Genomic DNA, 144179 nt, shown 5'->3' on the forward strand with positions numbered 1-144179 from the left:
AATCATTTTCAAAATAATCTCACAATAGTGGTATGTGCGTGTTAAGTATTACAGCACGATTAGAGACGCAGAAAATGAAAGAACTCGGAAATCTGCAAGAATGAGACAGCAACAAAAACAAAATAAGAAGAATCTACAGTTTTATAAAAGGGAAACAGCTCTATTACAAAACTTATGCCACTGTAAGTCAAAACAAAACAAAGAAAAGGAGAATGGAAGGAGAAGGAAGCATGTAACTCATAACAATCTGCTTATTTATTATTTAAAATAACAATGAAATTAAGAGAGCTTAAGAGAGAAATAGTTTCAAAAAGGCAAAAAAAAAACAATAGAGGCAGGCCAAAAAGATTTCTCTGAAGCAAGCTAGACAAATTTGATGGGTCAAAATAAACAACCATTGCTGGTTGATAAGTAGAGCTGACAGAAATAAGTGGGAACACAGAGTAAGGGTGAAGATGAAGTGTTAGGAAAAAAAAATAAAGGTATTTCCAGCAGAGTCTGAGTACACCAAAATAATAGAACACACTTGCAGAAGTTGCAAGTTGCTCTCTGAAGTCATCCCAAATAAGAACATCTCTATTATAAAATCTAACAATACCCTATTTCATTAGTTTTCTTCTAGTTATTCTTTTCTTCTAGAATTATTCTTTTACTGCTCACAGATCTTGAAAAGGAATTTGGTTAAAATGAAATGCTCTTCTGTCATTATCAGATGGAATAAAATCTGTTTTATCAGATTCTGTCTGATCAGATACAATAATCTAGTAAGAGAACAATACATCCTCTTCACATATTTCTGCAGTGGCTAGCTCTTGATGAAACAGCTCTTGGGAAAAAGCCCTCAGCTCACCTTCTGTTCCTACACAACCACACCGCAAAAGCCAGTGGGAGTGATCAAACCATCCTGCCTTTTCTGCCAACAGGTAACAGGCTCTGGCTGTGTTACTGCCTCCTCATGCTGAGGTTTCCCTGAGCTGTTGTCATCAGAGAAAGTTACCATTAATGTGTAATGGAGGCAATTCTATCCCAGTGGTGTCACTTTGCAATACAACCACACAGCACAGCAATGTGCCTGGAATACCTCTGCCTGGGAGATCACTGCACAGGAACAAAACAAGGAGCCAGAGAGGCGTAAGGCCCTTAGATGTCACCTGATTAAATGAGAAGACATCTAATATTTGCTGGTTCTGGCAGTCACCATACTGAAAAGGCACGATCCATGGACTAAAGAAATGTTGTTCAAGATACATCCAAAACTGCAAGAGAGATGTAAGAGTGGATACAATACTTTAAGGATATGCCTGTTCTGGGAGTCTGGCTCATGCCCGAGACCGTGCTTTATTTATAACTGACTAATTCTTCACACAATCAGACTGTGGCCTCAGTGCCCTCAGTGCCTCCTGGGGCCATGAGAGAAGAGCCAGCATGCAAGTAGGAAAGCTAGAGCTTGGTGACTTCTGCTGATTTGGTAAGTTAGAAGAGAGTCTGCATGGCTTCTCACCTATAATATCTACACAAAAATGATATCCAACAATTTTGGATCATAAAGACTTCCTCCTCCTGAAAAACCAGACGAGAATATCCGTCTTTACTTGCCACTAAGGGTAACCCCAGCCTTTGTTTTCTGGTGAGTAATTGTCCTTGCAGTAAGAGCATTTTATGAGATGCTGCCAGCTGGCCAGTGGAATAGAGCTGGGCACTTGTTCCTGGGAAGGAGTGCAGTGGGAATATAAGTTTTTAAGCAGTCAGCAGCACCAAAAAAAATACACTCTATGAGAGTTAAATAAGATGGATATTAGCCAATGAGAAAAATAATTTTGTGAATGAATTAAAAAACGCTACTGTAAGACTTTAAACAGTCAAAATATGCCATTAATCCATCTGGTAACCTGAGAAATCCCTTCTACACAAATTAAGAAGAAGCACTGGTAAAACATCTCAAATAAACCCAATAGACCCAACAATGACGCAAAGACTCATTTCTTCAATCATTAAACAGCCATTTTAGTTGCTCTGGGATATGCCTCTTGAAAGATGCATTCGACTTCAGAGGAAAGAATTCATTGACCACTGAACTGGGGAACAATTGTGCCACATCACAATACCACGACAACGTCCTGTCACTCTGTGACTCATTACACTTAAATGAAGCCCTGTTATGCTACTACTTGTCCTCAGATAAACCAGTAGGCAGTATGGAAATGCACATAAAAACAATCTTCAAGATGCTCAATGGAGTTAAAGGTGAAGACTTCTTTATAGGATTAACATCTTTTGTCTCTATTCATCAGAGCTGTAAAGAACTTCCCCTCCTTTCTTGCCAAATCTTCTGTGTCATGTATTAGCATTATAGTAGTAGTTTGATTCTAAATGATGTTGAGGAAGACTAATATTAGGCATGGCTATTCCTGCAATATGTGCAGGACTAATATCCCGCTGTTCTGCTTTGCATAGCTTAGCACTGCCTTAATATGCACAAAAGCCTGAGCAGTTTTAGCTGCATGACCATTCTGTTTGAGCAATGGGAAAAAGGGACCAGTAATGATACATATCCTATTTCAATACTCTTATTTTTTCCTCTGTAATGCTTAGAGCTCCTCTTCCTACCCATCAAAATGCCAGGACACAGTACATGTGAAGCTGGTTGGTTCTCAGCAGGGAGACCTAACCCTGGAAAGAAATAAAACAGAATATGCCAGTAAGTTACTCGATATCTCTGAAAGTTACAGAGATATCAAATACCAACCAGCAAATTCTCACTGGAAATTGAAACCCCAGCATTTCACACAGCAACCCTATCAGTCTTTGGCTTTAGTTTCTTTTAATGCTTTCATGTATAGTGACCAGCAGACTATCAACCTACCTGTGGCAGATTGTTGATTTCCTACTTGTTACAGGGAAAGAAATGTTGCTGTTCAAGATATGCAGAACTGCTGTTTTGCCTAGGCAGCACTTCTGAACATCCATGAGCAGACCACATAAACAACCACCTCCAAATTAGACAATTTTTTTAGAAGAGTTTTGGGGCCATCTGTAGGCGGACCTTTTGATTTGGAGCTTAGATTTGTAGACTGAGAAACTCTCTTGACTCTTCCCAATTCCTGAAAAATAAAGTGAGACTGGCAGAAGAAACACATGGTCTGATAGTGCTTCATGTTGTAATTTCCTTCTTCATGTGCCAATCAAGACAGGACTTGATCAACATAGGACTCTGTGTTTGCTTTTGGATTTTTACGTAGTGATGTTAATAACAGTTAAAAATCAGCTCCGTGTGACTGTGTATTTGAACAACAGGCAGCAGTGAGCACAAGGCAAGTTGAGAACATTAAGGTTGTTGGTTGATATTGACCAAGACAGCATACTGGAAAAGCCAGGATGCCTTCACAGTTCTGCCAGACACTGGTGACACTAACAGTGAGAAGAACATGGTAAGACTATCTGTGCTGCAGGGTCTGTGCTGTGGAAGACAGCAACTGTCCTGCGAGCTCTTCAGATGTATGCTCTCCTTGTACAATTAATTAAACGTGCTGTTGCAAGCGTCAAAGTTGACCAGAAACAGGCTGCATTAAGTCTCTAACAGGAACATAGCTTGTCTCTGGCTCTAAAACTGCCACAGTCATGATGGTACATCAGAATCTGACTTTACATCTTCTGTGAAACAAATTCAGACAACAGAAGAAGAAAACAGCCAAACACCTTTCGCTGAACATTGGCTGAATCAATCAGATGCTGAAACGAACCATGTCTAAGGAAAACAAGGGCAGTATGTTTATACTGCTGGAAATTAAAATCTCAAAGATATGTTATAAAATGCTGAATTTATGTCAATATGAACACAACTGGAAGTAATGCAGAAGTGGTGCCAGCACCACTTGATTCACTGATGAAGGGAAAAGAGAGCCGCAAACACTCCCCCACCACAATAATTTCAGATGCAAAGAGATACCCATTGCTCTGTGGCAAATCTCCAACAGGTAATGTGTGATATTTCTGGAATTACCTGCAGTCTAGCATGCCACCAACCTCATCTCAAGCACCTGACCACACTTGTTCTTTCATTAAAAAGTAGCTAGGTTAGGTGCAACCATCGTAACAACTGGACACCCAATCACATAACTGTTTCTTTCCTTTGACTTGAGCTCTGCTTTATCAAGAAGCTTTTCCTGTAATGTCACATGAAAAGTCTTCAGCTTTGTCACTGTAAGATGAATGCTAGTTTTATTGTGCAGAATGTTGTATGTGCATAGGCAATAGCTGTGACAGCAGGAAGAGCACCACATTATGAAGCTTTCATAACAATGCAATTATTAACTCAAGTCATTCAGACACATTTTCCAATAACTGCTTTGTGTGTTTGATACCATAATCAGTTATGTTAGATGACTCAAAATGTGCCACCATTAGAAGCTTTTTGTCATAACTCTTTTCAACTCAATTTTATAGAATTGTGATACTTGGTGGCATCATGACATTTTTTGTTGGTATGGGTGCCATGGAAAACTCAAGTGGGATCCAGGTGGAATTACTCATTAACACTGTCCGCCCTTCCTTCTTCAGCATTCTCAGATGTGTCTGCTCACTTGTCAGGTCCTCAGAAAGCCTCTTACATGCTTCCAGCTGTATTTCCTCCCTGGCCATAGCCTAGGCACCATGTGATATTTTCGAACTTGTCTGGACAGTTTCTGTGCTTCCTACATTTTAGTCCCTCTTAAATGTCCAGGTCTGTAAGGTTCCTCACCATGAGCCGAGCTGGCCTTTGAACAAACTGCCTATAGCTATCCTTCAGACACCTGTGCACTTCCACAGATAAGAAAGCCACAAAAAAAATTGGAATTGAGTGTATTGCTCATACTAGTGGAGCTACCATATAAGAATGATGTCAGGTTATCTACTGTTTGAAAAGCACACACTGAAAAAGAGTACTAGTGCATAACATTTAACAGTGTGTTTTTAAAAAGATTAGGAAAGGTTACAAAATCTTTTTCCATTTGGCTGCAATGAATCACACTGTGGTTGGTGTTATCTCTCCTTGTCTTCCCAGTGTTTAAACTTCCCCTTCGTCACGAAGTCACTCACTGCAGCTAACTGTGGCCACACAGAAGTTGGTTGTATAGTTTAAGCCAGTTTTGAAGAGACAGGCACTTTCAGCAAGCAATCCATCCCTTCCTAAAGTGGGTGTTTAATATAAAGAGGAAAATTAACATCTGGAGGCACCAATCTATCTACTGAAGGATTCCAGATATCTGCCTTATTCTTTCTAACTTCTGGAACCCAGTATGAGGAAAATACAAGTACTACTGGCAATATAAGGGGATTCACATTTTGCTTACCTGATCTCCATTCACGCTTAGATCTAACAACCAAACTAACAGGTCTTAAAAGTTATAGTTTGTCCCTCTGACCCTCCCAGACCAAATGTCTCAGCTTTCTGCACTTCGCATTACACATATTATCATCAAGAGTTTATTTGGTCTGATTTCCATTTTTTACAATTTAGTTTTCATGGCCTTGCTAGACCTTTTTGCATTGTTTTGGAAATATTTGCAGTAAACAAGCTATTCTGGGCAGTACAATGCTGTTAAATTTGTCAAGAATTATCTGAGTTACCACAGTTCACTGAAAGAAGCTATGCAGAATCTGTAAGTGACATTAATCATATAACTGTGAAGCTGGTAGAGGAGTATAGTACAGTCTTAAGTTCTTTAGTATTAATCAGTAATCACAATGTATCACAAGTTGCAGCACAGGTAGAGGCAGGGTATGCTTGAAACCAGTCTGATATTAACATCATTACATATAAAAACAAACAAAACAAAACAAAAAAAACACAAGACCCTAAGGAGATTAGAATCAGAGGTGAGTTGTAAGTAATCTGAGCTGCTTCATATTTTATTTTCACCTCAAGAATTCATTCCTTCCCTGTCCCATCTCTCCTTCAGATGATAAGCTAATCATCCAGGAAAGGGCACAGTGATTTCTCATGTCGGCAGCAGTCCTTCTGTCCTTCCCCAAAAAAAGGTAGTCTTCCATTCATAATTTTTGATTAGTAAGCGATGTGTTTAGAGTGATAATCTTCACTTTACATAATCCTCTCCTACATCCACTTTTGTTTTCACTTGGGATCTAATACTAAGTTGATCATGCAAAGATTCATACATAAATGTCAACTAAATTTGGCTGTCTTCTTCCTTCACTGTTCAGTTTTACTGCAGTTTTACTGCATTTACTAACAGTTGATGTTTAAGTGCATCAGTGCTGACATTTATCCCATTAAAGCCTTGAGAATTCAAATGAGTGCTACTGCAATATTATAATTCTTTACATTTTTCCCTGACGGCTGAACAGGTGATGTGATTGATGACAAAGCCTGGTTATACAGAAAGTCGCTACTAGTAAAAGACACATTTCAGTGAGTCATGAATAAAGAATTAAATGAAAACCAGAACCTGTAGTTAGAAACAGGCTATTAATCAATTTAAATCAATTTAAAAAGCAAATCCTCTGTTCAGTTGTGACTTATTTTTCTACTTGAACCAAAACTTCAGAAGACAAGTAGACATGCATGAGCTATGACTACCCAGCGTGAAATCCAGTGAGGCTGCATGGTTTCTAGATCCTGAAAGATATGAAAGGGTGTTACCATCCAAGCACAAAACAGAAAGAGAATCAAGATGTGAAAAAAAAAAAAAACAAAACATAGCATCCACAGAGACTGGGAAAAAAAAAGAAAAAAAAAAAAAGAAGGCAAGAATGGAGAAGAAATATCTCCACCACAAAATAGACTATGCCACTGTGGCAACTTTTTAAGGAACATTTGAAATGTAAGTTTCCTCTGTGACAGAAAAAGGAAGTGTGAGAAACATGGATTTACACAGTAGCTACATTTCATTATTTTATTGTATGCTATTTGTATAGTTATTTTTGAAATTACTATGTTTTTAGTTGAAAGATAAATATATAGGCTTTTCTTGTACACAGAATTAAAAAAAAAAAAAAAAAAAAAAACAAAGTTATGAATTTCCTCCAGTCTGACTGTTAAAAGAGTTAATGTACACAGGAAAGAACATACTCTTTTTGACCTCAGGTGTCTTTCATTTAAAGGATAATTTTAATTGTGCCAGAGAAGGGAGTGATTTCCATGATGTATGTATCAGAACACTTTTACATTATCATACGCAATCTATAAGTTTATGAAAGATATCCATTGCAAGTTCCTACAACTTCTGCCTGTAAGGAAGCACTCTCTGATGCTCTATACCAATGCAGTTAATGCCACCTTCTGGTTTACTACCTCCAGTACAGATTTCGGTGCTGTACTCGGCTCTGGGGAATAAACTCAGCAAATCCCACTCAATTCAATACGTTCGGAAGTTGAGGTTATGATAAAAATGAAGCTCCAAAAAACCATTATTTTAACTTAAAATTTACAAATTCTCTCAGTAAACAGACTGGCAGTAGAGATAGACGCTGCAGTGTAGTAGTGACATGCAATCAGGTTAGTTTTGCGTTAAACCATCCTAACCAGATGTGTAAGTGTTGTGTTAAATGTGTCAGGACAAAATTTCTACAGCCGTAGGAAGATAGCAGTGTGAGAGAAGAAAGTGTAACAGAACACATGAATCCAAGAGTAGACCCATTGAGGAGGTTACTCAAAGGTGTATGTTAATTATGCATGAAGTAATAAAAGTTTTTGACAAGATGTATTAACAAGGTGTGTCTGAAGAATCCACCTAGATGATGAAAATGAAAAAAAAAAAAAAAGAAAAGAAAAGAAAAGAAAAAGTTTTTTCCTTTTTTTCTCCCGTTGGTTCATTTTTAAGGACAAAACAACTTCAAAGGAAGAATCTGAGTGGCTGCAGGAAATGAGAAACACTGCTAACTGCACTGCTGCTCAGCTGTTCATATGAAATCACATGTCTATCACTCCAGAACAGCAAGAGAAAGTAAGTGTGAGGTTTTAGTACAAACTCATTCCTGCCCTGTCAGCTGTCATCATTTTGTCACTCCACTCCTCCACCATTCATATTTCTCATCAGGATCCAATTCTGCTGGGATTCTGACACAATTTACGAGCTGTTCAGGATAGACTATATCCATTTTTAAAAACATCTGAAATGATTCATATCCGCAGGACTTTGGTATTAACCACACCATGCATCTTCCTGATCTTACTGTTTCCTAATTTTAAAATAACAACAACAACAACAAAGAGTACAAACATTAGGCAGGATAAACTGGGGCAGCAATAGGTAAAGTATGCAGGAAAACTCTTACCTCCTGCGCTAACATTGCAGGGAGGACAACAACGGACACACTCAGAGAGTATGGCAGGCAATCATCCTTGGCAGAATCCTCAAGAGATCCCTGACTCAAATTGACAGAACTGCTATCTTTCTCCGGATTCTGGATGGCAAATCCATCTTGCCGCTTTTGAGCTGGTGCAGATTTCTTATCAAAATCATGGTGAGAAGTAGGGCATTGCACAGTAACAGTGTCTCTTTCAGTGTGTACTCCTTTACAGCTGAAAATGAATTTCTAGAGTTGCAAGAGCACCTTGAAAAACTGTTCAAATAATGAGTAAAATCTCAAAGTAGCTGGCAACTATTTGGAGAATGCCAAGAAGGTCTGAATATACAACAGAGACAGAAATTTACCATCTAAAGGATGAGAATATCCCCTAAGAATATCAGGCAACAAATCTCTAGGTGCAAAAGCTTTCTTCCTGTGGTCGACACAACTCTTTCATTTGCCTATCAACTGCTTCATCAATCTGATGCTTTTGTAACACTTCTGGGATTTCTATATGACATTTCAGCACTGAGAAAAAGAAAGATTTTCGAACTATGACTTTACAGGTTTTTAACGGTGATATAGCTGAACTTTGTGATGAACTTGTGGTACTAATGAGCACCATCCCCAAAAAGCTGCTCTCAAAAGGCACCTTTACAGATTTGCAGAGGACCTATGACTCATACACTGTGCAGCCGAACTGTGTATTGCACAGTGCCCCAGTCATCTCGAGCAATTCTGGCATCTGTTGTGGCAGCAGATAATCAAAACATATTTGCATCTATTCTAAGACATAACAGGCTCATTTATTTGGTTTAGTTACTTCATCTGCTGAAAATGACGTTGACGAAAATCTCAATTATCCAAAAATGATTGATGGATACAATATAGAGGAAGCTTGCAAGTGGCATTAAACATAATGAACCTAATGGATAGCAAATGACCATTCACGGGTGTTCAAGACGATTACTTCTGACCTATGGTATGCAAAATGTCTGAAATGTGAATACATGGTTTCCAGGGTGTTTGTTCCTAAAAGTATATGCATATTGACCTCACATGAAATTACAAATTATTCCTTTTCAAGATTTGCTGGCATTTCTTGGCAAATTTATACTTTTTGTTTGCAAACGACAACACAGTAACAGCTATTTTAAGTGCATACATTTAACTTTCCTAATCATTTCAAAGAAAACACTTTTGAAACCAACAGGATAAATAATTTCAGTGATACACAAGGTGGGGGGAATGAAAGCTAGCAATCAGCAACAGAAAAGATATCCAAGAACAACATGATATTACTGAAAAAATGTAGAAACTTAAAGGTTGGTCCTCTGAATTAGTCTGGAATGTTGAAAAATCATGTCTTCCTTCCTGCAGGTTTAGATTTCAGTTTTGCACACATATATGCACACTTCTGTCCTGGTTCCAGTTAGGACAGAGTTAAGTAGCTCATAGTAGCTGGTAGGGTGCTATGTTTTGGATTAGGATGAGAAGAGCGCTGATAACATGCGGATGTTTTAATTGTTGCAGAGCAGTGTTTACACCAGGCCAAGTACTTTTCAGCTTCTCGCTCTGTCCTGCCAGCGAGCAGGCTGGGGGTGCAGCAGGAGCTGGGAGGGGACAGAGCCAGGACAGCTGACCCAAACTGGCCAAAGGGGTATTCCATACCATCTGACGTCATGCTAAACAATATATAGGGGTGGCTGGCCGGGGTGGGGGGCCGGCTGCTCAGGGATAGGCTGGGCATCGGTCAGCGGGTGGTGAGCAATTGCATTGTGCATCACTTGTTTTCTTACACATTATTATTGTTAATACTATTACCATTATCACTATTATTATTATTATTGTTATTATTATTTTCCTGTCTTAATAAACTGTCTTTATCTCAACTCACAGGCTTCACTTTCCCGTTTCTCTCCCCCATCCCAGAGAGGGAGGGGGGAGGGTGAGCGAACGGCTGTGTGGTGTTTAGCTGCCAGCCGGGTTAAACCACAACAACTTCATATACAAGCTTCCGTTGTATTACTATAGTGAGTACTACATTTATATTATGCTGTAGCTTTCACAATGTATTTTCACTTAGTTTCAACCACAGATACACTGTTTGCCAGTGAAACAAATTTATCTCCTTTTTTTTTTTTTTTTTTAAATGTGGAATATAAGGTTTACATTGCATAAGTATTCAGAGCTGGATGTTTCTAGGTCCCCCTAAACTAAGCTGTAGTAGTACCTGCTGGCAAATTTAATCAAGTCAGATCAAAGATGCTGATGGTGTAGCTGCCTATGCCACAAAAATTTATGTTCACCATACATGCAGAGTCAAATAAAATAAAGAACAGACATGAAAAAGTGATGAATAAACACTCTTCTAAATCTTTTGCGCCTCATATACAAAACAGTTTAGTAAAAATAGACAACTTTACATTAAAAAAAAATAAATATATATATATATTTTTTTCTCTTCCGGTATGAAATCAAAGTGCCCAGCATTCACTGGGTACTAGAGAGCATTTACTTAACTTTATTAATTGTTCTTAACTTCCACTTCTTGAGATTCTAGATTTGTCTAGCCTTTAACACAGATACTCATAGGAACAGGAAGCATTAGTTATATAAGTAGTCCTTAGTCCTGAGCATTATTTGTGTTAAAGAGGGCTACATGTACATTTTTCATTTGTGCAAGAATAAGATAGATATAAGATAGGCAGAACCCCAGATTCTCATTAATTTTGTTCATTGTTAAATTGGCCTTCTTGTTTTGCAGTGAGAACTTTATTTTAAATAAATCAGTAAGTACTTTTCAAAATCTTTTTTGGGATCCACTTCCTTTCCCCAGCAGCTATGTAGGGATTGAAAATATATACTGTTATACATTGACTGATTTATTTACATAGTTTCTCTAGAGCCAGAAACAACTGGCCAACAAGAAAGCACAGAACAAATAGTTGCCGCAAAGTCCTACTTCTAAAACAAATTTAGTAAAGGCTGCTTTCTCAATTTACCAAAATGTGAGTTTCAGTGTTTGCAATATTCAGTTCCATGTATTTTTAGAGGAGAAGCAATTATCCACAATGAACTTATGAAAACAAAAGCACACAGCAAGTTTAGCTTTGCAATGTCTCAAAGGCCATTTAACAATTGCAACAATTGGCTATGCATCAAGATTTACACAGTTTGCTGCCCAAAGTGTCAGCTTTTACCTCAATTTCTGAATTTGCAAAAGCAAGAAAAATGTCTCCTCTTTGAAAAAAAGAACAACACACTCAATGGCATTTTTTTAAAAGTAAGAAAATTCTTGAAACAGAAGTATAATTCTATGAGATTTTGAAAACCAAATACCTAAGCCAAAACATGTAGTGAATTGCAAACCAAAAATACAATGTTGCCCTAAATTACTTCAGTTTATAAGCCATGTACACTTTTAAAATTCATCAAAACAAACAAACAAACAAACCATTTATAAAAAATTGTGCTAATCAGTTTAAGATGATGGAAAGCAGACCTCAAGAGAAGAAATGAATACTTCTCTTGTAATCTGTCCTCAGTCTACTTATTCTTTTGTGGTTAAGAAGAGGCGCAAATGACGTCTTTGGGATTGTTTTTAACAGCCAGATGAATCATCAGATTCTTTTTCAAGACATTCTGTTGATGCAGTAAGTAAACTTCCACTGGACATGAAGAAAATTATTGCTTAAAATAAGCAGGAACCTATCAGTGAATTCTACAGATGGTACACACTAACTGTGACTGTCAGATTTTTACACAATACTGGAAAAACTGCCTTAAGTCCTTTTTTTTGGCACAGAAGATTACACAATTACCACATGCTAATTAAAAATAAATTGCTAATTAATAACTAACAGTTACAAAGCCAATCAGCAATGGGTTAGAAATAATTTAAATTTTCATGATGAAATTTTCATGAGGAAGTTCCATTTCTTAGATGCTGCTTCAAATTTCTATAGAAATGGTGTTTTCTTTTGTGTCTGCTGATTAGATAACCTGTTCTGCTGCAGTTGCTAAGGTCTCTTCTGACAGCAGTGTTAAGATACATTTCTTACATCCTGGTGAATTAAACAGCGACTGACTGATTTGGAATTACCTCCTGTTACTGGTCATGGATAGAAGTGAAAAAGTGACATCACCCCAAGCTCTACATTTACTTTGTGCCCTCTGTCTTATCTTGCATAAACCAGGCTTTTCTCCTGAAAAGGACTGAAGGAATACATCAAGTAATACAATTTTGATATCATGTCAAAATCCAGATGACTGTCAGAAAAAAAAGGACAAAATTGTTGGTTACCAGATGAACAAGATAACCAGAAAAGTGGGGAAAAAAAAGCAAAGAAAGAAAGAAAGGAGACAAAGACTCTTAGGCAAGAAATAGTGTTCCAAGAATGGTTTTTCTTTCAGTCACTGAGATTATTCCATGCCTAAATCTAGCTGCTTAAAAGACTTCCTGACTTTCTGAAACTGAGTTCAGATGAAGATGTTTTCTGGAGTAATTTCTAGGACTATTCCACCAACTAGAAGGTAAGCAAACAATCTCGTAGATCCACGGTAAATGGCTTATTTTTCTCATGGCAGATGCAGTTTCCAGTATCGTGCAGATCATTCTGTTATGTACTTTTGTGCCATGTGGTAATGCATTTGTTCAGTACATTTTCAATTCAATCTGATTTTTTTTTACTTAAAAAGAAAATAATTTTTTCTCTCTCCTTTTTTTTTTTTTTGATTGAGAAAAGTGAGTTCTACATAAAACATAAACTTAGCTATCCCTGCCAGTACTTCTACACTGACCTCCACTTGAAGTGTCAGCTGTGGGGCCTTTTGCAAAGATCTGGCACCAATCCCTGTATGCCTTCTGGGAGCTCATCCTGGTGGAGGACAGCGTTGTGTTATCTTTAGGAACTCTTGCTGGCTCTTACTGGCCTATGTGTATCTTGTTAGTGGAGAAGTCCAATAGGCCATGTCACAACTGTACCACTTTAGAGCAGATGCTGCTTACACACTTAGATCTTGTGCAGGAATCACACACCACAGAGGAATAAACATCTGGGAGATATCTGGTGCAACTGGATATAGGTATATCATTTAGGGAATTAGAGATCATTGTGGTAGGAATGCTTAGAAGATTGATAAATCAGGCCGGTTTTAAACTTTGCTCTTAACCCAAGTTTAGACTGTATGTGATAATATGGGACATCTGGTGCATAAAGAACATTTGGTACCTAACTGCAGTTCACATGGCAAATTTTCATAACACGTTCATAACACGCCTAACAGACCAGGGCTGGAGCCTTGTGTAGTTAGCATAAGGCATACTAGCACCTGTTTCTGGTGATTGCAGTAGTATTTTTTTACTCAGCCATTGGATACAGAAACACTTAGATTTTATTACCAGTTCTGTTATGTTAGTGTGCCTGTATTTGAGCTCAAAACGAGTTGTTCTTAATTATATCCTGCTTAATTGATCTTACTTTTATGAGTGCAGTAGGCCACAGCTGTGGCTATGTATAACCATGAAGATCTGAGGCAAAGGTTGGACAACAGTGCAGCAAGAAGTGTGTGCCTCATCACCACACTTCTAACCAAATATCAGTGGAGAAAATGGGGCCTCCAGCACCTGGACACCCAGCCCAGCCCCACTGGGCTCCCAAGACCTGAAGACAGAAAAGTAGATGAGGCTAGCAGTGTGCTTTTGTTCAAGATAGGGCTAGTTTCACCACGGCATTCAAAACACAGCACCAATCCATCAATACCTTGCAGCCATCCTACTAAGATTTTGGAAAATGGTTAGATTTCTCTTTCAACTTTGACATGCTTTGTACTTATAGCCCTGTCAGTACATAGGCCTTGGCTTGCACGTCCTCGACCTGTGAACATTTCTTCAGCACTGTACAATGGATGGGCACTCCCCAGGCAGCCAGACTTTTCCGTACAAATGAAGATAGGCTGTATTCCTTACGTTGCTCCATCTTGGTCTGTTCATGCCTTTTTTCCCTGTGCCACCAAGTATCTTGTCTGTGGTGGGTGCCAGAGTATGACAGACCTGGAAGTCTCACATGCAGAGGAAGAAGGCTATGAAATTTACTGCCATGGGCTCAGACGGGGTAAGACTGAAATTATTGGAAGGTTGTGGTGGGCGATGGGAAAGGGCCACTGTGGCGTTTGCTACACTCACAGGTGTCACATATGTCCAAAGCTCATTCTTGTCATTACTGCTCCTTGTTTCCAGGAGTGTGTGAGAGGGATACACGTATCCCAGGCACATGGTGCCATTCTTGAAATGTGATCAAAATCCAGATTTCCTTTTACCATCCACAGGAACATGTGACAGGAATGATCACTTGTGGTTTATCTCATGCTTGTGTCATATACTGGGGAGGCAAATGGCATTTATTCCTCTAGGTTGTGTGGCCTGTGCCAGGTAAAAGCTTGGCTACCATCAGCCTGTGCAGTACTTCTAAATGCAGATCCATGCTACATGCAAAACAGAACTTGGCATCCATTAAAGAAGTAGCCTTGAGTGTTGATATCTGAAACTGGATGTAACACCTATAATGTTTTTGAACGTGACACTAGCATTCACAACTTCTAACCAGCAGTCTTCTAGGGTCTGTGCTATGGTTTTGAAAGCAACTGGTGGCTGACTGTTGTTCTTAGTGTGACCTGTTCAACTTTCTTTGCTTTGTGTGTTTATAAAGTTCCCACTCTCTTACTTTTTCTTTCAAATGACCACATAGAGCTAATAATAAGGAATTCAAAAAGAAAACCAAATCAAACTCTTAAAACAGCCAAATCTTGCTCCGTCTGCTTGATTATTTTGTCCATTATGGCCATAAAGACATACCTCAGTTAGTCTCTGGTGGCTATTTTGCTGCTTAGTTTCCACTCCTATCTTAACAAGGGACAGTATTTCATATGCTTTCATATTTCCACCCAATAAAGCTGTGCAGATACTAGCCTGTCCGATGACTGGAAAGTAACAGCCTGGTCTGTCTGGACTATGTGACAATCTGACTACTCATAAATCTCCATAATATTTTAAGGTCTGGTATTATCTCAAATCTTAAATCTTCACTCAATTAAATTTTGGTGCTCACTGTAATGCGTTAAGATGGTGTGATTAATTGTCTGATCCCCTATTTTTTTCTGCTCAGCTGGGATTTACCAACCCTGAATACACTAAGGCTTTTCACATATATCTGCTCAGATTGTACAGATGAAATCTTCAAGTCAAACGAAGAATACACAACAGACACGTTAACTATTCAGAAGGTCCTGCAAGCAACATCTGAAGATCTTTAGATGAGATAAACTAGAAACCACCTTCACATCCTCATTGGTTAACCTTGATTTATACTATATTTATGTACTTACGTATATATATACTTAAATACTTATGTGAACCTTGGTTACAATCTGATCTTGGTTACAATCTGATCTTTGTTACCTGGTATCACGGGTTTTTTTCCTCAAAATACAGGAAGTAACTTTGAGTCAATTTATCTTCACTGACCTAAACTTTTCAGATTCCATTCTAAAAACCGGTCTTTCTATTTCTCTTTATACAGAGTCCTGAGCAGGACATATGAGTAAGAGGGAAAATTGTACATGGATCTGGTGAATCAGTGTATTTCACACTGACAGAAAACAAACAAAAATTAGTCTGTTTTCAGCTGGCCTACATATGATCAAGATCAGATTTACCCATTACAAGTTTTGTAGGCAAGGGCTAATTTGGTAGGTTAGAGAGTGTGTACAAGCTTAACAAAAGTTTCCTTTCCTAAAGGAAGAAAGGTCCTTCTTGGAATATGTCCTTCTCTCAAAAGCCTGCCTCCTACCTGCACAAAAATATCAGGCTTCTTTCTGTGCCTCCATAAACTGACAAAGTGGCTAAGCAACTGGATAGACTGCCAAGTGGCTCAGTTAGGTGTTCTGAAATGTGAAGTATTGTGAAAGAGAAGTTTTAATGTTCTTGACAGGATCTTCCAGACCTGAAGGCCTAAAATATTATGCCCCAAAGCACTTAGTCATACCACCAGCTAAGGAAGATGAAAACGTAGGTATTAGGATTAGACTGAGCAAAAAAGAGGTCAGAGAGAGTTTTTGTTCTAAGTTTATGCTCATACTCCCAGCCTCAAGGCTTCAGCACTCATTCAAACAGCATCACCTATAGACATAATGCATATTGGAGTCAGCAGATAGCTCTGGCATCAGGCAGCACGCAAAGCTGCGAAGGACCTATAAAGGACAGCTGCATCCTGATCCATAGTAACAATAACTTTGACAAAACACTTTAGTATGGACAGTGGAACTATACAACCTCACTCACTCCCACTTCAGGCTAGTTGCTCTTTCTTAGTACGCCATGCACTGTTATGCTGCTTGGGTTTTGTTTCTTAATAATCCCTCCATTTTAGTCATGTTACTTGAGCTTTGAAAAACACTTACTTCTTGTTGCACTCTTGTATTCGTGAGTGGAGACATACTACAGCTACAAAGAGTAAACCCAATATTACACTCTTGTACTCAATAAATCATTACGTAAGATGTTGTTTATGTTTCATACAACCAAAAGTCAAGCCAATATACGTAGAAGGTCTGACAAGTATATGGGAATATTTATACACAAATTACCAAAACCAAACAAAAACTTCAACAAAAGCAGAAATTAAAAAATACATTGTCAAGTGTACTACATTCACAGCTATTAACAACGACATTCATATCATTTTGAGATTCTAAGCTAAGGTAGAATAAAACATCCCTGATTCTTCTTTGTCCAGGGCACCAAGTCCCAAAGATGACAGCCACATTACTTGGAAGGATTAATGCCCATATTTGTAAAAATTTGTAAAACACAAAATTATCTCAGTTCCTTTTCATGTGCACATTTTCTATATATTCAATGCTAGTATTCATGAACTTCTCTTTTGTGGTACAAACTGTGAAAAAAATTAGGTATTAGTAACATCCTTAAGGGTTATTATTCATGTTATCATGAATCAGGGGGGATGTACCTATCACTGACCAAGCCAGGTCAGTCTCTGAAAGCAAGTTGCTAATTCCTTCATGTTAGTTACCATTTATGGGCAAAATTCCTATTAATTACCCCTCAGACGTTCACGACTGTAACATGTAGCAGTCTTGGACTGCCACCTAGAAGCTAACAGTATGCTTTTGGAGTCATCTGGTCTCTCACACGCTGGTGTGTCACAGTAAATCCTTATGCAATATTTCCTAGATTGCTCATTTATTTTATCTTGTTTCATTGTCTATCAATGTTTCTACCACATAGAACTATTACGCTAGCAACAGCCTGGGCAGTAGAGATCTGCCTATGCAGCAGCACGCAGCAGTTTCTTCAGTTTTGCAACTTTCTGAACTAACAACTGTTTTTGTTTTCAAGAAATAATAATCTCTCACATTTAAGATATTTGCTTTCTGTATTCCACAACAAAAGAAATAAGAAATCCAGAAGCTTTTCCATTGCTGTCAGATCAGTTGCTGTCATTGAGCAATACAGAAAAAAACAGTAAATACCTACAGAGCTATTACATGGCCAGTTATATCGCCAGGCTCATGGCTCTACACAAGAGCTAGGAAGGTCAGAAGTCCTCCCATCATGAACAATCCTTGAGTGAATTCAGGCAAGAGGAAAAACAGGAAAAAATCCAGGAAATCTAGCAAGCAAGACACAGATTGAATCATTTACATCACTAGCATGCACACAGACTATACTGCTACAGACGAAGACATGTTTGAAGAACCAAATCATGAGATTATAAATACCTTAAGGTGATTAAGGTTGCCAGTGTGGTGTGTTTATTAGCAGGTAGTTGTCACAGCTACATAGGCACTGGCACTCAAGCATGTACTTGGCCACAAAAATGACTGACTTGCAGGAAAAACACATCCCTAGTTTCATCTCAAAGTTTACTTACTAGTCTAGCAATGTCAACAACTGGTTTTCATCACTTTGTAAAAGAATGTTAGTCATTTGAAACTAAGTCACTATTAAAAACTCATGACAAAGAGCAGACGAACCTGAAATCAATTGGTATGGACAAAATGGAGTGAAATAATTGTAAACTTACTCAGAAGAATTGCATAGTCATTCATCATGAACCCATTCTGGTTTATCCATTGCACATTTTCAGTATATTTTCAGAATTACTTTGATTCAGGAAAAAAAAAAAAAAAAAAAAAGGGACAGTAAATTCCTAACCCCTTTTCTCTGATGTAATTTATAACATTTATAGCAACCACTAAAAATTCTAGTCTGGATAAGCCAAGCATGTCATCCTTAAATTCTTTGAGACTTTTACAGGACTATAGGCTCTAAACTAAAGAGGTATCTTTTTATTATGCTGCTCCATCCACAAGTGAAGATTTGCAGAGTCTATTAATACTGTTTATTATTGAATAGCATTATATTCAATCAGCAAACTGAGCTGAAACTGCATAAGCTGGCAGCTAAAACATTCTGACAGAAGAAAGTCCCTCCTTTGGGGAAAAATAAGGTGCCACTGAAATCAGGTACAACCTCCAGTCAAGGAGAGCTTTCATGTCTGTATAGACAATGTTTTAAACATCACCTAAAGGGTCAAGAGAAGAAACAGTCATTGGCTGTTATTCCCAAAATAAATTCCAACTAGTATGGTTTGGTCAAGGGTATAGAAAGAAAGATAAGAAACTGGGGAAAAAAAATCCATATTCAAGGCCCTTACTATTTAATTTCCCTTTCCCAATCCCAATCCACCCCAATCAGCAATTACTAGACAGTCCCATGTAGACTTAATTGCTCATTAAAATGTTGAAGATCAGAAAAAAATGTGGGATCTACAGCACAAGACCCAAGAGGAAGAGGCTCAGCTGCAGATTAGCAAACATGGCACAACTCTGATGTTTATTTACTACTTGTTTCTAAACTTTGTAAATTCGTCAGTGGGGATGGGTCAGTGAATATCAATCTCTTCTTCTGAAGTAGATATTTTAAAGTATAAAATTTATTAATGAGATCCCTTTACATTAAGTATTCTGTGATATCTAAAATATACATATAATCCTTTTTAGGTAAGTGGCTAAAGAACAGGCTCTAGCAGTTTGTTAACATTTGGTACATGAACATTACCTCATTCTAGTGTTTCTCTTCAAGACTTGCTTTTTAATATATGAAAAGGTGCATGTTCATGAAGAAAGTGGTCTGGATAAAGAAATTAGTAGTTTTCAAAGGAAATCCCCAAACAGAACTTATACTTATGGCCTTTAACTTCCACGTGGAGGGTGGGTTAAATCTCATCTTTCATAGCTGTCTAATTTTGTAAGTCTATTATGGTTAAAAAGTTGGGTTTTTTTTCCTACTTCATGCAGGAAAAGAAAGATTATTTAAGGGCCTACTTCCAAGCGGGCCAATGCAAAGTTTTTATTAGTTCCAACACTGGAGTTTTCCACTGAAAAAATGTGATCTAATCCAAGCAGTTGGGGCATAACACAATCTCAGCACTGAAATCTTCTGCAGCTCTGTGGAAATGTTGCCTCATGCCCTGCTGCAGAATGACACTTCAGCTTGGAATGACTTGGCTGTAAGAAGGAACATCTATTCTAGCCCCTTTAAGTGACATTGCCCTACTTTTTTTCTTCATATTAGTTTCAGGAAATAAAATGAGCTCCTCAGTGTGGGGCTTTGAAAGTCACGCTTTGGTGAGCAGTCCTGGAAAGTTCAAGAAAAGTGACAAGAGATTCCCTAGTGTGGTGGTTTTACCCAGTTGGGCAGCTGAGTTCCACCACAACTGCTGTCTCACTCCCCCTACTCAAAGGGAAGGGGGAGAAATTATGATGAAAAGGGCTCGAGGGTTGAGATAAGGACAGGGAGATCACTCAAACATTGTGACAGGCAAAACAGATTCAGTATAGGGAGATTTGAGAAATTTATTGCCTGATACTAACAAGCTAGAGAAGTGAGAAACAAAGGAAAGAAACCAAAAATGCCTTCCCCCCATCCACCCTCTTCCACCTCCTCCCCCCAACCGATGCAGGGGAACGGGGAATAGGGGCTGCGGTCAGTCCCTGATGCTTTGTCCCCACCACTCCTTTACAGTCACTCTCTGCCCCTGCTCCACGTACGGTCCCTCCCACGGGATGCCGTCCTTCCCGAACTGATCCTCCGGGGGCTGTCCACAGGCAGCAGCTCTTCAAAAACTGCTCCCACACGGGTCCGTACCATGAGGTCCATCCATCAGGAGCAAACTGCTCCACCATGGGTCCCGCACGGGCAGCAGCTCCCCCCAGACCCCCTGCTCCTGCGTGGGCTCCTCTCCACGGGCTGCAGCTCTGGCCCGGGGTCTGCTCCTGTGGGGGCTCTCCATGGGCCACAGCCTCCTCCAGGCTACATCCAACTGCTCCACCGGGGGCTCCTCCACGGGCTTCAGAGTGGAGATCTGCTCCATGTGGGACCCATGGGCTGCAGGGGGACAGCCTGCTCCACCAGGGGCCTCTCCACAGGCCGCAGGGGAACTGCTGCTGCATGCCTGGAGCAACTCCTGCCCTCCCGCTGCACTCACCTTGGGGGCTGCAAGGCTGGTGCACACTCCTCACTCTCCCAGCTGCTGTTGTGCAGCAGGTTTTTTTTCCCCCTTTCTTAAATCTGCCCTCACAGAGGTGCAAACAACCTCACTTATTGGCTCGGCTCTGGGCAGCAGCAGGTCCCTTTGGAGCTGGCTGGAGCTGGCCCTTATCTAAAATGGGGCAGCTTCTGGATTCTTCTCACAGAATCCACCCCTGCAGCCCCATGCTACCAAAGCCTTGTCACGTAAACTCACTACATCTAGAACTAGATTTCCTCAAGACGCAATACACATAGCAGCACGTAGTGAGTTGGGACAGGGCTTCAGATATAAATTGGAATAACTGACTTTTTATAAACCAAGAACAACAGGCATACGTGAGATGCAAATACCTTAGAGATACCCAGGCCTGTGCGGGTACTTAAACATGTAACTCCACAAAGAAAGTTAAACCAACTTTACCTGTATCTTCTGTGCTTCATAGGGGCCACTGAGCTGCAGGCTCTGGTGGCGGTTGGAGCTAACGGCTATGGGGCGCTTTGGCAGCCATTAGAGCCATCAGGGTGCGGGCAGGCGGGGGCGAGGGGTGGGTGAGGGTCTGGAGTGGACCCGCAGGTCTGGGGGCATTTGCATGGTGGGATGTGTTTGTCTGGGATTGCTGGGTGTGTGGAGCTGTCCTTGAGGTGAGGTGGGGCCTCCTCACATGTGCTCAAAGGTCCATATGTGTGTCTGGAAGCTCATGGACACCTGGGCATGCTCACAGAGTGGGCCTGTGCAGCTGTGCATGCAGGTCTTTAATGAAATGAATTAGCCAAAGGAGGAAGCATCAGGGCAAGAGTTCTCACATTGGCCGTTACGCCTCTGTCTGTGATCTGAAAGAAGCAGTTCTAGTGTGACTGACAGGATAGTTCAACCTTGGGACATATATGCTGGTCGAGTTGTCAAATAGCACTGCCATTGGAGGTGACATTCATGGTGGCACCTTCCTTTTGCCAGGACAAAGACTACCATCTTAACCAAGAACTTTGGAAATCTCCACTCCATTTGCTGTTTTATTATTCAGCTTAGTTCCATTTGAAAGCTGAAGTCAAACTTCACCCAAGTATGTTAACTGAGATAGTTTTCCTGCCCAGTTCAAAGTTAAATAACTACTAAAAAAAAGATGAAGGATATGTTTTATTAATGGCAGAATGATGCACCAGCATTCAGTTTCGCAGTTCAGTTGTGATGAGACACCTGTAACTTACTGCTTTACAGATATCCCTGAATACAGGGAGACTGATTTGGTGTCATTTTGAGTCAAAGCTCTTTATTTTTTATTTTTTTTTTTATTTTTAAATGGTTCGCTGTCACAGCAGCTGTCATCCAGGTCCTTTTGGTCATTCTTATCACAGCAATTATAAATTTGAGCAATGCTTGAGGCCAAATAATTCTAAAGGCCTTAACAGGTTAAGAAGCTGAATGTTATTGTTTCCTGTGCTATTTTGTTGCATATTGCTCCACAGAATGCTGATGTAGAGTGCTAACCTCCATTCCGGTAAGGGCTTCAGTGGAGTTAAATTTTTTAAGGGAATCAGAAAACAGTGCTATGTTGAAAAAAATCCATATAAATCAGTTCTACATGTCACAGATAAGGCTCACTTTTCTTTAAAAAAATGTTAAATGTGCTTTGTGTTTTGATATGTTTCCTGTAATCACAGGAATATGTCAGGCAAGAAGAAAGAAATCCAACTTCAGGTATAAATCCTAATTACTTAATTCTAGAGATGAAAAGATTATTATTTTCTTGCCTTTTAAAGATGTTAAAATGTCAATCCATTTTATTTCAGGCCACAATAACCAATCAAAATGAGTGGGATGAAATGTTGCTGACAAAAGGTGTAGTAGGTACTAACTATTATTCTTTCTTGACACATACAATTTCTCATATATCGTCTAATATTTAATACATAAAGCTAGAAGACTAGTGCCATACTGTCCTCTAAATAATGGTTATACTAATATATTTAAATGGGTATGTTGTGTTTATGAATAAATCATATCTTCTATAATAAATAAATACACCATAAATCATACTTTCCATTATTTTATCTGGTTTTATACACTGATGTTTAGAAAATGCCATTCCAATATCATATTTTTGATGGTAGGCAATAGGACATTTCTGTGGAGGTTTTTTCCCTGAAATCTACGTTAATACTAGCCTACGTTAACTGAGCCTACGTTAATACTATACAGTTATACTCAGCAGTTAATCAGACAGCATTCTGAGAGCGCATCTGCTATATTCTCCCCAGTTTTCAGTTCACTGAGTCCAATAACAACATCTAGGTTTCCTAGGAATTGTATCTGGGTAGAGGGAACAAATCTGTAGTGGAATGAAATCTACAAGAGATCGATGATGGGAAAGAAATGGGCTCATGGAGGGAAAAAGCAATATTCTGAAAAGAAAAAGAAGAATCAAACAGAAAAGGAATATAAGAGAGAAATGTAGCTGTTTGAATTACTCATCTCAAATAGTATTGGAAGCAGATTGTTGATGTCAGAAGTAATTGAAGTACTAGAGGAAACCATGATGTGTATATATTGATGTGTACATGAAGTATACATGAAGTATAATTAATACATCGATGTATACATGAAGTGTTCATTGACTAGAAGAGGACTAGAGGATGCATGTGACTGCCTTCTCAGTACTATTCCAACACACTCCTAAGTATGTTTCATTTTATAAGTTCCACAAGTCAGCAGTCTGTAATTCCAAAATATTATATTTTAGTAATTCCAAAATATTATATTTTAGTAATAGATGTATATCAAGCTTGGTGTGGTCCTTGCATAGCTGTGGTAAATTTATTCAGAAAACTGAAGAATGAGTTTAGTGAAGATGACGTGTTGCATTTTGCAGTGGTAAGTATGTAAATTATATATGGAATTTGAATTCTAGTTTATGTTAGATGTATCTTTTTTTCTGCATGCATTTACAGAGTTTTCATTTTACTTTCTTTATACCAATTGAGTCACTAAAATTTTGGCCTGGTTGCCTTTTATTCTCAATATCTCCTTATATAGCTTTGTTCAGAGGTAGATTAGAAATGGTAGTAAGTGTGGAAGAAATTATAATAGAATCATAGAATCATTAAGGTTGGAAAAGACCTCCAAGATCATCTGGTCCAACCATCACCCTAACACCACTATCACCCACTCAGCTATGTTCCTAAGTACCACATCCAGAAATAATAATAGAAAGGGAGCTCACAATAATAATAACAACAAATTGTATAATTATTAATAACCTAATAATAATAGAAAAGGAGCTAATATCCTCCAGCTTTTCTTTTCCTTGATGAGAGTTGCAGAAACTTTCAAAAGCCAAGCTATATGGGTTTGTTTGTTGGTTTTAAGTCTGTTCATTATTGCCACATTTAAAACTCTTACATCCCTGAAAAAGTGTTGCATCTTTTTTTGCAAGTATTTCCTTGTATTTCATTTTTTAAAAGAACAAAAAGGGGGAGTTGAAAATAAATTATCACAAAACTGTAGTAGTAGAAATATTCCACTACACTGGCAGTTGGTATTCTGTATATCCAATATATATCCTGTATATAGGAGGCATATATATATTTGAATTAGATACATTTGTTTCACAGATTCAGTTCCTCACAGATACTGACCAAGCTCATTCTTTCTAATGTTACTGAAAACTTTCCATTTTTTGATCAAAGTTCCTTGAATTTTTGCATAAAATACGGGTATCATAAATATACAAAAAAACAGGAAGTTATGTTCAGAGGTAGTCTGAAGTGCTTTTTCATTGCATTGACCACACATCACAAAGAACTTAATAAAGTGGATAATTTCTTTTGTCAGGATTGCATATACTACTTCTCCATTTATGTATGTTTATACATGGAAAAACAGTACTAAAGTAACATTTTTCCTTGAGTAGCTGCTGTAATATGAAAGGAAGCCAGTCCCATATTACCAAACCAGCCCTTCCTTCAATACCAGCAGGTGGCATAAAGACTGCTAGTTGTATTTAAGATTGTAGTGAGATTATGTAACACAGTAGATGATGGCAGTTTTCTTTCAGACAAAATCTTTTTTTATACATATAAATATATGCATAAATATAAACACTTATGTAAGCAATTTTCTTCATCTGACTTCAGGCAGAGGCTAACAGTATTGAGACTCTGCAACCACTTAGGAATAGATGTGAACCCGTTTTTCTCTTTTGTGTTGTAAGTACACCACATTGCTTTCTGTTAATGCATTGCTTATTTTTACATTAATGTTTCAGTAGATTAAAAAGAAATGTGAAACTATATGTCATATTTATTTTTACATTAATGTTTCAGTAGATTAAAAAGAAATGTGAAACTATATGTCATATCTTTACATTTTACAGTATATAGGACCATATTATCAGATGTTGTTTACTTGATGCTCTTTCCCATGCCTAAATCTGTGGTTATCAAGCACATTTTTATTGTGGTTGCATATTCAGACAGCCACAGCAGATTTGTGGTACCCACATTTTTGGTAGTTACTGAGAAATCAGAGTAAGTTTTTCTGGGGTTGCCTCACATAAAATGCCTGCATTTGGCTACCCTGAAATGCTTATTCTGTGCACAATTTCCCTCAGGGAAAGAGATTACATTTCCTTCCACTTCAGTTTTTTAAAAATAAGCAAATAAGATTGCCATTTTCACATTTTAGCAATTGTAATGATTCATACATTTAATGTCTCTCGTTGATGGATACAGAAAGACTGTTTTCTTAGGACTCCATTTTAGAACACTGCTAACTTAGTAGGCAGTGAGTTTTGTTGTTGTTTTCTGTTTTTTTTTTTGGGGGGGGGGGTTCTTTTTATTTTGGCAGTACTAGGATTTGAATTTCAGCAACTACGGCCTAAGAACACCAATACCTTCAGAAGTCTTTCAGGTTTTTTGCATTTACTTTGAATTGTACTAGTATTGGTGAGCCTCGAAATAATATAGAAAATTAGACAGAAAAAGGAAATGAAGAAGTGAAAAAAAAAAAGAAGAAGAATCATTCTGAACCAGCTAAGGCATTAGTAGTTTTGCTGTTAACTTCAGTGAGCACAGCAAGTTGTGATGTTGCTGAGGAAAAAAAAAAAAAAAGACAACACAAAATATAACATGTTCCAAAACTCAAGTAAATATGTAAACTAAGTGACAAGAACTCACTGAGAGTTTTATTTTCTCTTTTACAGAATGGCAAAATTATTGCAATGGTGAGAGGTGCAAATGCTCCTCTTATAAGTAAGAAAATAACAGAGCTAGTACAAGAAGAGAGGGAAATTGTAGCTGGACAGAAGGAACGCCCTGAGGTATGCTCACAAAAAAAAAGATATTTAAATATAAATGAATATTTTTATTATAATTTAATGGTTTCTCTCAAAGCCCATGATAGTGTTTTCTGCAAAGTTTAATTTTTTGTGTTTTTTCCTTAGTAATAAGTGACACGTGATTTTTTTATAAATTTCTTTTAAATTGTACTTTTTAGAAACTGAAGAAATTTACAGATTGCCCTATTATTCAGAGAAATGGAGGGACGGGTTGCTAACAAAACATCTAGAAGATAAACCAGTTTTAGTCATTATCTTTTTTATGTTTAAGGACTGACATTTTTTCATATATAACTTAGGAGGTATTCACCATACGAAACAAAAACTTGGGAAATAGTCATGTCTCATTGTTTGTTTTGAGTGAAAATTGAGATGAAAGAACTCCACTTTCAGTAAAAGGAAACTTTTAGCAAATTATAGCCCGGGTAAGAAAAATCAGACTAGTCCAATGTCTTCAAGTTGCAGGCTTTCCTGGATAGCAAATATGTCGCTACATGAAGAAAAAAGTGTTTTACAGATCTGAGAGCTGTGTTTGATGACTTTAGCTTCACAATGTTGATGTACTTCTCCTTTATTTGCAATTACCTTAGGTAGATGAACTTACTTTCCTAGAAGAGAAATCATCAGAAGATTCTATTGAGGAGACTGTACCTGAAGGTAAATACACTTGATTTATTTTAGAAAAGCTAACAGAAAGAAAAAAAGAACAAACATTTTTAATTATTTGATTAGGAATTGTGTACGCCAAGCTCCAATAGATTGTCCTTTGATTCATTAATAACATGACAGGTTACGACTGAGAATATCAAACTGATGGAAGGTTTTCTTCTTTGAGGAATTAAGATATTGGTCTGTCATCAGTTATTTTCAACCCCTTTCTCCGAACATACAGAGTTCACGTCATGTGCAATATTAGTGCCTGAAACTCACTTCTACTCAGTCCCTGCATTAACAATATACTTTTGTTGAGGTGATGCTTGTTAACATTTGGATGTTCTACAGAAAAAAAAAAAAAACAACAAAACAACACAACAGTATGAAGTGCATACTGTGAGGATTAAAAGAGTTAATCTGTGAAGGAATGGCATGCCTTGTATCTCAGTTTGTTTTTAATTATCTCTTTCACTAGACTAGATTTAACGCTCACATCTAAGATTTATTTCAGGCTTGTTGTGAGTTGGAACCTACATCTTTTCTATTCTTGTTATCTATGGCTACTGAAGCTTCTAAAGTTCCTGCTTTGTATATGTGTATATCATTTTGTGAGGTTGAAATGAAATAGGTTTTTCCATTTTCTCTCTTCATCTTCCTTTTTTCTCTTGTTATAAGGCACTAGATCATTGTCATGGATTAAGTCATGTATGTTCTCCTTCCCCTTCATACCTCCTTTATTGTGTGGTTCAAGTGGCATGTTCCTGACCTCAGCTTTAGCCTTTTTTTCACTTATAAATCCTCTGAGACTCAGTAATACAGTATTATAAATCCTTTAGAAATTATATACAGACTTCTCACTAATCTACAGAGTCTAAATACTCTACAAAATAGAATCATAGAACAGTTTGGGTTGGAAGTGACCCCAAGGATCACTTAATTCCAACCCCCCTGCCATGGACAGGGACACCTCCCACCAGACCAGGTTGCCGAAGGCCCCATCCAGCCTGGGCTTGAACACTTCCAGGGATGGGACATCCACAGCTCCCCTGGGCAACCTGTCCCCGTGCCTCACCTTCACCTTCACAGTGAAGAGTCTCTTCCTTATATCTAATCTAAATCTCCCCTCTTTTAGTTTAAAGCCATTACTCCTTGTCCTATCACTATGCTCCCTGACAGAGTTCCTCCTAGGCTTTCCTATAGGCCTCCTTTGGGTAAATCGGGGCACAGAGATTCAGCGTGGATTCAGCTTTAGGTTAGGGTCCTTCAGAAGCCCCAGTGCACAACACTTTGTGGTAATATATTTCTTACCACCTGCAGGTGCCGATGAGTGTTTTCTAGTATTGGCAACAAGTACTAGTCCTGTGTTTCCATTACAGCTACCATTAACTGCTTCTACAGTGTTTGAGATCTGATTGAATTACATTCTAACACTTCAACTGTAAACCTCAGATTCTGCAAAGAAAGTTTATAGTTTGTATTTTCTTTGATCACTTTCTGTCATTTAGTGGTTTTGTGTATGCTACAGATGCTGCAATAGTATGCCTATGACTTGGAACACCTCTTGCTTTAAATATTAGATTAGAGCAAGCATTTTATTTACTTCGGTAGTTATTTATTGTAAATGAGTTCAGAATCCACAATACTAAGGAATCAAACATCTACTATGACAAGAAATGTGTATTTTACTGGAAATCAATACTCATACAAGGTTTTCAATTAGTGAGTTTTCCTTTGTAATATTAATTCCTTTCAAATTTCTAGTCCTGTACATAGCTCCCTAGTGAAATCATTCATCTTAAATTGTAGTTTTTCCACTGCACCTAGTTGCACGTGGAACATTTCTCTACCGTATGACCCAAAACACCAGTGGTTCACCCAGAATGTGGATTCCAGGGATGGCCAAGTACTACCTCACACTCCAAGACATGCTTTAAGTGCTGGAGTCACTTATTTACTGGAACCACTGTTTGGCTATCTCAGTATTAAGATGGAGAAGTGTTAAAAGAAACTCACTTGCAAGTAATGAAAAATGTAGTTGTGTATTTATTTTGATAAATATATTAATTGCCATATTATTTTTTTCCATTTTCCAGAAGAAGTCACATACTCTGTTGGAATTATAAAACCTGATGATGTCTTAGAAGGACATGTAGAAGAAATTAAACAAAAGGTAGACAAAATTTGAAAAGATTCATTCATCCTGTTTAGTTCAGTGGAATAGTAATAAGATGGAAGATCAAATAGATCCTAATTTATTCCCAGGCTTTAGAAAAAGGCTTGTTAATGCCTCTCTGTTAAGGATAGTAAAAACAAGTTAATTTTGCCCTGAAATAATATAGTATTCCAATTAATACTGTTGCTTTAATATTTTGTGCCAGTAAGTAAGGTATGGCATTGATTTATACAGTGGAGATCAATGACACATGAAATCTATAAGCGGATCTTTTTTTCCTCATATTTCAATAGAAATAAGGACTGGAAACTATGATGGTTAATTCTTTCAGGTGAAGAAGACATCTTTTCTGACTGTGCAGCATCTTTAAGAAATGTAGGCACATTTAAAACAACTAATCGGTTCACTGTGGAAATATTTGTGCTCACAAATGATTAAACACGTGCTTGTAGATGGAAAGGGTGATTTATGTGCACTAGTAATCACTATAATCAGAGACTGTATACTAATAATAAGAATCTCAGTGCACTGATGGATTCAGCATTTATTTAAGCAATCACATAGTGAAAGAAAATTCTCTTTCCTTCCAGAATACCATACTATACTGATGTTCCTTTAGTTACAGGAATTTTGCACTGATTCTGATACAATAATAATAATAATAAAATCTCATAACATTATATATATCAAGAATAAAAGTTAAATTTAAAAAAGATGTGAGGGTCTGCGACGTATGCAGGAGAGAATATCAGAGTGTTGTATTTCTTGTTTCTGCATTTACTCTATCTTGGCCAGAAAGGAAAAAGGTTCAATAAAGACAAAAAAAGCAGGCAGTGTTTGAAAGCAATTTAAATGGAGCTGAGCAGCTGCTAGTTGGCTCTGTCTTTACACTGCCTTGTGAGATGTGTACCCATACTGTTTCCACATTCAACCTCGTCAAGGCAATCTGGAAACACTCAGCAGCATCATAGGGACTTTTAAAGAGGAGAGTGCTGGTAAGCAGACTAACATTGGCATATGATCAGTATTGGGGCTGGATAGTGTCTTCATTGTTTAGATATAGGTATATGGTATAAATATCACATCAGTGGGACTATGAATTTTGATACAGGTCGTGTAAGTGTGCATCTCATACGTACTTTAGTATAGTAATGTAACTTAAGATAGGTAATCATAAAATAGATTTTAGCTTTGATATTTACTGTTTCTAAAGTTTATCAACTTTATAATGGTGGCCAAAAAGTTTAGCCTATTTTTATTGCAACATTTATTGACAAATACACAGTAATATGACTATTATGATTATAATACAATTTATAATAACGATTTTAGAAGTAGTTGCATTTTAATCATTCACAATGGTAAAAAATATTTATTCAATGTTAAATAAAAAGAATTATTAACCACTGAATGAATGCATACATTGAACTACACGGTATTTTCCAAAAACTTCAAAATAGTGGGCATTGTTATCCTGAATTCACCAAAGTGCTTTGAAAAGCTAGAACTTTAGTTTAGGCAAATATAGCAGTTATGTTTGGAATATTTCAGATAATTTGAATTTACGATAGCATACAAAGTCAATCAATCTTTAGATTTACATATGATATTGTATATACCCTTTTTCAAATGCCACTGAGTAATAACTGAATAATTGCAGATTAGAGATGCAGGCTTTGGCATTGCAGCTTCAGAAGAGAAAATGCTAACTGAAGAACAAATCAGAGAATTCTATACCCAGAAAAAAGAACAGGTAAAATAAAACAAACAAACAAACCAACAAACAAAAAACTTAAAAACATAAAGAAAAGAAGCAGATAAAATATATCAGTGTTACTGTATGTACTTTTAAATCCCTGGCTTGTAATTTTTTAGTATGTTGGAGAACTGAATTAATGGAGATTTAGTACACAGAACAAAAAAATAAAATGTTATCTCTCTTTTTTTTCTTACTAAGCCTTATAAAAATATAGCTCGGTAGAACTATAACATTTAGACTAAATTATATTGAACTCCAATTAAATGCTAAAATATTTAATAATTGTTTCTGTTATCATATTGTGCATGATGTTTAGCCATGGCCATAAACATAGGTTAAGTTAGCTGCTGAAACGTAGTGCAAAACAAAAACCAGTGTCATCCACAACAGTATGTATCTATTTGACACATACTGCTCCAGCCAGGTAATAATATATGCTACTTTTTCTTTTCTTTACAGCTTTTTTCACTGGATAATACTGGGAATAAGCACATGCATAGGCAGAAAGATAAAGTATCTCCACTGTAGCTTATTTTTCTGTCCTTATCCTATATTAGAGGTCAAAAGATAGCTAAGGACATGCAGATAGTTCAAGGAAACAATGAAATGGTGGTGGTCACCATTAAATGGCAATGGTCTAGCAAACTAGCAACTGGATATTGTCAAGTGTTTTGGCAAATTGATAGCTAAAGTTAGCTCTACAGAAGGATTCGAATCACGAAAATTAAGTATCTTAGTAAATACTTATTCGTTGTTAAGATCTGCATAAGATAACCAGGAGTTACATGCAGACAACTAGCTTGTTTGATATTGTCAGGGGAACCAATGAAAAAGTACAAATAAAGGGTTGATATAATCAAAACAAGAAGGTGGGAAAATGTTCCTGTGGCATTCCAAATGAATGAGAGTGAGACAAGATTGTTCTTACTGAAGCCGTAGGGGAAAAAAATAGTAAACATCTGGTGGCTGCACTGTGGTTTAGAAGGGGAGTAACAGGGTGAGGATGTGAGGAATCTTGAAGAGCTTGGTTTTGCAATGTGGGATTCTAGCTTAGACAGGTAGAAGCAGTTTTGAAATATAGGTAAATCTAAGTTATCTTCATCAGAACAGCAACCAAATTTGAGATTAGTTAGGTGTAGAGGGTGACAGGGGAGGAACAAAGATGAGGAAAAGGCATACAGAGTTTGATATGCTACAGCACTACTAGGCTGTAGTAAATCCTAGCCAGCATTAGGGTAGTGAGAATAACAAAACTACTGTGAACTATGAGAAGTAGTTCAGAGGACTTTGTGCATACTGAGAAGCTATCATTTGCCATTCTTAAAGTGTAATTCTAAGCTGAAAAATAAATATGTTAAAGTGACGATATAGAATATAGCTTTCTTCGTGCTCAGTGGGAAAAATTCTTCCCAGTTTAATACTGTGCAATCTTGTTGAAGGTTCAGAGGATGCCTATTGTAACAGAATGGAGAATCAAGTTTAATAGACTTAATATCTTCAGATATTTCAGCAGAAATTGTTTCTTTTTAATGATGAAACCACCATAACCACATCTAATAGCTACATCAATTTCTTCTAACATGAACAAGTGTACTTTTGAAGTCACAACACTCACTTTGTATGTTTTACTAAATATCTGTGCTTGCATTCAATCAGGGTTGTGTTTTTTGAGGTTTTTCATCTTGTGAAGTGGGTTAAGTGGATGCATAGATATGAAGCTAACTGAAAGAGAAAAGCAATGAATTGAAAGCAATATATATGAATATTCCATCCTCATATTATTAAAGGAAAAATATGTCATACACAGTCAGATGAGGGCGGCTAGTAAAGAAAAGATTTACTCAAATGCTTAGAAGGAGTGAAGGTATCTGAGGAAATTAGTAATATTGAAGAAAAAGATGACATACAAAGGAAAAAAAGATGAAAAACTTACAACAGCTTGCAAAGCTATTTTCTGATGAAAATGTCCATCCACAGCATTGAAGATTGAAACTAGATGAGTGAATAGAACATAGCAGAGAGAATAACAGAAAAGTCTACAAATGTCTTGCAAACATTTAAGTGTTCTATATTTTTAGCCAGCTACCTGATTTTTAGTTTCAAAAATAGTGCATTGAATTGTATTGCAATTTATGTCACATGATAAGTGCTACTGCAAGCATAGCATTTGATCACATCAAGTTTCTAGATCATTTTCTTCTCTCTCGTTTGCACTTTAACCTCAAAGAACATGTACTGCTTTCATAATGTATTTTTATTATTTCATTTATCTCAGTTACTTGAATTTTAGACATTTTATAATTTTCCTGTCTCAAATGATTGATCAAAAACTCTTCCAAACAGTTTGACAGGATTTTGAGTAATATATGCTAATGCCATTGTAAAAAGGGAGTGTAGTTAGCTACTTACAAAAGGATGTTCTCATTTCTGATGATAAAGTCAGAGTTGCTGCAATTCATAGCAAAATATATATATATATGTTTAATTATGTTTTTTAGCATGATTTTGATGATTTTGTTCAGTTCATGATGAGTGGACCATGCCACATTTTGCTAATAACTAAAAAAAAAGGAACTGATGCTATTCCTCTCTGGAAAGAACTACGTGAATCACTTGAAGGCACTCCTGATGAGTCTGGAAAGTCAGAAAGGTAACTAACAATGAAAATTGGAATATGTGATTCAGTTACAGTATTTGAAATACACCATGAAAGCAACATTCTTACAGACTCATTCTTATATTCATATGTGCCTGTGTGTGCATAGGGCCCAGGGAGCCGGCAAAGTTCTTTACCTGGTCTTTCAAAGAACCATCACTACACACGCAGTCATAGATCCTTTGGGAACATAGAAACTTCATGATTCTTAGGGAAAGATAATAAGCAAAGGGCACTGATCTCATGCTCTTTCTGAACTAGATTTGAATGGGTTGTCAGTCCAAGGAGAACAGTGCTGTACTTCAGAGTTTGTGTGGTCCGTACAGTTCCACTTCATACTAATTCACCAAGACAAAGTGACTGCCAGTACTGCCAAATGAATGCTGTGCTTTTGTCCATGTTTACTTTTATATATGCTGGGAACCTGTAGGTGTGGCCCAAGTGACACCTGGGGGGACACCTGAAGCATGCTGTGCTCCCTGGCACCACTCTGTAAAACTGAGCAAACAAGTGGGAGGGTTGTGGTTTTTTTGGTTTTTTTTTTGAGGTACCTAAATATATTGTAAGGATTTGCTGTTCCCAACCAAGGTGTCTTGGAATGTCTGTCTTTCTCTTATGCCAAGTATTTAGCAGAGAATTTTTAATAGGATGTTAGTTGTATACACAGCGCAAGACAATAGAATGTTCACAAAAATACAAATTTGGGATCGAGTTTTATATTACTATTTACAGAAAGTGGCAAAAATTGGCATACTTTGTTCCAAAAAAGAACCTGTCCTAATAATTTATATTTTTGTTGATACCTGCTGAATCCTTTTTTGAGTTGATTTAGTGCAACCAGGGAATATTGTATTTTCTCTGGGTGGCCAAGAATGAGTGTATTTACATTGCTAAATAAACCTTAGAATTACAGGCAAGTAACAATGAAAGAATCTCTGATAAAGAGAATTTTGTAGTGCAGTAGTTCTTAGGATAATGCTTTACATGAATTAAGCACAATCCTTTTTCTGGTCATTCATTATACACTGTACACTTGTCAGTAGTAATTCTGTCTAGTGAAACGGAGAAAATATTCTGAAGAATCTAGAGGGGAATTAGTAAAGCTGCATGACAGATTTCTCTTATAGCATATGTCAATGAACTTTTTGAGAAGTTAAGAAATATTTCTTGTCTCAGAAACATTACTTCAGTTATGAATCTGAATTAAATACAATCTGCATTTGTTTTTCTATTCTTATGTTTCACTAAACTTTAAGAAAGTACGTTTTCATCAAGTCAGCTGTTATCACAATGTCAAAATGCATAAAGGGACTTAAATATGACACAATTTTGTGTCTCATTAGACCAGAAGAAACTCCAGAAACTGAGAGTATATTAAATATGTGTGATGTGCAAAGCAGTATAGAAGATGCCAGCAGGCAACTTGCCTTCTTTTTCCCAAATTTTGGTCAAAAGAAGACAGAGCAAAAATTTGAAAAGACTTTGGCCTTAGTTAGACCTTGTCTCCTAAGGGAAAGACGAGGTAAGTTGTAATAACTTCATTTTCTATCAAGGGCATGAAATGTCTCATTTTGAATTTCAGAAATTCTAACACTACTAATGAAATGTTGCTAGATTATCTTTTCTCCTCAGCTTTAAGTTAACAGTAATCTTTATCACGAAAAAAGCTACATGGCTGATGTGTTTGATATATTTAGAATATAAATGTCAAAACTATTTTGTTCCTTTGGTTGACTTTTCAAGAATATCTTTAGGTTGTATATTTTCAAGAATATCTTTAGGTTATATATCTGGATGAAATTTTTATAGAAAACCTTTCAGACAAGTAACTGCATATTTAAGTACACTACAGGGAAACATAATGTAGTAGTTGATACTATCCTTGCCTTGGCGTGTAGATCAATGTCAAGAGTGAAAAAGACCTGACTCAGGGTGTTCTATGCTGCGTACATAGGCCTATACAGATAAGATTTTTACAAATTGGATCAGAAAATCTGCTGCATTAGTATGAAGCTCCATCCAAACAAGTTTACTTTTCTTCTAATTTATATTTGCATTTCTTACTAGAATCTAGCTAGCTCCTTCATTCTAGAATTCTAGAATTTCTGTACTGGAAATAACTTAGAGATTTGAAAGACTACAATTTTGACCTCTCCTTGTGTATTTATTTTCTTGATCACTATAGAGTATGTTGCTTAGAAAAGCCATTTTGCAGTCCACATCAGCTTTGTGAGTGTCCAGGCAACTACTGAAGCCTTCTAGCAGTTTCTTTAAATTAGTTTTCTGCTCTTCAGTTAAGAAATTAATTCATTTGTAAAAATTTAAGATCATTATTGGATAGCCCATAGCCCATGTCATTTCTTCAAAAGTGTTTAATTGATGAATGGATGGCAATTTAGCATTATTTCAATATTTTAAACAGATTCTATTATACAAAGAATAAAGGATGATGGCTTCGAAATAGCAATGCAGAAAGAAATAAACCTATCTGAAGAACAAGCACGTGAATTTTACAAAGAGCATGAAAATGAAGACTACTTCCCTTTCCTGCTAGAGCAAATGACCAAGTAAGGTGAATGAAAAATGAGACTGCAGATCTAGAAATGAGACTGAAATTTTCACAACAAATAATTAACCTGAATATTATAGGGCTGTAAGATACCATCTTATCTGAGAGTTTAGTAAAGCTCAACACAGGATCAGAAAACTGCAGATAATGAGATAATTCCCAAATACAGTACACAGATCAGATTTCTAAAATTTTCTAGTGACTCCATACCTCCATACGTAAGATGTTGAAGTCAGTGGCCAATTCCACTGATCTGGGTGAAAATATTTGAGCTGTGCTCTCGAAGGCTTCATTTAGATTGTTTATAGGAGGACTCTATAGTCTTTATCTATATTGTGTGCTGGATTCCTTGGAGTGGAAAATAAATCATTTGGATATTGTCTTCATGTGAAGTTGGAACATACCTGGGACAAATAAAAAAGTTTAGGAGCTGATCAGTGTTTTTATGTCTAGTAATAAAGACATAGCCCAATTCTGTAACATTATTGGTGTTGTGGTAGCATTGAGTAACTTTGAAATATAAATTAATTTAATCTCCATAAGGTTTTATCAAACTGTAGCTTTTTGAACAGAGATTGATTTTAAAATCCTCCAGTACTAGGGGTCATTTTCCTTGTCTCGACTATATATAATTAAATTCCTTTTACAAATTACAGAGAGTTTAATATTTGATGTTCTTAATGCCAGTTTTCCACTTTACAGTGGTCCAACTCTTGTACTTGCTCTAACGCGAGAAAATGCTGTAGCACACTGGAGAAATTTATTAGGTCCAAAGACTATTGAAGAGGCTAAGAAGGAAAATCCAAACAGGTAATACTTAAATAGTAAACCATCATTCACAGTTTTAATTTACTTTCATATTCTTCAGGTCAATGAATACCACATTCGAACTGGTGTAACTATAGTGCCATCGTCTGGAAGCTGATGTATATTTCTGCAGCTTGTTAAGGTTTTCTTGTAACTATAGCATTGATTTTTTTTCCTTGAAAGAACATCATTATTTTTTAGTCTGAATGCCTGTTTTCTTAGCTAAATTAAAACCTTTCATTGATTATTTATTATTTGTGGCTGAGTTTCTTCTACACATTTTATAAAGGAGCATCTTGGTTTCACCTGCTTGTAGCATTGTCCTAAGAAACTGCTGTGGTATCACAATACTTATTGTTGACAGAAATGCTGTTTCACTAAGCAAGACCTGGTATTATCTTGGAAATATAACAGGATGACAGTTGGGAAGGAAAGTATTCATATTTCATCTGGTTAATTAAAAAGTTGATTGCTCTTTCTGTAGACAGTGAGTGCTTCTTACATCTACAGAGAGATTGTCAAGCACTTCAGTGGCCAGATCAACTTCTATTTATATTTATTGGGTTCAGGTTAGTCATAGCTTAAGCTCAGGATGGCTATTCCTTTACATAATTTCTCTGTTTTCATGCCTCTTAGTTTACGTGCACAGTATGCAGTTGACAACATACCAATTAATCAGCTGCATGGTAGTTCTTCACCTAATGATGCTCAGAAGGAATTAGAATTCTTCTTCCCTCAGGAGCACACTTTGGCTTTGATCAAACCTGATGCTGCTAAGAAGCATAAAGGTAAGTGATCTAGAAGGCATGGGCTATGTCTGCAGATATTATTTATCCAAAATATTAGCAATATACACCACAGTAAATCATGTCAGATGCATTATTTTTATTCTCTGAGATGCTTTTACCATGCAGTGAAATGCTTTTACAGGGCTTGCATAATTCATATTGAGGTCTCAAATATGACATTTCCTTTGCTTAAATAGCCTATAGCTCTTCTTCACAAGAATACTGGTGAATTGAAGTGAGAGAGTTCTCAGCTAAATTAAAATGTTTAAAAGCCAAGAATTTGTCCAAACTATCTGCCCAGCATTTTTTATATAAGAGAGAGGCCTTCTGAAGTCATGCTACTGATTTCAGACAGTTGTCTCTACTGACTCAAAAGGAGCCATTGCTGGATTAGATGCATTCCCATACTTGGCTTAACTTGACATCAGACAAAGGGAATAAGGAGAAAAGGTTAAAGTAAAAAGAACTCTATGAGTTTGGAATCTTACCTAAAATTTTTCTTGCAATTTTTTTTACCCCTGTATTCAGAGCCTCTTGTTGGCATTCTTCTTTTCTCTCCTAACAAGTTTTGTAGTCTTTTTAATTGTTAATTCATTGTTGGCTTTTGTAAGTCCTTCTTCCCCTCTTGTTACAATCCAGATTGATTTTATCAGGCCAGCTGGTGTGTAATGTAGCATTACTACTACATTCCACGTTCTGTCTAATGTCAGAAATAGCAATGAATGCTATTAGTATAGTTTGCAACAGTTTGGGTTTGTCACCTGTATAGAGATAATTTAGTCCAATGACAGTGGTTTATTTTACATTTTAGTTAAAAGTTGTAGTTTGACATTATAAGTAAAATTTTAATAGTTATTCATATTTGTTTAAAAAAAAAAAAGAAAACTGATCTAATACTCTCTGAAAAGAAGTATTTTTATTTGCATCTAAACTACTTTAATCAAGAAAGAATGAATTTGCTTGTTATTCTCCTAGATGACATTATGCAAAAAGTTAAAGATGCTGGGTTTACCATCTCAAAGATTAAAGAGGAAGCTTTAACTCGTGAAATGGCTACGAAGTTTTATAAGGATCACGAAGGAAAACCTTTTTTTGAAGAGTTAGTGGCACTTATGACTGAGTAAGTGTCTAGCTATATAGTAATGAGTTATGCAAATACGCATCATAACTTTGAATTTACAGAACCAACAAAACAAGCAACACCAAGGTGCGCTGAGGATTTTACATTCTGTTACTCTTTCTGGCAAGTTTAATGTTTTTTTCAAAGTTTTATGATTACCTTTTAGCATGGAGTGCCCTTCCTTTAAAAGGAAAATTTGCAGTTCTTTCCAAATTTATGGACAGTGACTATTATTTTGGCTTAGTTTCTCAAAGAACTCTTTTTTAATGGAATCCTTGTTCTTCCCATGTGGGACAAATATTTTTCTCATAATATTTTTTGTATAGCTGTTGATAATGATGTGTGTTTTCTTGCTTCAGAAATTATTTGGTAAGAGCATTTTTAGGACAAGAAGTCCAAATTCAAATAGTTGATTATCATAACCTTTGTGATTTTCAAATATAGATATCAGAAATTTTATATTGTCTTAAAACATTCCAGAAGCACATTTTAAAATTTAAACAGTTTAACGTTATTCAGATAGCATAATGCTTAACATAACCCTTCACAGTACCTCTGAAGTTACAGCTAACTCTGCCTCTCAGAATCGCGGAAGAACTTTCATATATTGATTTTACAGGGGCCCATCAGTGGTAATGGTCTTAACAAAGGAAAATGCTGTGCAAGAATGGAGGCAACTAATGGGTCCAACAGATCCAGAAGTAGCAAAAGAGAGCTCTCCTGAATCAATTCGGGCTCAGTTTGCACAAGATATTTTGTCTAATGCTGTTCATGGATCGTCTACTAGAGAACACGCACTGGAAAGCATTGAGTGTATATTTGGTGAGATTGATATAGATTGAACAATTAAGACACAATCTCTGAAAAGTTGTAGTCAAGTTATTAGATACATTTGTCTACCCAACCACCTGTATTTAGCACATATATGTACAAACCCATTTTCCTCCATACTCTATCAATTTTTTGTTACCAACCAATTTCTATATAGCAGAGCATATTAGTGTAACAAGTAATGCTTGCTAGAAGTCTGATGTTAGTAATGATTTCTTTATATATGCTTGGTATGTAGTTTTTCTTTTAGCACTTTAACAAAGGTATGCCTTTCCAGTAGTCCAAGAGTCTGAGGTGTTTTTTGTATAGCTACCTTAAAAACAGGGTCAATAAAGAAAGGTCCTGAAAACACTATTAGTGATACATCTGCTGTGATGTAGTTAGAGTCCTTCAGTTCAGGCAGCCTACAAAGGAGAAATGCTATAAGGTAGTGGAGGTGCAGTTACAACATTGGCAGGGGGCAGCAGCAAGTGTGGGAACACTCAAGTGAGAATGGGCCAGGAGCCAAGGATGACTGAAACACAGGGTGTGCCCTCACTGGTGGGAGCCAGGGTCCTAGCAGAACTGGGTAGACAAGTACATTAACAGCCCCAGACAAGGCAAGTTATGAACCAGGTCCAGCACCAATTCAAGGGTCTAGTCAGGAGCAACAGGCAAGGGAGCCAGAGACAGGTACTACAACATAGCTCAGGCAAGGATTAAGCCCAGGTCTGAGCTTAAAGGGGCTCCTTGGCCCATTTGGCATGGGTGTGAATCACAAGAGATTGCTCAGGGCTATTAAGGCCTACTGGCTCCCTCAGGGCCCTTAGAAAAAAATGCATTGCTTGTTTATCCTTGCCCTAAACATCTAATGGTATCTATCACAAGCAGGATAATAGTCTAGATGGCCCTTTCCAGCCCAGTTGCTCAATTCACATATATCAGAAGAAGCAAAATATAAAGTCACCTCTTACGTACAGCTACTCTTGAAATATATATCCTTGCCAAACTAGTGAATTTGTATCCTGTCTCAGTCTAGTCTGGCTGGCTTTCAAGAAGAACACAAATATTCTTCAGTAGCTAATACATTTTAACTTTTACTGCCCAAGCCTGTGGAAGGTTGAGATACTAAAGAATGGTATTCAATTAAAGCAGTTTACGTTACAGCATTGATTAAAAGTGGAAAGTCCAGAATGAATGAGTCTTCTCACACTTCTCTTACTGTTCCTATTGTATTTGATGTGACTAGCTGTTTTAAAGAGCTTCCTGACAAATATTTATGTTGTGATGGGGCATTTGTTATTATAGACATTCCTCTAGCAGAAGTTGGACTGAGCATTCTCCTGGTGGCCCATTTTCACCTACAGCTGCTTTACTGCAATAAACTCTGCTTGAGGCAAGCCTCTAGGATATTTTGATTAGTGCAGAATTTATATGTCACCTCGGTGAGCTGACTTCAGAGAAGCATACCTCAGAATTGCTGTATGTTCTTTGGCTTTTTTTTTTTTTTTTTTACTTCAAAAACCAATTAAAACTGTTCTTCCTGGCATTATTTCAGTGCTCTGTGTCTTTTGGGTGTTGGTATGTTATACCTTAAGCCAAGAAGCAGTCCCAGAAAAGGCCTGAATACAGCAATTTCCGATGCATCAATTCAGTTTATTTCCCAAGATTTTTGTTAAAGTTAGTGGCTTTTCTACCAACAGGGCAAATACAATGTTGAAAGTTTAGATGGGATTGATTTTTGACAGGACAGGAAACGCTGAAACAACAACCTATGTTTATGTCTTACTAGAAGTTCATGAAACTTCTGATGTAAGTTCACAGCCAAATAGTACATGATCTATACGTATCATACACGAGATTTGAATACTGTAGATTACGTAGTGTACTGGTTTTAGAAATTTCAGTTAGCTGTATGGGTACACTAGTTCTGCCTGGTTAACCATGATATAATTGAATATACCAAGTTCTTGTCTTTTTAACTATTGCTCTTCATCCTCTATTACATCACTCTCAAGCATTTTTTTTCTGTTTGGTTGAACTGTTGAAGGACTGCATTTATTTGGGTTCATATATTCATGTGCATCAGTTTTGATCCCTGTTTTGTGCTTGCTTAAAATGATTCAGTAGATTACATTGAAATATTGTGCGATCTGTACCTAATATCTCAATGTAATTTACTGAATGTTAGGTATAGATAGTAAAATATGTTGAACTCAAATTGAAATTTGGGAACATTTAATTTGTTGATGTATATTTGCTTCTCCTAAATATCTTCTTGATCTTAAGGTCTTTTAGCAGCTTTGTAAAAAAGTAATTTAAAATATACATCTCAAAACAATAAAAATAATTCTGTCAGCTGGTGGAGATTCAGATTCATGAAGGTTGTGTCTCTTTGAGATTAAGACTTCTGTAGAGTTATCAAAATGTCAAAAATTCAGAAGCATGTACGTTGAAATACTGACAATATTTTAGCAAATTATTTTATCTCTTTAAAAGTTTAACTCAACATTTAGATGTTGTACACACAATTTAGACTGACATCCACTGTTCTTTAAGTTTTATATTACTGGGACATAGACATGGATGTGATGTTTAAGAGTTTGAGCACTGTGATGAGGTAGACAAGCATTTGCATTTACAGACTCAGAAGGAATGTGTTCCAACATAAACTCCATTGAGTATCACAGATGAAAATCTTCTTGAAATTACCTTTATAGAGCTTCTCTGGCTATAAATCTTACAGAAAGTCTGGCTGTCCTTCTGTCCATCTAAATGCCAGACAGAAAGAGAATGTGACCTCTGTGACCATTTATTTAGAAAATGTTGTGTGGTTCACTGTAGAATTAGGTGTTGCAGAGATGTGATGAAAATTCTTCCAACACTAACAAAAGATAACATAATTTTCTTCAAATTTTTGTCCCAGCAGGAGATAACTGGAACCACAGGGAATGTTTATTTGTATAATAGACCACATATTTCCTTGCTTAGGAACATTAATGAAATCGTAATCTGACAGTAAGATTATTTTAAAGATCTGTTTTACTTTAGAATGATAAATAAGGTAGTTCTAAATTTCAAAATACTGTTAAGAAGAATTAATATGCCTTATAGTAGTGAGAATTTGTACTGCATTACTGCATATAAAATAAGGGAACTGGAAAGAAGGCTTTTTTTCCCCATGAAGAAGATGGAGTTGATCAGCTTGTGGATGTGCACTGCTATAGTGGTTTTCCAATGAAGGAGGTACACGGGCAGGTCAGAACTTGTAAGTATCTATTAGCTTTTTTTTTTTTTTAGTCCTTTGTGACTGAATAATTAGCTTTCTGGTTACCTTGCTTAGAGGATAAATATTGATGTGCTCTGAGTATCTAAAAGCAAAAGTTTTCATCATACTGTAACTAAAAAGAATCAAAATACCCAGGGTGTTGGTCTATTTGGGACTTCTTTTTATCACTCTGATATATCCGTTAACCTTCTTCTATCTGTAGCACATGACATCTGGCATATAAGGTACATTTATGTTTTGATTTTAGTATTCTTATCTACAGAAGAAGAGTGTGTCCTCCTGTGCAGATGTTTTTCTTTGTGCTTATTGCCATACTGTTTGATACACAAGCCTTTTGACAGTAACAATAGGAGCAAGTCTGATATTAATAGAATAGCTGGACCATCCTGAATTTCCTACATATCTGACAAGCAAGTTTGAAATACTGTTTCACCCTCTAATAAGGCTGGTGTTTAATTTCAGGGAAGTTACAGGAAAAATAGTGGCAGCAGTTGAAATTAAATGTAGTGTTACCACAGAGCCTTGACTAGGACTAATTAGAGGTAATATACCTCTATAGAAATTAAATACTTATTTGCAGGTTCTTGCAAGTTACTGTTTTTTACTATAAATGTAAACAATTTCTAATGTTTGCTGACCCATATTGATGGATTTGTATTTATTTGCATGATTAATTGGAGTTGATATGGTTTACAAGAAAACTTTGGTTGAGGAAATATTTTCAAGTGTGCATTTACATTCAACCACCAAGCACAACCAAAATATGCGGGTCAATTTTGCGTAATTGCAGTAAATATTTTTTCAGTTTTCATTCATTTGGAATCTAGGCTACAATGGCAGAGAACATAATTTAAGAGCTGTTTGAGTATTTTGGACTGGAAAATCTTCTTTTTGTTTGTACAGGAAGTATGTCTCAGTTATATGCAGTGACTGGTCAAAAGTAACAAAATTACAACACTGAACTGAATTAAAGTGACCGGGTCATTTAGGTCCTGTTGGAGGGGAGGTTATGGGTTTTCGTTGTTCTTGGTTTTCTTTTTATTTTTTAAGTCGTGCATAAAAGAGTTCTGATTTGCATTTATGGCGAGTTTCTAAAATAGTGCCAATTATTCACAATTAGAGCAAATATTTTTTCAGGTTTCGTTCTTTTGGAATTGAGGTTAGAACATTCAGTAAAAATATTCAATGGCAGTTCTTACTAAACCGGGTACATGTGTGTGGGAGGTAGCAAGACACTCACTAGAAACATCTGTTCAATGTTCCAGGCCATTTTTATTTTACATGAAGAAAAAATGTCAAGCCCCTCAATGGAAGGCAGCTATAATACCGAGAAAAAGCATTTGACACTTCAAGTTTTGGCCTGCTAATTTTTCAGCTGTAAATAGCTACAATAATTACTTTCCTCTCTCAATAGACACTGTTTGTCCACTCTGCTAAATCTAGGTTTTGTGACTCTGGTGCCAGGGTGCAGTAACATGGCAATGACTACATATGGCCATGGTTGTGCACTAGGAGAGCCAAGCCTGACTTTTTGCCACATGTGAAGGAGCAGAAGTGGTGAGCTGGCCATGTGGGAGTGGAGGAGGATGCACTTGCCTGCTTGAACAGCCCTTGCTGCTCCAATACCTGCTTCGCACCTTTGTAAGGGAATGGCAGCAGGCTGGAGGACAGAGATGGTCTGGATTTGGATTCAGCCAGCATTTGATGTCACAGTGAATTAGTAAGTGTAAGAGATTTTCAAAATGGAGTGAATTATATTAGTACTGAATTGGTTTGATTCATGGCTCCATAAAAGAAATAGAGAAAATTATTTTGGGGGAACACACTACCTTAATAATCCATTTCCCCTGTTCGCACATCTGTTCTTTATATTGTGCTATCTCCTGTTTTTTGTTGTATTGCCTTTCCATCTTCAGTATTTTTACCACACCAGAATGAAAGTCAACCTAAGTCAGCATACATAAATATGTCAAGGAATTTGGAAATACTGGGTTTGGTGCATCAAAGTTTATACCAGCATAATGAAGCACTTAGTGTAATGATGGTAGCTTACAAAAGGAATGGTGAAAATTCTCTGTAGAAAATAATTTTTGCATTTTACTTCTGTGATATCAAAAAATGAAGAAGGTTTTATTTTAACAGTAGAAAAAATAGTGTGCAAAGTTGCTATGAAGTCTAGCTAGCTGTTCCAAAAGGTTCATTCAATGACCACGCTGGGCTATGTTCACAATAAAACTAGTCAAAGTGAAATATCATGACTTTTGTATTTGTTATTTCAACATCACATTGATAGGACTGTCATTCAGTTTTAATGGATATCCTTATACATAATTATTTGGTACTTTAAACTGGCATCAATATTGTTGTTGATCAAAGCTTAAGAACTCCTGCTACAGCATAAAAATTATTTTAGAAACTTTCCAATCATACTTATCTTTTAGATCATGCTTACTTAAGTTATCATTTTCAAACTTACCTAATTTAGTCAACTGCAGTGAAATTCTGTCTCCTTTGATTTCAGTTTCAGCTTTTCCATTTCATCACACAGGATTAAGATTACACCTGTAGTCTGTAATTAGGCACCAAAGTTTGTGGTCTGTTTTTTTAGACATGTCAAACACACACAGTTCTCACTGAAGTCAATGGATGCAGCATATGCTCAGCATTTCTGGCATCTGGATTGAATTTTGGATCCAATTCTGCAGATGTTCTGTAGAGATAAATTTCTGCATCTGCCCAGAATTAGCAGGAAGGACATACATACAAATGCTGACCTTCGCATATTTTAGCTGACAGTTCAAAACTCAACCAATGACCATGAAAGCTGCATTTGTTTTCCCTGAACTACCCTGCATGCTGTTTTTCAATTTCTCAATTTTTCTCTACCACTTCTGCCCTTCTGTTTTAAGCATTTTAACTTGCAATTTATGTCTTTGGCCTGTGTTTAGCATATTGCCAAATGTGTTACTGCTACTACCAGAATCACTCTGGCATATTCTGTTTTAAAATTCATGTATGCAAATTTCATTGGAAATCTTGTAATAACATATAGATCAATATATTGGCGTGATCAGCTTTAACTCTTTTTTTTTTTTTCCTGATGTAGACCATCTCTACATTATAAACTGCAGGTTTGCTTTATAGATATTAGAAACATCATGTCTAGACCTTAGTGTTGCTGTAGTAATTCTTGAAGGTCTTTAAGACATTTATCATGAGTTCTTATGATGTCGATGAGGGAAATCTCCTTATTTGTTAATGGAAATCTGACTGTGCTAGCTGTACTGCCTTCTCCAGGTAGAGCCTGGACAGGAACAGCATAAATGCCATCTTGGAATATGCCAGTTAGGCTTATATGACCTTTGCTATTTTAGTAGCTCACACAGCTTAAAAAGGGCAGTAAATCTTAGTACATAATTAGTAGCATCTGCTTTGCCTGTGACATATTGCAGGGGGAATGTTACCTTATGATCAGCAAAACTGCAGCTAGACAGTTGTTTTGAGAAGTTCATTAACAGGAACAAGCCATCTTATTTATTTATCTATTTATTTATTTGTGTATTTGGTATCAGAGCAAGATTTAGAAATATGATATCAAATGATAAAAAATGATCCAAGTGAACATGGAGCCACACGAAGCCTTATCTTTTCTTTAATACTGTACAGTAGCTGTGAGTTTTGTTTAGAATAATGCTTCTCTTCCAGTTTTTGTAACAAAGCTATATTACAGCAAAAATATGTTATTTTAAAGAATTTTGCAGATCTGCTTCACTTTAATCTGTCCTTTTAAAAAATACTGATTTTCCAATTAGATGTTTAAATATATTTGAAATTATAACAACAGAAGCCAGCCTGAAGTACAATAAAAAATTAGTTTGCTTTCAATGCATTTTTGCTACACAAACTCACAAATTCAAATGCTAACAGTGTGAGCATATTTCTGGCACACACATAAAAAAATAAAATCACATAATGCATACCCAGATGCTTATTGGTAAGCTATGCTTTTGAATGCTCTGAACAAGGGCCGTGATTCCAAGTAGCAGATAGATTCAGCTCCGGCAGCTGGAGTAGTTACTGCACCAGCTCTCTGCCTTAAGTTACCATCTCTCTACTGCTCCTCGGTTGCCATGGTCCCCAACTCACCAGGCTAACCCAGACTAACTCTCCAGCTAACACAGCCGGCTGCCACGAGTACTTTCTGAGCAGAGAAGAGGGGCACCACACAGCTCTCCCAGCCTCTGGAGGGTAACAGGGCAGGCAACCAGGACACGGGGATAAAACTTCTAGCAGCCAAGGTAGAGCTATCTAGAATTGCAAATCAGAACCCCAAGGTAAACCTCAGTCAGCCTGAATATGCCTACCACTTATTAGTGCAAACCTATGCTCTATGGCTTGCAGTGGCTTGAAAGGAAAAGTGAACCTTTAAAAGTAAAGTGCAGCAAAAATGTCTATGCAGAAACTGCAGTGAGTTTTTAAGTCGATGAGTTCTGGATTAATAAAACATGCCAGTCAAGCCAGATTGTGACCCTCATCATGCAAGAAAAGTCTTTTGGAAACGTCACACTCATACTTTTTTAGCATTGGCTTCTTTCTGGCCATTTCTCGGTTTAGTGGCCTTTTTGGGGCCACTGACCAGTGGGTTGGTGTTCTTGGTTGATGGTTTTGGGGCCCCGCTCCGACCACTGCGCCCTGCATTTTGGTTCTTACTGCGGGCCATTCGCAGCTTTTGTTCTTGCAGCCTCTGTTCCCATCTCTGCGGAAGGGCAGAAAAAGAGGATGAGTTAGACAAAGACATTGCCATACATAATTGCATCTTAAAACTGTCCAGCACCATTGATACCAGTGCTGGTCTTAACATTTTTGTGCTCTATTCTGCAGAGCCATTGATCTCAGTATGTTATAGCTGGCTGTAGTGGGAACCTGACATATTCTTGGGTGGGGGAATTTCTACAATATCAGCTGATGAAAATGAAAACTGCACATCTTGGCTGCATGCTGCATGTGAGCGTGCTTCTCATGCCTTTCCAGAAATCCAGGGAAGTGGGCATCCTGCCATCAAAAAGACAGGATCTGCTCCCAGGGACTCATTTTGCAAAACCATTCTTTGTTGTCTTATTGAAGGTGCTACTTGAGTTTTCCTATGAAAAGTCCGCAATTGTGAATAATGTATCTGCAGCTTTACTCAGTAGCATCCCTGAGAAATTTTGGAAAGCAGTTAGATCAATGAGCCCACCAGACTACCAAACCCCAAAGTGCAGTGGCTAGAAAACAGGTTTTTGAAGAGAGGTTAAGTGGTTAGATGGTCCAAAATATGAAGAGATCCACAACAGTGTGGCAGAGATTGCAGTCTTTCACCTTTAGGAAGAGAAGCACTTGTTTTAAGGATAGTGAGGTAGATAGTAGAAGCTGGAGGGGGTCTCACTTTCCCCTCTAATAATGAACTTTCTTGTCTGAAACAAAGATAGGGGCTTTGCCCAGTGATCAGAGGAAGAGAAAAATGCTCTGCAGCTTTCCTGTTTAGTTTCTCTGCATTGACCTTGTTGCTACTCAGACTCTTGGCCTGGCTAGAGAAGAGACCGGCCATGCTGTGGTTATGTTAACAGATGTGTAGCAGTCTTATGTGGTCCACAGACCGCTAAAAACATTCACTTTAAGCTGTAACTCAAGATAAATGCTGGATGCAAGTCTCCAGAGACAAAAGATGCAAGTCTTTAGAATGAAAGATTGCAACACCTAGCTCCGTGGTGGCTATATTCATGTAGTCAGGGTCATTATACACAACTTTATAAAACAAAAACTATCAGCCAGCATTTAGGTGTGTCCCACTCAGACATGTTTAAATGAGGATTTAATTTATGAAGCTATTAGTATCAGAAGGAAAGATATATGCTTTGAGAAGTAGTTTGTTTTGCAGTCGTGCGTCTATTTTGACTGTCTGGAAATGAATGTCCAATCAGGTTTCAGGACACAATTGGAAATGAAAAAACAGTGTGAGGAGCCCACTAAAACACACTGTCTGCCAGCAACAGGCCATTAAGTTTACAGCTAACGGACTTCAGGAGTCCAAGTCATGTGTCAGTATTCTCCTAAATCCCATCTGGTATCACCTGCAATTGCAATATATTTATTTTTTTTAAAATTAAAGCACAATTTCTTTTTCACACATAGGTTTTACATGAGTAAATGAGGAGAAAGGGGGAATGATAAAAGCATCATACGGTTTCCTGCAAGAAGTTGCTCTGCAATCTAAAAGCTCCTACTGAAGTAAACATGTAACCTTTTTTCTCCTAACATCTATCCATGGGCCATAATTAAAGTCTGTATACCTACATATCTTTAATGCTCTGAAAACTTTTCTGAATCACAGAAATAACTTTCTTTCATCTCTAAAAGTGTGAGGAACCCCTTCTTTCCATTATAAAGAGTTTACAAGCAGGGAGTGATAGCAAGTGAGGGCATCTGCTGCCTCTGCCTCCCAGGTCGCTGTACTATAGATTTTTCCCTCCATATTCCTTGAAAACAGTGAGAGGGTGCTCAATACCTTCAGTGGGTCTTCAGTTGGAAATAGCTGGTGAGAAGTCTGTGTCTCAGGCCTGCAGTCTTTAATGCAGCAAAGCCCATTTATCAGGTGCAGTGGATCTTAACTACTCTTCTTACATAGTGTGTACTATATATTCATCTGCATATCACCTGGCAGTTACTTCACTTAGCAGTGATTATAAAGGAAAGTCCTAGCATAATTATTGTAATGAGAGCTCACACAAAGATCATCCAACATACTACTTAGGGATAGTTTGCAAATAAAATAGAAATAAAATGTTAGAGACTCTAAAATAAAAGACTAAATTTTTCTCATTTTCACTTACGTTTATATGTAAGTATGCATAGAAAAATAGCCTGACTTTTGGAGGTATTAAAATGTTGAAGTGAAAGTAATAATACCCAGAAGTGTTCTACATATCTGAATGTCAAGCAAGATATTCAATGACAGAAAATGCACAAAGATGTTTAACTTTTTATGAAGAATATCAGCATTCTTTTCTTTGATTATATTTACCTTAAATCTTTTGTTTAGTTGATCTTTCCATTTTTCAACTAGACATCCATCAAGAAGCATCAACCTGAAAATTAAGAAATAATACATGTTACATAGAGTTCTGGTTTTGATTCCCAAGATGTCATTCCAGATGAATTTGCACTGGTTGAGGTTGAAACAAACCATTGGATACTGGTACTGATATAGGAAGATGGTCAGAAACATATTTCAGACTTTCAAGAAACAAACAATCAAAAAAAAACCCACCATAAAAGCCATCACTTTCCTTCAGATTTTATGGCCAAAACTACAGCACATAAGTAGTACCGAGAAAACATTTAGAGCCCTCTGTCTTCACCTGCAACTATTCAGTGATGGAAAATTGTCCTGTCTTGATTGCTGTTAGCAAAAAGTGATGAGTTGGGTAACATCTCGTGAAACTGTTTAAATGTCTTTCACATAGATTTCTGCTTATGTCCACTATATATGTTTGTGTTCGTGTGTGTGTGTGTAGAAGAGCAGTTTAAATGAATGCATTTGACTTCTGAGTTGGAAAAAAGCTACGTTTATATGCACCACTTCATACAGCTCCTCTGACAAATGGTAACATTACATAACCACTTATAATTGTCTCCATTAATACTTACAAATACACTAGGATGGTATTATGTATTTGCTACTCATAGTTACTTAATGAGTGTTTTAAAGTGAATTTGGAACATGTATGAGTGTTGCTATTTGTCTAGCAATGAATTCTGGCCAGTTCCTGTATAAAATACTGAGTCTAGATATTATGAAGTGAAGGAAACCAAAGTGTAATTATTAAATAGTATATGCCTTAAAAAGCTTCTGAAGTAGTTTATTCTAAAGCACACCTTCTAAGTCCTAAGCTTGAAACAACTATTTTGTAGAAGAGGGCTGCTGCTGCAGTATCTGTACCTTCTCTACTGCTAATTTTTGTTTGTTTGTTTTGAGATACTGGGCCTTAATATGCCATTGTACAGCATTTTGCTGGTGGGTGAGGTTAACACAGCGCAGTGGGGCCTGACTCCCCAGTGTCCATGAGCAATGATGTCACTCATGGCAGTTCAACAGGAGTACGAAATGCTCCCACGCATAGCCACTAGTCACTGTGCATCCACTTTGCCCGAACACGAACGGGCCACAGTGAGCACAAGCCCTGGAGAACCAAGACCGACATGATCCACATCACCTCTTTGTTTCAAGGAGAGGTTGGAGAATTAATGTACAGGATTGAAGGCATGGCCACAGCACGATGAATGAAACTGTGATATGATGTACACCTGATGCAGCTCCTGCTCAGGTCAAGTTATCGAGTGAAATCCTATTCCTACTGATGGGAAAGGGGTGTTTTGCTATTGACTTTGGGAAGGCTGCAGCTTCCACCCGTTTTGCCTCTGACATGTTTTTAAAAAGCTACTGTAACTCAAAACCTTCCGTTTACATACCACTGAGTTCAACAGGAAACACATATAATAGCTTATGTTTCTTTTGCAAATCCATATAAAATTAAAAACCTCAGTGACCTTGAAAAACCATCACAAAATATTTAGAGATCGGTGTGTTTTCTCCATAGTAGGGGAGAAGCTGATTGGGATCTTTCACTTCTGAAATCTCTTCCCTCTAAGAACCTCCTGAGGGTCTGCTCTGGCAAAGCTCTGCAGCTTAGAGCTCCTCAATAGGTATCTTGGTCATACTTTTTCTGCCTGACCCAGGACATCTCTCTCTAACATAGCCAACGCAAGTAGAGGGCTCTAAATTAATCTCTGTGAAATACTTCCAGATCTGGAGGGCCAAGGTGCTATGTGATAATAAAATACTCATAATAATAAAATGTTTGTGAGCCCATTAGCTCACAAAAAAAAAGTTATGGTAATACAGTATGAGATGACAACTGTTAGAAATACCTGTAAAAGACTTTTAAAATATCATGACTGAAAATATGGATATGGCCCATCAAGCTCTGCATGCAAAAGTTTTATGATACTTAGAGCTGCACATATTCCATTATCAGTCATATGCAAAAATAGCTTGCACATTTTACAAAAAACCTTACCTCCAACCCACAGCACGGAAACCCAGGTACCTATCACACCACAACCTGTCCTGTTGGGATTTGTTGCTACTGGTACCCTTGGGGTGCTAATGGGGATGGGATGTCGCCTTCTGCCTCAAGAACCCAGAAAGAAAAGCATCCTGCGGTGCATCACTCCCTCTGCTCCAGACCAGCATGCTGGATTTCCTTCCATGCCTGGGGCTAGGCTGACTGCCAGAGGCAAGGTCTGGTAAAGTTAGTTTTGTTTTGTCTTTTAATCTTACAGCAGAACTGGCAAGCTGCACTGAGAGTATTTACTTTTCATCTGCCATCCAGGCAGCAGAGCTCCAGTGGCTGCAGCTTTGGCTGGTCCCAGTGCGGTTGTGGGATCAGAAACATCTCACTGATGGCATTGGTCCGAAGTATGGATAGGCCAGCAGAGAAGGCCTGGCCCTGACTGCAGCTGCTCTGTGGGCTCCCTCAGCTCCTGTCCCCTCCCCTGGGGCTAGTAAGGCAGAACTCTGCTTTCCCTTGAGCCACCGCATGGTACTACCAGCACAGACCACCGGGCTCATACCGTATGAAGCATCTCACACCGGTGGCCGGCGGTCCTAAAACATCCTGCCAAACAGCTGGAGGTGCCTCAAGCAGCATGCCACCAGCATCAAACAGTACCGGGGGTTGTGCTCCATCTGTGAGCCAGGTTTTGTAACGCTGCGCTGTGCACTAGAGCTGAGATTAACTACATGGAAAAAGTTAATCACAAAGGTAATTGAAACATGTAGGTATAATATTAACTATAGGCTTGCCAAACAGGCTCATGACCATGAAAGGGAGCTGTGCTGTCCCTCCTTCCCTCCCGCCACAACCAGCAATAACACCTTTCTGAACTGCACAGCGTGTGCTCACCTCGAGCGCCACTCATAGCACATGATGAGGACATCCTGCTTCGGCTGCAGAGGTGGGCACTGGCAAGAGGAATTGGTAAGAAGAGGCACTTGGGACAGAGGAATCGGCATCGAAGACTTCAGAATGTCTTTTACTTCAACCACAGTTGTTATCTCATTGCAGTTCCCCTTTTCCACGCTTTTTACTTTAGCATGAATGACTGCAATTAGAAAAAAAGTGGCATAAGAACAACAAACAGTCTCAGAAACTTAAACACAACCTAAAATTAAATAAAACATATTAAATTGAAAGCTGTTGTTTTGGCTGTGAAACCAGAACTACTTCTCCATGTGTGGGCACATACAGTGGCTTAGAATAACAGAGGCCTGATCCCAATTTGGTTTTCAGCAGGACTGTTGACAACTGTGAAATTAAACATGTGCTTAAATCCCTGCCAGATCAGGCCAAGCAATCTAGACGGGAATCACACGCACAAACAGCTCCTTTGACTCAGCCATGAACAACCCCTCGCATAAATCAGAGCTGTTCTATATCCACGTGTTGCTACTGCCAATTAAGAGATGAATAATTTACCTCACAGACAGTTAACCTGAATCCAGCCTTTGCAATAGCAAAGTCATTTCAGTGCAGGTTGCATCCAGGAACTCAAGTCTTCTCTTGAATGTAAGGAAGAAAGGAGGGTTTGAAACACGTACTAAAAAGCAATGAGGCTTGGATTTTCTGTGATGCACCCAGCTGACACTTTTTAAAATTCTTTTACATCCAGATATGTATCAGTAGTAAGATTCTCATATAAAATACACTCTGAAGAGGGTTCTTCTCATTCTGAACACATGAGCATTCACATTTTTATCTTTTATTGAAGAATCTGCATGTCCACAAGAAGAAAGTCTGCAGATTGCTCTGCGGATGACACCTGACTGACTGTGTGACTCCCTGAGCACCCTGGGGGTATTGTCCACTGTCCTGAAGTGTGCACCAGGTCAGAGAAATGAAGAAAAAATTTTACATGAGGGACTTTGTCTCTAGGAAATTTCAAAATAAGAAGGGTCCTATTATCAGTCACAAAATTCTGTGAAAGAAGAAAGAGAATTTCAGTTTTAGAGACTCACCATCCATTTTCAAGCCTGGTTAAAGCCAAATAGTATTTCAGCTCCTGCATAACATGCACTTTTTGTTTTGTTTTTTTAAATGTTTACCCATAATATTTACAAGAAATTTAGGTGGAATTTTCTTTTCAGCAGTGAATGCCAGTGTTGGCCTTGCACTGTTAGCATAAAAGATATTTGATGCAGGGAGTGATTTATGAAAACATTTTAAAATTATACCTAAGGGTGTAGCTATGGGCTAGTAATCAGCTCTGATGCTCTCAGTTTTGACAACTAAAAGAAGTTCTGACCAGACAGAAATACAATTTGGCTATATATATTACCTTAAAGGATTTCAGGAAACTTTGGTTTTTATTTGCAGCTTGTTCTCCCTTGTCCTGTTTCTCAATCCCTTTTCAATGCGAACGTCTAATTATTTTAGTGGAGGCTGAATAAAAATCTACCAGTCAAAACCAAAATCTTGATTTTGCAAATTCAACAGAATGAAATCCTTCAATCTTTTCTAAATTTTGAATCCCAACACTCCGCTGAAGTCACTGGAATCAGAATTTGTGTGGCTAACACCTGCATTTCATTTCTGAACAGTCATCTTATAGCACTTCTTACTCATGTATTTCAGACAGGTGGGGAAGTTCATTGTCCCACCTGAACACATCCGTATGACATACTGAAAAGGACTAAGGAATTACATAAAAAGAACATATCTCATAAATGTACCAAAATGCCATGACAAGAAAGTATATAATCTCCTTTCTAAGTTAAATGCTCAGTTTGCCTAGTCCCACCAAACTGACTTGGATTTTTTTTCCAGGTACTAATAAAGAAGCAAATAACTACAAACTTACTTTCATTTGATATCAGACAAACAGGAATTGACTGGGTATAATATTCCTATTGCAAAAGAATTGAGTACTTCCCTTGAAGAAACAGCTTCTCTCTGAGAAAAAGCCCATAAAATGCAAAAGACCGTGATATTGCATGTTAAATTAATGGTTAATAGGGATTTTTCTATTGACATTGCAGATATTTAATCCGGTGTTTATTGGATGTTAGCTAGCATTCTTCCTGACTCCTACCATCAGAAAACCCAGCAGTGGGGATGGGAGGGTAGGGAGGACAGGATGAATACTTACCTGTATCGCCAACATATCTTGCAACATAAAAAGCTATTGTCATGCAACATAAAAACTATTGGCCAACTCCTTGCCAGGCTGGTGCCAATTGTCCCTGAATTCGATTAATCTGTGACAGTTTCCCACCAGCCAAAGCTCTGGTGGTGAGTGAAAGGATATACAAATTTGTAAATCACAAAGTTTTACCTTGCTTTGGTCTCATTCACATTTACAAGCTTTATTTAGGTGATAAATCTCTGTTTATTCCACCTGCTGGACAAAAACAGGAGCTGGCAAGAGCACGTTGCCAGACTCATGTTAGATGCAGCTGCGCTTGCTAGACAGACGAGTACAGTAGCAAGCACAGTTTCTGCAGGACGACCTGTTGATCCCAGTGCACACTACTGATATTTCCCTCGGAAAAACGCTACGTGCTTGGGTTCAGAAGGGGAAGCCCAGGCACCCTTGAGTTTTCGGATGGGACCTGGCAGAGGGGGTAAGCATGTAGCGGGCTGCAGAGGGGGCAAAAGGAAGAGGGGAAAACCCTCCCAGACTTACTGTAGCTGTAGTTCTTGGCCAGGTAGGTCGCCAGCGTGGGCTTTGTCTTTTTGCACCTGCATCGCTCTTCGGAGGAAGAGAAGGGGAAGCGGTTAAGGGGTGCAGGAGCGGGGCTGGCAGTGGGGAGGGGGACATGGGGAGGCCCCCTAGGCTCACCCTGGCCTCGGCTCCTGCACTCGGGCTGCGGGGGTCCGTCGGGCACCAGCACGCCCTGCGTGAAATCCGTCCACTTCCCATCTGCAAACAGAGGGCAGCGGAGCCATGGCTCGGGGGGATGCTCGGGGGACATGCTCGGGGGGCACTGGCGGGGGAGGGGGTGGCTCACCCTCGGGCAGGTCGGTGACGATGGCCTCGGGGGAGATGCAGACACCTCGGTCGTAGACGGGGAGGTCGTCGCAGGCCAGGCTGTCGGGCCAGCTGTGGTTGTAGCGGCGCATGATGGGCTCGCAGCCGTCGCGGGCGCGCTGGCAGACGGAGCGGCAGGGCTTGATGGGGTCGTAGAGGAACTCCAGCGTGCAGATGGGGGCGTACATGGCGCAGAGGAAGAAGGGGAGGACCGGGCTGCAGCCGGTGCCCACCAGCTCCTCGTACTGCTCGATGGCCAGGACGGCGTTCTCCTGGGTGCTGTGGTGGAGGTGGTTGGGCATGCGGGTGATGTTCCAGGGCATGGGGCGGCACATGGGGATGCGCACTGCCTCGCACGGCGCGCCCTGCGCCCGCGGGCTCACCCGCAGCCACAGGGACACCGCCACCAAGGCGCGCAGCATCCTCCCCCCCCTCCTCCTCTTCCTTTTCTTCTTCCTCCTCCTCCTCCTCCTCCTCCTCCTCCTCCTCCTCCTCCTCGGCCACCGCCTCCCCGCGGGTCGCGGCGGCCGACGGGCGCAGAGCGGCGCTGACTGCCGGCACCCGACTGCGCTCGGCCATGGAAATCGCGGCACGGGCTTTATACCGGTGGCACGCGTGACGTGGGGCCCGGGGGAGGCCCGGGGGGGACCCGGGGGGGGGACCCGTGTGCGTGTGCGGGCACCGTGACATCAGCGCCACCCGCCCGGAGCATCGGCGGCAGCACCGCGCTCCTCGGGGGGGGGGCGGGGGGCAAAGCAAAGCAAAGGCATTTTTTTTTTTTTGGGGGGGGGGGGGTCGTGGGCCGGACCCCATCTCCTGGGGGGCTGATCCTGCCTTCCCCCAAAAGACATGGCGCAGAAACTTTATATATATATATATATAATTATTATTAATTTTTTTCTTTGGACAGACGCGGTGCTAGCTGCCGTCTAGGGGGTTGTGGGGGTAGCCCCGGGATTGGGCACGCGGGGGGGAGGAGGGGGATAGTGTTCACTTTTTGTTCTCTTTACTCGGGATGGGGGCCAGCCGCCCCCATCTCCCTTCTATGTCGTCGAGAAGTGACTCGCCCCCTGCCCCCCGTCTCCCCGGGGTGACGGAGCCGTGTTGTGAGGGGGGCCTGGGGGCAGCGGGGAGAGATGCTGGCGCTTGGTCTCCCACGACGGCAGGTGCCACCTCGGCCGCCAGCAGGCGATGTTGAGGAAGGGGGGAGGAATAATTTTGGGAAGGGGGGGTGGTAGGCTGCAGCCATGCGGGTTTGGAGGCGGGCCGCCCCCGCCCCTCCTCGCGCCCGCCCCCCTCCTTCAACCCCCCCCCCCGCCGTTCCCGCGGCGGCGGAGCCATGGCGCTTCCCGTGCCGGTGCCGGTGCTGGTGCTAGTGCTGGGGGGGCTCCTGGCGGGCGGCGGGGCCGGGGCCGGGCCGTGCCAGGCGCCGGGGCAGTGGGAAGGGCGCACCGTGTTCTACCGGCACGGCACGGGCCGCATCACCAGGGCGGCCGTCTCCTACGACGGCCCCAACCAGCGCCTCCGCATCCTGGAGGAGAGGAAGGCGCTCATCCCCTGCAAGAAGTAGGTGGTCAGAGGGGTGGGAGCGGGTGGCCCCTGGGCAGGGGGAAGGGGGACGCTGCACCCTCCCGAGGCTCGGGGCGATGCGGGGATGCCGGGGGGGCGGCCCCGGGGGGCGGCATGGCCGCGGCAGAACGGGGGAGCGAGGGAGCTGCCGCCCTGCGCTGGGCAGGAGAGACCCCGGCACCCGCACGGCTGGCGTCTGGGGAGGTACAGGCTGGCAGCAGGCCTGCAGCCTGCCTGCTGCACAGATGCTGCTCTCCACAGCTGCTTTCTTCCCCTCCTCCCCCTCGTCCCCCTCGTCCCCCTCGTCCCCCTCCTCCTCCTCCTCCTCCTCCTCCTCCTCCTCCTCCTCCTCCTCCTCCTCCTCCTCCTTCTCCTTCTCCTTCTCCTTCTTTTATTATTATTATTAATATTATTATTATTATTATTATTACTTGAAATGAAGCAGAAAAAATAAAATATATCCCCAAAATGCACAGTAAAATGTGGAAAGATCACCCTCAGATCCATGAATAATGTCGGGAGGGGGGGTAGTTCTAGCTCAGTAATTTGCTGACAAGTTTGAGTCATGTTTTTCTCTGGTCATTCCCTGTTCCTACAAATGCTAAGTCAGCACAGCGAGGGCACCTCCGTTACCTGTGGCACAGGGGCTCACCCATGTTACACAGGGGCTCGCCCACGTTGCTCAGGGGCTCGCCCACGTTGCTCAGGGGCTCACCCACGTTGTACAAGGGCTTGCCCATGTTGCACAGAGGCTCAATCACGCTGCGCAGGCTGCCCAGCGCCAGAAGACCTCACTGTTCATAGCTAGTGCTGATTGTGTCTACTAACACAACAGAATCACTCCTTCATCTTGCATTTCTTGATTCGATGGAAAATAAGTGCAGGAAAACGCCGGCTGAAGAAGGGTCTGTGTCTCCCCAGCCTGCCAAGCCCAGGCCCTGGCAAGAAGATGCGATCCGGCCAGCGAGGCCTACGGAGGTGCCGAGTGTCAGTCACGCATAGACACCACGTCGAGACATACCTGCTGCTGTGAGGCAGCCACTCCGCCTCTCCCACCTAAAAATTGCTCAAATAATAGTGCATCATAACTGGGGATGAGTAAACTAAGGTGAAGACCAATCTAGAAATGCTGTGTCATCCAGCCCAAAAGTTCTCTGCTATTGAGAGATCAATACTCCTTTTTGCTCCTGACTTAGTTCCTGCCAATAATCGACTCCTTGCTAACATCATATAGTCAGTGTTTTAATCTTTCTGAAGCATGTGCTCCCCCTCAGTCCTTTCTCCGACAGTCTCAAAACAGGCTCTAGAAACAGTTTTATATGAGTCCTGTGGTAAAGGTTCACTTCCCCTCATTGTGATTTTTTGTTTTTCTTTATTACTATTTTAAATAGGAGCCATATGAAGAATGTTACAGGTAACCTACGGTGGTTTGTTGGTGGTATGCTAACATACAAAATACAGTCTGATGTTGCCCATGCTCATAGTCTCTTTCTTTGAGAAGTCCCGGGTTGACCTGCACATTTGACAAGTGTAAAACTGCTCTACAAAGCCCAATGCAACTCTTTTCTAGCTCCTAAGCTGTACTGAGCTCATTTCTTTAAGCATATGTTTGCTTTATTTGAAGACTTTATTTTAAGATTGAACAATTATTTTACATTTTCCACCCAGGGTCAGATTTTGGCTTTTGCCAAGATCTGCTCTTTTTACGTTTTTGGTAAATATTTTCTCTGGACTCAGTTCTGTCTGGGCTGATAGTGCTAGAGAGAGGCACAGTGTGGGCAGGTGCACTGGATGCGTCCTGCTGTTGGTTTTGCCTGCATTAATTTTTTGTTGTAGACAATTTCTGACCTCAGGCATCCCAGCTGTTCCTGGGCTGACCGTGTTTTCTGCCATCCAAGACCGGAGGGTGGTTTTGTTATGAGAGCAGCTTGTGTCTGCTAAGGGTGTGACCCAGCTTCCATTGAAGTCAACGGAAGGACTCCCATTGATTTCAGTGTGTGCTGGATCAGGTCTGGGGCTGTGATCACGACTTCATTTCACATTGGACACAGTGAGTCATAAACTGAAGCCTTCAGAAGTTAAAGGCAAGGGGATTTATCCTGCCTTTTAAGAAAAAACCTCTCTTCCACTCTGCTTTGACGTTGGCAAGAAAAGGATAATTACGCTGGGCAGTGACTACAAAAGCAGCAAGAAAAATAGTGCTATCTTGGTCTCAGGGGGAATTTCAGTCTAAATTCTCACAAACAGACGCATTTGCTCCTATCAGATGTAACTTCAGTGTTGGCCAAAGACCAAATTTTTATAGAAAGCATTTTCTGAATCTTACAAATGTGGGCCGTAATCAGACACAGCCTCATTGAAGTTGGTTGACTGAGGTTAATCAGGGACACAAAGATCTGCCTGTATGAAGTGGCTTGCAGGCTCCTAACCACAAGAAAACTGAAAACGTTCAGTTTTCTTTGTAGGTATATGTTTCTAATTCATGTCATTTGCTGTGTGGCATTTTCATACCTACATCTACACGGTGTTTTGATTAAACTCCTGAAAGTAACCGTAAGGTAGATCGCCCACCACTGCTTCATTAACATCACTTCTTTACTCACCAGTCATCACATGGGCACCTGAGATCCCCTTGCTCTGTTGGTAAAGGCTGTCCTCTCCCCATCCGGCCAGCTGCAGCCTTGTCACCACCCATCTGAACAGCCACCATCCTCATGGGAGAACACAGCGATGAAAGACATTGCCAATGGCATGAGTCTTTGTGGGTAACACTGCTAACTGCTTGTGCTTCTTAGAGCGAAAAAAACTACTGACTGTGATCTTAGGCTGAGATTTTTATAGGAGAACCCATTCTGGTTGGATTCATTTCTAAATTTTCTTTTTCACTTCTTTTACAGCACCAGCCTTAGCTACACTCTGCATCTCTCTATTCACCTTACATTTTCTCCAGTGTACCTTGCCCTACTACTTCTTTCCCCTTTATGATCAAAATTTGGGGCATAGACGAGGAGAGCAGGGACAGTCTTCTCTTCTGGTTTTCTGAAGCACCCAGCAGGAAAAAAGAAAAGAAAACAAATGGAGATTTTATTGAGCAGAAATTGCCTTTTCCTGTTTGGAAGAGGTCATGCCAGTTGGGTTATTATATGTGATGTGATATGAGAGTACTCGGAACAGATCTGTAGAACTCTTAGGGCAGAGCTGTGTAACATTACCCGTTAAACACAGGAGGTGTTTTTTAATCCTTTATTTCCTACTGCATGGAGTTGCTTCCTCATGTGTCCTCTGTGTGTCAATCTTTCCTTGCTCCTGTTCAAGATGGCCGTCATCGCTGAACACTTCACCGAATAGGTAGCAGTCATCAGCACAGTTTTGCTGTTGTTGTGTCAGGTGTTTGTGTTGTTATAAGGTAATGTCTTCCTTTGTGTTCAGATTTGAGTGTGACATCAGTGCAAACTGCTTTAAGCCCTGCCACTGTCAAGGTCTAAACCCCAAATCCCATTGACTGCAGTGTGGCAAGTTTTGTTCCTCCAGAATGCCACACGTCCTGCATCACTTTTTTTTTTTTTTTTTTTTTTTTTTGAGAAACAGAGCAAGAAACATACATCCTGGCACTGCTGAAGCCACTCAAGAGGTAGTAGTACTCGGTTATGAAGGAAGGAAGGCATGAGGTGGGGAGGGAGCAAAAAACCATGCAGGTGTTTTTGAGGGTTGGGGTGTTATATGTTGTGTTCATGGAGTTTCACCCTTAGCTTCCATATTATTTTTTGCAGAGTGATATTCAGAGGAGACACAGTAACACGTTGTCCTGTAAGACGTGGCGATGGTGAGGAAGAAGGTTTTCCACGTGATCAGCAACGTCACTAGGAGGAAAAAAATTAATTTATCTCTTCTATGAGTGTCTTCTAACAGGAATTTCCATGAGACATTTGCATTTGTTATGCAGTGTGCAGCACGTAGGGATGCTTGCACATTTGAGATTGTGAGGTTTGTTTTCCTAACAGCCATAACTGCAGAGTAGGAAAAAACAACAACAAAACCAAACCAAACCAAACCAAACAAATCAGCCCAAAGATATTATATCAGTGTTTGTTTAAAAATAGAGCTGCATGGTGGTAATTTCCTCAGTTTTGATTGTAGTTGCAAAAGACAGGCTCAGCTATGAACAGGATTAACTCCTTCACTCTGCAGCAAAAGCTGCTAGTGCAATAGAGGAGTGATGAAGCTGTGTTTAGAGAACTACATCCATCATTCCTGCAGGGTGTTTGTGTACATGTGTCAATCCTTGTCCTGGACTGAAGAGAAGCACTGTCTGGTCAGGTGCAAATATAAGAGCATTCGTCAGGAGAAGAGGTGATGACTTTTGAGAATAAACAGCATGTGAGCACATGTGTCTGACTTATCTCAAGCTACTTCTTAGTTGTTTTAGGATGTGTGATTGTAAAGGAAAAAACAGTGGTGTCTGACCTATTAAAATCATATAATCCATCCATTCTGTGGTCATTATGATGACTCAACAGGCTAAGTATTGTGCTACACTGAGCGACTGCAAATTTGTTTCCCAGACTTGGTTTTGGGAGTGGTTTCTGCAGCTTAACGTTTAGGGGAATGAACCATGGTCATGGGTAAAATTTTCAAAATTGGCCAAATGACTTGGGAACCCAAACCCCATTTTTTAAGATTATGTAGAATATGCAGACTTCTCAGACCCTTAATTTGCAGTGAAACATAGAACTGAGTTTTCAGCAGTTTCTCTATATCTAATGTGCATTCTTGGGATCTAAAATGCTTCATAAGCTGATGTGGATGTAACACGCACATACTTACATGTGCACTCACTTTTGAGAATAAGAACTAAGGGAAGGTACTCAGACCTCTGTAGTTTACTTTCCTCCCATGTGTGTCTGATTCTTTCAGGTGCCTCCTGCGGGTAACAGGTATGAGTTTGGAGAAGCAAGCACCAGAAAGCTGCTGTGATGCATGGGGTTGGTGGCTGGATGCTGGGCAGCAGTAACTGGGCAGGTGCTAGTGAGAGCTGTCTGCCTTTGGGGCACAGAGGGTTGGCTGTTCAAGCCCTAACCTTTGCCTTCCTAGCGTGAGTTGATTTCCAAATTGGTTTACTGAGTCCCTCAGTGATGCTCCCTGCCAAGGCAGCCAGTTCCCTGGAGGAGACCGATTCTCAAAGAGGGGGCCGTGGTCTGGGGGGGACTGCACAGAGGATCATCTCGCCTGGACTTTACCTTCTGCTTGGTTCTGTCTATGAGAGGCAAGAGACATTTTCTTTTTGAAGTTCTCAGTCTTACTGGAGTTTGGCCAGGCTATACAGCTCAGGGAGGCAGTGAAGCTCCTTGCCTTCATTGTTACAGTTGGGCTGGGTGGAAAGAGGTGAAAACGCCGTTCAGAGGAGGAGGGTGAATGTCTTCAGGCATTGAGCAGCAAGTGGACTGTGTCAAAGGAAGCTGGGAGCTGTTGGCTTAGCAATGGTTTTGCTGTCTTCTATTTTATGCTTTTCATAACTTCCTTGGCCTGTAACATCTGTGTCAGAGTTGTGTAAAAAGAAAAGGAAAACCAAGGATAACTGAGTTAAGAATAAAGCAGTTCCACTGCTTGAGATGCCACACTTGGTGTGGCATAGTGCTCTCAAAACCCTTCTTTCTGCTCTGTATTCTGGAGCAGTTACGTACTGTACCAAAACACACCACTAGCCCCTGCTGCAAAAAATAAACTCTCTCTTAAATTTGAAAGACCAGGATCCAAAACCCTTTAAAGCTGGAAAGAAAATGTAGATAGCCAGTGTCCAGCGATCTCAAACTGATAATTTGACAGGGTGCTGGTCAGTGTGTTTAGAAACTGCTGTCAAACATTCAGTGGGGTCATTGATACCCATCAGTTATAAATGCTGTTGACCAGATGTTCTTAAAAAAATAGAGTTCCTCATGATGAGGTTTTGTTTTTCTAAAAAACATCGTTAAATGATAGCCACTGGCATGATACTGCTGTTGATAATAGTGGATATTGGCCTCTGCCTTTTATCCATCTAAACCTTTAAAGTTATGGGAATGCTTCGTCCTTCTTATCACATCATCCTTGTCTATTTGAACTCTGTGGGGTAAAGTGTGTTTGCACTGTCCAGGACATTGAAATTTATGGCTTGTTTTATAATATTGGATGTAACAGAAAAACTTAAAAACTTAAAGCTACACGAGGATGACACTGAAGATGTTATACACCTACATTTCTGGAACTCAAATCAGAGGACCAGAGTTTTCACAAGATAAATCACTGTCATTTTTATTCAGGGATTTTATTTTATTGTATTGCTTTTTTTTTTTTCCTCTTTTTTTTTCTAGAGAGTTAGAGTGCAAATGAATTTATAGAGAGAGAGATTCGAGTTCATAATTTGTTCTGTGCTCACAGACAGCATGCAAACAGATGATGGTGACGTGACTGCACAGCTAAATAAACACGATGAAAGGAATCTTTATATTCATGATCTTAATTTGGGCTCTATTCATCTTGAGGCCTGATGTAATTCAGATGGCACGACTGGCAACATCACACCTATTCTCCCAGGACCAAATGCCATTTGTCTGAAAAAGCATCTTCTTTAAAGGATACACCCATAGCCTTCTCATATACAGAAGATCTTTTACTGTTGTGAGCTGAGAAAAAATTGACTGTACGTTGATTTCAGAGAAATCAGAGGGGAAAAATGTCACGGTGTGTGACATGATGGGGATTTAGAGCACAACTTCTTCCTAGTGATGTGTATCCATCAGTTTCTTTTGTGGCCGCTACTAGGCTGAGGGGTAGGTGCATGCCTGGGCTCCCACATTGCAGGGTGAGGGAGTTTGCTCCAGTATAAAGTGGCTGGGGCACGGTCCTGGGATTAGGACTTAGGAGATACTGCTGCCTCTGGGAATTTGGAGAAAGAGCCATAAGAGCTGAGGACACACTGATTTTTTCAATCCCATGGTAGGTCTTCCATATGCAAAGGATCTGTATTTTCCTTGATGTACCAGAAAGAGAAGGGTTTTACATGTTCGGTTAACAGGAAAAAGATCTTTACATGACTTTTTGTTTACTTTTGTAACTCAAGGTTGAAAGCTTAGTGAAGTCAATGAGAATTTTGCGTTTGGCACAAGGATCTCATCCCAGGACTGTATGTTAGATGCACATCTGTAACGTATGTGGGAGGTATATACAAGAAATACATTTCTCCGTTTCCAGTTCAAACAGCCTCAATTCCTGAGGTTGGTCCACACTGCCAAAAATGAAACCATCATTCACTCTCCAGCCTTATAGATGACAGCAATGGTAAAACTGTGGTGGACAGCTTTCAGTATTGTGTCATCTGAGTGGAACTGGGAGATGTGGTGATAAAACCTGTGCCTCTGAATCTGGTCCACACCCTGCCTCTGCCAGCACTTCCAGGGATGAATTTTGGTAGGCAATTGCCAGTTAGAGGAGATAAAGTGATCAGGAAAGGAGGCAGAATGTTTGAATTACAAAAACAAAAGACTTCCCTCTCCTCCGCCTTTTTTTTTTGTTTACCTTCCCTGCATTTCATTTTTCAGTCCATTTGCTCACTAATGTACCTAATTTTCATGATATTATCCTATTGCTGTTGATTGGTTAGCATTGCTATTGATTTGTTCATGTGATGAGAACTTAAGAGAATTTTCTCCAGCTAAAGACTGTTTTGTTTTACATATCAACAGGTTTGGCCATTTAGTAACTGTGGGGGACAGGTTTTCAGCTGGAGGAAGTTTTCATAGACAAGTGAAGTCAGTGAAATGGTAGTCATTTATGCTGTTAACTGCATGCAGGTCATGAGAGAGCCTTTTTTCATGCCTATCACGCTAGGCCTGCCTTCTGTTTCCATATGACCTGTGGCCATCCGGCCAGTGATGTTTGGGCTGTAGGTGTGTGTAGCTGCAGCAACAGAAGTCCAGCTCCTCACCTGCATGCTGCTCAGCTCCAGAGCTTTCTTCAGAGGACCTTCAGCTTGGCCTTCCCTGTAAATTTGCAAGGAATTGCTCGCTTGCATCTTGCTGAGCTCTCCCTCTCAAGGTATTTTTTTACCTGTTGCTCTTCTTTACTTGAAGGGGAAATTATTTCCTTCTTCAGAGTGTTTTTCAAGTATGGTATAGTGTCTGGCACACTGGGGAAGGGTGATGTCTGTGTGGAACAGGGCCACATTGTGCAACATTTTGGCTCTCTTAGAATAAGGAGCATTATGCATGGTACTGCATAACCTGAAGTAGCACCAGGCAGTGAAAATTGTCCTCATTACTGCCAAACAGACCTGTTTGTTTAAGTCTGTTTTTGTTTACTGCCTTATTTTTATGGCCCTGAGGGAGATGCATGTGTGTTGAGAAGAGATATTAGGTTCCATAGCAAACTGTGTCCTTCCATGGCTTTTTTTTCCAATAGCATGATTGCTCTCTGATACCTGAGAGTCATAGGTCAAGGACAGGATTTTCTGCCAAGAGTTCATTCCTGTGCATGAAAGAACAGGAGATTCAACGTGTGAGACAATCCTTGTGTTCAGTAGTGTATAAGTTTCCAGAGTTTGTACCTTTTATACTTTTATACGCAAGAGTAAATTAGGGGTTTTCAACAGCAGCACAACTGTCCTTGTCCAAAAACTAATTTATGACAGGTGGTAGTGAAAAAGAAAGAATCACTTGTTTCTGTCTGAACTTTTACTTGTTTTCATTTTTTTATAAATATAGATCCTTGACAAACATTTATTTGAGAATCAATTTAATCATTTTTTGAAGGTTACGCTTACACATCTGGCTTTATGTCCCATTTGATTATTAAAAGAAACTTCCTTATGCCACAAAAAAGTGAACAAGGTAATAGTATTTTTTGGAATTCTTTCTTTTGCACTGAGAATTTTCTTAGTAGTATTCATAATAGTCAATAGGGTTGCTTCTATAGCTTAGCAATGGGCATATTTTTGCTATTTCAAATTTTCTTTTCAGATTTTCATGATTTTCTGAATTTCTGGCATCAGAACATGAATTTGGCAGGCACTTTTTTTTTTGTAGAGTACTCATACGGTAGTCATTACAGTTCTTCAATCTTTGGCTATTAAGATTTCACATTCCTCGGGAGCTACTTAGCTGTTAATTCTGTGAAAGCCTATATTATCCTTTTCATTCCTTATGAAATGAAATTTACTCTTTCTTTCTATCATTATTATGTGGGCCAAATCCAGCCCAGAGGGGCTGTCTTTCCCAGCTGAATAGCTCCATGCTGCTTCCATAGTTGTCTGGCAATGCTGTATTGGGAAAGTAGTGTAAAAGTCAATGGTTATATGTGCAGATGCCACACATGTGTATAGCATATTTCTTTTGCGTATAAAACAATTCAGTGTTTAGTTATTTTTTAATATTATTAATTTCTTGTCTGTCAAAAAAAAAAGAGGACTTCAGTGGTTAAGATCTGGATTATCAGATATCATTGGTATAATAAGGTACCAAATCAATCTAAATCTGGAGCTCTCTCTGGATGTTTTTGTAAATAAGAAATACTATGTTTCAAAACGTAATGGAGATATGTGTGGAACTGTATAACTGGCTGATTCAACCCTTATGTCTCCAAGGAGCCATCTAAAAGCTGCAGGATACAGAGGAACATCAGATTTGTAGAATTATTGAAGTAGTAGTGAAAATCTTCATTGCTGCCTTCTTTTGGATCTTATGAAGTTCCAACCCAGTGAAGCAATTTTCCTCTAGCTCCCCCCTAAATTATAAGTAAAAGCAATCTATTCATCGTAGTTGAAATTGTCTTTTAGAGTGAAATATTCAAGCAGTTGTTAACTCTTAAGTTCATTAAACTTCTTTGTCCTTCTCAGCTGGAAGGTAGCTTTGCGTGCTTACTGGGTATTTTACTTTCTAAAAGTAGTATGTATCTGGAGGATAATTCATAATGAAACGTGATATTGTGACTGATAGCAAAACGATGTAGAAGACCAAGATTACCACATGCATTGCAACATCACATATTAAGGCCAGTTACGATGAACCTTATTTCTTTGCTCCATTTAAAAAATAACATTGTAATGAGGCCCTGCATATTTACCTTTTGGTCAGTTGAATAGTTCAGAAGTGATGCATTCCATAAATGGCTTCACTGATTCTTGTTGGTTGACTTCTTGTGCAGTCAAGTGCTCTTCAGAATCTGCTTCTTTATAGCTATTGCCAAATATTATTTCATATTTTTGAGTGTATGTTCAAAACACATTGTCAGCATCTTCACTGAAGTTAGCAGTAAAGCAGTAAAAGCTTTATGGCACCTGTAAATAATATTCCAGGTTGTCTCTTGGAACAAACTGTTTTCTAATAGATTTTTTATGTTTTAAGAAATAACATTTTTTCTTAAGGCTTTAATGAGGTGAGAAAGAAGGCTCCCCTAAAGAATCACTGCAGAATGGTACTATTTACCAGCAGGATAAAGAACAAAAATCTCTGCTTTTGTCCCGCTGCATTCTTATTCTGAGCTTGGGACTAGTTACAGAGTAAAAATGGTGTAGGATAGCAATGAAGGTGGTGACCTTACAGGACTTTCCGCTGAGGTTTCAGTCTCTGATGTTGCCCATTTCTGTCTGGTCTGGTAGTATCACGCTTAGCAAGCAATGTCTGTTGTCCTCCTGTCATTTCTTTGTGGGAGTTCAGGGTAAGGTCGCTACTCATCTGAAAATCAGGTGTCTCAGAAGGTAAGAATGCTCCTAAACATGTGGTGTGCTTTGCATTTGCCATTTATTTTCAAGAGTTTGGGTGAAACTCTGCACAAGAAGGTTGGTACAAGGCTGATATTGTGTATAGTTCCCAAAAAGCTGAGAATTGCACAGAATCGTAGAATGGTTTGGGTTGGAAGGGACCTTAAAGACCATGTAATTCCACTTCCCCTGCCATGGGCAGGGACACCTCCCACCAGACCAGCCCCATCCAGCCTGGCCTTGAACACCTACAGGGATGGGGCATCCACAGCTTTCTCAGTAACCTGTTCTCTTTAAGTAGTCTGTCCGCATGGATACCTGTTGTTTCGGAAGTGGAGGTTTCTGAGGGGGAACGGCCAGATTTTCCCCAAAGTTTTCAAAGGGTATTTTAGTGCAAGGCAGTGCTAAGGACTTTTAAACGCTTGTATGGGGCACAGAGTTGAAGCAGTGATAGCAGCAAAGAGACATCTCATTTTTCATTGTTTCAGTATCTCCTAATACCATTTCCAACTGTGGTTTTATCATATTCAGATACTTTTCTTGCCAGGAAAATTATGATTCTGCCATACTGTTAGGCAGCCAGCACTGGAAAGTTTACTCATGCTATGCAGTTATGGTAATTCTCAGAGGATGTTTATTATTTGGAAAACAGAGCTCCATACATGATGAGGAATTCTTACTACAATTAGTTCCCAAATTAATGTCACTACTTAATTAGATCCAGATTTCTTGGCCTGCATCTTTTGTAGAAGAAACACATTTTTTTCCTTATCTGTGGTGGCATCTGGGGACTGGGAAGCCTCCTTTTATCACTTCAAATACCTGTGCATGTAAACACAGATGGATTTGCAAAATCAGACCAGTCTGTTACCTTGCTTTTCTCAGAAAAGTGTAAGATTTGGATAACGTGCTTGATTAAGTGTGGAGGTGTGGTTTCTGCTGTACTTTTTATAGAAGAAAAAATGATTTATGGGACAGTAAAAGGAGATAGTGGTGGGAGAGTGGACACATGCCTTGCATTTTCTTTATTCCTCTTTTTCTTGAAGAGTGAAACTGAAAAATCAAGTTACCTCAGCATAGCAGAAGAGGAAAGACTTGCTATTTTTTTAACGTACTGTTTTGGGCTGCCTGTCTCCAAAACCAAATGTAAGCATGCAGATATTTATTCTCAATGCAATTATGGGTATTCTTTGTATTTCTCACAATTTTTAGTTTGTTGCTGAACTTTAGGAGAAGATGTTTTCACATCATACATACCTCATAGGCAGGGTATTTTAAGTTCATAAATCCTTAATGTGAAGTAACCTAGACTTCGAAGTAGAAAACAGTTGGTCAGGCAGAGGTGGAGGCAGAACTGGGTCTAATTCAGATACATTCAGGGTACCCGCTCCTTAACATGGTCAAGTGAGGCCCGAGTGCCGCACAGCCTGGCACGGAGGCACAAGCTGCTGCTTGAGGCACTGCCAAGTGTTGGTAGCACATCTGCTTAGCTGGGTCCCAGTGAATGGATTCACAGTGGGTCAGCTGGGCTCTCCTCTTTTACTGGTGTTTGGAAGTCTCACACACGTCTGAAACACACTTTGGTTCTCTGAATTTCCTTCCTCTGAAAGAATGGAAAAACTCACTTAGAAAGTTTGTATGTCTCTGCAGGATATGTATTGTAACTGAGATGCTTATATACTGTAGCAATAGTAACTATAAACATTGTTCAGTGTGTTCAATGTCCTCTGGATTATTATTATTATTTTTTACCATGGAAGTATTCTTCAAATATCCAGTATTCTCTGACACATTGGCCTAATGAATTACTTGCTGTCTGCAATTGACAGATGCATTTATATTGTCTGGTCTTCGTAATTATCCCCCAAAATATTTGAAAGCAGTTTTGTGCTGTAGAAATCCATAGATAACTTCTGTATTTTAGAAAATGTCACTTAACTTCTGTATTTTAGAAAATGTCACTTAAAATCTTATGAAAAGGGCGAAAACAATTTGTATATTATGTTAGCCAAGAAGTTAGTGTGGTGTCTGAACAAACATCAGATATATCAACAAAATTCTGCTTAAATCATTATTAGTCTGAGCTGTTCATGTAGAAATTACACTTTGTTACAGCTGATCAGAGCAGCCTCTGGATGCTACCACGAGCTTTCTGACTAGGGATATACCTGCTATTTGGAGGGGCTTAATGGATCTGCATCCAGCAGCCTTCTGCATCCTCTGCTTCTCCAGTTGCTTCAGGAAAAAGCACACTGATGTGGCCCTCTGAGCCTCGTACCCAAAGCCTGGCTGCACTGATAAGCAGTTTGCTGGGGAAGATGGACCATATTGTCACAACCATAATGTAAAAAATAGCTTTTGCTTGCTGTCCTCTAAAGCTTTAAGGATAGGGAGAATTTCTGGGATGATAAAAGGGAAAAGGAGGTGAGCAGCAGCCGAATTGCCATCTCACCCACAGTGAGAGTTTCCTCCCTGATTTTTGCTCCTCAACTCACCTAAACTGTAATAGCTCTGTCCCTAAACGAATCCATCTACAGGGTTAATGCAATACAGAGAATGTAGGAGAGAAAGTACCCCAAGAGACACAGCAGACCAGAGAAAGCAGATAAATGAAAATGCTGCAAGGATTTTCCATGAGTGAAGTCATTTTTCTGAGTTTCCACACTCTCAGTACTAGGATTTTTGTCAAGTTAGCTGTAGCAAGTGACCGCATTAAAAAGGCCCCAAAGAGGTTTTTTTTTTTTTTTATGACAAAAAGATGTTTCAAATAACTTAAGCACTTTTAATTTAATAAAAAGTAATAATGTAATTTAATAATAATAAAAATTAATATAAAATAATAAATTACAATTTAAGATTCAAATAATTTAAGCTAACAATATAAAGATATTAATTACTTTGCCTAAAAACAAAGCCCAGAATGCTATGAATAAGAGAAGAAGAAATATCATGAGACCCAGAATATTCAGTCAGTTTGAACTGCTGTTACAATGCGTAAAGAACAATCATCTCCTGACAGCCAGGGGAAACAGGAGAGATTGCAGGGAAAATCTGGTATATACAAGAGTGATTTGTGCAGATGCATTTCCCTGGGGAGAGGATTCAGGCGTTTCTTACACAGACTTCAAAAATTGTCTAGTAATTTTGGGCATCTCAGTTTTTCAATGGTTACACTGGCACAATGAATTTTAGAAAACACTGACTACTGTTCCTCTGAAAAGCAGCCCTCTTCATGTATCTTAATGCTGGGCGTACAAATTATGAAAATGTTCAAAATCACTGGTCAGTTTTGAAAATCTTGCCCATTAAATGTGTAAAAACACAATTAGAAACACCAGAAAGCTACAATATGCAAATGTAGTTTAAATTATAAATAAAGTCATTTGTGCTTTGAAAACAGAAATTATTTTTTATGATAGTATCTGTTATAGGAACGGTAAAAGAAACTAATTTTTGTATATACAGAAGTTCTGAATTCATATTAATTAAGGAAGCTCAAATAAAACTGTGACTCCCTACCAGTATAACATGCATCCCTACCATCCCTGCATGAGCTCTGTGTTGGGAAGAAAACAAATTTTAAAAAATTTAGGTAGACATACCTGTTTGCTAGAGACTTTGGTTTGCATTTGTGTCACATGCTAAATGGTAAACCTATTTCTGTCATGTTTTAATCAGCATGGGTAGTCTAAACATGTTCAATAAGTCTAGTGACCTTTCTCTGAGTCATGGAAAACTTTCAGCTGTGCCAGTGCAGTATATTTATACCAATATTATTTACAGGTCTTGTCCTCCTTGCTACTGTTTCTTAGAACTGTCCTTGAATGAAAAATAAATATGTCAGGTTTTTAATGCAATTAAAATGGCTATAAACTTTCTTAAAAACAGAATTGTATTCTTAGCTACTCTTACTTTAGGTGATTGCTGTCTTCAGGAATGAAGACATGTTTCTGTGATGGACTAACAGATAATCTGTGAATTCTCCATTGAGTACACAGATGTGTACACTAACGTGAGTACTCAATAGTTCGAAGGGAAAGATTTTGAAATGCATGTTCATCTATTAAATATTTATCTATTTGCGGTCCAGTTGATTTTTAAGAACATACTGAGCTCTGTCAATACAGAATATGTAGGTAGGTGATCGTTTTCAGTGTAGACACTAATTTGGCACAACAATTCCGTTGCAATAGCATTCACAGTGTCATGTTTAAAGATGGTGTCCTGGTTCCAGTTAGGACAGAGTTAATTTTTCCTCATAGTAGCTGGTAGGGTGCTATGTTTTGGATTAGGATGAGAAGAGCGCTGATAACATGCTGATGTTTTAATTGTTGCAGAGCAGTGTTTACACCAGGCCAAGGACTTCCATACCATCTGACAGGGAACCACTGGCTACAAAGTGGTTTAGAGACAGAAACACATAACAGCCTGATTTGGTTTGTTTTATCCTAACAATCTTACTAGAGATTCCCTAAAGCAATACCCTAAGGAAGTGGCCAGTAAAGGCAAAAGAAGAGAAACTGCAAGGACTTCCATACCATCTGACGTCATGCTAAACAATATATAGGGGTGGCTAGCCGGGGTGGGGGACCGGCTGCTCGGGGATAGGCTGGGCATCGGTCAGCGGGTGGTGAGCAATTGCATTGTGCATCACTTGTTTCTTACACATTATTATTATTAATACTATTATCATTATCACTATTATTATTATTATTGTTATTATTATATTCCTGTCTTAATAAACTGTCTTTATCTCAACTCACTGGCTTCACTTTCCCGTTTCTCTCCCCCATCCCAGAGAGGGAGGGGGGAGGGTGAGCGAACGGCTGTGTGGTGTTTAGCTGCCGGCCGGGTTAAACCACAACAGATGGATAGTTCTTTTATTTTCTTTAGATGAACTCTATGTTGAATCTCATTCTTGCAGTTTCTCTTCTTTTGCCTTTACTGGCCACTTCCTTAGGGTATTGCTTTAGGGAATCTCTAGTAAGACTGTTAGGATAAAACAAACCAAATCAGGCTGTTATGTGTTTCTGTCTCTAAACCACTTTGTAGCCAGTGGTTCCCTGTTAGTTTCGTGTGATGCATCATGGATATTGCTCACAGAGTAGTCCTACAATTTACGACATGGCACTGTCCTTCAAATCCCTAGGCTCCCCTTGAAATAAGAACAGAGGCTCAACTTTCTGCTGAGACTCCCGAAAGAGGATGGACAGTCACTGCCATTGCTTTTGGAAGGTCTTGGAAAATTATCATAGAATCATAGAATGGCTTGGGCTGGAAGGGACCCCAAGGATCACATAATTTCAACCCCTCTGCCATGGGCAGGGACACCTTCCACCAGACCAGGTTGCCCAAAGCCACATCCAGCCTGGCCTTGAACACTTTGAAGGACGGGGCATCCACAGCTTCCCTGGACAACCTGTTCCAGTGCCTCACCACCCTCTCATTAAAGAATTTCTTCCTTATATCTAATCTAAGCTTACCCACTTTTAGTTTAAAGTTATTAAATTGTCACCAAAGGTTGTTCAGCACCTCTGGGTAGACAGCGGTGTTGAGGATCCAAGTCAGTCATAGAACTGATAATTTCAGGACTAATTTATTAAGCTTACCTGTTACCAGAAGAGTGGAGCAGCCATCAGTATTCAAGCATGACCTACACGTAAGGCAGAGAAGGTCTCTGAGTCACCATGTAAGCTGCTCCTCCATCCTGGGGAAGCAAAGCATTATTTGGCATGTTTCTGACCCCTGCTTTTCCTATGAAATCTGGAACTTAAGAAGATTCAGTAGAAACCTGTTCCTGCAATGCTTGCCCATACAGAGTATCTCAGTTAAACCCTTCTTGATGAAAATGATGCTGTTTTCTTCCAGTGCTACCTTCAGTGAACAAGAGGAACGATTGGTATTATTTTTTAAATTCTTATATACTGGGCAAGCTTATTGTGTCTTGCTATTGTAGACTAAACAGGCCCAGTTTCTTCATAGGTCATGTTTTTTAAACATCACATTGTTCTTGCTGTTCTCTGGACTATATCCAGTCTGTTTATCTGTTCTCTTAAGTGTGGCATCCAAAACCAGAAAGAGCATTACCACTCTGACCTCACCAGGGCTAAGCAGAATAAAATAAATGACCTCCCGTGTCTTGCATATCATAATGCTGTTAGCAGGTCTGAGAGTAAGCTTTACTTTTGGTAACAGGTCCATGTCCTGTTTTATCTTTAGTCCATGATTTACAGGACTCACAGATGCTCTTGTTCAGAACCGCTGTCCTAGCAATTATTTCACTTTTTATTTATGTGCAATCCTTGCCCTTTTTAACTTACACTTGTTGATGCTGTATATAGATTTTTGATATACATTGTAGTTGATCATCTGGATGAATCTGATGTTTTTTTAAAGTGCTTGTGACCCTTTCTGGCTGGGTTTCATTAGTGAAGTACGTTCTTCATCAAGAAAAGCTTTTAATGACTACAACCAGGCCCAAGATAGATCTGTTTCAGGGGAGGGAGGTATCTCCATTTTAAAGGGCTTCCCAGTATTGATATGGAAAACTTGTAGCTATTTCCATTCTCTGCAATACAGCATCTTGTGGATTTGAACTTGCTTCAGTACATTATAGGGAAGAAGCAAAAGCATTTTGTGGACATGCTTATGGAGATGTGGGCAGAGGGCTAGGTGAAGGCAAGACACCACTCAGCAGATATGCGAGGGCTGTAATTCTCTGCTTTGAACTTCTAATCATGATGTGATCCCTACAGTCAGAGCTGTGAGGAATCCCACTCTTCTGTGCTCCTGCCTGCTGAGATCTGGGTGTCCCTTCTCAGCTTTAAATCTGTTCCATTCTAAGGCACGTGGTCCTTCTCTGCCCAAGGTGAAGGTAGCGCTAACTGTAGGCTTACCTTCCTATAGCATTACCATTTATTGTACCACAGATCAGTGGATATGTGTTCAAAATACCATTTGCTTTATAGCAATGGAGCAATTAACATTTGTTTCTAATGCTGCCTCTTCAGACATTCCCCTTTTTTCCCCTAATTCTTTTATTTTCCACACTTGCAGTCAACTCCACCTGGACTTTTCATGCCCCGACTCTTTGTATTTGAATCCAGTCACAGCAGTGTACCCTGGCAGCCAGGAGGGCCAACCATATCCTGGGGTGCATCAAGCACGGCATTGCTAGTCGGTCGAGGGAAGTGATTGTCCCACTACTCTGCGCTGGTGTGGCCTCACCTCGAGTACTGTGTGCAGTTCTGGGCACCACAGTACAAAATCACAGAATCACAGAATCGCAGCGGTTGGAAGGGACCTCGAAAGATCATCGGGTCCAACCCCCCTGCCAAAGCAGGCTCCTTAGAGCAGGCTGCCCAGGTAGGCGTCCAGACGGGCCTTGAATATCTCCAGAGAGGGAGACTCCACAACCTCCCTAGGCAGCCTGTTCCAGTGCTCCGTCACCCTCACCATGAAGAAGTTCTTTCACATGCTGGTGCGGAACTTCCTGTGCTCTATCTTGCGGCCATTACCCCTTGTCCTATCCCCACAAACCACTGAGAAGAGGTTGGCCAAATCCCTCTGTCTCCCACACCTCAGGTATTTATAAACATTGATGAGATCCCCTCTCAGCCTTCTTTTCTCCAGGCTGAACAGACCCAGGTCTCTCAGCCTTTCCTCATAGGGAAGATGCTCCAGGCCCCGTATCATCTTTGTGGCCCTCCGCTGGACTCTTTCCAGGAGTTCCCTGTCTTTTTTTGTACAGGGAAGCCCAGAACTGGACACAGTACTCCAGGTGAGGCCTGACCAGGGCGGAGTAGAGGGGGAGGATCACCTCCCTTGACCTGCTGGCCACGCTCCTTTTAATGCATGCCAGGATCCCATTGGCCCTCTTGGCCACGAGGGCACACTGCCGGCTCATGGTCAACCTGTCATCCACCAGGACCCCCAGGTCCTTCTCCTCAGAGCTCCTCTCCAGCAGGTCATCCCCCAGCCTGTACTGATACATCCAGTTGTTCCTTCCCAGGTGCAGGACTCTACACTTGCTCTTATTAAACCTCATTTGATTTCTTCCTGCCCATCTCTCCAGCTGGTCCAGGTCTCGCTGAGTGGTGGCACAACCTTCTGGCATCAGCCACTCCTCCCAGCTTCGTGCCATCGGTGTACTTGCTGAGGGCAGACACTATTCCCTCATCAAGGTCGTCGATGAAGATGTTGAACAAAACTGGACCCAGCACCGACCCCTGGGGAACACCGCTAGTCACAGGTCTCCAGCCGGACTCTGCGCCACCGATCACCACCCTCTGAGCTCGCCCAGTCAGCCAGTTCTCAACCCACCTAACTGTCCACTCCTCTATCCCACACTTTCTCAGCTTTGCTATCAGGATGTCGTGGGAGACAGTATCAAAAGCCTTGCTAAAGTCAAGGTAGATGACATCCACTGATCTGCCCCCATCTACCCAGCTGGTGATGCCATCATAGAAGGCAACGAGGTTGGTCAAGCATGACTTCCCCTTGGTAAATCCATGCTGACTACTCCTCATAACATTCTTCTCTTCCAATTGCTTGGAGATGACATACAGAAAAAGCTGTTCCAACACCTTTCCAGGGACAGAGGTGAGACTGACTGGCCTGTAGTTTCCCGGATCCTCCTTCTTGCCGTTCTTGAAGACCGGAGTGACATTGGCTATCCTCCAATCTTCAGGCACCTCTCCTGTTGTCCAGGACCTTTCAAAGATGATAGAGAGCGGTTCGGTGATCACCTCTGCCAACTCCCTTAGCACACGTGGATGCATCCCATCAGGACCCATGGATTTGTGTGCATTGAGCCCACTCAGGCGCTCCCCAACTACCATCGGGTCAACCGCAGGGGAGCCCTCCATTTCCCAGCCCCTTTCTCCCCCCGCCAGGGTTGAGGAGTCCCGGGGGGGAGTCCCTGAAGCAAGGACTGAAGCAAAGAAAGCATTCAGTATCTCCGCCTTCTCGGCATCTCCCGTTACCAGGACACCCCCCTCGTTCAGCAAGGGACCTACATTATCCCTAGTCTTCCTTTTACTGTTTACATACTTAAAAAAACCCTTCTTATTATCTTTTATCTCTTTTGCAAGCCTCATCTCTAGGTGGGCTTTAGCCTTCCTCGTCGCGTCCCTGCAGGCCCTGACAACACTTCTATACTCTTCCCAAGAGGGCATGCCCTTTTTCCACATTTCATAGACCTTGCTCTTCCTTTTGATCTTATCACTTAGCTCCTTGCTCATCCACGCAGGTTTCCTGCCCCACTTCCCCGATTTCCTACTCTTAGGGATGCACCGATCCTGAGCTTGGAAGAAGTGCTGTTTAAATGTAGCCCAGCTCTCACAAGCACTTTTGCCTTCTAGCAACCTAGCCCAGGTTAGCCCTAACCTACAGCCCTAACCTACACCCAAAAAGGGTGTAAAACTGTTGGAGAGTGTCCAGAGGAGGACGACGAAGATGGTGAAGGGCCTAGAGGGGAAGACATATGAGGAGCAGCTGAGGTCACTGGGCCTGTTCAGTCTGGAGAAGAGGAGGCCGAGGGGGGACCTCATCGCAGTCTACAACTTCCTCGTGAGGGGGAGTGGAGGGACAGGTGACCTATTCTCCTTAATCACCACTGATAGGACCCGTGGGAACGGTGTTAAGCTGAGGCAGGGGAGGTTTAGGCTGGACATCAGGAAGAGGTTCTTCACCGAGAGGATGGTCGCACACTGGAACAGGCTCCCCAGTGAAGTAGTCACTGCACCAAGCCTGTCTGAATTTAGAAGCGATTGGACTGTGCACTTAGTCACATGGCCTAAAATTTTGGGTAGACCTGTGCAGTGCCAGGAGTTGGACTTGATGATCCTTATGGGTCCCTTCCAACTCGGGATATTCTATGATTCTATGATTCTATGATTTATGCACTCAGCAAACAATATTGTTTTTGATTTATAGCTACTGAAGGAAAAAGACCCGCACAAAGAATTCTGGATGAAATGAAGAAGTTATTTTTACATTGGAGGTGGGGAGGAAGAATGAAGTGCAGTGCCAGAACTTCAGGTTGCATTTATTTTCAGTGAAGTGAATCTCCATCTTCCACAAAGTTTATTTAAAAATAAGCTATACCCAGATCTTTGGATAAAGATGTTAGAAAGTTAAAGTGTACTTAAGTTTCAGACTGTGTTGTCTGATTAGCCTAGCTGGCCTAATTTCCAAAATCCCTTGAAAATAGACCTAGTGTTTTTTTTATTTTTATTTTTTACATTGGACAGATATCTGAAAGACCTGAATCATCCCTTTTAAGGAAATCATTGCAGATGGAAGGTGGAAATCATTACATCTTGGGGAAGTAATCTGGTACAAGTGAATATCCTCACAAATTTTTCCAGAGAGTATTCCACCACAAAGTAAAAGTTTGCTCTATCAGAAAAGGGACCTACTCCCTATCTGTTTTAAAGGGCAATCTGTTCTTCAAACTTCTTTGTTATTACTTTTTCTACGGGAATTCATACTGAAGAGCAACTAACTGGCCAAGTATGTGGGTGATAGGTTTTACAGTCTTAATGAAGAGTAACATACTTCTCTTGAATTACATGTGTCCCTGTTCATATAGTATGTGAAGATTCTTCTCTGTTTATATATAGAAGTGAAGATGTATATGAAGCTGCAATGCCCAATCCTAGCTGAAAAAGTGTTATTTATTTTTAATTATTATTTTTTTATTCCAAAATAAATGCCTGGAAAAGGGAGATTGTTTAAGCTTAGTTATTTGTGATTGTGGACTTCATTCTTTTATGACTTTCTTATGTGTACAATAGATATTATTATATTGGGGCAGAGCTAAGATCCAATTTAATACCTTGTCTTTGAGCCTATTTCAGAGAAAAGTGTAAAAACTCCAGATAAATCTGACAATTAGAAGTAAAATTAAAAACAGAAACACAGGTATGTCTTTTCTGTATTTTTTTTTCTTTTCGGAAATACTCTAAATTATTGTAACCATGATTTTTCTGGCTATCTCTACATGTTACATTTCCACTTCCTTTTTTTTTTTTTTAATTTTACATTTTTCCGAGCCCAGAGTGTGCCTTAATATAATTGCATGCTCAAAAGAACATTTTCACATCTCAGTTTTAAGCAGCCACTCCTTCAACTGTCTTATTTACTTCCCTTCTGTATATAATGCAAAGAAGATGAGAAGTATAATAAATAAATGATAATGTACCTCAGTCATTTCCCTCCTTTTTCCTCCTCTGCCATTCCTAAGGTCTTTAATAGATATTGAGATGAAGTCCTGGCATTCCTCATTCTTTAGGGTCTTCTCTAAGCCCTGCTATGATTTCCCAGTAACCTGTATTATTGTTAACCTACCTCACAAGCCTCTTTATGGAAGCCAAACAAGAAAATAATCCCTGACCTCAAGTATATTTTGATATCATGTGTCTCTACTAGGATATACCATGTTCCCTAGGAGGTGATACTATTAATTGGAAAGCATTATGGTATTCTGGCCACATCTTCCAATCCTTTTGTTTTGAACTGTGCTGTTGTCTTCTGAAGACTCCGGTTCACAAACATACCATTATTTAGGGAAACACACAAATGCTCTCTATTATAGACAGTACATCTTTTAGCCCCTTGTAAAACACAACTCTCTTAAACACAATGCTTTATTGTTTTCCTGAATTTCAACTTAAATTAGAATGCATTCTTCTCAGGGGTACCATTTGATGGATCAGGCTGTTTATTATGGAATGTCAAACTGTAAAAAAAGAACAGCCAGGGAAACAATGTTCTTGCTGAAGAACTTATTTCCCTTAGTATTTGCCAAGTAGCTAATCTAATTTGTGGAAAAAAATAAAAGAATAAGACATTGCACAATTATTAATAAGTTTTGTAATTAAAGTCACAGAAATATGTAATTCTTCAGTTAATATAGCTTTGACTTCCAAATTTTGATTCCTATACTTAAGATCTTCTTTCCACATGAACTTCATCATTAACAGGATTTAAACTGCCTAATTCTCTGTGCTTTGGAAACTGGTAATCCTATCAGAGTTCCTCAGATACCTTGCTAATTACATACCTGTTACAGAGGGCTTGGTCATCTTGAAAATAAAAAAGGCTTTTCCAATCTGTGAATGATTTAAGTCAGTCTAAAAAATACTGCTTTTACACAATATCAGATTACATTTGCTGTCACATGTATTTGCACAATACTATATTTGTACAATATACCATAATCCAGCATCACTGCCAAACATGTGAGATCAAATATGGTAAATTACTGTTGTTGTTGAGGTCTGATACACCAGAAGAAAAACAGCAGTCTGAAATTACCGAAACTTCATGGGAAAGAGGAGAAGATTTCCCAGAAATATACTGAAAAACGAATGCTTCTCAGTCTTGAAGTGAGCTAGCCAGAACTTTCCAAAAGCAGATGAATGTTCTTGACCTGGAGTGTTTATCAACTGTCTGAATGTCTGCTTAGCAGTTTTGCTCCTTTGAAAATTTTCTTAACCTGAAGAGATGAGAAGATGATATTTATTAGTCATCCTTCTACTAGAGGTTCCCATTCACTCAGTACATCTTTCTTTGATAACAACTCTGTAGAAAGCAGTATTGTCACAAAAATTTTGTGGGCAATGTTATCAAGAGGATATAAGATAACTAGAATTACAGATTTGTACCTGTCTATGTTCACAAGAACAGAGGATTTGTTTGGGATATTTCTAGTGGAATTTCATCTAGTTAGAAGTGTTTCTAAATTCTTTCAGAGTGCTTAAAAGCATCTTTTTACAAATAGAGATGGCAAAGAATTAAATAATGCAACAACGGCAGACAGATGTTCCACATTCAGTTAATCTCAAAAAAAGAAGGCAAAGTTAGCTTTGGAATAATTGCAGCGAGCTCAACTTGATATTATAAATATCAAATACTGTTCCCTGCTGAGCAATACAACAGTTCTGATACAAATAATGCGTAAAATTTTGCTTCCATTTTTTCAATTGCTTCATAATAATTACTAGGTAGTATAAATCCTGGCTAATGTGAGTGGGAGTTTTAAGGATACAATAGCTGCAGCTGGGAAAACTGAGTCAACAGGTTAAAATCCTGGACACATAAAACCCCATATGTCTTTGCAGGAAAGGAACATCTGTTTTACAAGAGCCATTGTTCCATTGTTTTCTGAATTGTGGAATTGTGTTTCTGTTCTTTGTTAATACAATGCCTAGCACAACTGATTCTTGATCTCTGATTAGTGGCTCTTTGGTGTTATGGCAATTGAAAAATAAGGAATAAGAGGAATGGAATCTTAAGGCTCCGGTACTGAAGTTGCTTGTCCAAAGCCACAGAGTGAAATGATGCAGAGCCAGTTTGAGAGCACAAGGAATTTCTTTTACCCTGTCTCAGCCTCAGACCATTATTTTGCTTCTCTCTAGAAAATGATCTTGTCTGATGTGTTTCAATATGACATGCGTGCTGCTATCAGCACCTCTGCTCCTCTATCTCACTACAAAGGCAATTAGTCAGCCAGCTTCTTTCTAGACTTGAGAATTGAGAGGATCCTATGGAAGTGTAGAAGTAGACACCAGAAGTAGTGCAGATGTGTTGGATGGCATGCTGACTAGCATGCTTCAGAACTGACAACTGGAAAGAGCATTGGACATTTTTTGGCAGGGCTCAGTGCAGAGGCACCTGAAGAAGAGCAGGTAGCATGGTCTCAAGTCTAATGACTTTTTTCTCACCAAATTTATCCATTTTCAGGCGAGTATCCATTTTCAAAGGGAATATTAAGGACCATGAGAGAGTCCTAGTAAGGGCATAAAGTGCATGAAGCATAGGATGGGGTAGGATGGAATAGGACAGGAAAGAAAGGGAAATAATTTCAGTCAAGCAAATAGGGTAACTTGTCCAAGTAAATTCTGCAAATTGCTTTGGGCTTTCTTGAAATTACAGTTAAAAGAATGAAATTCATGTAAAAATAATATTAATGGTGGGCACAGCCTAAAAATGTGTTGCTTCTTTAGGAAGAAAAACAAAAACAACAAACTAATCATAAATCATTTCCTCTTCTGTTTCTTTGCCAAGACCTATTTTCAGGACTCTGTGCTTCCCCTCAAGCAGCCAGTGAAATCTCAGGCACCTAAAGCAAATAGAGGCAGTATACATAGGACTTGGCTGTTAAAAAAAAAAAGAAAAAAAAAAAGGAAATGATGGAAATGATTATGATTTTAAAATATTTTGGTTTAAAATATGCTAGATTGTAATTTTCATATCCACACACATTTCATTATTAATTTTGGCTGGTAAATGGTTCTGTTTATAGAGCAACAACTTAACCATTTGCCTTTCATATGCAATTAAGCTTAGATCCTGTGTAATCAATCTTATGTTTCTGTGCTAGCTAATTCCAGGACACACACATGAACAATTCTCTTTAAAATTTAGATGTGAGGTACATCAGAGTGGAATAATGACAGCATAGATATGTTCACCAGCTTATCCATCAGTGTTGTTCACAGTGAGTAAAGCCACATTCTCTGTGGTTCTCATCTTGTGTGTGTGCCACTGTAGCCACTGAGTTCATGCCAGCAGTGGTTCCCTGCCTCTCCTGCAAGCAAAAATGTAGGTGGTGGAGCCTCTTGCTCTGCAGAATGTATGCTACGGAGATGTTGAGTGATGAGTTTTACTTATTTGGATTTTTCACATTCTTTTTTTCATTGTTGCTGGTTTTTATACACATATTGCCATCTGCATGTAAGAGGCAAAGTCAAGACACTAAGCTTCTTTGGATTGTGGCCCTACTTGTGCAAGTACTGAGATCATCTTAATGAAGCCACAGTGGCTATTCATGAGCTGGAAATTAAATGCTTGCGTTTGTCAGATTGAGGTTTGAACTACTGCTTCACTTGAGTAAAGGTGGTACGTCTCCTTCATGCAACTATGTCAATTCTCAGGTTACAAAATTTAGAACAAAAGATACTTGCTCCATGAAATAATTTCTGAAGGAAATGATAAGGAAACAGAAAATGTGGAAAAAAATGTTAAAAAATAATTTAAAAAATCATGGGAGATAAGTTTCAATTGAAGATTTAAAGTAAAAAATAAATGAAAGTATGTACATTATATTCCCAGTAGCTTGTACTGCTTAATTAACATATTGGGGTTTTGTCCTTTCACAAAATGACTGTATTGTCATTCAAATATTTCAAATGTTATTAGTATCATCTCTAAGGCATTCCTTATCCTGCTTTCATGGGAGTGAACGGGCCACCAACTGAACAGTAGTTGAGTCATTACAGCCTGGCTGCAAACAAAAATCAGTGTATGTTAGTGTTCTTGTGACTGTGTTCTCTGGACTGAGTATGATGTAAAAATTACAAATGTGCTTATGTGATAACAGGCTTTGATTTATATAAGGAATCAGGTAGTTCTTCAGTAGTATGCTCCGCAGTGTCGCTGACGTGCTTTTAAGCAAAGTTACACACTTCCCATAATGCAACCTTAAAATGACTTTGTGTCAGGATGAGTGGGTGAATTGATTCCTATCTAATGTAGTTGTACAATTCAATAATTAACATTTTCAATTGTTTTGATGCCACCTCTCTTTTATGTAAACTTTACTTCCCCCTGAAAAGACAAGGGCAAGGAATTGCAGATGGAAGGAGACACTATTACATATGGACAAGATGAAGCTGTGCCAGGGAATTAATCCCATCCCTTTCTTTTCTCTGGAGTCACTGAATGATACTAGACTGTAGCCAAATATTTCAGCTGAGATATTCACAGGATGCTTCTAGTTATGTACAGTTCTAGGGGATTTAGAGTGTGGATCCTGACTCTCCTTGGCCAAAGGTGCAGAGCACTCCTGAGAATGCTCTGAATTGTGCTTTGAACAACTCATTGTGTGATAGGCAATGTTAAGTACCTTGGAAAGTTAAGCCTCTTGCATTTTTGGTTGCATATTCAAAATCAGTTGATATTTGTGATAATTTCAATTTCAATTTCTCTCTGTTTTTATCTCATTATAAGGTAAGGATGATATCACTTTCTTTTATAGGTGAAGTCACTGCATTTGTGGTAGAAGCAGCTATCGTAACTATGAAGTAAATGAAAATGTTCATGAAGATGTTTATCATCTCCCCCTCAGAGCAGGGCTTTGTCACTCCTCTCCTTCCTGCTTTCAGTACTGCCTTGGGTCTGGTGGCTTCCAGAGAGAAACTTTGCCATTAGGAGGGAGAGCTTCTCAGTTCTGCATTTGGAACCACGTGTTCTCTGCTTCAGCAGCATATCCCACTAAGCTACCTGTGTTTCCATTGAGGAGCATCTTTCAGAGTGGCAAATACCACATCTAACCAGCACAAAGAAAGGCTCTACCACATTCATTCAGCCTATGCAAACAGATTTTTTCAGAAGGCTTATAACTCAGCCAAATATGGGCAACTTCTTGTAAAAACTTCTCCCCTGCCAAATTTCAAGTTCTTTCTCCAAAACGTGGAGGCACTAGAGCTTTTTAATGAAAAGGTTATTAAAAAACAAAACAAAACTGGTAATAATAATATGTTTTTCTCTCAGTTGTTCTCAGAAAAGTTGTTCTGTTGTTCTCAGAAATGGCTGAGCCGGTCCAGCCTGATTTATTTATTTTGGAAAGAGTCGGCTGAGACGAACTTTCAGCATGGGAAATTTCAGCCCAACTGGTTAGCCTTTCTCAGAGTTTTGGCAAAGTTAAAAGCAAGTGAAAACGGTCTTATACTGAGAAGTCAAAGGCAAGCTTACCTATCGGCAGTGCTCCTTGTTTAGTATAGGAAAAGATTATCTACATTAACTTTTTTTTTTTATGTTTCAGATTCTTTGAGTATATATTGCTCTATAAAGATGCAGTGATGTTTCAGATTGAGCAAGTTACAAAGCTTTGTTCGAAGATTGCTCTGACTGAGCCATGGGATCCGTATGATATCCCCGCCAATTCAACATATGAAGATCAGTACTACATTGGGGGACCTGGAGATCAAATTATGGTACAGGAATGGTCTGACAGAAAACCAGCCAGGAAATGTATGTGCATACTTTTGTTTCATCTTAATAATAATCATTGTCTCTGCTACCCAGGGAAAAGTAAAATTGTTCATGTTTCACCCCAGCCTTACATATTTCTATAAAGTTTGCTGAAAGACATAATAAATATCCCCTATGTACAGCATATTGTTTTATTATCACATGTATTTTATTAAGAAAATGTTTTGTATCTCAGTAGGATCAAATATGTCCAAGGGACTTGTTTGCATTTTATTCTGTACCATACAGATTTTGGCATGGAAGAGCATTATTTTGCATCTGAATCCAGCATCCTGTATGCAAAATTTATCCATAGAAGAATCAGTAATATAATTAGAAACACAAACTAGCATTCATCATATCTCTGGTAAAACGCATAATAGAAACAAAACAGGTATCGAAGTGTGTCTGCATTCTAGTATTTAATATTGTCATAAAATACATCCAAAACATGGCTCTGCAGCAATGGACTTTGTTAATATGCACCTAAGTTTTGTTATCCACAATGCTAGTAAGAAACATCTGCTCCTGAGGCTTAGTTCTGCACTTGGCAGCTGAACACCTGCATCATAAAAGAAAGTAGGCTGAATTTTCCAAGGTAGAGTATGTTAGGTTTTGGATGCATAGCAATTTATTAGCAAATTGGCTTCAGTTTCATGTGTGGTTTAGAGATGACCCAGACAACTATAAAAATAATGTAAAAAAAGCCATGAAGTTTATGGCATTATTCAGCTAATGCAATACTTATGGTTATAGCCACCTAATATATGGGCTGGTTATGAACCTGAGCATTTAGCCAGGGGAAAATATTTCTTTCTTGAATAGAAGTAAAAAGAAAATGAAGGATAAGGTCATTAGACCTCTATAACTAGGTCGATATATCCTCTGGTATTCTACAAGAGACAAATTATCACTCAGTCCAAGAATTTTGTTTTTCTGATCCAGTATTTTGGGAACTTTTATGGAACTTAATATCCAGATACCTTCAGTTAATGATGTGTGATTTTTATCCTGTAGTATTTTGTATTTCCAGTGCTTTTCTGTATGATCATTCTGAAAAAAATAATGTCTTAAATTTGTCTGCCCATCTACCTTTCAGACAATACTGGTTTGGATTCTAGAAATTATAATCGTTAAAATTGTGGAGATTTCAGCGGAGATACAGAATACCTGGGTAGCATTATATTTTGCCTTAATTTTTTATTCAAAATTCTGATAAATGACTTGTTGAGGAAAAGAACCCTCCATTACTGGAAAATCAAAACATTGAGATCAGGATGTTTTTGGTATATTAGGATGACCTGGAGAGGTATGTTCAAATATTGCTCAGTTTGACACCTTTTTTTTTTTTAAATACTGCACAGGCATTTCATCTCAGAACTTGTCTGTTTCCAATAATGCCATTGTGGTACACCATATGAAACAATACTGGAACGATAGAAAATATGTGTGTTTGATTGCTGCTGAGTGATAGAAAATAAGCCTCCTTGTGACTGGAAAAAATTCATACAGATGGTACTCAGAGCAACCATTTTTTAACGTCGTGACTTTCTGCTATCGAGAGATCTGAAATACATGAAAAAATTGAATGAAGTGCTGTATGATGGAAGGGGTAAAGAAAAATCACAGAAGGGGTGCATGTGATAAATTTTAAAGTGAGGTTTTAAAAGTGAAGGGTGTTCAAAGGAAACTTCCTTGATGATATTGACTGCAGAAATAGAAGTAGATAGAGGTGATAGCAAAGGACAAGGGTGGAAAAGAATGACAGAACAACTCTTGAGATAAGCATGTGGAATTAAACTGATTTTTTTTAAAAAATGGACGGACTTGCTACATCACATACATGGAGGAGATCAGCATTAAGTGCATTCTTGAAGTAATGAGTGACCCAGTAGAAATGTTTGAGGGGAATAGGAATTACAAAAGATTATAGTGATCGTGATACTGATGTTATGAGCAGATGCTGGTAAATAGAAGGAATGAGTTAAGAGACGGGTGAGAGAGGAGTTGTATTTGAAAATATTACTGTTCTTTTGAGATAAACTCTCAGTGCTTGAGACAATATGACAGAAAAAGCATCATGTTTATTTAAATTAAAGATGTGGTGAGTATTGTCAGTGTACAAATGGTGCTTAAGATTTTAGATGGCTGTGAAGGCAGGATGTCACCACAGCAGAAGACAAGCAATTCATTGTGTAGGTGGATGCAGAACCAGGCACAGGAAAGAAATGAATGTCTTAAATAGTTGTAGGAGCTCGGTATTTTAGAGTGTTGAAGACTGTGTTGAGGCCCAACAATGTGAAGCGGACCACAAGTTTTCAGTATTCACACCTTTCAACTTTTTAAGAGCAGAATGTAAGACAATTTGTCCCCATGCTACCCAAGCTGGAGGCACCAAAATTTGCCTTCTAGGAGAATAACTCACTGAGCATTACGTTGCTTTACTGGTGAAGCGAAGAAGTGCTGACATGAAAGTAGCATGAAAGATTAGAAAAGATCGGATTTGTGCAAAACAACTAAATTTGTGACTAAGCAGAAGTGACATTCCTTCAAAAGAGGTAAACCTGAAAAGTGTTGGTATCATGATTTGAAATGTGCTCAATACCAAAATGTTAAGGTTTAAGATCACTGTGGTGTCCAAATTATGCTAGCTTTGTGGCCTTTCTTGTGTTGCCATGCATCCTCTGATAGGGAATGCTGCCATGGTAAGCAGACTGCATAGAAACCTGAAGTTAATTAGCTACTATTGGCCTGTAGGATAGCAAAGGTCAACCTTTTTCACTGCAAGTGCCATTGCATTTTCCAAAATTTCTTCAGGATCTTCTGCTAAACTGTTTCTCAATTCTTCATTAAGATTTTCAGAAAGATAGGCCCCATAAAGAAATATGGGCAGTTCCAGCCTGTAGGTTTTGCTTGAGAAACGGCCACTCTAACATCATTGTGACACTTTCATTCATGTTTATCATCTAAAATAGTCAAATTTCTGCTTTGTTTCAGTGGAATCTTGGGTTGGCATTTACACAGTCAAAGACTGTTACCCAGTACAGGAAACCTATACAAAGAACTACAGCGTGACAACCTCCACTCGGTTTTTTGATCTACAGCTAGGTATTGCTGACCCATCAGTGTTTACCCCACCCAGCACCTGCCAGACAGCCCAGACAAGGAGAATGAAAGATGAATGCTGATTATGGACACTGGCTGCTCCAGGCAAACAAATATTAGCCAGGAGGATGGTTATTAATAGTCCACTGCTGACGTCTAGTCTGATTTTTCAAGCTTATTGTTGCTCTTTTGGGAATTGTAAGTTTTCACTTGAAAGAGAACATAAACATTTAACTGAATAAAATATGTAACACAAAAGATCTCTTTCATCATATTAATCTGTTCAGTGATGCACTTGAAGTACTATATAGTTACCACTAAGATAATATTTATAGATACTATTTATTTAAACTATGGCTGATTTTCCTTTTGCAAAGGTTTTATTATTTATTTTTTCAAGAAGACGAAGTATAAGCAGACTGCAATAATGGTAACATCATGAAGAAAAAGCTAGATTTTGTTGTTACTTCTGGGGGCTCGAGAGAAGGGGAAATATGTCCTGGGTAAGAACTCATCCCTGCCTGACCAAAAAATATTCCATTTTAAACAATGTACATCAAAAGTATGGAAATTCATTCCCTTGGTTTTGTTGCCTAATGTCTGAGCTGATTTTTTGCTTTCTGCTAGAGTATTTCTATTCACATAATGCTGGCTGACATGCAAAAAAAAAATCCTTTTATGTTTCTTGGGAGAAGGGCATGAAAGGAAGGGAAGAAGGGAGAGGGACAACCCTAAAAAGTAAGCCGAAGTTTTCTTGCATTTACTACACTTTTGGTGAAGTATTCCAGAAGGGTAAAATTAGACATTTTTCAATAATATTTTATTTTAGCACTCACTTTTTGAGGTAATACTAGCTTTAACCTATGCAAAAAGATTGAGAGGTACTGCACTCTAAGTGGCTTTAATGTTTTGTAAATATTTTCAAAAGTCTTTCCATACTCAAAGAGTACGGAAACACCATTGTAATTCCATACAGAAGTGGAAAAAAATGTTCTTAGTACATAATTAGGAAAGCCTAAATCAGCATTCGGATATCCGCATCCTCACAATGTTGGGAAAGACAAAGCTGTGTGACTAGTGCAAGGAGATCTAAGATGCAACTGAAGCTGAGCTGCAACTAAGCTGAAGTGTCAATCTTGCTTTCTTTTGCACCTCCTCTATTGATGACTACCATATTTGCTGTTCAGTCAGCATTTCAAACCTTGTCATCTCCACATCCTTTTCTGGTGGGCAGAGTGAAAGTTTCTGTGAGGGAAATAAATAACCAAAAAAGCGCAAGAAGTGCACATATTTTGCTTTAAAAAATTCAAACCAAATCTGCCTGCACCTGCAGGTGATCAAAAGTATGGAATGGTGATGGATTTTGTGCATTTACCAAATGAAATTAATTATCCCATTCTATAAGTCTAGGCATGCATTTTATGCATCATTTGCAAATATGTTTAAAGCCTGGTTCCTGTCCTCTTGCACGTGCTGGGTAGTAGTTTGTTCCAGAAGTTGTCTAGCTGAAAATAGTGCAACACTGGGAGGTTTGGTGTGGTTTTGGGCAGAGCTACCAAGTTCTGTTTCTTCCTTAGTGGCTGCTGGACTCTTCCCCACAAATAGTGTGCATTTCCAGGGCACCTTTTAGTGAAGAAAAATTATCCAAGTTGACAATGATAGGAAGTCTTGCATAAATAGGATACACAGTTTACTACTGTCTTATAGTACCATAGCTGAAGAAAACTAAAGGCTTTCACCATCTCTGGAAGAGAGATGCTGGGCAGGCTTTTAGTGCTTTATAAGCTCATAGCTTTTTATACATATGCAAGTGGTACCGTGGTTATTTTCCTTTTACAGTTGTCGTCAGGCTTTTTTTTTTTAGCCTTGTGCCTAGTGAAAACATATACATTAAAATTTAGATAGTTCATTAAAAATTTTCTCTCAGAAAAGACCATTCACTGAAACGTGCTAGTGGAAAAAAAGGAGTGTGTTTCCTTGAACTTTAGATGCATTTAGTCTGTACCGGTCTTTCGTATTTTTGTGACAACCTAAAAACCAACTGCATATTGTTCTCATTAGGGCAATGATTAACATGCATTTCTTAATATCTGTTTCTTGCTGGAATCTGGAAGACATAATAAATCTGGCTTGCAAACATGAAGCTGTGGTACCATATTGTTTGGGATTACTTTGTTGTGGTAGAGCAGATAGCTGAGTAATCAGAGTGCTTGTATTACGTTTTGCTGACAGTGATATAATTTCTAGCAATAATATTAAATATTCCTTTAAAAATGAATTAGAAGTCTGTTACACAGAAATGCTTTAAAAATGTTGCAGTGACATCCAGGGTGATTTTATATGGCTAAATATGTACCTCTAAAACAATGCTGTTGTCTTTGTCTTTATCCTCTGCAAATTCAATAAAGAGAGTTGTCAAAGAAATGACAAATTACAGATTTTTTGATTACTTCTTGTAAATTAGCCATGAACCAAATACCATGCACAAAATGCTTGAGTCTGGTTTGTTACCATTTGCTGCACTTTGTTGTCATGTACCTCAAGAAACATTTTGTCTTTATGTGACTATACCAATGATTCAGTAAAAATGAACAAAAAATGACTTTAAAGTAGGTATATACTGTGCTGTTACAGTAAGTAAAAATGGGGCTTTCCTATGTCTAGTAGTCTGGGGATATTTTTAATCACAATTATCATGGTGGAAAATTTATAATAAATTGGTATTTATATGAGATACATTATAGTAGGTAACAGCAACAGGACCTCAAAGTTGGGTAGCCTGTCAGGCAAAGCTGTTTTTGTGAGATTTCCAGTGCTTCCCGGTTTCAGCTGGGCCAGAAACAGTGCAAATATAGATCTGCCTGCCATATTTTTTTTTGTATTTCTGCTTGGAGGCTTAGCTGAAAGCAGGATGTGTAGAAATACAACATTGTTTTATTTAAAGTTAACCAAATATCCCTGAACCTCAAAACAGGTTTAGTTTGAGTTTCGGGAGGAGATCTGGGCATTTGGTTCAGTTCCTATTTTAACAATTTGCTTAACACAAGTATGAGGGCCAGATTTTGCTGCCTCAAGCCATGCTGCACACTGTGAAAGTACTGCCATTTACCAGGTCATGCCAACAGGCTCTTTCATGAAGCTTGTAGGAAAAAAATACAACAATCCAGTCTCAAAGTAAGCCATAACAAAATGTGAACAAGGCACTCTGAAACACATTGAGATGACCAACAGTGTGAGCAGCCTTGGCTTAGGAGCAGTTAACAGTGTCCCAAAATCCAGACGGATGAGAGGCCTCAGAAGGGCTCTTGCATCACATTTGTCACAAGCTGGTGCCTGAGGTTAGCTGCAGTGCTTTCCCACATGGCAGAAAAACATGTAATGGAATCTTCAGCTGATACTTAACTGTGGGAAATAAAGATTTTAAAAAACATCACCCAGATGCCACTCAAAAAGTTAGAGGCCCCTGAGCGTATAAAGATATTGAAGTCTCTGTTAGCTATCCCTCCAGGAGACTGCATGTACAGCATGGGCTTGGTCACATACAGATTTAATCTTCACATCTGAACTTAGGCACATGAACAGATTAACTGAGTTTTGAAGGCTTCTAAAATACGTCTGAACATTTACTTCCTTTAAGGGGAAGGGGGAAGGGTTGCAATCCAGGAAGCAGTCCCTGTGAACCACTAGAAAGGCCATCTAGGCCCACCTCTAACTGCTGACGTCTGTACTTAATCCTTTCTCCTAAAATAAACATAAACTTCTGGCATTTATTGATCCAGTCTCTTCTGACAGTCTTAGTGACCCATGGTTTCTTTTGAAAGCCATCATCCCCATGAAAACAGCAACAAATGTAGGATAAGAGGTTGCTATGAAACTGCTGGGGTACATTTCCAAACTTGATTAGTATACACTGATTTAACATGCGCCAGGGCAAAGATTCATGCAGTTCATTGTGGCCCTTTCATCAGAAAGCCTGAAGCTGTGTGCTGAATGAAATAATGCACATAGTTACAGTACAGTATTTCATTTGAGGTGAGGACAAAAGGCCCAGCAGAGCGCATTTTTCAGGCATGAGGGAGTGGCAGCTGGCCTGCCTGCTGAGCTGCAGGAATATATATCCCTCTCCAAAAGGAGCCTTTGAGCACCTCAGAGGACAACACAGTTACTCTTCCTATAACCCCCTACCCATGGGAATCAGATTCAGGCTCAGCATCTTCCTGCTTTGCCAAGTGGGACAAAAAACACAGTTTTGGTCCTGTTTTTGTCTTCCTGACTGCTCCTGTAGGCCCACACCATTGCCTTACACAGCAGGGCCCACACAGGCCTGTGGACATTGCTACCGCAACGCCAATGTCAGGGAGGGTCCCCAGCGCCTTCCTTTCCACATGTGACAAAATCACGTGTGTGTTAGACGTGTTTGAATGTGTACACTCCTGTGTGCTCGCTGAGTATATTGGGTTGCTGCTCAGGAGCTCAGCTCACAGCCATCACTTTTAACTGGGCTCAGCACAGGCTTCAGTGAAGCTGGGCCAAGGGGAAGGAGAGGAAGATTTGCTAGCATTGTTCTGTACCCTGCAGGGCTTTTTCACAAGCTTGCCCAGCTCTGATAAACAGCTCTGATGTTCCTGAAACAGCAATAGCTGAGTTGCTGGCATTGGTGTCACACCAAAGCGAAGGTCGAGTTTCACCCCCTGCGCTAAAATTATCCTGCAGGCCGGGCCAGGGATTCGGTATCATTTTCACTGGAGCACACACTCCCATGGCCCCCGTCTCTCACTGGACAGTGCTCCTTAGCCAGTCCCCCAGTGTTCCCTCTCTGTCCCCACATTCCCCAGGAGAAGCAGGGGCCTCAGGGCACAGGGCCTTCTCCACTTCCCTCTGTGTGTGCAAATGTGTGCAGGCATCCCTGCCCCACTTCTGTGTTTCAACATTCATTTTTGATGTGGTTGCTTCAGATGGTTGTTTTCTTCTTCATCTGAGAACTGCTTCTGTTAATTTGATGGGGCAATTTGACACAGGGATGCCTAGCTTGCATTTTTTTACCAGTCTCCTGGTGCCAGCTAGCGGCCCTTCCTTATTGCTGTTATATCTCCTACTTAGCGCTTGTCAGTCGAGGCTGCTGTAGCAATAGATATCCTTGGTGCTGTTAGCATCTTACACTAGTAAGAACACATGGTGAAAATACTGGAAATCATGACGGGTGACAGCAGAGGGCCTGTCAGTGGTAGCCCAAGTGACTACCAAGTACCATGATACTGTTGAACATCTAGGGATGGGGCTCTGGAGGAGTATTTATCCCAATAAATACCCCACACCTCTCCAAAGCAGATATGGGAGCTTTGCTGGGCATTGCATTAATTTATGAAAGCTTGTGCTACATGAACAGAAGCCTATACGTATGACTGTGGCTCCCTCTTGAGCAGTTGTTCCAATAGAGGGACAGAAAAACAGATGCTTTCTCCCAATGCATTTCTACAGAAATGATGTAAAACTCAGTTATAGACAGAAAATGTAGACTTCTGAGTTAGAGAAATAGTGTGCAAAAAGTTCCAAAGACTTGTAGTGAAACAAAAACTGTACCTATAAAGGAGTCTATGTCTTTGAGCCTTAGAACTTATACTTTTCAAACAGAAAGTGGAGAATTCTGAGGAAAGTAGGTGCTTTCAAAGCTGTTTTGTTGGATGACAGCTAAAAATATATTTTTCCACCCAGTTAAGGTGTTTGATGGAAAACTGCCTTAATTTTGAACAGAACAGACTAGAAATAATCAGTAATTTATTGGAAGATCTCAAAGCAAAGCCCACATGGCTACAAAAACCAGAAAATATGATGGTATTGTGCCTGCCACAGGACCCTCATGAGGCTCTACATGTAGCCCATGTTTTGCTTTCTGCCCACAAATGCTGTTTAGCTTTGCACTTGCAATAGATGAGGGAATTTTTAAATGAAATGAATTGCTAATTTTGGAATATAATTTAGTTTTGTGTTGTTATTACACCTTGGTAGCTGCAGGCCGCCAGATGCCATTGACAAAGGAGATCAGTGACAATGTTGTATTCCTAACTGGTAAAATGATTTTACTCAGCTGAAACTCCATCTCACTGAATAAAATGTATGTTTATTTGCTGATAAATTCTATGGTTTACAAGTGGATCTTCTCAGGTGAGCAAATCATGAGTTTGCATCATCAACATTTGATGCTAAGAATACTTTCTCAAATCATTAACATAAGAAATAAATCTTGTCAGAAGAACTGAACTCTGAATAAATAGTCTCAACTAACATTCTGCTTTGAAAGATGCTGCTTTTGTTGTGGACTGGAAGATGGGCTCTTGCCTAATGTATGCTACTTTTTCCAACCATACCAGCTGAGCTAATGAAAGATATTGCTTCTTCCTACAAACCTTGTCTTATCAAAGTGATAGGGTTTGTTTACTTGTGTGTACACTCAGTATTCTGCAAATTACCAAGAAAGATGTTTTACGGTGTCCTGGATATTTTTGGTCAAATATGTTTGCTTGAACACAGAACAGGCTATGAGCAACAGTCAGCATCCCTTACCATGGGACAAATTTTACCAAAAACAATGACATTTTCTCTGTTTTCTGCCAGCAGAGGCATCCTAGACTGGAAATCCCACTTAGGGTTCTATAAGGATCATCTCCTATGTAGGTGAGAATGGAGAAAAGCAGCAATGAAAGAGAAAGATGAAAAAAGAAGTGAAAATAGGCAAAACTAAAGTATTCTGACAAACTAGTAACCCAGAAACCAGTCAACCCCTCCTTAAATAAAGGGGGGGTGTGGAGAAGACATCAACCTGTCTTTGCCTATCCTTCTTAGTCTGTATATGGGCTTGTAGAAACAACATAGGGGACGAATTCTAAGTGGAAAGGTTCCTAAACATCAGCATCAGGCAATGAAAATCCAAAGTCGCAACCACCCTGAGAGTATCCATGAGGTTTGCTCACATAGATACTGTTCACTCAGTGCCTAATGCCTCTGTGGGGATTAGTGCAAGGTTTTTGGGTGCCCCACAGAAGGAAGGATGCTTTGGGTGGCCTTTACACCAATGAGAATTTGACCTTTCAGGCTTACTTCAAGGAAGTACCAAACATTTCCACCTCCCATTGAAGTGGATAGAATGAGCGTGAAATCATATCTAGTCAGTGGAAATTAACAGTCATCCTGTATGACCCTGTTCTTTTCTTTCCAAGAAAAGTTTTCTTAACTGAGCTGCTGAATTTGGACATTAAAAGCGCCTAACTCCCTTCCATTTAATTTCCACCTTGTGCTAGTTCATGCTGCCAAAATGATATTGCCCTTAGGATTATTTTTTCCAGCAGTTTCACTCTTACAGACGTGGATTAAAAGGAAAGATGGTCCCTATGGGAAACATTATGAGAAATAATCAGAGGGAGAAGTCCAGAATGGAACAAGGCAGTACAAGTTCCCATGCACCTGCTGCCTTTTCCATCATAGGAGACACTGGAGCTTCAATTGCAAAACAAGCAATCACAAAAACTAAGCCACAGAAAGCAAAGCACTGCTACACTTCAAAGATTGGTGCTAACATTGTGTATATTATAGCAGTGCTCTCATGATGTCAAATGTGTTGCTCACTAACGAAATAGCCCTCTCTGGAGGATCTTTTTTAAGAGCAGAAGGAAATGTTGGATAATGCCTCCACAGCAAGTTGTGTCCCGGCCAGCCAAAAGCACCATACAAGAATGGCCAAACACAATATATTTTTAAAGCTTTCTTCTTTATTTCTACAACAGCTGCTTGAAACGTGGCTGTCAAAGGGCTTTAGAGGAGGAAGACATGTGGCGTCTGTTTGGTCAGGTGTTTCAAGCACTACAATGAACTTTGGGCCACCTGAACCCAGGGGTGTTTGCAGAAGTGTTGCACTCAAGTGCTGTAAACAGCACTCATTTCGTACTGAAAACCATCACACTGAAGTACCCTGTTGAGCAATAGGATTTCATAGGAAAACATTGGGATGAGATATAAAACCAAGATCTGGCAATTGATGGCTATAAAAAAAAAAAAAAAAAAGAAAAGAAAAAAAAAAGAAAAGAAAAAGAAAAAAAAGCCAAGGGATTGTTAAAGAAAGAAGAAAGCCAAATAACACCTGCACTTCCAATATATTTTCCATCTACATTGGCTAAAAGATGTGACCTTTCTTTTTGATGTGGCAGTCCATGCAATTATCTAGGAATTTGTTACTTCCAGTCTGGATTGTTGTGATATACAGCACAGTACAAGAATGCAATTAGTACAGTTATAGCTAATTATTTCAGGATGTGCTGTTTCAGCATTCATTTGCTTTCTGGGGCCCTTCACATAGAGGAAAGCATGGTCTTAAAGAGCACTGACTTTATTTTCAAACAGAACTCAAACCGCAGGTTTAATTCCATATATTTTAAAATCCTTACTACTTAAAGACTGTCTTTTTCCTATAAGCCCTCTGGACAGAGGGCACTCATGGTAAGGGGGTAGGGAAAGTGATCTTTAGCCTCATGCTTCCTGCTGATCTATCAGATCTATGTTTAAACACATTCTTCACACTGACCTCACATCAAAATCCTGAGATGGAAATAGTCTGGCAGCTTTCTGCACTAATTGCACCAGTTTTGCAAACTGAGTAATTACCAAGTGCATACTAGAAGATTGCTTTTCATAGTCTCTTTTATTGTTATTTTTATTAATAATAACAACAATAACAAAAGTTCCTTTGTATCTGCATAACCTCATAGAGGTTAAAGAGAGGCAGTTGCTTTTGGAGTCAGATGGTCACCTGCACAGCCAGTTCATTAGAATAACAACCTTCCTCTTCTCTAAATACCTGCAGAATTCATAAAAAATAAAAAATAAAAAAAAAAAAGAAAGCAACTTTTATTCATGCTCCTGGAGAGTAAACTTCAATTCTAACAAGTATATCAGATGGTGACTATAAGCCAGGAATATGATATAGGCAAATGTATTCTTATATATCAGGCAAGATATTTCTGTAGCAAGGGCAAGCATTGTGCAAAGCACTGGTGATAACTCACGTGTAGCACTTTGGGTTTTCTCACTACTCTAGTTCAAGGAAGATAAATTCAGTCCAGGATGAATACAAAGGCTAAGCAGTTGAGTTGGGGCACGGACGGCCTATAGAGGAAGGAAAGAAGACTATGAGCAAGACAAAGACTGAGAGGGCCACAGTCAGTTTTCATAAAGATCTCAGGAATTAAGACCAAAAGAGGAAAAAAGATATTTAAGTGCAAGGAAAAATAAGGTAAAGAACATGAAACAATTCACTGCTTCTTTCCTAGATACAGACCTCATCATAAACAGTGTAGGAGCAAATGTCGTTGGTACGTTGGTGAAGGATGGTGAGAAAATTATGCAAGCTCTCTATGTCTCTGCAAAAAGTTATGTAGAGGAAACAAAACCCTTTCTTTAACCTTGGGCATCACCACAACCAAATAAATGTATGTGGTATAAATACCATTATTTACATAGTCTGAATGTACATATGAATTTTTTCAAAAATGTACAAAATGACAAGAATAGTACCTTGCTTCCTGTTTCAGTACTAAAAATACTAAATCCTAAAGGAGTAAGAGATTTGCCAGGGTTTTATATAAGATCTGAACGTCTTCCCACAAAATGAGGTAGACAAATAGCTCTCAAAAAGGTTAAAGGCACAAATGAGCTATGAAAGTTTTACCACATGGCCGAAGCACATTTTGTATCCCATATAAACACAGCCAATTGGTGTGTTTAATAGAGGAGCTGCGCAGCTTGGTTTCAGTTGGAAAAGGTGATGTCGCGGTGATAGTAGCAATGGGCTATTTTTACAGTTTGGAAGAGCCGTAGTTTACCTCACTGAGCTTTGGGCATGGATCCAGACGTTCTAGGTTTGAAAATTACCAACCTTTCAACCACACTGGTGTAACCTCCATTCACTTGTTTTTAAAACCCTGTATTATTTCCATTGCAGTCTATTGGCACCATCCATTCCAACCTATGGCTCTGGTTATACTTTCGCTTTCTTCCAGGCTGTGGCAGCCGAAATAATTCCCACCTCCGGAAAAGGATTTGTTTTCAGCCAGATCATGTCCCTGGTTCTCCTCACTGCATGGCCTCATGAATGTTAGCTCTGTCACAGAGAAGGGCAGGCTAGTGGGGCAGTCTGTTGGCTGCAGCATTGGTTTCTGCCATGGCCTGAGAGAAGAGCAGCAGCAATTGGTTTGTATTTGGGAGCCGGCATTAGCTTTCCTCCAAGGCAGAATTACAGAGGACACATTTATGGCTAGTGAAACAAGTCAACTGGTGCAATCCATGTAGGAATTAACAACCAAGTTATGTCCAATATTTATTTGTTAGTCTTTCCATGCCATAAAACATCTGAAATACACTGCTGCTAAACTACTCTTTCAAAAAAAGATCATGAAAGAAAGGGATTAAACCTCTTCTCCAGTAGTAATTAAGGCTTGAGTCTTTATTTAATCCACATTTCTCTGGCTGGAGCAGGGACATCCAGGCTCATTCCTAGTATGAATCCCCAGCAGTCAGTAGCCTTCCAGCAGTAGCAAACATATTGCAAGTACTGGAAAACTATTCAGGTTTCATTTAGAATTAAATCTTCTTACCTAAGATGAAAAAGATGAAACGATGGCTTTCACCTGCTCAAATCTGAGTTTCTTGACATTAAACTTGCTTTTATCCATGCTTAATGGCTTTCTTCCCCAGCTTGGCTCCTTTAAGGTGCTTCACCATGGGACTACGCATGCATGAGAGTGGTTTTCATGCAGAACTGGCCAAACAACACAACAGAGAATTTATTTTTTTCAGGCAAGAAATATGATTGTCATTGATTTGTGTAACACTTTTGAAAATACAGCACAGTAGCACACAGCTCTTCTGCATACAATCAGTACTACTCCTCATTTTTCAAATTCTTACTCTTTGGGAGACAGTGATCACTTGGATTACATTCATGCTGCCATAGACCTTGAGTTTTCACATCCTAAGTGACACATGGCATTGGTCAAGTCCTTTCTTCTCAAAGGCTAAAAGAAAAAACAATTTACAAACACGAGAGAAAATAGTTATAAACCATGTGTAGGAATTTTTTCTTTAATGCCAAAATAAAAACACTTGTGAAAAACCTTCACTACCCCCCCCAAAAAAAAGCAAAAATCACATTCGTAATACTTTTAAGTTTGTTGTAGAGAGAGCCTTCTTTGTTCATTGGTCAGTTATCCGTTTTCCTGTTTCTGGCAAAAGTTAATATTTTATAGGTGTGGCTTTTTTTTTTTCCAATATCAGTTATATATTTTCAGAATTACTGTATTGCTTGTGGGGTGACCCACTGCCTGTCTCTGATTTGAAGGAGGCTGGGTTCAGCTGACATCCCTTCTTTCAGCTCCAGGCAGTCCCATTGTTTGGGTTATTCTACATGGCGGGTTTCAGTAAGGAGCTGTGTTCAAAATAAAGTACATCCTATGAAGGAATGATGTTTACAGACCAGAATGTTCATTCTCTGCAGTGCTTGGGTGAAGGACATTCACAAGGAAGATAAAAACCCCATAACTCAAGATACTGGAAGAAACTCTGTGGGAAAACTTGCCTGGAGAGGTGGAGTTCAGAGCTATCATTCTGGATATTAGCTGTGCTGTTAATTCCTCATCACAAGAGATGAATGAATGAGACAGAAATGGGTACTCCTTGTGCTGTCTCTGTAGCATATGGCTGTCCACAAGACATAGAGGATTTGCGACTTTCTGTAGCTCTGTGACTTTACTTTGCCAGACTTCAAGTGATAGTTTTTTCAAGCTGAAATGAGGATTGCATCAGCCTGCTCCTGGCAACACATGCACATTGAGTTGATTCCCATGAATGTCTGCTCTGTGTGTTGTTGTGTGTGTTAAACTGTATTGCAGCTGTTACAGCAACCATCTGAGTAGGCAGCTAGTATTTTAATACTAGCAAATGAGCACTTATAAAGTACTTGTGAAGTTAACAGGTTGTGTCACCTCCTTTCAACCACTCAAAAATGGGAGCAATAAACTTAAGATGCAAGATACCTGTTAAAGAGCAATGCTCATATTCCCATCCACAGTAAATAGAAATGTAGAGCTGCTAGGGTTGTTCAGGGAGGGTTGGAAGAACTTTTCTGGGTACTTTTTTGGCTGTGGCTTGCTCTGAATAGCTCAGAAGATGGAATTCAGAAACAGATTCAGAAAAATAAAGTCCTGTTACCACTTGAAACCTTTCTGATATGTGGCCTTGAAAGTGATTCTGGAGCTGAAAAACAGTTGGTATTTCAGGCAAAAGACAGTTTCATCATTATTTGACTTATGAGAGCAAGAAAAGACTTATAAATAAATACATCTGTATAAAAACACATGGTTCCATCACCAGTTTGCTAGAGTAGCATACATGGCTAACTTTCTCTGGGACGCAAAAAGGAAGTTTGAGAATGCCTTCAAGAATACAGCTCTTTTTCATGAGTTGTAAGGGTAATATACTTCTAATATAGCCTTCTGTGGATAGCACTGGAACTACCACATTATCCAATTTCTCTAGAAAGCTTAAACATTATATGAGTTTATGCAAGTATGGAGCCATGGACAATTTAGTTCGACTTTCAAATCTTCCTCATACCAGACAGATCTTGGAAAACAAATGCAAGGGGTCTGTTCTTGTATTTCATTGAGTAACAGCATAAAGTTAGTCTTGCCCATTGAGTAGCATCAGGTAACAGAAGTAAAGTAGTCAGCATTAGCTCAGACATTCATCCACATGTTTTCCTGGCAAGTATGACATCCCAGCAGACAATTTAAGACTGAAAATAAAACATTCAGTAGCAGGAGCCTCCAGGGCTTTGTAATCTTCAGATGAACACAAAGGAGCTTGATGAAGAAGAATATCAAATATCTTTGGTTCCAGGTCCAATATGGCAATGATCTGGGCTCCCTAATTGTTCAGTATTCATTGCAGGTTTTGATTTTCCCTTGTAAAATTTCTTTCTGGAAGACTGAAAAACTCTAAGAAGAAAAGCCAGTGTCCTAAATTTATGCAGTTCTAAGAAGAGCACAGGCTTGTTGGCTCTGCAGCTCCCAGTATTTTATTTCAAGTTATCTGTGGTAGCTGCAGAGCTCAGCTGCCACCTGTTGAAGTTTCAGCTTATCTTTTCCTGTCAAAAGTCCTTCCTTCTATACCCCTCTCATGGCTGGCCTCTGCTTCAAGCTCTTTCATACCACTTTGTTTTTCCTATTACTCCATCCCACTGCTTCCATTTTCTGAATGATGGAAAGGGAATGAGGCATTTTGCTACCTTACTTATTGTAACCCTCTGGCTTACTGTAACCCTCTCATTTCATGGTACTGAAATGGTCAATCCCTTTTCAGAGGACAGTTGAGAACACCTCAACCCACAACCTTAGCAACATATTATATGTGTATATGCATATATATATAAATAGATGAATGTTATACCTATATGTACATTACACGTTAGGATAGCATATATCCATATAGCCAAGTATAAAAGCACTAATCATTTTTACTGTGGTTATTTACATAAGAACTGTTGTTAAGAAACCTACTCATCTCACACACATTGGTTATAACACTGTGTTTGAAAGTGCACCACTGCTATTGTCATTTCATTGAGTTTCTCCAATCTTATTCCTATATTTTTCTTTTAATGCAAAACTGTGTTTTGGTCTAACAGCTAAAAAAAGGTTGACATCTGCTCATGAAACTCATTTCTATTTTCACGTTCCTTTGTAGTGAATCCTGGCAAGGATATCAGCAAATGTGATGCTTTGTATCACTGTATACACCCTTAAAATACATTTATTACAGAAAGCTTTTCATTTGAACTCCCGCTGCCCTGGTAGGGGTCTTCCTAAGTTAAACACGGCATCTCCAGAAGAGAAGTCTTTGCAGATGGTGTGAGCTCATTCTCGTTCTGTGTTTAACTTTGGTATTGTTTCCACTGGATCTAAAGATGGACTAAAGTTAAAAAGCAAGTGGAAGGCTAAATCACCAGGGAGATGGAAAAGAGTGTTTTCATGAGATCTATAAATCTTCTTTAGACGTTCTAAAATTACAGATAGCTGCCTTGGCTGGGTTTGGTGCTAGCAGTCAAGAAACTAAGCACTAATTTTACATTTTTAAACTGTCTTAAAATGAGTTTATTTTCCAGTTGGAATGTGGATGACTCACAGCAATCAGGAGGCCCAAAAGATGATGCGCCAGGTCTTCGCATGGCGCAAACCAGCGTCAATCCATGGCGTCCAGGGGAACTGTGCTGGCTGGCACCGAGCAAGCAGATGACTCTTATCTACCATTTGGTCTTTGTGAAATCCAGGCAGACAGCTCTTCTGGGCTACAGATGCAAGGGAGCTCTGCAGGCCAAATTAGCTCCCGGTTATGCAGCCTGCAGAATTTTATCTCAGTTTTCACTGACCTAAAGAGTGGCGTGTTGGTCAACTCCCTGAGACAAAATGTTAATCCCCTAAACTTTGCTGTTCTGTCCAGGCAACCACCCTGGGGGACACGGGACATGACACCAGTAAAGTTTCCTCATGACGTTGAGCACTGACATTGTCCCCTCTCCAGCATGATGAAAGCAGGACGTTTTTGCACAAGCAGTGGGTGAGCGCACCCCTAAATTTACTGTCATTTCCTTGTCACCCTGCAAGGCACAGCGGACGCCAGAGCTGCCCAGTTGCATAAACACACGCCATCAAAGACCTGGAAGCCGCACACTGGCGCAGCACAGAGGCAGCACTGCTGTTCTTGTAATTAATGAACTCTTGGCAGGAGGCTGCCAGGAGCTCAGCATCCCCTAACAAACCCATGTAGGACCACTCAGGGGTGCCACTCACTGTTATTAAAGCCACAGATCTAGTGAAAAAGAAAGGGGAAGCAAACAGCTGCTTTTTGCCATGCCATGCGTCTTACAAGGTTAAGGCTCAGAAGCCATGCAAGCTGGCCCTCTGCACAAATCTGATTTTCTTTGTTGCTCAGACCCTACAGATCTAACCTCTGTGCATCTGGAGCTCCCCAGAAAGTAGCCCCAAGCTGATAAAACAGAATAATCAATTCTTGGCTTTCCGAAGTGTAGTGCATGTACTGGCATGTGTGCAAATCCAAGTGATCTCTGCTTCTTGAAGCAGCTTGTAGGATCCTTTGTTAATAATCTGAACAACCTCTTCCACTCAGGTGAAATGTCTGGAGAGAATCAAGATTACAGCCACAAGGATGTTTTTAAAGATACTGGGGGAAGACCTGAACCAGAACAGCAAAACTGAGAAAAGCCACAGAAAAGCCTGTGCTGACATGAGAATGTCATGAAAAAGAGCTGTGCACCCATTCAGTGTAAATGAACACACAAAAAAAGAGCCCAAATCCTAACCAGAGAACTGGGAATGGGCACCTCTAATTCAAGGCCAAAGGAACTAACCTGAGACCTTTATGGTAGCTCTGGAGCAAGTGTTACCTCCCTGGGCAAGTATCACCATTTGTTGGTTTGTTGGTTTTTTTGTTTGGTTGGTTGGTTTGGTTTGATTTTTGGTTTTGTGGCGCCTGGCATGACACATCTCAGTCTGAACTGGATATCTAAAACATGGCATATTTGATTGCATGGGGCAAGCAGGAAAATATCCTGCTGTGACGTCTTGCCTTTGTGAAAGCTGCTGGCATACAGACATGCAATAGATTTCGCGGAATGATTTGTTCAAATGAGCATTTCTCTGGCATAAACTCAGCAAGTTTTGCTCCTGACCTTTATTTCTTCAGAGCTAGCACAGCTTTTGCCTGTTTTATACCCCATTTCTAACATCTAAATTCTGATTGCTTTTCCCAGCTCTTAACAACCTTCAACTTTCTGGCATTTTAAGCTTGTTTCTATCAGTTTTACATTCAAAGTAAACACTAAGAATCCAAATCACCTTGTTATTTATGTCTTGAATGATTTTGTAGTGTTAGAAATTATTCTTAACCTCTTCTTTTCTGATGTTGTTTGCCTATATTTTTGATCAGAAGTTATTTTTATTTTTATGAGAGAAATGCACAGTACAGATGTGCTTATGAAAGAGAGGGCAAAGCAACCGCAAGCAATAGAAATGTAAAACTAATTAGAAATTCTTCTGGCTTTTAATTTGGGAAGTAGCATGTAGTTTGAAAAAGAACCAAAAGCACAATTATTTTTAGTTTTGTTTCCTGGAGAAAACCTATGCAAGCAAGCAGGCATTTAGGTCAAAGACTTCTTGACTCATTTCATATCTCTCTAATGAAAATAAACAAATATTTCAGATCTGCAAGAATTTTTAAACTTAGCATCTGTAAAAAAAAAAAAAAAGGGGAAGAGTCATAGATTTAGGTCTCTCAATTAAAAATTGCTCTGATATTTTCAAAGCTACACACACAGTCTGGACAGTTTTTGTAGGATTCATTGTACCTAACTTTAGATACCAGCATGGGAAGGTCTACATGTGGCTGAACAATCTCAGTTCTCTTTGGAGGCAATGAATAAGAAGAGGTACTTTATGGAGTGTGCTATATGACCTAGGTGAGAAGTCTGCTTTAGGCAGAGACAAATTAGTCTCTCAGAATGCATGTTTGTAACCTTCATTGACTAAAAAGGAATCTCTTCATCTAGTTGCAACACAAGCAACTTTGGTGACATCTCCCTTGGACCACAAGAATCTTGTCTCTTCCGTTTACTGCTAAAGGGTATTGGATGCCCAAAGTCCCCAGATTTAGGCACCAAATCTCATTTTTTTTGGTGCAAGTATTATTGCCTCATACTGCATATTTTAACAACATTTGCTATGATTTTCCCTTTGGATAGTGATACAAATCTTACATTGTGTAGTGATTCATTTTCTAGATCTTTTGTTTCCATCCTTCTTTATCACATAACTGTTTTCTTAGGATATTAGTATCATTATTACCTGAACTGCAATTAAAACCTTGTAGTCTGTAGCCAGGGTTTTCTTTCACTTAAATATGGAGCAAATACTCCTAAAATTGAGGATGAAAAAAGAGGGTTTTTACTTCAGTGAGAAAATGACTATTTGACTGTTTCATTTTCTAACAAAAGCTGAGGAGGTAAATATCTAATATTTGCAAATCTCTGTGATGCATTGCCTCTAAGTGAGAGGGGAAAACACCTGTTTTGTTCAAATTACGTTATGAAATTAAACCTTGTCTGTGTATAGATATATATTTCAATACTATGCAGCCAACAATCTTTAAAAAAAAAAAATCTGTCACCCAAACCTCAAAATTCAGATTCTTAAGTTCTTGTTTAAGTACTTAATAAGATAATTTCAAACACAGAAGTTTCTTAAATATTCACTCCTGAAAAAAAAAAAAATCAAATGCCAGCAGATTAACTTGAAACCTAACTTGTGACATTCACTTTCAAAAACTACAGTCAAGACTCTGATAACTCTAAAAGTAGGAAATACTATCCTTGGAGGATCCTGGGAGATCCAAAGTCATACTATAATATTTTATATCTAAAAGTTATTTTAGAATATTCTTTAGACTTTTCAAACTAAATTTTTGATATTCTTCAGAAAAGTATACAGACTGCATTGAGAATAAATAATTCTGAGTTCTCCTTAGAAATATAAACAATTAAAATTTCTTATTAAATTATACAGTTTCTTAATTTAAAGAACACGTGGCTCTGTCTACTAAAATATGTGTTAAGAATGGAACTTACACTTCTTCACCTGTGTCATATAACTCTTTATTTCATATTGTAATAATGTATATTTAACTTACAAGATACTGAAAATATCTGCAATGTTAGCGAATGAAGAAAAATCTAATTTATGTTGCCTTAAAACTGTGTTACCAAAAATTTCACCTTGGAGTCCATATTGTACACACTGAGCATTGGCTCACCAAAACAATAAACTTGTGATAAAAGGAAAGGAAAGGTTGGGCAGGCTATAGAAATCACCAAAAAGAAAAAGAAAGAAAAAAAAAGAAGGGAAAAAAATGAATAAAAGAAAAGAAAAACAAAGGGCATTTGGAAGCAACACCTTACACTCTGCAGATGCCAGGTTACATTTCTCCTCTCATTGGGATATTCAGTTCTAGGGAGTCTTCCAAAAGCACATACCTACCTGTGTTGCCAGAGAGTTATTAAGTAATATTCCAATTCCCAGATATGAATTATGTTTCTCTAGCACTGAAACCTACTACTAATTAAAGGTGACGGAGGGTTTTCTGCCTATATAACAATGCCAGGTTGCTCTACTGCAATCAGGATGTGTGCTGAAACCTAATGAAAACACTGGAAAGGTGCCCATTGACTTTAGAGAGATTTGGATCTAGTCCTGAAATGGTAAGAAGAAAAAAACAACAGCTATTTCTCCTCTCTTTTCCCCCTTCTAAAATAAATCATGAATGTGATTGCACTGTCACGCTGGAAGATATATTTTGTGATAACAGATAATAAACAGGCACCTTATGTCTCAGTGCACTTAGCATGTGCTCACATGTACAGAACAGTATTCTTGCTTACTTAAGACATTTAGTTACTCCTAAGTCTTTTTTGCTTCGGTCACTTTCTCCTTGCATTCCTTGGCATCAACATCCCACTGGCATCTCTACATGACAGTCCTACAGTTTGCTCCATTCTTTGCACCATGCTGCTGCCTTCCTCCATCAGCTCTCCCAGATACCTTTTGCATGCTTTCAGACAACAACAGGAGCCTCCAACACGGTATCATGGTGCTCTTTTGCAGCACTGCTTTTCTGTGATGCTGCAGCAGGGCTTCGCTCACTGCTGTAAGCCAGAGACTGGCTGTGAGCCTGTCCAGCCCTTAGCTGGGCTGCTGAAGGGTGTCCATGAGATCCATCTTTCATCATGTCCCACCGGTTACATGGCAGAAAACAGGTACATGTTGCTTCTAATTTGTCCAAAACAGGTGAGCTCATAGAGGTATAGCCAAGAAAGGACCATGAACTTTTTTTCCATCCCCCTGGTCAGTGCAGGGCACATACAGGGTTACACATACCCAGCACACAGCCAAAGGAAAATGGGTGCTCAAAGCCTTTTTTATCTCACCCACACTACAATAATTTGTCCCTGTCCGAGGGGAGTGCCAGGGCTAAGCGGGCTTCCTGCATTGTGCTCCCAATGTCTCCTGGCTCGGGAAGTGACAACATCTTGAACTAATTTTTTTAAATGGGGGTTGACTTTAAGCAACGTATTTTCCAAACTGTTTTTTTAAATGTAAGTCTAATTCTTTTTTTCTTTTCCTTTTTTTTTTTTCCCATTTTTTAAAAAAATCTCTTGGCAGAGGAGATAATTTTCTTCAGGGCCTGAACGAGGGACACTCAGGGCAGCCAAAGACATCAGCAACATCTGCCAGCCACCTCTGGAAGGCAGGAGCATCACTGAGGGCTAGACGGAGGCTCCTCCATCAACAGAGCCCTCAGCCGCAGACAGGGTCAGTAACCACAGCCCAATCTGCTGCTCTTTCCACAGCAGACAGTTGTCCTTTTCCACACAGTCAGGTACAGTGCTTCAGGGACAAATCTGGGGGTTGTCATCACCAGTGGTGAGGGGGTGGGACAGAAACTGCATCCAAATAAAGGACCATAACATATTGGGCTGGAGTAGAAAGGTCTCCCATTAGCCAGGCTGTGGACACAGAGAGAGGTTTCCTGCACAGTGTCTCTTCCTGGATGATGGGAGCCATTTGAGGAGCAGTGAAACGGGCAGCCAAGGTTTCCTCTCCCCCCTGCTGCCTTCCCACAATCATGCAGCTACTCGTGGAACTTCCTTGGCACATTGTGAGTCTGCACAACAGGGAGGAGGACTTGGCCAGCCCCAGCTTCCTTGGGTTTGTTGGCTCACCTTGCATGGAAAATATATGAAGCGCCAGATGTCAACCATTGAGGCTGTTTTGCCAGCCCCAGCCATTCAAACATCAAGAAAAATTGCTCCTAGATAAAATGAGAGCGGCTTACACCACCTAAAATTAAAGTGTGTGAGCTTACTAGCTGATGTTTCTTGCAACTCACAGTCAGACATTCCTGCAAGCTAATGTAGACAAGGTTTCCCAAAGGGAGTTTGCTTTTCCTGGACTTACCTGGTGGTTTGGGATTTGCTGAGCCAGAGGGGGCCAGGAAGATACTACAAGACACAGCATAGCTTCCACTGGTGGGGCAAGATGAGGAGATGGCCAAGTGGAGTTGGGTGCTCCCTCTAGGAAGATGTTACGATTAAATCTGGTTTGTCTCCCCAAAGGCACTCTGCTTCCCATGTACCAAGTCACTGTGCAGCCCTGCAGGCTCCTGAGACAAGTGAAGGGAGGAAGGCTAGCAGCTGATGGCCCCTGCCAGCACCCCATGGTTGCACCACACAGACCCAGTATCTTTTTCCCAGGACCATAATGGAAACTTAAGACCATTCCTCCCACCACCATCCCCAGCCATGTGCAGGACTGATGCTTATCACTCTGCTCTGGAGGGCAAACCCAAATTCTTCTCATAGATTCAAGCTTTTCTCACTTTGTGAAATTTTCCACCTCTTTCACAGACAGGCTTCTCTGGCTGTAGGCTGGCTTCCACAAGCCTGGATAGGAACACTTTACAGCAGCAGGATGTTTTTTTGCTGCCTTTTGTATTTTGCCCAGACAGCATTCCTCTGTCCATGTGCCCAGTGTTGATTATTGTCAGTTTTCTTTGATGGGGAGAGACCTTTTGTCTTCCTGGAAAGCCGGCTCAAAAGACCATGACTGATAGGTAGCTGATATTTAAGGAAGTGCTGTTGAAGGAGGACCAGTCTCTGTGCAGCGATGTCTGGATCCTGCCATGCAGCATGAGGGCATTTGCCATGTGTCTCCATCAAATGGGGCAAGCAGCTGGGAGTAGGTGCTGACACCCAGCCGAACCTCTGTGGGCAAACCAGCAGGCTTCCTGGAGCAGGGAGAAGCCCTCATGTTGTCCACCGAGATCACCACGGAGGGTGAAACAGATACAATTGTCCCAGATACAACCCCCACCCCCCAAAAACAAACAAACAAACAAACAAACAAACAAAAAAAAAAGTTCTAAATGTCCATTTCAGTGTGTTTTGAAGCTTCTGATGAGGAATGACAAGTCAGGTTTTGAATGCTTTTAGTGGTTTTAAAAAGAACTTTTGGAAGAAGTGAATCAGCATTGTAAAAGGGTCATTTTATTTTATGAGAGCTGCTTATTGAACACTATGTGAACTACATGAATGTCCTAATAAGCCTATATCCACTGAAAACAAAACTTTAAAAAAAAATGGAATTCTCTAAATATGTTATGTGAATTTTCCTACCTATAAATTTCAGAAGAAGGCCCCTTTTTATTAGAATTGATTATTTTTTTTTTCAGAAGATTTTTTATCTAGATTTGGTGTTTTACTCAAGGACAGGAAACCCATAAGAGGTATTTGCCCAGAGACTATCTTGGTTATGGCCAGCTTTCCAGTCCTAGCAGTTATGGCCCAACTTTTCCACGTCAGACTGTTGGACCTGATGATCTCGAAGGTCTTTTCCAACCTAAAAGATTCAGTCTGTCCCACACCTTAACCTTTCTCATGAGGCAAAACTCGACTGTAGCTAGTTCTAACACTTCCAACTCTACAACAGCTAAGTTAAATAATAATAATAATAGTAAAAAAATTGAAACATCATAACTATACTATCACCCTGTAAGCTAGAAGCTTTTCATTGTGTATGTGGCTTTGTACTCACAGACATTTTTTTTTCCAGGTCTGCCCACCGTCATAAGTCTGTAATGGTCTGGGCTTTTTAGGGATTGAGTGGGTTTGGGGGCTAGGGAAGTGAAGTTTATCATAAACATTCACTGCATTGCAGCTGAGGTGCTAGGCTTAGGATTCCCTCAAAATAAATAAATAAATAAATAAAAATTAAAAATACTGTAACAAAACAGCAACAACAAAAATCAGAATGAACCAGGAGTCACATTTAATATTTAGAGATTGTGCATACAAATCAGATGGTACTATACTGAAATGTCAGAGTGAGTGTGCATGCTGGCAACCTCAAAAGGATTGCACTCAGCTCTTGGTAAAACTGAAGAGCAGAGTGGGGGAAAAGGAGCCAGGTCAGCAGTTTTGCATTAAGCAAGGCAGGGAGAAGTTTGTCATGCAAGGCAAGAGGCAATTAGCTCAGCATCACGTGGTGGGGAGGGCTCGGGTTTGGTTTCTGCAAGTGTTTCTAATGAAAGAAGCAAGATCAGGAGGTGTGTTTCAGTGCCTAGCTAATCATTTCATAGCAGACATTTTCATCAATTATTCAACTACGTCAGAGCATTTATCGCCAAGACTGCCACTGAACTTCACCTAAATCCCCAGAAATCTGTTGGGAAACACTCTCATTGCTACAGGTCTGTGCATCATTACTTGGAGCTAGAGCAGACAGGAGTGCAGTTTTAAACTTGCATTTTTTCTGTTATAGGATGCAGATGTCCAACATTTCAGAGCGTTCTTTCTTTCTTTTCTTTCATTTCTTTCTCTCTCTTTTTTCTTTTTTTTCCTAAAATCCTAGGGATCTGGTAGCCACTAGTCCTGCAAAAAGTTTAAAATGTAATGCATTTTTAAAACTAATTATTATGGAATTGTAGTGATTAGCAGACACAGCAGTTTAGGCAGGAGATTCTTCACTTCATATAGTTCAATCCCTGCCACCTAAAGCAGGCATGACCCCACCCTGTTCAGATGCAAAATACTGCACAAATGCATCAGGCTGAGCAGGGGGTGCGGGTTACAGTGTCTGGAGTATGGATGAGGATGATGCCTCCCAACAGTGACAGACCCCACTTTTGTCTCTCCTTCCCACTCCCAGCAGTGGCATGATGTAAAAGACCAGGTTCTCCAGAGCTTCTGTCCTCCTACAAACCTTCTGCAGCCACTCTGCCTCCTCCACCTTTCCTGCTCTGTGACCACAGTTTTTTAATGAAAAAATAAAAGAATTACAAAACTGGCTGATTGTCCTGTGATATCAGTATCTTTGAGACAAGTGAGCATCAAAAACATCTTTTAGTTTCAGGTAGTCTTTTGACATGTTAAAATGTAAGACTGTAGTTTATGCACTTGAAAATCCTGGGATCAGGCTTAGCAAAGCTAAGCTAAGAGCTCAAACTCAGCATGCAGTCACCTAGAGCTACCAGTAAGAACCTAAAGCTCAGGTGTATTGCAGATGTCTCCTGCAGGTATATTAAGCAGAATCATAGACTATCCTGAGTTGGAAGGGACCCACAAGGATCATCAAGTCCAACTCCTGGGTCCCCCAAGGACCACCCAAAAAATCAGACCATGTGTCTGAGAGCATTGTGTAACCACTTCTTGAACTCCAACAGGCCTAGTGCCGTGACCACTGCCCTGGGGAGCCTGTCCCAGTGCCCAACCACCCTTTCGGTGAAGAACTTTTCCCTAACCCCCAGCCTGACCCTCCCCTGTCCCAGCCCCATGCCGTTCCCTCGGGTCCTGTCGCTGTCCCCAGGGAGCAGAGCTCAGCGCCTGCCCCTCCGCTCCCCTCATGAGGGAGCTGCAGGCCGCCATGAGGCCTCCTCTCAGTCTGCTCTTCTCCAGGCTGAATACCCCAAGTGATTTCAGCTATTCCTCACACATCTTCACCTCCAGACATTTCACCATCTTTGTTGCCTTTCTTTGAATGCTTTCTAACAGTTTTATATTTTTCTTATACTGTGGTGCCCCAAACTGCACACAGTACTCGAGGTGAGGCTGCATCAGCGCAGAGTAGAGCAGTACAATCACTTCCCTCAACCAGCTAAAGTGCTGTGCTTGATGTACCTCAGGATATATTTGGCCTTCCTTGTAGAAGTCTCAGGACAGATCCAAGAAAGGACTTTGCTCTCCCGGAAGATGACCCAATGCCTCTGTAAGAACTATGGCCTGAAATGTTGGACTGTCTATCCAGTAAGAAAGATGGCTGTCGATAACTTGTCTTTAGACTGAATGGATCATTAGCCACATTGCTGAAATGGGATATTTAGCATGTGTCACTTCTGCATGTCAGACTGAACAATCAGAAGTTTGTGTCCACTCCTTGGTTTCTTATTTCTCTGTTTATCCTGCATGGGAGCAGAAGGGGATTAAAAAGGCATAAGCACTTACGTATTGTTTATCTTCCAAAACTCAAGTGAATTCACTGGAAACACTCTGGTTAGCTTCAACTGGCTTTGGACCAGTCTCTCAAGGAAAAGATGCAAACTTTGGTTTTCAATCTACTGTACCATCCCCTTGAATTAGTTTGGGAAGCTAACTTGTAATTTAGCACTTAAAACATTTTAACCACTGTTATTGAGGAATTTTAAGCCTAAGCAGTATAAAAAGTCATTATTCAGGGACTCCTTCATAAAGCCAGGCTTTTAATTTACTTTTACGTCATAATTTTACTGAGCATGATCTTCTTTTCTAGGTGGGACTTCAAATTTAGAAAACTGATCCTTTATGTTTGAGTATCTCATAGACAACTGATATTCATAAAGTCTTACGTTAGCATGAGATATAAAGACAGTGGGACTTTTGTTTATACCATGGCTTAGGAAAGGATTTACCTGTCTTCTTTTCAGACTATTTTCAGCTTGAAGAAGTTCATCACTTCTCTTATGAATGGCTTTATTTCCTCCTGTTTCACTTACAATTACTTTTTTTTCCCAGGAATAGAGCGTGTAAAGGTAGTAAAGACAGAGTTACTTTTGGAAGAAGATTGCAAAAAGAAAATATGGTAGAACATTTTTGAGGATTTTAGAAAATTGCACTCATTTAAGCTTATTACAATATCATCATTACAAATACAGTCAATGTTTTCTAGCTAGAGCTTTCTCTTAAATGACAATGAAACCCGCAATACCATAAACAATTGCAAGAGGACTTCTCAAATCTGTTCTGCTTAGACAGCAACAGCTTTCGTCTTCTTAATACTGAGTGTTGTCAAGCATGCTGACTGGCTTAAAGACACAAATTAAATCCTTTCAGACAATACCTACTTTCTCACTGTATGTTGCATAGTACACTCATGAGAGAACATTATGGAGAATTTCTATAACCTGAGGATCTGAATGAGATTTCTGTTCTCAACTTTTATTTTGGAGATGTTTCTCTTCCTTCATCTTATGGATGTGGCATGGTAAGGGTGTGAGAATGTTTTATTCATTCTTTACATCTCTATACGATCTGGATATCTTATGCTTGAGTGTTTAGGCCAACGAGAAAGATGCTTCAGGAGAAAGCCTATTGTCATGAGGGCCTAGGTGCAGGTTACTTTCTTCCACTGTGCAATGCAGTGCAAACACTACAGAGATCCACGGGTTATTTGAGGCTAAAAGGAAGCACTGCTGGTCCTCAAGTTCAGCAGTGTTCAACACAGAACTACCTCCAAAGAGAGGCCAGGTTGCTCAGGACCATGGCTGGTTGTGTCTTCAGCATGTCCAAAGGACGCGTCTCCACAGATGGAGCTTTTCCTCATCCACAGCTGCAGCACACCCATGGTGATTTTTTTCCCCTTACATCCAACCAGTGTTTCCTCTGCTGCATCTCTCAGCCATTGCTTCCTTGCCCTTCCCTGGGCACCTCAGAGAACCTGGCTCTGTCCACTCTCTAGCCAGACCATGGGGTGGAGGACAGCAATTATCTTCGCCCTTTGCCTGCTTTGCATGCCCAACTCAGCCAAGATACCACTTCGATGGGTATGCGATACCAATTGCCCCAACGGATCACTCTCCACCTTGGGCACCCTGAGTAGCCCTCTGGTTCTGGTATGTACCAAGAGCTCCCAGGGCCTGAGGTCCTGGGAAACACATTCCTTTTCCTGACTCCACGGGTATCTGGGTACAAAAATGTTTCTCTCTGACACCTTTACAGTGATCTGAAGTGTCACACAGCAAAGAGATTTATGAAGGTTGGGCTGTTGAATCTTGCACCTCAGTCCCCTTCACCATTTCCCCTAAGTGTGCACAAACGGGTAGTAGGAAGAAAGGGAGATGACAAAATAGTTCCACAAAATCTGAAGGGTTTAAAACTTTAAAACATTTTCATCGGTATTTCACAACATTTACTATTTTTCTTTTGAAACCAAGCTATGCAATTTTCAAGTGAATTCAGGAATGAAATACGTTTTATTACAGAAGAAAATCCCTATTTTGACCCATAAAGGACTGAAGAGACATTTTCAACAAAGTCCTCAGAGATGGCAAGATAAGCCACACATGTGGACAGACTTATTTTGTAAAATGAACAATAATTTATGGTCTCCTACTATAGTCTCTTTAATAATATAATATCCTGAAAATAAGTCTCAATAGTACCAGTTACATTTTCAGAAATGTCACTATAAAGCAAAGTCTTCTAAATTCAAATGACGTTTCCAAAATATCACAAAGTTCAGTCATCAGAGTTGACTCCATTCAGATCACTGAGGAAATTAATTTTAATTTACTTGACCTCTTTTCACTGCCATTTAGACTGAGCAACAGCCTCTAGAACTAAAATTTCAATGTTCTGTAGCAAGTACTTCAGTTTCTGATGCAGTGAAGCAGAAAGGCTTGTGGCTTAGACTGGAGAAAATGATTTACTTCTTTAATGACAATAGCAGTTAAAGAAAAAATAATACTGAGTTGATACAAAGGCATGAACGGCTCTACTTCTCAGTGCCTCTATAGATTTTCCTCACTTGAGAGTGTTACCTGAATCCAAGCTGTAAAAGCTGCTATTAAGTTATTATTCAAACTTTTGAAGCTGATGGATAGCCAGAGACAGAGAGAGAGAGAGAGAGAGAGAGAGAGAGAGAGAGGAAGGATCCAGAAAGATATAATTCCCAAGAATATAGAGAACAGAGACTTGGAAAAGTCAGGCAAATTTTAGTTTTAAACTTAAGCGGTTTCTCTAAACATAACCTCAGTGGCTGATGTAAATTCCCATTCTGAATTCATAACCAATAATTTAATATGGAAGTATTTTGCTCTAGCTGAAGTGAGTGTTCACCCACCTCTGAACTAAGTAAAGCACCTGGGTATATAATTAGGGAGACCAAGCATTCTCCTCAAATTTATTTTTCTCTTCCTCCAACAACCTAAGAAGTTTCCAGACTCAAATTGCCATACTGTACAATGCTTGAGAATAAACCTAACCTTCCAGGCCAGGGTAGCTCTGCCATCCTCAGGCAGGCAAGAAACTACGAGCTACTCCTCAGCACCTTAGTGCTCTTGCTTAGGTTTCCTCTGAACCCTTCTTGTATTTAAAATAAATATTGAAATTTTATGACAAGCACTTAAACTCTTCAGTACAATGGCACTCAACATTATGCAGCATTATGCTATGGCTGCAGATAGTTATTTACAGATTTGCAACAAAACATTTGAGTGTTCAGCGTTGTTTTAAAAAACCTAGGTGGAGGAATTCCATGCTGGATGGGAAGAATGATACTGGTCCTTGCAGAAATGTAGGTAGTATCCACTCTGCCAGTACGACTTTAATGAAATCATTAACACACATTTTTGAAAGAAAAGGGAAATGCTAAACACCTGTAGTGGCTTGCACTTCCTAATGCCTCTTCATGAAAGATTCCTTTCTCCTCTCATCTACTGGCCACAAAGGGCTGGTACTAATGTGTATACTCTCAGCCCTCTAAAGTAGCCTTCAATGACTGTACCTGTCAACAGATGAAAAGGAGAAATACTGATGGACAAAATATAGTCCTTTTGCTAGCTTTCCTTATGGAGGAAAGAAAATTTACAGGTAAGCTAACAGCAAATATTAACCATAGCTGAATGTCCTTTCCTAAAACCTGTTTTTTGTTATTATTATTATTTTGCACTGAGGATAGAGCACTCACTGTATTGTTATTGCCACAGAAAGAACGTAAACAGCAGATATGAAACTGCATCTAAAAGAATAATTGGATGAGAACTAAAAAAAAAAAAAAATTACCGAAAGACTTCCAACCCACACCACGACAGAGACAAAGCCACTACATTTCACAAGAACAGTCTGGAGGGAAATTCTTGTGTGTCATTTAAAAGGCCATTTATTTTTGAAATATCAGACCCTCTGATGGAGTAAATGTTTCACCTCCAGCTCTTTTATATCATTTCTGGCTTATTAAAATTTTGCCCTCCTTTATGGAGACTTACAACCATTCTTCAGATTTATGAGAGAGAGAGAAAATGCAGCAGGAACATCAGAGAGGATGGTTAATGATAGGGTATCTTTGTATGTACTGAAAAGACTTAGTTAAAAAAGTTAAAGAATAAAAGCTTTAAATATTGACCTTGCCATCAGCTTCCAAAAGTAATTTTTTCGTGGCAGAAGTATTTTTAAATTCCTACCAAATAGCCCTTTCATAATATTTTATTTTTACGTACCCTTTGAAAACAAACAAGTTTGTTGAACTTCTTTCCTACAGATTTAACAGTCACATGAGGCCTTTTGTTGTAACAAAAACAATAGTTTAATATGGAGACATCCAAAACTCCCTGCAAATAAATTGTAACAGTGCAAAATTAGAGAGCAGTAACTAGAGCACTAGAAAAGCTACCTTAAATGTTAAAAGACCTTATCCCAAAGTAATACCTCAGAATAGTTTAAGGCAATGCCACGCAAAGCTATTCTCTCTCTTCTCTCTCATTCTTCCAAGGTTATGAAAGCCTCATGATCTTCTTTGAATTATGCTAATCTTTCTGCCTTGATTAATTGCAAATGGAAATTCAAATTCCAGATTTAAGAAATCCAAAATACAAATGGGATGTCACAATGTTTTTTAATGTTTCCAGGGAGAAAGGCTGGCCTGCAGGAAAGTGTTTGTACACTGGTGGAGCAAGTTAAGAGTGGGTCTTGACAGAGAAATTAAATTAAAATATAATTAGAATCATAGAATCACAGAATGGTTTGGGTTGGAAGGGACTTTAAAGATCACTAGTTTCCAAACCCCCTGCCATGGGCAGGGACACCTCCCACCAGACCAGGTTGCCCAAAGCCCCATCCAGCCTGGCCTTGAACATATCCAGGGATGGGGTATCCACAGCTTCTCTGGGCAATTAGAAAGAGTCTCTCATGTAGAAGTATACAATCTCAAATGAGAAGCAGGATTTTAAGGAAAGCTGGGCCATGGGTATTCTCTGTAATCATGGAAGCTGTCTGTCAAATTAAAGAGTGGTAGCAGCCTGGAAATATCTACTGGTCTATATTTCTGCTCCTTGCAAGAAGGAGATGAACAACTAGGTCTTTTAGCCCATGCTGCTCCTCAGCTGGTATGATATGTCCCGAAGTCAGCATTACTTGTAAGAGATTCCAAGTTACCGGTTACAATTCAAAGACAAACCTCAGTATAAGACTAGTGGAAATGTTTCTGCACCCAGTCTTTTCCTCTGAAAACTCTAGAGGAGTAGACAGATGGGTAGGAGGTTTGAACAGGTTTGAAGAAGGCTAAAAATCCCACACCGCAGTGCAGGAACTACTTTTTCTGAATTTGACCTCTGTTTTTCTCCCATGATTATGATTTGGTAAGGATATAATCATTTACAGTCCTAATCCTAGGGGGTTGTAAAGAGAATTTGAGCTTGTAGTGTTACATCTACAAGTGGTGAGCAGACAAGATGGGAATCATTTTTACACATTTTTAAAATAAAAATGTATTTATAATTTTAAAACTTTTTTCGAGTTGTTGAATGAAAAAGAGCATGACTGTTGGAACCAATGTACTTTTCCCTCCTTTTTGAAGACATGATAGAAGTTCAAGGGCAGCATAAGCTCATGCAGGATGTGCTCAATGTCAGGATTTAAGATCATAAATTCTGAAGGCAATTAAAAGCAATAAAGATAAATATAAAGCTTTTGTGTAAGCATTTCATAAACATTTTTTTTCCTGTTGATGCTCCCTGACTTTTTTTTTTTTCAAAAATAAATAATCCATTCCAGAAACTCTGTTTTTGTCCAGTCACTAATAAATCAAAGGAACAACAGCTAAAAAGTTAGTGCATATCTTGAAGCTGGATGTAACAGAATTGCTGTGTATATTCAAAAAAGCCAGAAAGCCAAATGTCAGTGGATTTTTTCCCTTTCTCCAAAAGAAAGCTATATACACTATCAGTGAATAGGAATCCAACTCTGACCATAACTGTAAATCACATGGCACAGGAAGAGATAGAGACCAAGATAAATAAGTTCCAGTCCCATTAAAGGCTTCATGAACAAAACCCAATATGACAAAACTCTACTCAGCATTTAACAGATGAGAGTTTCAATTCCAGCCACATGGCCATGATGGACCTTGGAAAGATGTAGCCTTCAGTAAGCAGCTGTGACCTGAATCCCATACTGCTTTTGGCTTCAGAAAAAGTGTCAGATGTAAGCATGTACAAACTACATTGCAGTAATTCAGTCTGAAGCAAATAAATGAGGAATAAAATCATCCTTCTACACAAGAAACCCATGGTCACCACCAGCAATAATGACTATATATGATCGACATGGATGTTAGCTAACCCCTTAATTATTGCTTTTCCAGGTAATATCATTGTGGAGATTGCTTACTCAGACTGAGTAACATGGAAAACTACTCATCACCTTTAGCAAAGTAAAAATCTTAGCAGATAATCTTCCCTCTGAAGAGTTTTGCAGAATTGTTTGACCATCCACTGAATGCCTCCCAAATGCCTTACTCGTCTATGTGCTCTGAGCACGTATTCCCAAAGCTGGTCTTAGTTTAGGTGTCAATTTGTTACAATTAATATATACACAGCAAGCATGACAGACGTGGGGATTTGTCTGAAACCTTGTTATTTTTCTTATCTGGACTATCTGTTAACATTGTCCAATGTTTCATGTTGCAATGAATACTTTGAAGTGAAATCTGGAAGACAAATCCACACTTGCTTTCACATAAAAATCTGTCTTCCATTCCAGACCTGTTGCTGACTTGCTGTGACTATTGGCAAATAGTTTAAACTGATCTTGCTTCCACATATATTGAATTATTTGCTAATATTATTTGGTAATGTTTATCTTTTAATAAGGAGACTTTGTGCTGTTTTTATAAAATAACTTGATTGGAAATGGTGGCTGATACTTAAATCTGTAGAAAAGTGGCTGTCACAAATGGTTTCACTTTGCAGAATATCCTGCCTTAAATCCTATTGCTGTGTATAGAAGACTGCTTAGTAAGATAGTCATTAACAAGCCACCCCCACCTCCACCCCAAAAAGGAAACAAAATAAAAACAAAACACAAAACTAGGTTTAGGTATAGGACTAAAATAAATCATAAGGACTACTGTAAAATATTCTAATTCTGGATAAACGTAGCAAGTACATCTATCAAATATGCTTCCAAGTATTCCCATTACTATTTGCTCATCACATTTTTTGGAAAATGGCTCCAGAAGATAGAAGCCTGCTCATACGCCAAAAACTTAAATGTTGTAACAGTTGCCTAGGGAGTTGTAGGCCAAGTCAAGATAGAAAGCTGAACAATTGCTCAGAGGCTGAGCAATCTTGGATCTCAACAAGACATTGAAAGACATATTGTAAGATGTGAAAAACATGGAATCATATATGGAAGAACTCCTTTGTTTTCTACTTTGCCAGATCCCAGAATTACATTATATCTGTTTAGAAGCAGAATTGTTGCCTAAGCCTAAGCACAGAACACATTAAATACAAGGAGTGCAAAGGATCCTCAAGCATGGCACGCAAATCCTTCCCAGGCCTTGGCTGGTATTTATGCTGTCCTTTTTTAGGCTATGTTGACCAGTCCAGACATTCATCTTCAACATCATGTCAAAGTCCCTATGAGAATATCCATTATCATGGTTAAAGAGAGGTGATAAATGGTGTCAAGGTCCTGGACGTAAACAATAAAGTATAGACTGTTACAGCTGTATTGCGGAGATCATGGGATATAGTAATAGATCCCTGCTCTTAGTGGAGGTTGGTGGTATTTGACAGTGGGTAGGAAAAACTGACACAGGCAATGCTGGAAGCCAATTTCCAGCCTAGGGTAAAGATCCTACTGTAACAGGCTCAAAACAGGGCAGGCAAAGCCCATCCCAAGGAGCCTCCGCTGACTCATAGGTGTTAGTGGTGTCAAACTTAACTGGGATCAAGGAACAGTTGCAGACATGTGGTGAATCATTCTTCCACTTTTATTCTAGGCAAAAACTCCCCACTCCCCCAGCCATATTATTAAAGCATAAGACATTTCAAAAACTGCTTCAAACCAACTTCAAGACAACAAAATGTTTCCTCCCTTGACCCTTCTCTTTCCAGTTATTTAGAGAAATTTGTATCTCTTCATCATTCTGTCTTTCTACTCATTTCTATGTATTACATGTAAGGACTTCACCTTCAGGTAGCTATCAAGAAATGTAGCATATGCAAGAGAAGCCTTAAAATTATTCATCAGAGATATATTTCTTTCTTTTGGACAGTCCATTTACTTTGGATGGGAGAAGGGGGTTATTTTAACTGAGATAGCAACTAAGGAATTTGTTGTCTGATAGTGTTACCACACTCCAAGTAATTAGTAGCAGGCTCTTTGCAGACGGTTTTATGTGTTAGTATAAAAGCATGTTTAAAGTAATCCTTCCATTACCTAGAATGTGGTTGTAAAAAAAGTCTAGAGATTGTACAAAAAAAAAAAAAAAGAAAAAAAAATTATTTAGACAACTTATTTTCTATTGTGCTCAGCAAGAAATTAGGAAACTAAATACTATTTGGGACCTCAGAGGCCTGGCTGACTATGGCTCCTCTTGGCTTCCCAATTCTATCATGACAGATTAGGTGAGTGATCTCTGGTTTAGCATTCCATATGTAAAAGGAAAATAATATCCTTTACAAAGAAAAAAAAAAAGCATCTTCCATACACAGAGAGCTCCCAGAGGAACCTCACTGCCAAATTCAAAAAGTTACATGGAATAGAAATATGCCAGACATGCCTGGAAGACTATGCAGTTCTGATCATCATGTTTCCATTTTTTGTTGGTCTGACACTCAGACTAATCACTGTAAGACTTCATACTGATGAAATCATTTGCAGTATACCTTGAATTAGGAGAATATAGCTGACAGGAATTGTCATGTAATAGGTAAAAATGTTCTCAAGTTCTAAGTACTGAGTGAGGGCTGTCAAGGCGTTATTACTGTCCACAGCAATATAAGCTGGGGCTAATAGAGGACCAGAATTATTCACATCACCTTATGCTTCTGATCACAAAAACTGTGAAATAAGCTCACTTTCAATTAGCAGCCGTAAATTCATTAAACTCAATTCTGACACTGCAGAGAATGCCATTTTCTGCTTTCACTGCTCTAAAAAGAAGCAAGAGAAAAAGAAGAGATCACCACATTAAGGTCTAGAAGATGTCATGTATTATTAATCTGAAAGACTGATTTGTCAACCTCATCAACTTAATCATCAGATGGAAAATTTTAACACTCAAATATAGAAGGTGCTGATCATCAAAAGAACTGTTATTCAGACAACAAGAACTTGCTTGATTTTGTTATTGTAAGAAGTGAACAAGTTTTTCCATCATCCATGCACTTCTTTAACTTGAAAATGAAGCACTCCCTCTGAGAGACCTCTTCATTTCTTCTTACATAGGCTTACTATACATACAGATGTTACCACCTCAGTGGTTAATATTTGACCTCCATCTCTTAACTGTTTCCCACTTGACGTTTCCCCTGCCTTGTTTACCATCTGGTTGCAATGAAAGCATTCCAGGGCTTTGTATGCCTTTTCAGCCCAGAAATCTTACTTAAAAGTAAAATCCTGCTCATGCGGCTTTATAAACCTATTGGACCTTTAGTATGTTGACCACTTTGGCAATACCTTCCCATGCAGGATTTTTGTTCACTGGTTCTGCTGACACTGAAACTAGTTGTAGGTAGGAAGAGAGGAAATCTCTTTCATCCACATCGTAGCAGTCTGCTGTGGTATAATGTAGTAGGAAATCTTCAGTCTTTGCTGAGAGGCGTTTCGCTACTTATCATGCATCACACATCACATATCACATAGACATGGCCCAAAAGATGCTCTACTGCGACTTACTCATGAAAACATTCCCCTCTCAGTCTTTCACACCATGAGAGAGCCTTGTCTAACAAAGCCTTTGGGGACAGCAGCACTCCAGCTGTCAAAGCTGTGCTGGGAACAGCTCTAGCTATGAATACCTGGATCTGGTGACCACAGGATCCACAGGGCTAATTTTGATCTTGCATTTTTTCCCCATAGTCCTCAGATTGATGTTGCTGTTTGGTGACATCTACATGGGACTTGAAAAGAGCTCAAGCACACTGAAAACTTCCTATATGGCAGTCATTCTTGATGACAGCCTCTGAAGTTATTGAAGGACCTGGTTTCTGTGTTCTAGGTCCTTTTGATATAGCTACTGTATTTTTCATGTTCCAAGACATAAACCAACACAAACAAAATTCCATGTCTTTTCATTACTGCTTCTCTTCTTATCTTAAGGTCAAATGTTGCAACCTAAGACGTGGAAAAATGCTTTCCTGGTTATATTGCAATGGTGAGAAGAGAAAGACTAACACAGAAACTTTTTATTGCTGACATTGGATTGTAAGCATTGAATTTTGCTTTCTGGCAATCGCTTTCAAGTGGTATCAGAGAACTCCATCTCCCCACAGTACAGCTGTCCAATGTTTCCAGGCAGGCATGAAAAAGGGTGGTGAAGCTGCAGTGTCTTTGAAGTAGGATGGGCTCATTTTTAAAATAGTTTTGAACTCATCCATTTCCCAGTGTTGGTTTTACCATGTCAGTGAGTTTCAGCTTGCAGGACTGGATGGTAGGATGGTAGCTCAGGAGACCATCTAGCCTGCCTGTCCCACTCCACAGCTGAGTCAGCTCTATCTGTGTCATTCCCAATCCGTGTTTAACCAGACTGCTCCTAGCAACCTCCAAGGCTGAAGACCCCACTGCCTCCTCAGATCATCTATCCCATGTTTTAATTCCCATACTCCAAGGTGTGTCCCTGCTGATATTTAGGCCACAATCATTTGTCTTCCCCTTCGGGTACAGAAAAATGATTATTCCCTTCATTGCATTTCATGACTTAGAAACCTGCAATGGCCCTGCTTAACCATCCCTTCTTTAGGAGAAACAAGTAAATTCAATTGTTCTTCAAAAGCTGTATTTTCTAGCTAGACACAGAGCTTCATGCTGTAGCACAATGTTTGGATTTTTCCATCCATGTGTCTTATAGGTCATCCTCTTGTCTATACAGCCCAGCTTTTGCTTTTCTTGTAGCTCTACACCATTGTTGACTCATGTTCAGCTTGTAGTCCCTTTCCTACTGATGTGCTACCCAGACAGTAATTACTCCTCTGTGTCTGCATACCTTGCATTTGTCCCTATTGCAAAGTGTTTTGTTTCATTTTGTTTCTGTAATATAATTCCAATTTGGCAAGTTTTTTTGCATTCTAACCTTGCCCTCCTTCCCATCTTGGTGTCATTTGCAAATTTAATACAATACTTTATTCTATCATCAGGTCATTTATTAAAATGTTGTATAGTAGTAGACTTGGTTTGTGCCCCTGCAAAACCCTACTCAACCTACCCTTTGATTTTGCAGATGATATGGTTTACTAGAAGCTTTGTCCCCATAGAATATTCATTTCATCTTGATTGTGCTTCCTAGCTTATTTATGACTGTTATATGAAACATTGTTAAGATATACGACACCTACTGCTTTTGCTTTGTCCATGAGCTCTGTGACAGAAGGAAATTAAGTCAGTTTGACAGACAACTAAGAGCAGAGAATGGTAATTAGTAGCTGTGGTGAACACTACCCAGTTAGACAACTATATAACGACTATCTGGACTGTTGTTTTAGATTGGAAATAAATTGAATTCCCAACAGCATACCCTGGCAGTAAGTAGTGTATCACTGATCTTTAGCTCAGTGGCTGCAGAAGGCCACCTCTGTGGTGGCTTTACTTGGGTGGGCAGCTGAGTTCCACCACAACTGCTCTCTCACTCCCCCTCCTCAAAGAGGAACGGGGAGAAAATACGATGAAAAGGGCTCAAGGGTTGAGATAAGGACGAGGAGATCACACAGTAATTATTGTGACAGGCAAAACAGACTGATCATAGGGAGATGGTAAGATTTATTACCTATTACTAGCAAGCTAGAGAAGCGTGAAACAAGGGGAAGAAACCAAAAGCACCTTCCCCCCCAACCACCCTCTTCCACCTCCTCCCCACGGGCGGCGCAGGGGAACGGGGGAATGGGAGTTATGGTCAGTCTATAGCGCTTCTTCTCTGCCACTCCTTCTTGGTCACTCTCGTCCCCTGTGCTGTGGGGTCCCTCCCACGGGATGCAGTCCTTGCTGAACTGATACGGCGTGGGCTGCCCACACGCAGCAGCTCTTCAAGAACTGCTCCAAATACGGGTCCGTACCACAGGGTCCATCCCTCAGGAGCAAACTGCTCCAACCTGGATCCCCCACAGGGAGCAGCTCCTGCCAGGTCACCTCCTCCTGCGTAGTCTCCTCTCCACGGGCTACAGGTCCGGCCCGGAATCTGCTCCAGCAGGGGTCTTCCACAGGCCGCAGCCTCTGTCAGTGCAGGTCCACCTGCTCCACTGTGGTCTCCTCCATGGGCTGCAGGGGGACAGCCTGCTTCACCATGGTCCTCACCACAGGCCGCAGGGGACTTCTGCTCCGGTGCCTGGAGCACCTCTCCCCCTCCTTCTTCACTGACCTTGGCACCTGCAAGGCTGTTCCTCACTCCTCTCACTCTCCCAGCTGCTGTGTGGTGCAGCATTTTTTTCCCTGTCTTAAATATGTTCTCACAGAGGCACAAAACAACATCACTTACTGGCTCAGCTCTGGTCAGCAGTGGGGCCCTTACCAAACATGGGGCAGCTTCTAGATTCTTCTCACAGAAGCTACCCCTATGGCCCCCTGCTACCAAAACCTTGCCACGTAAACCCACTACAACCTGTCAGTAGAAGGCCAGAAAGGCATAAAGGAGGCTTTGCTGAACACCGACCCAGAGATATGGGGAGGTTGTTGTGGTGCATCTTGAATTGTGCCAGTGCCAGCAGTGAGAGAGGAGAGGGTAAGTGCTCTAGCAGTCACATTTTAAAAATTTATATTTGTGTATCTTATACATATACATAAGCCAAAATGAAAACACCAGATGTGCCTTAGATGCTGGTAACTGTTATGGTGCAAACAGGTCAAAAAATCCCAAACCCCAAAGTCCAAGACTTTTTTACCCAATAGTAGACAACATCAACACAGCTGTTTTTGAAGGTTTTCTTTTTCCTTCCTTCTTTCTTTCTTTCTCTTTCTCTTTTTTTCTTTCTTTCTTTCTTCCTTTTTTCCTTTCTTTCTTTTTCTTTCTTTCATTTTTTATTTTTATTTTGTAAGACCCAGAAACATGACACGTCTGTTCAAACACTTTGTTATAACTGATACTTAATTGGGCAAGGAAAACTTTCCCAGGCCTTCATTAACCACAAGCCAAATTAAAAGACAGAGGCTGCATTCCTCAATGAAGTGCTCTGCATTTGAAGCTATGAGTAGACACTCATATTACACACTCATTCATGTTACAGGCATTTATTACATAACACACCTCCGGAAAATAGAAAAAATGAATTTATTTTGCCCTATATGAATTTCTTAAACATCTTTTCAATGGATCAAGGATCATTTCTTGGAGCATGAGGACCAGGTTCCTGCTGCCACAGTTAGTTCTTTTATTAACAGAATTCTCTTTCACAAGCAAAGGGTTGCTCCATCTTAAAAATAATCATGTTATTTCACCTCCTGCTGCTCCTATGAAAAGGATGTTGCAAAATCTCCCTTTTTTAATAATTAGACACCTTCCACTTTCCAGCTTAAATGTATTCATGCCTAGTTTATACTTCTTTGCTTTCTTTTATCGTACAGCACAGCTCAGCTGTGGGGGCCCATAACACTTGCTACTGTCTGTGCTTGCATCTCTTCTGTTTCCACTTTGGTCCTACCAGGAACTGATATCCAATGAAGTAAACCAATGGGTAAAGCCACAAGGGCTGTGCTGGGATCTTTCAGGGACATAACATTAACTGAGCAATGTCTGAGTCAGTGTAGTAAAGCATTCACCCTAGCACTGATTATCTTTCCCATCAGTGTCAGCCACTTAAGCCGTCTCCCAGAAATTCATCCAGCTTGGTTAAAATTTCTGGGAAGGAAAGGTTTTCTCTGTTGCCTGTCCAAGTCCACAGCTGTAAGAGTAGAAAACAAAAGGACAAGTCACTTTCAGCAAATGGATGATAAAAGTTGTGTTTATTTTTGTTTTTCTGAAATCTTTTGTTCTTCCTCAGAAGACTCAGGTGTGGTGTCCTGCTATCATGACTGTGGTGCGTTTGCACCCTCCTATATCTTTTCCATCTTAAAATATAACTCCAGTTGAGAGACTCCGTAGGTCTCCTCTAACCTCCAGAGGACATCCTTTCCATTGACAATGAACATTTGTAAAGACATGAGACCAGGGGAAGACATGACCCAGAAGTAGGGGAAGTTTTTGAATGTATATAATGCTGCCCAAATGTTTGATTTTACAGCAACATCCAACTTGGCTCCTCAGGCCAAAGCAACCTGGCAGGGTCACCTGGTGCAGGACCTCAATGCAGCCTTCTGGGATGCAAGTGGAGGTTACCAAGAAGAGGTCAGCACCTTGGAGGATTTCAAGACCCATCTGGACAAAGTCACATGCAACATGGTCTGAACTCAGCCTTGACCCTTTGAGCAAGAGGTAGGACTGGAGACCTCTTGAGATCCCTTCCTGCCCAAGGGATTCCATGAGTCCACGCTGATTTTCAGTACACAGAAGCCACAGATGGGAGTTCAAATCCATGAGCAGCTCACTGGCTAACATCCTTCCTACATAATAAATTGCCAAGTGTTAGCCACTCAGAAGCCCTGCAATTGAGAGCTGGAAATGAATGAAGGTAAATAACCCAACACTGGAATTACAAAAAGCAAGATGAGACTGCTGTGGCTACTTCAAAGCAGGTACTTTGAAAACTTAATCAGGCTGAAGAGCTATGTAAAATAAGCTGGCCTCTGCCTCTGCTTATACAAAATATGCCTTCAGAGCCTCCCACTGAGATTCTGGCAGGAATTGTTCCTGGACATCATCTATTGAAAAAATGATTGATTTCTCTTTGACAGAACATCAGAGCATCTCTAGAATTTAAGTTTCCTTGTGCTTGGCAAGCACTTAAAATTATTAAGAAATAGAAATATCAGAATGCAAGTGTTTAGTACTCAGTTTTATGACTACATTGCCCAAATGACAGATATGTGCAAGATTAGAGACCTGTTAATACTAGCTATTTTTAAGCCTGGAAAAGCAATTTCTTTTTCTTGCTGCACTACTGTTCTCTGCCAAATTACCGTACAGAATGTTTCTAGATTCCAGGACTTCTCCAAAAAGATATTTTAATTCATAGTATTGCAGGCAGGAAAGTTACAAAAAATGTTAAACGTTACAGAGAAATGAGGAAAAGCCAGCATTGCCATTGTGGACCTCACGTGCTATATGGTCATTTCTGAACGTCAGAATTTAGTCATTTTGACATGGTGACAAAATTGAACACTCAGGAATCATTCCTTCATTGCATTCAGTCTTGCAAACAGAAAGCTAAACCTAATAGGCTGCATGTATAATGGACCTTGCTTAAGTACACAGCATGTCACTACAACATGGTGCATTTATAAGACTCTGCCACTTTGTTCCAAAAATCTTAAGCAAATGCCTCTTCAAAGCAGAGTGGTTGATCACTTGTTCTATATTGTTTCATACATTCACCTGGGTAAACTCATGAGGTAAAACATTTAATGAGACTAGACTATTTCTCTTAAACAGTATATAAATAAAAAAATAAAAACAATCCAGGAAATGTGTTTCATTCCCAAATTAAGCATCACACCACTGCAGGTCTTTAATGACTCCAGTAAAGGTTGTAGAGAGTTATATTATGGAGTTTTTAAGCCTCACATATTTGTATGAACACATAAAGATTACACATCCATTTCTGACTGCGATAAGCTACCTCAATTGGTATATGTAAGGGGCTATTTAAATATTCGGTTTTTGTTTGGTTGGTTGGTTAGTTGGTTGGTTTTTGGTTTTTGGTTTTTGTTTTTGGTATGTGTGTGTTTGTGTGTTTTGTGTGTGGTGGTTTGTTTCCTTGTTTGTTCTGAGGGAAATTAAATTTCTGTTCTCTTTCAGACTTCATTTGCCAGGTCTCAGTTCCTGCTTTTCCTGTTCCTAAAACCATTTGCATCCAGCAGTCATCATTCAGGTAAACAGCTTTCTTGTGCCACTGCTGTTTTCTGCTCAACTGCTTGAAATTGCCTTGCTAGAGCCTCATGCCTCACACAGGGCATGGGGAGTCTCTTGTGAGGAGGATCTGGGAGTGCACGGTTACAAGGACTGAAGGACATTTTCTGTTTTGAGATATTGAAAAAAAAACACAAACAAAAACCAAACCAAACCAACCAAACAAACAAACAAAAATATTGGCAGCCATTTCCTGGGTATCAGTTTAGGCAAGCCTCCCAAAGTACCCCAGGGCTGTAAAGAGGCCGTAACCAGGCCAGACTCAGCCTTCAGACATCAGCTGCTGTGCATCAAGATTGGTGGAGAAAGGACTGGCCATGAAACAGCAGGCCAAGGGTACAAAAGGTAATATTGAAGGTTTTCTGCAAACCTTGCTGAGGCCTTTGACCACCTTGGAAAGGTGTCATTCAAAAAAAAGCAATGGTTTCAGCGTGTTTTCCTTCACAAGCCCTCATCAGCCCTGTCAGTCTATTGTAAATTAGGCTTCCTCAACTATTGGAAAAAAAAAAGCTATTCCTCCTCCACTGAAAACCTGCCAGAAGTCTGTTTCTCTATTTCACTTACTTAGTCCCAACACTATATTGCCCCAATCTTGATTTCTCCAAAGATTTAAACCCCATCAGCCCCTGCTGGGTTTTACCCCAGGCTTTGTCCAGCCTAACTCACAGGCCCTCCTCCTGGGCCAGTGCTTGGAGACCCTTCAAAATGTCTTGTATTCCTGATTTTTTTCCCACAAACCATACACTTGCTTCATCAGATGCTAGAGGGCAAAAAGCTGTCTTCCAGTAAACTTCTGATGTCTCAGCCTTACACAGTCACCATCACTGCTCACAGCAAAAGAAAATACGAATCTCCTTAAGCATGGAGGGTATGTCCTGGGAGGATTCAGCTTTGACACTGCTGTGTGTGTAGATTAGTTGGTTTCTCTGATGAGTACACGTTGTGGCAATTGAACAAACTTCTGGAGTTAACAGCGAGTTATGTGGAGTTATCTGCGTTTCTGGAGGTTTATTTAAGAAAGCACTTGTTGACCCTGCTGCTGTTATCTCTATTGCCACATGGCCACTGCCATCATGTAACTGTCCTTTCATTACAACCAGGATTGTATTTTGAAAACACTGCTTTTCATTCTTTGTGCACTGATTACACACACAAAAGAACTCATCTCTGATAACCATTTCTTTAGCTATAAAAAGCACATCTACATAGTTTTAAAATGGAATGGGAGATGGAGCACATTTTCCCAGTATGGAAAATCCCATTAGGGTTTATTTAAATATTTCAAGCAATTTCAGAAGTTTATATAGAGTTGTACTTATAAGATAGAAAATTCATCCACAGCTTGGCAAGACACATAGTCCAAGAAGGTGTTTGTTTAAAGGCAGATGATCATGTTGCTGTAAATTTGTTGTTGGCAGCTGCAACACAAGAAGAAATTTCATCATAAATAACATCAAGGCTTCATGCTGTAGCAGAAATACTGCCACTATTTCAAGTAAAACCAGACAACATAAAAATCATACCTTATCATTTACTCATCAAGTCTGATTTATAGGGACTGCTGTACTTGGTGCCAGTCATTTTGATTGCATCCTGGTATTTCTTTATAGGATGCTAGCACTCTCCCAGTTTGGGGCAACAAAAGCTTGGGGTGTAATATTTTTATTAGGCTTTCCCTCATTTATTAGGTAAAACATGGTATCAATTATTCGCTTCAAGCCACATTCTGTCATGAAGGGCTCCTTAACAGAAATATGTTTAAATAAATTAGCTATTAACTCTAACAGTACAGTGCACTACCTTTCCTTTCTATTTATCCACTTATTAGTTAGATGAGAAATATACAAAATAGAAATAGAATGAGTAACATTTTGTGATCTTACTTCTTTTCTTGGGTGAAAACTTCCAGGGATAATACAGTGTCTTGGAGGGTTGATACTGCCTCAATAGGAGATTTTAGGGACTGTAGTGGTTAGCAGAAAATAAATACTGCCAGACTGCAATCAATGTGTGGAGATCCTATTTTTCGCACCTCTTCTTTCAAGAAGGTGGAGTGCCCCTCTCTCTGTAAGCAAGGAGGATTTCAGCTCAGCTGGGTTTTCAGTAGTCTGAAACTTGTTCTTTCCATGTGCTTCTGAAGAAGAAATTATCGTGTATTTAGTTTGGTAAGGCTGAGACTATTAAACACAGAGCCTGCAGGAGATGGCATGTTTTGGAATTTCTAGAAAAGGACCATGGTTTGATTTGAATAGTTTTGCTGCTGATTGGTGGCACAAAATTTGGATAGCATCTGTTTTATTGCATCACCGTTACTGGACATCACGTGATATGATAAGACTGACCCACCCTGAAATGACTAATCGAGTGGGATGCTTGAAGAGGTTTTTTCTTTTTTCAACCCTCAATTAGGGAAACCACATTTTCCAGGGAAAAAACAGTAACTTTTAAGCATGTGTGAGTGCGTGTGCATGTTGTGGTGGTTTTTGTGTTTTTGTTTTGTTTCGTTTTCTTTTTGTTTTTAACAAAGAAGGCTCTCCTGCCCACGAAAGAATTTGGTCAGAGAGGCTCTTTTTTCAAAAAACCTGTACTGAATCAACATGAATCATCTAATTTTAACCAGCATCTTTATTGTTTGATGCAAAAAGTAAGACTTACTCTCTAGGCGAGGCAAAAATGAACTTCCTGGCTCATGTAGCTTATCGCCCCATTTGTCGTGAGCTATACAGCCACGTTACTTCCCTCCTTTTCAGCTATGCCTACTGAAATTGCAGCTACACCATTTCCCAAGAATATGCTTGGTGCGTCAGCTAACATTTAAATATTAAAAATGGAGAGTGGCTTTGCAAACTTATGCCAAAATGGAAAGGTGTAAGGAAACCGCAGTCTGGAACACGAGAACTTGACGTTCCTCATGCTGAGGCCCCTCTGCATCTTTCAGCACTGAGGCCATGGGTGGTTTCTAGAAATAATATTGTGTTTGTAGCTGTGCACTGCTAGAAAATGGTTTTCAGACCTACCTGTTTATGATAAATTCCTGAGCAGTAAGCAACTGACTTTTTCTCTTTTCCTGCTGAAACTGGCATGCTCAGTACCTCAGTAAAGGCAATTTCATGTTTTGTCCCTCTGTCTCTTTGCAGGATATATGTCTATTGACCTTGGTAGGACAACTATAATGTGCAGCAGATTGAGTGTGGGACACCCATACACCCATAATTCATCTGAGATATTCAGATGTGTTTAGATCCCTTCCGCCATTTTTAAAGAGTTTTAGGGTAAAAGGCACCATATACTACAGTTTAAGTGGGGGTCATCCTTCCCCTGTCTGCTTTCCTCTTAAAGAAAAATGAAAAGAGTCCTTCTTGTCACCAGAGTGCAATAATGACTATCCTTCCAGTCTGGTCATGTAGGCTAAGTAGAGCCTTTGGCAGAACAGGCAAATGGTTGCTGACCCAGGTCTTGAACTGCCGAGTCTGGGGGAGATGACTGTGTACCAGACTACAGAAAACTCTCAGTCTTCCACAGAAATTGAGAGGTCAGATATCAGATGTGACAAGATCCATGGTGCCTGGCCATATCCACAAATAAGTGCTTGGCTTTAAAAATCACCTTCATATGAAGTGTGTGTGGAGTGGTTTTTCTTCTTTGTGGTCTCCAGCAAGGTTTGAATCTATCAAAAACTTATGAGGGGTCCTTCATTTGCAGCTTGTGTCTGCTGTCACTGTAAGAATGTTTCTCCATAACAGTTTTCTACCTCTCCTAGTACCTTCAAGACTTCTATTTCATAATCTGTGAAAAGGAGGCATATTTTAGTAGTAATGTGATGACATGCTCTGCACTAACAGCCTGCTCAGCCTTGCTCTGAGTGAACCTCTTGGGATGACAGTGCAGTTTGCTGGGATCCAGTATTTTTCACTGAACAAAGGAAAGAAATGCTCCGTATCCAGCTCAAATTTATCTATAAATGCCATCTAGCTGTGTTTTTCAGGAAGTGCCTCACAGATATGACAACAGTCATCTCTTGGACAACTCCAGGGAGAAACATCCTTTCTACAATTTCCTAACCTGGTTTGTGTAACCTTACTTGACACTAGCAGGGTGGGACAATGTATTTTCTGCAGACCACTTATGATGTCCAAGTTTCTTGAAAAGAGTAGGAAAGACATCCCATCCTTCTCAACACCTGTTCCTCCAAGTGCCCCTACAGAAGGTGGCTGTGGCTAGAGCTGCTGCCACCACCTCTAGGGGTGCCAAAATCCACACAAGCTCCCTCAGGCAAATCCTCTGTAAAAATTAAAACAACTTGAAATTCAAGAGAGCAGCTAGGAAAGCACAGCTAAGGCCTCCAGAGCTTATATTCCCGTCAGGTACATGCTCCAAAATAGTGGAGAGGCGTTGTGGTTTGTAGCTTGTAGTCAACTGGTGGATTTAAAGTGCCTTCAGGGCCCCCGCAGGCTGTCAAAAGAAAACAAATGGTTGCTGTGTGGCTGCAGCCTGGGGAATCCCTTGGGCCGCTGGTCACGGTCCTCACGCCCTGAGCTTCAAACCCCTAGTAACAAAACAAAACACTGTGACGAACTTCATCAGACGTCAACGTCCAGCCCCGAGAGCTAAAGGGGGACGTGTCCTATAAAACTGTCCTAATACTTTACAGGAAGGATCCCAGCCTGCTGTAAAGGTAACAGTCCATCCGCAAAAAACACTCGTATTTAAGGGAGTTTTCCTGCTTACTACAACAGCTCCTTTTGGATCCACACAGTCTGGGCTGACTGGGAGCAGAGCAAGTATTGGTCTCCTGTCACTGCCTCCCACTTCAGCTGCACCTTCTTTTCAAGGTCTTCAGAAGCAACTGGTTTTGCATCAAGTTGGGGATTTCGAGAAAGCAGCCACAAATAAGCCCCAAGCCTTAACTGATTTAATAAAAAGGACTGACCTCTAAGAAAATGGTGAAAGACCATACCCACAACCTGTAGAAAAAGCCCAGGGCATTTGGCGATATCTTTGCCCTCCCATCTTCTCTTTTCTCCCTAGAAACCATGATGTAGCTGTGAACGTAGCTGGAAGGTGATAAAGAATATAAGGAGTGCTATGTAACTCCTCTTCTTGCTGCCTAAACCTCAGAAATGGTCTGGAGAAACTCTGGAGGATGAGTCAAGGTTTAAGGACAGCTCAGAGACCTTGCCATGCCTTAGCACCCCACCTCGATGGGCTGAGCAGGCAAACACCTGCTTCCAGGGCTACCCAGAGGACATGTGGCTGCTGTCCTCTCCCTGTGCTCCTGCTGACACTGGCACTCTTCAGGTCTCAGGGGGCTCACAGGGAGTCATCTAGGCTGCGCCCTCAGGGACTCTTTGGTCCTTGCTCAGACAGAAGTTACCCATCCCTTCTTGGGGCAGGACAATAAGGGTTGCACCTTAGCAGCTGCTCACGAATTCATCATCTATCTCTTTTGGCCTTCCTATACTTTAGGGCACCAAAGTAGATTTTAAAAAAAAAAAGGAAAAAAAGGTTTGAAAAACTACTTCTTTATGCTCTTGTCAAAATCTGACACCCATTTGGATATACTAATAGTGTTTTTATGCTGGCTTTTCAGTTTGAGCTTTACCACAAATTTCCTATGGCTGTAAAGGCAAATACTACCATGTAATTACCATGGTTTTCATTGTTCAGTGACATTAACTAGCTGGTTATGGTGGTTTTTATACCCTGGTTCATAGCCACATGCTAACGTTCACTCTTAAATTTGGTCCCTGAGTCAGATCCACAGTTATGTTTTATCGTGGTAGACTGATGTTTCCTCTTGCTGTTCTATACCTTACCAGCTCTGTGCTTGCTGGCAGTTACTGTATGCATACAAAAAAAAAAAAAAACACAAAACAAAGCAAAAGAAAAGAAAACCAAAACCATAGAGCAAAACTTAGGATAAGCACAGAGGAAACTCAGCATGAATATTGGTGAATGACTGATTTAACAGAGGTATGTGACTTGATCATGTATGTTATTACATGAGCTTTTAAGGTGTTGGACAGAGTACAACAGATGACTATTTGGCAGTGAGAACCATGGGAGTCCAGTGGGACAGTTTGTTAAATATCCACACATTTATTTCCTAGCAGAGTTGGTCTGGCCATGAAGCTGGAAGTGGAGCTCCATAACTGTCTCCTCAGAGGAGGGAACAGCTGGTGGTGATGGACAAAGGGGAAGGCAAAACCTTCCTTGTGTCCCTGAGCATCTATGCATCAGTCTGTGCGTTACTGTATTCAGAGGAGATAGAGATTGGATTAATTTTTCTATCATTCATTGGATATAACTGACATTTGCATTTAAGGAATAGGAAATTAATACATTCTTGAGAGGAAACTTACAGAAGTATTGATCAATATAATATCCCATGCTAATGAAAATTTTTAATTCATTCACAAACCAATGGACAAATTAAATGCACATAGCAAATAAAAACAGTGGAATATGATTTAAAATGCCCCTTGGAAAGACATGGCTACAGCTTTCTCAGTTTTTAGTGAAAAACCTGAAAGAAGTTTGACATCAGAGCAAGCAAATTTCACATGGTTGTACTGGCCATAACAACACCCTTGATGCATATTCATTTGGAGCATGATGGATGTCCATAAGCAGCAGCAAATACAAATCTTGAACTGAGAGGCAGAGACTTTCTGAAGAGTCTCAGACAGTAACAAATCCTTTTCTAGAAGGGGAGTTTTACTGTGAGCTGGAGGGAAAAGAGGGTGCAGCAACAGAAAGGAGAAGGCTGCAGACTCATATTCATAAACAGTCCCTGCTCAGAAACACTTTAGATCCAGTTTGTCCATTATATCGAGACAGTACTGCTGATGGGAAATGCTTTGCAATATAGCATTAGCTATGCTTCTCTTTGAAAGGTTTTTGGGAAGTATTTTTTTTTTTTCATAGAGAGCACTGATATTAGAGACGGTCATACTAGTGAGCCACGTAACACAAGTGGCTCTGCCACAATGCCCTGTTTGCCTCCTGAACTGAAACCTGCTCCTTCAACAAGGCTGGAAGCCAGAATTTCACAGACTGAAATATTAAAGTGCTATCAGGATTTGTCAAGGGTCTTCAAAACACCCCTTCATATATTCTGGGCTAAGACAGATCCTGTCTCATCCTCCCAACTTTGACGTAGCGTCATATGATGATTCATACTAACTAGAATAAAAATGCCAGGTAATATATGACTACAGAATGAGTGAACTCTCCTCTTTCCTCCTCATCCCTGATCTTTCTTCTCTCCTGGGTCCAAGAGGTTAGCTGATTAGAGATCTGTAGCATCAAGAATGGCAACTTCTACTCCAAAAAGTTAAAAAATTTACAGAGGACAATGTAAGTCAGCAACTCTTGTTCTATTTCTGACTCATCATTTGCAATGAACAGTAACTCAGCGTCAGGGTCATGCAGCTCCTTTTATCCCTAAATCTATTTAAACTCAAACATTGGAAGTCTTGCCCTCCACCTAAATGTTTTTATATGGAGATACCACCTAAATGTGAAGGTGGCACCTATGAGGTCCAGTGTGAGGAGTACTGAAATATTAATAAATAATAATAATAATAAATATAAACACAAGAGGGTATTGCAAGCATCAAAGGCACCTGTGATCAACCTCTGATGTTTTTAAGCTTTGTTTACTGCCAAAGCATTATGTAGCACTAGAAAGCTGTGTAGTCTAACTTTGACTTGGATCCAACAGGTGGAAGAGTTATTAAAAGAAAGGCTGCAGGGCCAGGAGGTTTCATTTTCTTGTACAAACATCAGGGTACATTGGAGCATGTGGTGTTGATGATACTGTGGGGACACAGCACAAACTACTTGGGCCATTAAAAACCCACATCCTAGACTATGCCACATGGCAGCACAGAAGAAAAACCAAGCATTTCTTGCTAACACAAATCAATTAAATTATTTTTATCTTCTACGAAAACAAAAAAAAAAAACACAGCTAAAAGGCAGCCACAGTGGTCACTAAGACAATAAGCATTTCTAAGATTAGACTTGAAATTCTCTAAACACATGCATCCTCTCCCCTCCTCCCAAAAGGAAAATCATAGTAACCATTAGGGTGTCTGTGTTTATGACTAAAGCCCATAAAACAAAGATTTGTATTAAAGGCTAAGGATTTTACTTTTCATTCTGCTGTGTGAATATAGCTTTTTTTGCTCTTCTTTGCTCACAGTAACATGATCTATGTGGCCATTTTCTATAACGCCATATTTAGCAGTGAGTTAATAGATCCTCTGATTTCCCTTTACCCATGTTGTTTTCACCAAGCAAAGCAGGTTGGGGTGTGAAGTTTCCTACAGCCTTTTCACCTGTTGTTGGCTTCATGGGAGCAATTCCTGTAGCTCAGACAGTTGCCCAAGGTGTGCATTGCTCTTCCCTTTCCTCTGCTTTTACCATGAAGTGGGTTTTTCTTCAGACTTTTATTTAAGAATATTGTGCAAGAAAAGAAAGGTGGAATAATAAAGCCATGTATATCCCAGGTATGCTTTATTTTCTTGGGAAGCAAGTCAATATGTGTGTCTGCATATAGATGTGCAAACATATATAAATGTCTGTATATGTGTGTCTCAGGATCTTGCATATGGACAACAGGACCGAAATGTTATAACAGGAGACTGGGAAAATATTCTTTCATAACCTTTGAGGATGCTTGAAAGCAACCCTGAGGTTTTGGGGAGGAGGGCGGGGGAATTGTAAAGCACTGTGCAGGCTGCCTCAGTGAAAATATCCACTAAAGGCACCATCATAATAGTTATTAATGAAAAAAAACTTCTTGAAAATGTAATGCATGGTTATCATTTGAATCCCAGGAACAACGTAAGGAAAACAGCACTTCAGATAGTGTATCAATGTGCTTTGGAAGTTCTTCCTAATATAATAAACAGTGAATTTGCTTGCCCTCTTCTTAATTAACATGAAATGATATGAGCTGTTATTTTTATTTTCTGAAATTGTGTGACAACTTTTCCAAAAATATGTAATTGTTGTTGTAAATTATGCAAAAGTAAATATATCTGTATACATTCTTAAGCTGTTTGCATCTAGCACCACCAGGTAATTTTTGGAACTGCTGGCTTAAGCAGCCTTGCAGTGGCTTGGCTGATGACCTGGGGCAAGAGAGCCCAGGATGGCTGGCAGCTACCTCCACGCCAGCCCTGCCTGGCTCGTGCAGAAGCCTTCAGAGATCTGATGCACCAGGACTGGCAGATGGCCCTACACACATCTAATTCATGTCCCTTGTTACCACGTTTTGGGGTATTTCAGTTAAAAACCACTGAGTTCCTAAAGGTGGGGAAACTTGGACATTTATAACCCTGTGGGGAAGACCATGGGCAACTCCACCATGCATGACATGCCCAAAATGAATGACCATCCATCCTAATTTGAGGCTATAGCCTTAGAGTAGCAAAATGTTGGAGAAAGGGTTTCTTTTTTTTTTTTCTTTTTTAAGAAAGGAAAAGATTCCTCTTAGAAAATCTTCATTTTTTATGTGGCAAGGACTCTGTGTGGATCCTGCATGTCACTGCACCCTCTGTAAAGAAATCCCTACCTACAATTAAAAAGGAGTATTTTACAAACATATGTCCTCCAGAATTGGGTGTGATGACAGGGCAGGACGTAGCCTGCTGGAGGACAGCTGCTGGCCAGGTCAGGCATCCCCAAGAGCTTTTTGGTGGAGAGTGCATGCTACGAGGCATTATTGTTGGGACATTTCTTGGTGCTGCTCAGGTGGCTTTGGAATTGCTTGTGTTTTGCTTCCCATTCTCCTTTCTTTGTTTCCATGTTGCTTGCCATTAATGCAGCCCTGCACTGTCACACTGGAGCCTTGTTCACCAGCCGAGATAAGAGCTGGAGGAGCTGGGAAAAGAGAGCACCTTCAGTGACCTCCCTCCATGTAGGTTGGGTATGCATCTCAACAAGAAGAGGAATATTTTTTCTCCATTTTCTGTCAGTTCCCATAACCACCAGAAAGAAACCCAAGCTTAAGTCCACCTCCATCCATGCATTATGCTGTTTGGTCTTTTCGCTTCTGGTGGTTACGGGCTACAAATCCTCCTAATTTTTCTATTCTTCCTCTTTGGTTGTCCATTCCTTTAGTTACTAGTGGTGGTATGCTTCGAATCTGAGTCTCATACTTGGCATCACTAATGCTTTGCAATGACCACACTTATTTTTCCAAATAACGGGGTTTTAGTTGTTATGAGAACACTTTGAATAAAGGAAGTGCCTTCTGGCAGCAAAGAAAAGATGGCAAATTCACCTCATGACATAAACACTATACACTATGCCACTGATTAGAAGACTACACAAGCAAGCTCTTGAACGCACTATTAAAACTCCCTGTCAGCAAGCCTGCTTTGTTAAACTGTTGGCTTTGATATTTAATTTCATGGAATCTGACCAATAAATTCCTTAGCAAATGATGGTCAAAAATCACAAAGCCCAATAGCCAGTCCTCTAAGCATGCAATATGAAGTTACATAATACAGATTTTTTTTCTTAAGTTAATAATAATTAATCAGTTACTTTAATGTCTTTATTTTTTCAGGCTTTTTATTTTTGCTTTGCTTTTCTACTGAATTTTACTTCATTCTGTTTCAAGCCCTTTCTATTTATGCCAAGATACAGTATAAAATCCTGGCATGACTATTCATATTGCTGACTTAAGGGGAAGTGGAGCTGCCTATTTTAATTAAAACAAGTTATCCTGTGGTCTGGGGTAACAATTATTTCTGAAGACTAGCAATTTCACAGCTTTTATCTACCACTTGCTTAAAATTTAATGATGACTCTGCCGTCTGTCTTCCCACCCATCTTTCAACATCCTCCTCTCCCAGTGAGTCATTTCAGAAAATCCCCCTGCAATTTTCTGGTGAACTGATATATGTCTACCTGAGGGAGCAGCTCCATGGGCTACTGCTGTCTGTCAGGCAAACATAGTGCATATTTTAGGGGTCAATTGCACAAGTTTGAAGCTATAAACCCATTAAAGAACTTTATTATTTCTACTTTTCATTATATAAAAAGCTCTTTTGTACAGGTTTTAACGTAATATTAGAATGATTCCACTGTGATCTTGTAACGCTAAACAATCCTTTTTTCACAAATCCCATTGTATTGTATTAAAAAAAATCATTACATACCACTTAACAAGAAAATGGCTAAGTAATTCTTAGTAACATCTAATGTCTTTAATTTTATATAACTAAGAAATATTAATGCATTTAATGCTTGAGTATTTTTAATATGCTGAGGAATGAATTATAGTGGACACTCCATTGTATATACAGGCCATACCAACCATTTGAATATATAGCCTTCCCTTGTGACCAAACATCCTCTCAGAAATATTTTTCAGCCACAAGTAATATAGTTTCAAACCCCACTTTGACCACTAGAAGACAAATGCATTTATTTTATGCATAATCATTGTAACAGGACATTTTGTCCACGCTGTGACATTTTGTTCTGGTTCCTCCACAGCAAATGATGGGGCAAAGCACAGTTAATGTAGAAAGGGTTAAATCTTATGAGGGGCTGGATAATTAGACTTCATGGAAGTTACAAACATATGGTCCAGATATGTAACCCCAAGCCCCTTATTTAGAAACCTAAAGGAAAAACACTGATCTCACTGCAACATTTCCCATGTTTATAGTCACTGACTTTATCACAGGTTTACATAGATTTGTGCATTACATTCTCCTGAATTAAACAATTTGAGGTTCTTGAATATATGCTTTAAAAAAAAAAAATGTATTTAAAATATACAAAACTGATGAAGTCCTTTTCAGCCAGGACAAAATCTCAAAAGAGTACCAACAGGTTTTAGGTATGACAGTAGCCCTTGCCCTGTGGGTTTCTTCAACAGAGAAAACTCAGTTTCCTTACAAAAAACACTAAGATATAAGACATTCACAAAAGCGTGCAAATTGTGGAAACAGCAGACACCTTCAGCACTCTTAGTTTGGAAGGCTGCAGAAAGCAAAATGTGGAGAACTGGCTTAAAAACTTTAAAACAGTGAAAGGCAGAATTTAGAAGCAAAAGTGAAACTCCACATCAGAATTCATATCTAGCATATATGAGTCCTGCCAACATTTATTTAGGCATCAGAAGCACAGAAGACCCTGAAAAAAAAAAAAAAAAGATACGATTTGATCAACTCCTGCCAAATGGATGGATGCCAGGAGAACTTCTTAAAGACAACCATGCTGAACTGAGTTGTTCCTAAAGACTAGTCAGACGTGGCTGCTAGAAATAAGTAATTCAGATTCTTCAGTCCCAGAGAAGATGTAAAAAGAAGAATATGACTTGGAAGAACTGAAGTCCTTCTTATTCATCCCCAACCCGCAGAGTCAAAATAAACTTCATGGTCATGGGCTTGCTCCATTTAGTCGATGATGGTCCATTCAAACCAAATGCACCAAACCTTTACCAGACTCATTGAGCTGTAGGTGTAATTTCCATCCTGGAGATCAGTGCATCACTCAAAGGTTTGCAAACAAGCAATAGCAAATAATCTGACAAGCATCATTTCAATAAATATTATCCTTCAGAGCAGATAAACATCATTTTATTTTCAGTTACTTAAATAAGTATCTGAAATAGTCTTGGGTCTTAAAGAACAGCCAAATTTCCTGTAAATAAGTAATGTTCAATTTCCCAACAGGTTCTTTCTGAACACAAATACATTAACATACCCTGCTAAATGTATTTGCCTATTGATCAAAAAATAAAAATAAAGCAAGTGCTGCATTCAGTAACAATCACTTGGTGTACATCTGATGTAAAATATGCACTGCTCATGGGTTTGCGCTTTTTCTTCTGGCATGGTTCAGCTGTGCCTGCAAGTAGGTCTTCCAGGATGGAAACAAACAAAAACAACAAACAAAAACAAACAAAACCCATTGCTTTTAGAGTGTTATTGCAATGATGATTTTATTCTTTGCTTCAGGCTCTTACAAGACTTTTGTGATTATGGTGGTTGTTGTAGAGGAAACCAAGCTGCTACAAGTCTGAACAGTCCAGCTGGCTTCCCTGAATGTCGCTTCTTTCTGGTGGCCACAGCTGTTGCTGCACCAGTCGTACTTCATTTACTTTCAGGGCAGGGCACAATAATGCTGCAGTATGCAAGTGTCTGTGGACAGCCATCAGGTGCTGTTTTGGTCATTTGACTTTGTGTGCATCAAAACTGGTTAGCATTTCTTTTCCTACTAAGCAGGCTCACAGAAGGTATCATACACAATATTTCCTTGTAGTCTTCCAGGCTATTTCCCTTCTGAGGCTCATCTGAACAAATCAAACAGCAAAATGCTGGCAAAGGTGCGGGCTGGAAGAGCCTCAGAACTAAGCCTTTTGGTGCAATGGGAGGGATCAGCAACATGGGGAACAATAACTCTTTCAAATCACTATCAAAACCATTTTTGCTGTTGCAATGAGCATTGAGTTACCTTTGCATCCTTCTACTAACACCTCTAAAAGCCACTATTTGGTGTCTGTCAAACCCTACATGTGACTGTGGGCCCATCAACTGTCCTCTTAGCCTGTCACTGAGCTCTGCATGGTCACTATCCCATTGCTACCCACAGCCACTTGGTCACCACCTTTCTCACATGTAGGTTCATGTTCTCTGCTTGTCCCCCACCCATCCAGGCTTGTGCTATAGCACATCTCCAGCTTGGGCAACAGGCAACATTAAGGACTGTCAATACAACAGCTTTGTATGTGGAGGGGAGGTTTGGTTTCCAGCCTTCTTTTCCAGACAGTTCCATCTTTGCAATCATAGTCACATTTTTAAAAATTTTTTTTGTCAAACCCTTTGCTACCCAGAGATTTCACCATGTTCCTAAATTCTACCCACTACCCTGACAGATGTTCCAGAAGGACAAGTAAATAAGGATTAGTTAACCAATAAGGCTAACTAGCATAAACATAGTGAATTCATTCTACCTCTTTTTCAAGTAGGCCTTTTATCTTGGCTTTACCATGACCTGGACAAACCACTAGCAAGTTCCCAGGCTGGCATAAAAAGAAGAAAGACCTTCTACATTCTTCAGGAAAAGCAGTTTTATCACTATCAGTTTTGGCTATGAGCAGCTCCAACGAAGAACACTTTATTAAAAATACGCTGTGTGTTTCATTTCTTCAGAGAGACCGGTAGCAGCATCTGTAGTCCTCATCTGTCCCACAGGGCTTCTCTCACAATCAGAGATGTCTGCATTTCTTCTCAGCCCACACAGGAGCAAAGTAAGCTCTCCTTTTCTTTCACTTCCCTCCCAGCCTGATATTTACTCACAGATCAATGGCGTGGAGTGAACCCAGCAGCCCAAGAGCCATTTGCTGGGCCTCGCATGCTCTGTGGGCATGACACATCGCCCTCCAACCTACGTGATGCTGCACTTAATGCTGTGATTAATGTGACTGGCCAAAGACAAGAGTTGCTGACATTTCTTTGGTAATTAATGTAATGGTAACATTTTGCCCTAGAGTGGTGACAGTGTAACTACCTGTAGTTGTGCTTAACTTTACTTTCCAATGTTTTTTTAGTTTTCCTGTGGGTGATGATGCTTGTGTAAGCATAACATAAATGCAGCTGGAAGCCCATCTGCCCTTTGAACTCCCCACTTCCCAGAAGGTCTGTCTTATTATTTCTGCTCAAGGATACACAAAGTTGGCTGTACGCCTAGATTTGCATCTGGTGTCTAAAAAGAAAAATAGCAATTTGCTTCAACACTATATTTGGAGATGACAGAGGACAAGAAGAAGTTGATGCTGAGAAACAACCATTGTCATGGAATTGAACAGCTAAACACATCCCACCCATAGCCTGAAGATGTCAGTCCTGGGCCTAAGAGCAGAGGCCAGGGAACACAATTTTTCCTTGTATGTACATTCTTGCAAAAGCAAACTTTGTTAAACTAGAATGGGATTTTTTTCAAGATCCAGCCAACTTCCACTTATATTTTACATTTACCTTGTTAGTAGAAGTCCTTCAGACAGGTGAAACAATATTCATCCTCTGTAGCCTAAGAAGGATTTGTGCCAACCTGCCACTCCTACTCTGAAAATTTCTTGAGAGTGTGGAGATACTCTCCTGGCACCACAGCTCTGCAGGAGCTTCAGCATCCATGGGAACAATCAGGTTCTTTAAAGTTCTTCAAGGCATTAGGCATACCCAGAATGAAAAAAATTGTCTCTCTCTTCAGAAGTGCTCACATGCCCTTCCACTTCCCCTCTTCTGTGACGGAAACTTAGCAATTGCTTCTTGATAGCACACAAACAAACACAAAATATTATAA

General features: G+C 39.7%; 3 protein-coding genes and 2 long non-coding RNA genes across 14 annotated transcripts; 3 read left to right on the top strand and 2 right to left on the bottom strand.

Annotated features, from left to right (window-relative positions):
- Positions 1-21380: 21380 nt before the first annotated feature.
- On the top strand, positions 21381-41768 carry NME8 (NME/NM23 family member 8). Of its 8 annotated transcripts, none has more exons than XM_066992290.1 (17): positions 21381-21427; positions 22565-22601; positions 22694-22751; positions 23668-23774; positions 25037-25108; positions 26104-26220; positions 26829-26895; positions 28986-29062; positions 30726-30818; positions 33323-33474; positions 34824-35002; positions 35903-36047; positions 36752-36859; positions 37493-37644; positions 38620-38764; positions 39384-39586; positions 40883-41768. In XM_066992290.1, the coding sequence occupies exons 2-17, from the start codon at positions 22569-22571 to the stop codon at positions 40990-40992; spliced, it is 1818 nt and encodes a 605-aa protein (XP_066848391.1). In that variant the 5' UTR covers positions 21381-21427; positions 22565-22568; the 3' UTR covers positions 40993-41768. The 8 variants fall into 8 exon arrangements, with proteins under 8 accessions (XP_066848391.1, XP_066848387.1, XP_066848388.1 ...); XM_066992286.1 differs by lacking the exon at positions 21381-21427 and adding an exon at positions 21469-21547; XM_066992287.1 differs by lacking the exon at positions 21381-21427 and adding an exon at positions 21469-21547 and having other exon boundaries at positions 28989-29062.
- On the bottom strand, positions 36101-56486 carry SFRP4 (secreted frizzled related protein 4). 2 transcript variants are annotated; one of them, XM_048075594.2, is made up of 6 exons: positions 55972-56482; positions 55803-55883; positions 55647-55712; positions 52868-53066; positions 49924-49987; positions 44835-47619 (listed from the first exon to the last, which is right to left on the bottom strand). In XM_048075594.2, exons 1-6 carry the CDS (start codon positions 56411-56413, stop codon positions 47431-47433), a joined length of 1041 nt encoding a protein of 346 aa, XP_047931551.1. In that variant the 5' UTR covers positions 56414-56482; the 3' UTR covers positions 44835-47430. The 2 variants fall into 2 exon arrangements, 1 of the variants encoding a protein (XP_047931551.1); XR_010829371.1 differs by lacking the exons at positions 55647-55712; positions 55803-55883 and adding an exon at positions 36101-36453 and having other exon boundaries at positions 45340-47619; positions 55972-56486.
- Positions 56487-57299: 813 nt separating this feature from the next.
- Positions 57300-90865, top strand: EPDR1 (ependymin related 1). Its single transcript, XM_048075612.2, has 3 exons — positions 57300-57557; positions 85121-85329; positions 88327-90865. The coding sequence occupies exons 1-3, from the start codon at positions 57331-57333 to the stop codon at positions 88515-88517; spliced, it is 627 nt and encodes a 208-aa protein (XP_047931569.1). The 5' UTR covers positions 57300-57330; the 3' UTR covers positions 88518-90865.
- LOC136790107 (uncharacterized) lies at positions 57571-61948 on the top strand. The gene is made up of 2 exons (XR_010829374.1): positions 57571-61228; positions 61331-61948. It is a non-coding gene; the product is annotated as an uncharacterized lncRNA (long non-coding RNA).
- Positions 65932-71938, bottom strand: LOC136790106 (uncharacterized). Of its 2 annotated transcripts, XR_010829373.1 has the most exons (4): positions 71892-71938; positions 69547-69892; positions 67653-67866; positions 65932-66059 (listed from the first exon to the last, which is right to left on the bottom strand). It is a non-coding gene; the product is annotated as an uncharacterized lncRNA (long non-coding RNA). The 2 variants fall into 2 exon arrangements; XR_010829372.1 differs by lacking the exons at positions 65932-66059; positions 67653-67866 and adding an exon at positions 68953-69111.
- Positions 90866-144179: the final 53314 nt, after the last annotated feature.

This window comes from Anser cygnoides, chromosome 2 (genome assembly GCF_040182565.1).
Source record: "Anser cygnoides isolate HZ-2024a breed goose chromosome 2, Taihu_goose_T2T_genome, whole genome shotgun sequence".
Taxonomy (NCBI): domain Eukaryota; kingdom Metazoa; phylum Chordata; class Aves; order Anseriformes; family Anatidae; genus Anser; species Anser cygnoides.

Excerpts from the sequence above, each read along its gene's own strand:
- NME8 (XM_066992286.1), top strand. The coding sequence starts at position 21,504 with ATGTGTTTGTCTGGGATTGCTGGGTGTGTGGAGCTGTCCTTGAG. Across the intron at positions 25,109-26,103 it reads CCGTTTTTCTCTTTTGTGTT|AATGGCAAAATTATTGCAAT; the intron begins GTAAGTACACCA and ends TCTCTTTTACAG. Across the intron at positions 37,645-38,619 it reads TGCTGCTAAGAAGCATAAAG|ATGACATTATGCAAAAAGTT; the intron begins GTAAGTGATCTA and ends TTATTCTCCTAG.
- SFRP4 (XM_048075594.2), bottom strand. The coding sequence starts at position 56,413 with ATGCTGCGCGCCTTGGTGGCGGTGTCCCTGTGGCTGCGGGTGAGCCCG. Across the intron at positions 55,713-55,802 it reads GTGCAGGAGCCGAGGCCAGG|AGCGATGCAGGTGCAAAAAG; the intron begins GTGAGCCTAGGG and ends CTTCCTCCGAAG. Across the intron at positions 53,067-55,646 it reads GGCCAAGAACTACAGCTACA|TCATTCATGCTAAAGTAAAA; the intron begins GTAAGTCTGGGA and ends TTCTAATTGCAG.
- EPDR1 (XM_048075612.2), top strand. The coding sequence starts at position 57,331 with ATGGCGCTTCCCGTGCCGGTGCCGGTGCTGGTGCTAGTGCTGGGGGGG. Across the intron at positions 57,558-85,120 it reads GCGCTCATCCCCTGCAAGAA|ATTCTTTGAGTATATATTGC; the intron begins GTAGGTGGTCAG and ends TTTATGTTTCAG. Across the intron at positions 85,330-88,326 it reads CAGAAAACCAGCCAGGAAAT|TGGAATCTTGGGTTGGCATT; the intron begins GTATGTGCATAC and ends GCTTTGTTTCAG.